This window comes from Hoplias malabaricus, chromosome 10 (genome assembly GCF_029633855.1).
Source record: "Hoplias malabaricus isolate fHopMal1 chromosome 10, fHopMal1.hap1, whole genome shotgun sequence".
NCBI lineage: Eukaryota > Metazoa > Chordata > Actinopteri > Characiformes > Erythrinidae > Hoplias > Hoplias malabaricus.
Genome location: NC_089809.1, coordinates 41937228 through 42077227, shown reverse-complemented (window position 1 = coordinate 42077227; position 140000 = coordinate 41937228). Strand labels below are relative to the sequence as shown.

The window sequence follows — 140000 nt, the reverse complement described above, 5'->3', positions numbered from 1 at the left end:
AAACACCACACAGAACAAACCCCGCAGTGTTCTCCCCCTGTGTAAACAGCCCTGTTCAGAAGGGCCAGTCTCAGCGCGTGCTCCTTTAAATGATAACGAGCCGCTCGCTGTTCACCCCGACCCCGTGTGCACAGCAGTGACTAGCAGGAGCTCTGGGTTTTAGCTGTTTTCGCTCTGTTCTCTTTCTTCTCTGTTTTTACTCTGTGCTCTCATTTCTCCGCACTCTCTGTATCTGATTTGCTTTAGTTACGCTCGTCTTTGTGCTCTCACGTGTGATTGGAGGGACTCCTATAAGAAGGCAGGGAAAGTACTGGGTGCTCTTGTTTCACAGTATGTGGGTTGGTGGGCTCTAGATTCACGCATCTATGTGAACATGCACTGTATATGTTTGTTTTTTTTCACATAATTTCCCTTTGAAAACAAACCTGTTTAAGAAAAACATGCTACAACTTGAGCACTGACCTCTTCTCGTACTGGACTCTGTAAACAAGCCTCAATATCTAAATACTCCCTTCATTCTTGAGGCTACTCCTCTTGCCTGCCTCCAGTCGACTACGCCAGCTTGAAACTATGAGCAGTGAAGGGCCAGTCGGTTAATGCCTCTGAGGTCACTCTGACCCCCTCAAGATCCCCTCAAGAGAGCAGCCCTAACACTGTCCCTGCGTTAATACTCAGCCCCATTCGCTGGGGTGAAGGTGATTTCGGCGGCTAGTAAATTAAGGAAAGTTTTGAATGACCGAAAGTATGCTAGGCTGTTGCCACGGCAACAGCACAAGTCCCACACGTGATGAACGGAGAGCGTTTTCCCCCCTCACAGCTCGCCTACTGGAGTGACTGTGACAAGGCGGCACTTCCCCTCGTGCGTCACCGGTGACGAAAGACTCCCTGCTGTCAGAGCTGCTCTTGCGGGGGGGTGTTGAGATGGTCAGAGACAAGGAGGCAGTGCGCCCAACTGTTCCACGGCTGTGTTCAGTTCCCCCATCTCCTCCAGACAACGGACGAGAGAAAGTGAAGAGATGAAACAGATTATGACGCTGCGGGCCACACACACACACAAACACGGATGCAGATGGACAGAGATGTTCGAGGGTGCGTGCTCCGACACGCAGAATTACAGAAACGCCAGGACGCTGGGGGGGCCGCAAGGAGGGAAGACGGAGGGGGATGGGGGTGTTAAATAAAACATCAAACGCGTCTCTTCTGCATCAAACAGAGGCTAAGGATCAGTGACGGAGCTGTGAAGGAGACAAGGCCTGGGTGTGTGAAATGAACAGGAGACGATAGCGCCGCTAAAGTGTTCTCTCCCTCTCTGCCTCTCACACACAAACACAGACAGACGTAAACACAGACACACACACTCTTTCCACTCGGTTGCCATGGAGACTGCTGCATGCCCCGGAGACTTGTGGCCAGGAGGAGGGATCCCCACCTTGCGCTGCTTGCTGTACCTGGCGGTAAACCGAGACGGTGCTTACAAAGGAGAGCTGAGGCCACACAAAGAACCCGAGGACGGAGAGACTGCCACAGAAGAAAGAAAGAAAACAAGAAACTAAGAGGAAACAGGAGACGGAGCTACATGGTTATCATCACGCCACGGGACGTGCTTCCGGACACGGTTCACTCCCACAATGTTCTCACCACACAGTTCCTTAGAAAATGACAAGAAATGACATGAAATATTATCAGTCAGTGAGCTTCCTCGTACGTAACGGTGAACGAAAACTGAACTGTTCTGTTGTTGTTGTTTATTTTAAGCATGAAGTGAAGTGGCCAACGTGACGGATTAGCTGTCTGTCTGTCTTCTTAGATACTGATACTCATGTGCTTCCAAAATTAAATACATAACACTTGAGTTTAGAGAGAGAGAGAGAGAGAGAGAGAGAGAGACAGAAAGAGAGAGAGAAAGAGAGACAGAATGAAAGAGAGACAGAAAGAAAGGGAGAGAAAGAAAGACAGAAAGAAAGAGAGAGAAAGAGACAGAACGAAAGAGAAAAAAGGGAAACAGAACGAAAGAGAAAAAGAGACAGAACGAAAGAGAGAAAGAGAGACAGAACGAAAGAGAGACAGAACAAAAGAGAGACAGAACAAAAGAGAGAGTGAGAGGGAGAGAGAGGGAGAGAGACAGAGGGAGAGAGAGTGAGAGGGAGAGAGAGGGAGAGAGACAGAGGGAGAAAGAGAGAGTGTTCTGGGTCTTAATTAAATGTTTGTGACCAGCTTTGGTCAAAACACCACACGGAACAAACCCCGCAGTGTTCTCCCCCTGTGTAAACAGCCCTGTTCAGAAGGGCCAGTCTCAGCGCGTGTTCCTTTAAATGATAACGAGCCGCTCGCTGTTCCCCCCGACCCCGAGTGCACAGCAGTGATGAGCAGGAGCTCTGTTTTTTAGCCGTTTTCGCTCTGTTCTCTTTCTTCTCTGTTTTTACTCTGTGCTCTCATTTCTCCGCACTCTCTGTATCTGATTTGCTTTAGTTACGCTCGTCTTTGTGCTCTCACGTGTGATTGGAGGGACTCCTATAAGAAGGCGGGAAAGTAATGGGTGCTCTTGTTTCACAGTATGTGGGTTGGTGGGCTCTAGATCCACACATCTATGTGAACATGCACTGTATATGTATTTTTTCCACATAATTTCCTTTTAAAAACAAACCTGTTTAAGAAAAACATGCTACAATGTTTGCTTCTGGAAAACTGACAATGCACATTCTTTTAAACATAAAAATACTTGATTTAACTCTTTGGGCGTGTAGTAAATATCTGGGTTTCAATCAAGCAGCTGGAAAATCTGCAGATCCTTCCTGTTCCTTCAGTTTAATTATTTCACATTCGACACAGTGGACCGTTGGATAACTGTTGTTCTGTTGTTGTTGTTTATACTTTGCCTTCGTGTTACAGTGCGCTAAACCACAGCTTTCAGGGCTTGCACACTAACTGGCTGGTCTTGTCTCAGTGTAAGGACTGTGAAAGACAACAGCTGTGAAAAATTCAGCTTTAGAAGTCCTGCTGAAGTCCCGTTGAAGTCCACAGCTGCTGTTCTCTCTACTGCGGGTCTCACGACACAAAGCTAAACAACATCGACAGCTCCGCTGTTGTGACACACAACACCACGGGGTTTTGTTACATGCCGAGTTTTCCCAAAAGTGCACAGAGTGTTTGCGTGCAAGTGTGGATGAGAATGTGTGTGACCACAGAAATCAGAGAACCAGACTTCCACCGGGCTCCCGCCCACGGTCCGACGGAGGAAGGCTGCTGCACGGCTCTATTGAAGACTCGGCCACAGCAAAACACACACGATCGGCCCTGTCCCAATCGACTCCGGCTGGGAGACGCGCTGAACTGTCTCACCCCGGACCGGCTCAGACGCAGACGCAGACACAAACACGCGATAAGTTTCCCATGACAGTAGCAGCACAAAACTTCAAATGAGTTCCAGAAGCTTGCTCCTAACTTGGATCACAATAAACACAAACAAGGTTAAAGAACTAGTTTAAAAAGACAACAACGTTCTGGTTAATGTTTGACACGGTTTCATCGCTAACTTCACGGCAACCCACCGATGAAAAGTGATTTTAACACTTCAGTGTAATACAGCGCTTATTCTGATGGAGTTTCTCATAAACTCTCTGGTTTTAATGAAAGTAATTTTGTGGATGGATGGCTGCTGTGCTTCGCAGCGTAAACAGTTCAGATTAATGGCAAAGCAAGAGCCAGTCTGATAATGGACTTAATGTCTGTCAGGTAATTACTACCATCACAGAGGCACATGGAGGCCATTAAAGTGACTATCTCAACTCTCTACTGACATCAGATTATGAGCTTTAAATCACAAACTGGAGAACACAGAGTGAGTGAGAGAGAGAGAGAGAGCAAGAGAGAATGAAAGAGAGAGAGACTAAGAGAGAGAGAGAGAAAAACAAAGAGAGAGAGAGAGAAACAAAGAGAGAGAGAGAGAGAGAGAAAGAGAGAGAGGGAGAGAGAGAGAGAGAGAGGGAGAGAGAGAGAGAGAAAGAGAGCAAGAGAGAGAAAGAAAGACAAAAGAGGGAGAAATGAGAGAGAGAGAAAGAGAGAAATAAAGAGAGACAGAAAGAGAGCAAGAGAGAAAGAAAGACAGAAAGAGAGCAAGAGAGAGACACAGAGAGAGAGAGAGACAAGAGAGAGAGAGACAGCGAGAAAGAAAGAGACAAGAGAGAGAAAGAAAAAGAAAAAAGAGACAAAAGAGAGAGAGAGAGAGAGAAAGAAAGAGAGAGAGAAAGAGAGACAAAGAGAGAGAGAGAGAAAGAGAGAGAGAGAAAGAAAGAGAGAGAAAGAGAGACAAAGAGAGAGAGAAAGAAAGAGAGAGAAAGAGAGACAAAGAGAGAGAGAAAAAGAAAGAGAGAGAAAGAGAGACAAAGAGAGAGAGATAAAGAGAGAGAGAGAGAGAGAGAGAGAGAAAGAAAGAAAGAAAGAGAGAGAGAAGAAAAACTGCTACACATCATTAAGCACTAAAAAGGATAGAAAAAGCTGCACGAAGGGGGCAGGCTGTAAATTTAGAACTTCGCCCCTTTTTCATTAAAGCAGAAAGCCTTTGGGTTTTTCACCACATAAAAATCGAACCCCTCTCGCAGCCAGCATCGACAATTAGGGCCAACCACTGCACCCTCAGGGCGGAGTGAAACCGGGTGAGGGACCCTGCTGGGCCTTTTCAGAGCCGTGTGGTCAGGAGGCCTTTCGGCTGTAGGCTGCTGTAAAGCGGTGAGGGCTGTGTGCGAGTTTGCATGCGTCTTCACAGAAGCGTTCAACGTACCCCACCAAAGAGCATCTGCGGCACCTGCTTATCTTGCAGCTCTGTCATTTCCCTTTCAAGCAAGTCACTAAACTGCACGGACGAGAGCCAAAGCCAAAAAGGCTGCCTGTTATTTCCTCCCTACTCCAGAGGCCAGTGATGAATGTGTGCACATTTCTACACGACTATTAATAGGAGCGTGTAGAAGCTGTAGAGATGAGAGGCCGCTACTTGAGACAGTGCAAGACGTGTGAGAACGGGTAACAGGTTCAATGACCCCGTTCCATCATTAGGGACATTCCTCCTGAGAAACACCAACACAAACACAGAGATCAGGCGTGTCCGGAGTGGCCTCTGCTTCCTCGTGAGACACTTTCCTCCAGTCACTTTCCCATCGGTGGTAGGAACTGCTAACAATGATAAAGGCGTTCGTGCAGCGCTCTGAGCAGAGGACGCTGCGCTGAGACAATGGGTTCAAACAGGAAGTCCTTCCTCAACACGTTCTCTTTACTTCTGTCTAGGCATTAGTGAGCAGTGAGGGTCCGCCAGGTACTCACCTCTCGTGCTTGTGGCCAGGTCGGCCACTTTCTGAAAGGCGTCCAGGAAAGCAGCCACTGCCACCACTGTCGTCCTGCAAACACAAGCAAGAACACAAGTTCAGTTTGTGAATGGTTTAGTGCCTTTATCTGTGATCCAACACACACACACACACACACACACACACACACACACACACACACACACACGTGTCGGGGCATCTGGTCGTTTGCTATGCTTGGCCTGGGTTCAGGAACTTGTCAAAGGTGGCTTTGTTGTTTGAGGAAAATTGTCCGGATGGTGATAGGAAGGGTGTAGGTTAATGGTTATTTAAAGGCAGTTCATTGCTTTAATGGCTGCACTGAATGCTTAGTTCCTTTGTGTCCGCTTGTCTCTTTGTCTGCCAGCTGCTTAGAGAACATTTAATGACCTCCTGTAGCTCCGTAATGGGTCCCGATAAAGTCTTTGCAGACACAGCACCGAGACTGATACGGGGGGAAAAGTCAAGGAGAGGAATGGAACTACAAGAATTCCCCCTCCGCAGTTGGTCCTCCAGTCAGCAGCTGGAGAGTGTGAAATCCGATCTTGTGTACGCGCGGCGAGGTCCTGTGACGTGGCACGCCAAGCACTCGGACAGAGCCGGAGCACGAGCGGAGGTCGTCGGGATCAGATTCGTCTCCACTGAGCGTGACGCCGAAGACGAAACCGAGGTTTAACACATAGCCACGGTTCCACGTTGCTACACCCTGCTCTCACAGCTTCTTCATGACCTCCTCGTGCTTTATGTGGGGTTAAGAGAACTGGCAGGCAAAGCCAAAACATCTCATCGCTCAATCTACACTTGTTTTTGTTCTTCCCCCACTACTATCATCACTTCTGTAGGCCTCTTGTATCTTAGATCTTCCTTTATTTGGCTCCAGAGTGAGGCCTGTTGTTGACTCAGAGTTTTCCACATGACCTATCACATAACAAACCCCGTGTTTCTAATCAACTTAACATCGTTTTAAAAAGCCCCCACGCTCTTGATGTTGAAAGTGTGCTTCCCTTTGTGATTAACAAACAATAAAAAACACTGTCACATGACAGCCAAGAAAGCGAGGGGCCCACACATTGCTCCCTATTGTTAGACTGAAGGAGGCACGTTTGGTTTTGAACTCCTGTTTGTACCATTCATTCATTGTCTGTAACCCTTATCCAGTTCAGTGTCCCAGTGGGTCCAGAGTCTACCTGGAATCATTGGGCGCAAGGCGGGAATACACCCTGGAGGGGGCGCCAGTCCTTCACAGGGCAACACAGACACACTCACTCACTCACAACGTGTGTTTTTGGACTGTGGGAGGAAACCAGAGCACCCGGAGGAAACCCACACAGACACAGGGAGAACACACCACACGCCTCACAGACAGTCACCCGGAGGAAACCCACGCAGACACAGAGAGAACACACCCCATTCCTCACAGACAGTCACCCGGAGGAAACCCACTCAGACACAGAGAGAACACACCACACTCCTCACAGACAGTCACCCGGAGGAAACCCACGCAGACACAGAGAGAACACACCACACTCCTCACAGACAGTCACCGGGAGGAAACCCACGCAGACACAGGGAGAACACACCACACTTCTCACAGACAGTCACCCGGAGCGGGAATCGAACCCACAACCTCCAGACCCCTGGAGCTTTGTGACTGCGACACCTACCTCCTGCGCCACCGTGCCGCCCTCTGTTTGTAACAGGGCAGCAGAAAACAAATGAGCCACTAGGCTTATTCTGGCAGCAGGTCGTTAAAAACATGAACCACGATCTTTTGAAGCTTTGAAGATGTGAATTGGTCAATCCAACAAATCCCAAATGAGCTGGTGGTTAATTTAAAACGAAAAATTAACAACAAAGACAAACCCACCCGGCTCCAGAAGCAGCTGCCTTGCAGATCAATGGGGTACGAGTCGAAAACAAACCCTGGATCACACGCTCGCTGGTTTTTCAGAAATGTCACGCTGGTAAGATCATACAGGAAAAGACGCTAGATATTTCAACCACAAAAACACAGCGATGCCCAAAAGAGCTGTAATCTTGACGCTGCTTTGGAAGAGGAGACGTGGGCTAAATTACAGAGCGCTTCCACTCGGCGCTTCATTAGCCACCTCCCAACAGGCAATTCCAACTGGAGATCACAAAACAAGGGCAGAAAGGACTGTTTAGACCAACCCAGACTTAACCGACGGTTCTGGCTTCTTCAGTATCTGAGATTTAAAAGGGTGTGTAGCTCCTTTGAACAGAGGTTCTGTGTTAGATGCCCTGGTCACTCTCTAGGGCAGTGGTCCTCAGGCCTGTAGCCACTGTATCAGACCTTTACCTATGTCCAGTAAGGGGGCATTTGTTAAGAAGCTGTTGAGTCTCATACTTTGTGTTCATTATGTACGGGCATGGCAAGAGATAAGCACCGTACACCTAGGAGTCCAAAGTGTTTATAAAGTAGCAATATTTCAGAGGCTAGTCTCCTGGTTTGAGATGATGGCATCAGGCTGGGAGTGTGTGGTGCATGAATTACAGCTAACATTTCACTGAATAATGGAGAGAAGGGAGAGAACAAGTATGCTCCTTTAGACTCACATGCCAGGAGATATGGGAGACGATGTCTGTGATAATAAAAGATTTTGGATACATTGTTTGGATTGGAGAGACTCAGGCGAGAGGGTGTGACAACTCCAAAGTCTTTATATCCAAAGCAGACCAAAACCATTCATTCATTTCAGGGTCGCAGTGGGTCCAGGGCCTACCCTGAGTCAATGGCCACAAGGCGGGAACACACAAGACAACACATACTCACACCTAGGGACACTTTGGACTCACCAATCCACTTACAAATGTGTGTTTATATTTTACATGGTTATTCATCTGTATGGTTATATGTGGGCAGCATGGTGGAGCAGCAGATGGTGATGCACTCACACAGCTCCAGGGACCTGGAGGTTGTGGGTTCGAGTCCCGCTCCGGGTGACTGTCTGTGAGGAGTGTGGTGTGTTCTCCCTGTGTCTGTTAGGGTTTCCTCCGGGTGACTGTCTGTGAGGAGTGTGGTGTGTTCTCCCTGTGTCTGTTTGGATTTCCTCCGGGTGACTGTCTGTGAGGAGTGTGGTGTGTTCTCTCTGTGTCTGCGTGGGTTTCCTCCAGGTGACTGTCTGTGAGGAGTGTGGTGTGTTCTCCCTGTGTCTGCGTGGGTTTCCTCCAGGTGACTGTCTGTGAGGAGTGTGGTGTGTTCTCCCTGTGTCTGCGTGGGTTTCCTCCAGGTGACTGTCTGTGTGGAGTGTGGTGTGTTCTCTCTGTGTCTGCGTGGGTTTCCTCCGGGTGACTGTCTGTGAGGTGTGTGGTGTGTTCTCCGTGTCTGCGTGGGTTTCCTCCAGGTGACTGTCTGTGTGGAGTGTGGTGTGTTCTCTCTGTGTCTGCGTGGGTTTCCTCCAGGTGACTGTCTGTGAGGAGTGTGGTGTGTTCTCCCTGTGTCTGCGTGGGTTTCCTCCAGGTGACTGTCTGTGTGGAGTGTGGTGTGTTCTCTCTGTGTCTGCGTGGGTTTCCTCCGGGTGACTGTCTGTGAGGAGTGTGGTGTGTTCTCCCTGTGTCTGCGTGGGTTTCCTCCAGGTGACTGTCTGTGAGGAGTGTGGTGTGTTCTCCCTGTGTCTGCGTGGGTTTCCTCCAGGTGACTGTCTGTGTGGAGTGTGGTGTGTTCTCTCTGTGTCTGCGTGGGTTTCCTCCAGGTGACTGTCTGTGAGGAGTGTGGTGTGTTCTCCCTGTGTCTGCGTGGGTTTCCTCCAGGTGACTGTCTGTGAGGAGTGTGGTGTGTTCTCCCTGTGTCTGCGTGGGTTTCCTCCAGGTGACTGTCTGTGTGGAGTGTGGTGTGTTCTCTCTGTGTCTGCGTGGGTTTCCTCCAGGTGACTGTCTGTGTGGAGTGTGGTGTGTTCTCTCTGTGTCTGCGTGGGTTTCCTCCGGGTGACTGTCTGTGAGGTGTGTGGTGTGTTCTCCGTGTCTGCGTGGGTTTCCTCCGGGTGACTGTCTGTGAGGAGTGTGGTGTGTTCTCCCTGTGTCTGCGTGGGTTTCCTCCGGGTCACTGTCTGTGAGGAGTGTGGTGTGTTCTCCCTGTGTCTGCGTGGGTTTCCTCCGGGTGACTGTCTGTGAGGAGTGTGGTGTGTTCTCCCTGTGTCTATGAAGGACTGAGAAGCATAAATGAGGAGTGCTAGAGCAGGAAGGGAGATCCAGGACCAGGGTTGAGTAACACTATCACAGCTGTGTAATACTATGCTGCACGTAAGGCCTTCATATTCAAACTGATTCGCTTTCCACTCATCAAACAGACCTGTATGCACAATGAGAGCTGGTGGGTGCCACTCCTTGTGCAAACTAAGCGTGCAGGGTGAGTGGACGCAAGTGACTCAACGCAAAACAAGGCTTAGTGGATCTAGAAAGCAGCGGTGGGAATATCTGTGACACCACAACAATTAGACTTAAGAAACTCAGCTGTGAATTAATTTTCAAATCACATGCCACATAAAAAACCTTTAATGCAACCACGGACTTGGCTGGAAGGCGTGACGTTTGATTGGACGATGATTAATCCAGATGTGTCAGGCAGTCTCCCTTTTGTGACACACTACATGTCGGATATCACATTGCTTATGAAAACATCCCCCCATCCAGACACCGACCACAAAAAGCAATCACAGCAATTTTGTGCAACATCTCATCGCTATAATTTAGAGATTTTTCAGCCTCCGAGTCATTACACTGTTTATGCAACATCCTGGAAAAGTGATTCATGATGATGCACTTAAACAGATATTCAATTTCATATAATGCTGTGAAAACAGACTCGTAAGACGAGATGATTAAAATCCGTCATGACTTGGACTTCTCAAATTCAAGGTCCAATTGCGGGCTGCTATTAGGCTCGAGAAAAGGGGATTAACGGCACTTCAGTTCCTTCCAGCTGAAGTGGAAAGGAAGTTTGGGTCCTAGGTGAAAAGGGGAGTTTACTACATTGTGAATAATGTCACCAGACGCTACCTTTCAGTCCCCAGTAAGAGACTGTAGCTCACTTGCTGATCTACCCTTGGCCTGATATGTGTGTGTGGTGGACCAACATCGACCACAGCAGTGTGTAAAGACCCCAGCAACATCACTATGACTGATACACACACAGTGCCACAACTCTATAAAACCAGTGTCACTGCAGTGCTGAGAACAATCTGCCGTTCTAATACAGTGGTGTCTGAGCGCACGTTATTACAACAAACGCCTCTAGAAAACAGCTTTCCTCACTTTGGTACTTCATCGCATCATTAAAACAATGTATGACAACACCTACTAAACATAGGACCAAGCACAGCTGGGTAATTTCCCCAAAAAATTAAGCATATAAATAAATCAGTATCCGTTCTGGAGAGGTTAATTAGCATCTTCAGTTCACAGCCAGTGTCTCAAAGATACCACTCTCTTAAACAAAAGAAAAACCAAAGAGGGTTCTCCAAGGGTTCTTTAGGAAAGACTAAGATTCAATTAACAACCATGAGTTCAAAGATCAGATGGCATGGTGACAAAAAGGGTTCTTCTGTTGCAGGGGTGCCCACTGTGTCAGTCCCCATCAACCAGTGCATCGAACCATGCGCTTCGGTCAATAGCAGCTCATTTAAATAATGCAAATCAGCTTTTTCACACATGAAATAGAGTCCAATATCGGTCCACACTCACTGATGATTACTGGGAAGCCACCCCCAAGGTCTGACACTTGACAGGTATAAAATAACATAACAAGAGTTACGAGATCGTTGTTATACGTACTATAACATCACTTCAGTTCTAATACAGAAAAGTTCTTATCAGAAGTGGCAGGGTTATAATCCAGTGTGAGGAATGATTCGGAACCGAACGGATGAAGACACAATAGGCTCCATTAGACAGGCCGTCTGATTATTAATGTGTCCAGCTACGACGAGTGGTGATGTGAAGTGTACAGAACTACAATGTTGTACCGTCCTTGACAGCAACCATTTGCTGATGATAAATCAAACAGATTTTGTTGTTTTTTGCCATTAAGAGAATGAATGGTGTCTAGAACTGAGAGGAACTAACACTGTGAAATTGTAGAGAAGGACATAATAATAATAATACGTTACATTTATATAGCGCCTTTACAATACCCAAGGTTGCTTTACGCAAAGAGGAGAGAAAAAAAACGGATCAACGTCGTAAGTCGACGACCCCCTGAACTGAGAGAAGATGTAGGTCTTTAGCTGGGATTTAAAGGCAGAAAATGAAGAGCAGAGATGAAGACTTTGCTGTAAAGAATTCCAAAGCTTGGGGGCCATAAAACTGAATGAATCTACCACCTTCGACATAGTTCCAGAACCCCTGAAGTACACTGAGCAAGAGCTAGCACCTGCCATGGTATTCCTGTGTGTTTTTACTTGAAGCAAAATGAGAGCATATGGTGTATAGCCTTAGACCTTTACATATACATGAATCTGATCTGCAAACCTTTGTTATAAACAAGGGCCGATTACTTATTACACACACATTTGCCTGGCGATAGAGTTGGGCACTGGGCAAAATTATATTCAGTAAATATTTCAAGACATTTTGAACCATTTTTGAACTCCCACCTGAGTTGAGACTGCAGTTTTCCTGCTTTGCTGATGAAGTCCTCCCAGATCGGATAACTGCCCTGTGGATACAGAAACATAAGACAGGTAAGCTACTATATTTGAGTAATAACATGTTAATATTATTAACATCCAGTGTCTAAAGGGATTAAACAAACAGCGCTCTAAGAGCTCATTCAGCCCCCAAGTGGCTCCTTTAAAGACCCACCAACAGTTCAAACTGTGTGTCCATGTGGTGTTGTTTACCGGCTAATAAACGCATCATGTGTGAAATGAGCGGTCAATGTCACGACTGAGCATTTCCACTTTGAAACCGCCATGATCCAAACGCATGCTCAACTTGCAGATTCAGACAGGCCAGGTTTCTTACATCATAAACCTAAGGAGCCAATCCAAACCGTCAACTTGAGGTTGGCTGGGTTATTCCAGCTGTAGGCAAGCGACCAAGAAGTGGGTTGAGATCTGAACAGAGATGGGATTTTAGGGGTTTATGCCATGACCTTAGGTGGCCTTCAAAGTTCTAGTGACATTTTGTTTTGCTAGGACTGATTTTAAGGACTGAGAGGAGCATACAGATGACTGTCAAAGAAATAAAAAGCCTTTACACAATGGCCCAAGTTTGCACATTGCTTGCATTGAGCATTGCATGGGAATCTTTATGGAATTATTTGCCTAAACACTGAAGCTCAAGATCGTTTAAAAATTGATACTAACTTTTCCACTGGAGATATTTAACAAGGGAGAAGATAGAAAGCTATGGCTGACCATGTCAACGACTGCTGGAATGTGAGGCCATGCAACTCAATCTGCTTAAAGTGAAAGAGAGTGAGACGGAGAGACAACACCCCCCCCCCCCCCACCCCCAGGGCGGGCCTCTTTAGTAAACCCTCGCGTCATCTGATGTTTCCACTGGCTGCCAACCTGGGATAGGTCCAGCGTCTAAACTTTACGAGTGGCTACTGTAAGGGATTCAAGCTTAGTCCTAGACACAATGTAAGCTACTGCATGAAAGAGTCACTGTAGAGCTGTGGCATTTTTCCATGAAGGCACATTAACACAGAATAACAAAGAAACAAGGACAGAGGGACATCTGATCCAAGATCAGCCCTTCTAGTCGCCTATTCTTCATGGATGCCAGTCAGGGATCCTTTGCAACTGCTGTTGAATATTTCACGGGCCTGGAAAGTTTACCCCCCGCTGAGGTGCAGCACATCAATGGCGACAATACAGAGCTCAACACAATAGTTCAAAAAGAACGCATCGCTGAGCCACCTATTCATTATTTTCCATCCTGTTGTTTTGGTTCATTTAGCTGCTGCAGTCTCATCTAAATCTAATCAAAACTGTGAAAATCATCCGTACACACAGCTGATATTCAAAAAAGTTTAAAATATTTAAGGAGATGTTCCCATTTTCCACAAATGTACACAGTTCTCGAGCCTTCGTGCGCTCCTGTTGATGCGGGAGTGACACTAGTGGCTTATCCATCCACAGAGTTTTTGCAAATTTTACAAATGGCCATAAAAACCTGAATACAAAAGGCCCAAAAGTGAGTTGGAAAAGTCAGAATGAAAAAAGAACAATGGGAAAGAGTTTTCTATGACATTTGGACTGACAACGGTTCCTTCCTCTTCTCTCCTAAACATGCATTAGGAGCATTCACTTCCAATGAAAAACATTTATCTCCTAAAACAGGAAGGTAAATCCTTCCTAGCTTTCAGTGGAAGTCAACGTTAAAGCTTTGATTCCAAGCGTTTTTGGAGCGTTTCTATTGGTCCGTTCATCATGTAAGTTCCACACACTGTGAAAGACAGCTGCTGTGTTCAAATGAAGACTACAAATCCACAAAAACAGAGACGTTTTTAATTGGAAAGAGACGATATGTAGATTTTTTTACACATATTTCACACTGAGCAAAAGTCAGAAGCCACATAGCATTTCTTTAACTTCCTGTCAAAACTATACAACGCTGCTCCAATCACGGGAGACTGTATCATCTGAAGTTTACTCACAAATGTAGAGTGAAGGCAAACACAAATTCGTACAGTAATCCCTCGCTACTTCGTGGTTCATCTTTCGCGGATTCGCTACTTCGCGGGTTTTTTCAAGGGGGCATATGGCCGCTATATCACGGATATTGAGGGAAAATCTAGGAAAACTGTGAAAGATGAATAGCAAAAATATTTCATTGATATTTACGCGTATTAGACTAGGCCTGTAGGTGACACAATATATCATTTACAAGTGTTTCTTACGTACAGTACATGTGTTGTTCACGTCCACATCCGAGTGAAATTTACTGACGCTAAATCACAGCTTAGGAATGACCCTATTAAAGAAACTGGTAGGATATCACATGTAGTTCCAGCTGAAAAACATTATAGAACGACTGTTTAATGCAAAGGGTGGGTTGTTAACAGTAACAGGGAGGGTTTTTAAAGTCCAAATACTCGTTAAATACATAAAATATCTTTCCTCTACTTCGCGGAAATTATCGGAGGGATCACTGTATTTCGTATTTTTTTCTTGCCGATGTTCCTTTGTTGCGCATAATATTTGTGAAGTTTTTGGATAGAAACTACAGTGAGGGGAGAGACTCAGAAAAGGAGGCGGGACAAGTCTGAAGTGCCTGCACTCTACGTAAGACACAGCACAAAATCAGAACAACTTGTTTTATCCCATGTTTTCAGACATAAATAAATAAATACGGCTGAAGAATTCATTTCCAAGAGCAAAAACACAGTAATATACCGTTTTACAGTAATTTTACAGTAATATACTGTTTTACAGTAATATACCGTTTTAGAGTAATATACCGTTTTACAGTAATATACCGTTTTAGAGTAATATACCGCAATATACCGTTTTCCAGTAATTTTACAGTAATATACTGTTTTACAGTAATATACCGTTTTAGAGTAATATACCGTTTTAGAGTAATATACCGTAATATACCGTTTTACAGTAATTTTACAGTAATATACTGTTTTACAGTAATATACCGTTTTAGAGTAATATACCGTTTTAGAGTAATATACCGCAATATACCGTTTTACAGTAATTTTACAGTAATATACTGTTTTACAGTAATATACCGTTTTAGAGTAATATACCGTTTTAGAGTAATATACCGTAATATACCGTTTTACAGTAATATACCGTTTTACAATAATTTTACAATAATATACCGTTATACAGTAATTTTACAGTAATATACCGTTTTACAGTAATATACTATTTTACAGTAATATACCGTTTTACAGTAATATACCGTAATATACCATTTTACAGTAATACACTATTTTACAGTAATATACCGTTTTACAGTAATTTTACAGTAATATACCGTTATACAGTAATACACTATTTTACAGTAATATACCGTTTTACAGTAATTTTACAGTAATATACCGTTTTACAGTAATATACTGTAATATACCATTTTACAGTAATACACTATTTTACAGTAATATACCGTTTTACAGTAATATACTATTTTAAAGTAATATACTATTTTACAGTGATATACCATTTTACAGTGATATACCATTTTACAGTATTTTTACAGTAATATACCATTTTGGAAATTGCAGGATTGAAACAGGGTCACTGTGAGTCACTAACCCCTGAAGTCAAATAGCAGCTACAGTTTACAGTGTTTTCAACCCACACACAGAGTGATTCATTCACTTACATGCACACATTAATCTGCATGAGGATAATTAAACAAACCAACTCCCATGCAAAGACAATCGACTTCAAATTCCCTGAGTGCTGGAAACATGTCGACTGGCTCCACCGGCAACTGTCATTCCTCCCAGTTTAGCTCTGTCCACATGCAGGATTTTGGAGACCTTTGAGGTCACTGGAATTCCAGGGCTGATTCCTTACTTGACCTTTGACAGGTGTGCATTAGCAACCGGAACGTGGGCAGGACAACGTGTGGCACCAGGTCCCGAATATGGTCTAAAACCCAATCAAGGAACAAACCTACAACAGCCTTTTCCTCAGTACCTCAGTGACATATTATCTTCTGGTGAAGAAAATAAATAAGAGCGTTTAAAAAGTCAATAATTTAAAGACTTGTTGTTCCATAGCAGTGTTCTCTTCCTGTCTGAACAGCCCTGTTCAGAACAGCCAATCACAAGCCTCCGTTCACCCCGACCCAAGCGCACAGCAGTGAGGAGCGAGGGGCAGAAGCTCTAGTTTTGGTCCATATTTTCGTCTACATTCTCATTTTCTCATTGCGTTCTTATTTCTCTCTTTGTGTCTGTTGTGCTCAGTTTAACCCCGTATTTGCACTCTCACATAAACACAGGCCCCTCACTGTGATAGGAGAGACTCAGACGAGGGTGAGCGGGACAATTCTCCGCGGTTAAAGTAAGAAATGGAACAAAATCGCTCCATTTATCCCATGGTTTCTGACTTGGCATTCAAAGCAAACTAACTGGGTGGTCTTGTTTCACAGTGTTTGTGTTGGAAGGAGATACAGAGCCACACATTAATGTGCACATGCACTTAATAGTTATATTCACAATATATCCCCTTTAATGAAATAGAAGCCTAAACGGTAAGGAATGGTTTCCCAGGCTGGGATTTGGCCCAGTTCTGGACGACACAGCATTCTGAATTGTGATTTTTCCCATCGAAAGGAGGATGTTGTCCAAGACTAAGCTAAATCCCTGTGTGGGAAACCAGCCCAAGGAGTATCATTAAGAAAAGGATTATTGCTCCACTTTAGCTACTGCAAGCACAGAGCACTTCTGATTCCTTGGTTCAGGTGAGTGAGCAGCGGTTATGAAGCAAAGCCCTGAACTGAGGGTCCACCTGAGGACTGAGTTGAGCAGAATGGACTACGACAACAACAACACATCTGAGAATAATATATTATTTAGTTATGAATTAATTATTTAGGTGTCAATCTACAGTGAACACTCCACCAGCAGCTGGTCATTCGAACATGACCTGAAATAGAAATAGGGCAATATATTTAGCTTAGAGCAGTAGACTGTAAGAAACTAGAAGTAGAGTGGTCTAAATCATCCTCATATAAAGGACTGTTACTTCATTAAATATAGAACTTGTTGGGAAACTCTAATAGGCGTCTTGCCTGTGACGTAGATGGTGGACAACACTCTAGAAGCTGCACTTAATTTAATGCAAAATGAGGAAAAGGTGTGTTGTTTTTGGCTGCAATCATTCAATGTACAGTGGGACATCTGTGAACAAATGACCCAAAGATCCCAAAATATCCAGAAAATGGACTAAATTTGTCCACTTTAAACGGGCACTTTGGAAAGGACCATCCGCTCACTCCGTTATCTGTAGCTCATTTCACTGGCGCTTTTCCAACAATATGGGCATGTAAGGACACCAACGAAAGGTGTTCAAGAGCCTCTGTAACATGGAGGTAAACAGGGTAAGGACACTCACTTCGCCTGTTTTAGTTGGTGTTAGTTAACGTTAGCTTGACTCGCTAAACTCGGTGGCTCAGATTATACTCGGCTACGTAGCTGCATTACGGAGGTTTATAGTGTCGGATGAATTCGAGTTCGACTTCGATCACATTTACAAGAATAACGGTGCCTCTACATTTGAGTTTAGCTTATTGCTAGGCTATTGTCATGAATAATGTTGGTTATTTAGCTAGATACTGTCATAACAGTCAGTCATAACGGTGTTTTACCGTGGCGTTGTTCAGCTGTTGTCCACCAGTGACGTCACGGTGGCGTTCGAAAATTTCCGTAGCGAGCTCGGGTTTTTCCGTCAATTTAATAAAATTCTCAGTTTTAAAGCAAATTAAGCAGCTATTTTCATTTTAATTCATACTTATATCTGTCAGTGACTACAATAATGTGGAATATTCATGGAGGTCCATTAAGTGGTGCTCAGCCTTTAACGATCATTTATAACACATTGACAGAAAGTGTAGCAGTGACCTTCTGTACCGAAACTGGGTTTGGATTGATCACCAACCAAAACATCCAGCCCACAGCGTCCTGTAGGCAGCGTCTCGTGTCCCCTGATGAAGGACTAGAGTAGGAATAACAAAACTATACAACAACAGATGAGCAACAGATGAGTTCTCTCTCTGACGTGCTGAGGTAAGTGTGTCTAACAGAGTGGATAGTGAGTGGACGCAGTGGTTAACAACTCTAGCAGTACTGCTGTGTTAGATCCACACATAACAGCGTAACTAGCGCTAAAATCATACCTGCTCTGTGGTGGTAACAGGGGGCGGGGCGCTTTATACATTAGTGAGTAGCTATTTCTAAAATCTAGCTCTCAATTCACTCTGTGCTGTCAGTTCAGAACCTTAAGCTTTGCTCATTTGTTTCAGTCCAGAACTGACTTCACCTTCACTAGCTGAAGTTTTCCCGAACTGTACTTTAGAAGCCTTCACTTGAGACCAGTCCTATGTTCTTCTGGCATCACCGTATGAGAGCTCCTAACCCTGGCTCTGAACCAGCACGGGCAGTGTAGCTGCAGAGGGATCACGATCAGGACCAGAGCACACAAGAGGGAGTACAGCACTGAGCAAATGATCGGCTCCCTACGCTCAGGTGACGCTTTGTTGATTTACCAAGTGAAAGGACTAGGTGCAGGTTGTCTGTCGAGGACACACCTCCGCCCATTTTAATCCTCAGCTATTGACTAGTCATATGAAGCCTCTTCAAAAGTTAATGCAGATTTAATTAGTGTTTGCTCCTCTCCTGTGGTGTTAAACCCAGAGAATCCAGAGGAAAGAGAGCACTGCAATGTTCAGACAAGGGCCATGTTTAAGGGAGAGAGTGTGTGTGAACTTATTCACCTTTAAAACAACGAAAAACACAGGAAATTTGAGTCCAGTTCATTCCAATAACATTGGGCCCCTTTATAAACAGAAACAGTGCAGAATCAACTGAGCAGAAGCTAAAATACTTCAGGAAAACATAAAAAATAAGAATAAAAACAGCAGGGGACTGCCCAGTTAGCCAGATAACTTAAGCCTAAAGTTGAGGGTTGTCCAAACAGGACTGTCCCTCAGCTAGACCCTTGATTTGAGCTTAAGTTCCCCGGCTAAACGAAGAAACCCTGCTTGGAAATGACAAGGGAGAGCAGACAGAGCATTACCTTCATGTCGGCGATGACGGTCTGAAAGAGTCCACCGAGGGCACTGCACTCTTTCTCTATTACAGCTTCCATGTTTACCCCCAAAAAACCGAGCTGCTTCAATAAACCGGGACCGCAGCTCTTCTCCTTCCCTGGGTGTGAATCAGTAGTTTCCCCAGTAAGTTTGAGACTTTAAAATCCAACAAGACTCCCCGAAAACAAACAACTAACCGACCCCCCCCCTCTCTCCCTCTCTCTCTCTCTCTCCAGCAGCTGTGCGGTTGTGAGGCGGAGAGCCAACGACAACAACGCTACAGAAAACACACACTCACAGCTCCTCTGCTTCTTCCCCACGACCAAAACACTCCCATAACTCCGCTTTAAGGAGCATGACTGGGGTCCGGCTTCAAAGACAGTGAAAAAACGCAGTAAAAACAGGATAAAGAGCTTCACAGAGCGACGCAGTCCTTCTCTCACCGAGACTCGTAAGCAGCTGCTGCTGTGGCAACGACGAAGAGCCGGGGGGCGGGGTCAAGCCCTGCACGTTCACTCAGAAGCCCCACCCCTTAACTTTCAGCGTGTGGTGTTGTGTAGAGTAGGGCGTGTCTCAAATCAAGCGCTCGTATGTAGTGGACTAATATCTAGGGGGCGGAAATGAGTCGCCTACACGACTATAGGATAGACCCGCATAGGCGGAAACACTGAGGGGTATCACCGTACAGGAAGAACACACTTCTAAAAGGATTTAATAGGGAGTATAGAGCCTCTGTCATTGCTACTCTGGGTTCATCACTGCAGAAACTGCACTATGTATCTCCTGGATGAGGGTATTAAAGTGCTGTAAAAGTAAATTACCCTCCACAACCGCAGGAGCAAAATGGTCTAATCTTACGTAGTGTTCCTTTAATTTTTTAGCACTAACATATGTACCACCAGCAAAACAAGCAGTCAGTGCCACGGTTAAACATTTCCGCTTTGAACTGCTGTGTCCCACAGACAGTCTACTGCTATAAATACTATAAAGAAAATGATATAAAGACTTCTTTGTGCTATTTCTCACGTAGCGGATATTCTCAGTCAGATAATCGAAGCCAAATAAACCCAAAGAAGCAGAGCCCAGAGACATATCTCCTGGACGTTGCTCGTGTTCTGTCCGTTTTTACTGTTAATGTTGCTCTGTTCTCTACAAAACACCACTTTGGAGGAACTGTGACATCATCAAAAATTGTGTCTCCAATGAGCTAGTTGTTTTTGTAGCCTGTTTAATAAAGAGACTGTCAGTTCAGCCATTTTATAGGGTGCTCCTGTGACTGGGCCTAGTCCTTGACTACAATTTCTTCATACACATATGCAGGCTTAACGCTAGTCTGACCCAGATTAAGGCGAATCCTCGACTGAAAAAAATTCCAATAATATTTCCAAGTCCAAGACTAGGCTTAATCCATGTCTCCAAAAGGTGTTAAGGCTTCCTAATGGTCTACTGCCCATATTTTATATAATTTTTGGATGCATTATATGTCCGGAAGGCCTGGCGCCCACTGATTCCGGGTAGGCTCCGGACCCACCGCGACCCTGAATTGGAAAACGATTACAGATGTGGTTACAGGTGTGTTGTATGAATCTGCAGCACAAAGGACCGGGGGTTGATTTGTGTCATAACCAAATCATTGACCTGAAACTACGAATGGTTGCTTTAGTTCAGTGTTTAGAGTGTTTAATGTTGCTCTAACACACCAGACCCAAATCTTCAGCTCATTCAAAATCCTACACTAAGCCTGGTGAAGAAAGACTGCTAGAGTGTTTACTGAATAGTTCAGATGCTAAGCGGGGTTTTGCTAAATGGTTACTATTGAATCTTAAGGTGGTTGTTGGTGTGTTGCTAGGTGATTGTAAGGTGAACTATTGGGTGTGGCTATGATATGAAAAATGGCTCACTGGCTGTGACTAGGTGGCTGCTGGTGTAGATGGTAGTTATGGTATTCCAAGTGGTTGCTAGGATGTTGCTATGGTGGTTATTAGGATGTTGCTAGGTGTTTATTTATATGGTTGCTACAGTGTCGCTATGGCATCCCAAGTAGATGCAACAGCATGTTGCATGTAGGCGGTAGCAAAAGTGTTCCAGGTGATTGCTAAAGTGGTAGGCAGTTGCTATGCTTTCCAGGTTGTTGTTAATGTGTTACTAGGTGGTTGCTCTGGTATCGCACAGGTGCTGATAATGTGTTTGTCTCATGGCAATAGATGCACAAGACTTTACCTTCACAGTTCCATCATTCATTCAAAAAAAAAAAAGAGTGTAGTGAAAACTGCACGAAAACATAAGTCTAATTTTAATAATGCTACTTTGTACAAACTTTGTAGCGCTGGAATGATTTCAATATCTCAATTACTGTATGGGCTCCATGTAAACTGAGACTCAAGGCTGTCCACAGTTTTCCAGTATAGGAACCCTCCCAGGCCCCACTAATAGCCCATGTACCAATCCAATCCTAGCGTAAGAGCATTGTGAACCCAGTTATACCATGTTCAACATGTGAGCCCCACTAATGTACTCTTTTCTAAAATATTACCAGGGGATTATATTTTATAAAAAGATGAATGTAAAGACAAAATACTTCCCATTCAACTTTAATAACTGTCACCTGTTCTGTTCTGTAGAGTATTTTAACCTTAACTTCACTACACACCGTTTAAACACTGACAGCAGATATAGCTTAAGACTTGGCGCCACCTGGCGGTAAAAGTCAGCAAGTTCATAAAAGTAATTCTGCTGTTCACTACTCTATGGCTTTCTTTTTAAGCAAACGCACTGCTGATGTAATGAGCCTTTTATATTTCTGTAATCATGAATATTTATACATGTTTGCAATGTATTTCTCTAAATATTTTTGGGGTTAAAGGGTTTATTTTATGAAAAACTCACTGTCCACGGGTGTGACTGGGCTCTGAGGGGTCAGTCACAGGTCCTGTGTAGCTCTTCACTCGTTGAAAGCTTTAACAATAAAAGAAAAGAAACCCCAGCACAAGTTTCCTTCAATTTCCTTCATTGTTTATAAAGCGATTTCTTATTTGTGGATCAGTTAAAACTGCTTTGTTGTTACTAACCACAAGAGGGCGCTATTTACTTCTCCATTCCCTGAAAGGCCTGGATTATTAAGAGTTCGGCACAACGGCCACATAAACACCACACCTTGGCCACATATCACCACAAGTCTATTTTTGGGCCACGTCTGGCACACATTCAGTTTCCCTTGGTCCCTACTGCATTCCCTTTGTGAGAACTGCCAGAAGAGTTTTTTATCTTGTGGCCAAGTGATAATGTTTAATAGGTGGGTCACTTTGTTACAGTTTAGTTTGCAGTACCAACAGTTGGTTGCATATTTGCCAGGCAATGTTAAAAATGTTTTAATTAGCACTTTCCAACGAGTGAGCACAGACCTGGAGTCTTAATTAAACGTCTGTGACTTGTTTTGGTCAAATACCACAAGGATCCAACACCACAGCCGCATACTTTTTCCATCTATACATCCCTTTAAATGATAATGAGCTGCTGTTCACTCTGATCCAAGTGAAGGAGCGAGGAGCAGAAGCCTTTTTTTTTTGGGTTGTTGTTTTCTTAGCTATTTTCACTTGGTTCTCTTTTTCTTTGTTCTCATTTCCTCAGTTTTTACTTAGTGCTTTTATTTCACCATGCTTGGTTTTGTTTGTTTGCCTCCATTTAACCTCGTGTTTGTGTTCTCCCATCGGTCCAGGTCCAACTCATTTCCCCACTGTGGTCACGTATATGTGTGAGACGTAAAAAAAAAGGATTTATATATATATATATAAAATGTAAATAGTAGTTACGGTATTCCAAGTGGTTGCTAGGATTTATATATATATATATATATATATATATATATATATATATATATATATATATATATATATATATATATATATATATATATATATATATGTATATATACAGTGGAACCTCTACTAATGAACGCCTATACTAACGAACTTTTCAAGATACGAACCGGGCATTTGAATATTTTTTTTGCCTCCACCAACGAACCATGACTCTAGAAACGAACCCGAGCCGGCGTCTGGAAATGTCCACTGACCCCAATAGGCGAGTCTCCCAGCGCCCCCAGACTTGAGTGAGCTTTTAAGATTAGCACATTGTAGCTTTAGCAATTTAGCATTAGTGTGAATAGCAGACATCGAAATTGGTGCTAAGTTAAGCCGTATCTACGCTTCATCTCCCCACATTCACCGCCTACTCTCCGTTATTCCACCCACCCCCCACCTCCCGTCATACAGCCAGTGCCTGTGTTACTCCTCCAGCCAGTCGTCACGTCTTCAAGGTAGCGATGTGTAACCACTTACAACTTTATTATTTCTTTTTTATTACTGTTACCACTGTATTTCTCTTTTATTGTTAGTAACGCTACATGTATTTTTTTACTAATTTGAGAGTGTTGTAAACATATATCAGTGTAAAAAGAGTGACTTTCGGGGTGGGGGCTGGAATGCATTAATTGCTTTTCCATTATTTTAAATGGGGAAAATTGACTCCAGAAACTAACTTTTCCACTTACGAACTGGGTCACGGAACAGATCAAGTTCGTAGGTAGAGTTTCCACAGTGTATATATATATATATATATAATGTTGTGCCAGGTTAATTTAATCTATTCTAATGCAGTTTTTCAACACAAATATGGCAAAAAAATAAAAATTAAATCCTAGCAACCACTTGGAATACCGTAACTACTATCTACACCAGCAACCAGTGTTCATGTGGTGCCTCCTCATGGGAAGCTAGTTCAAATTTTCAATAAAACCGACAGCACTTGACAGCAGCATTAGCAACACAACCAAACAGACCCGTTTCATCCCATGTGTATTCTATTTCTGACAAAAGCTGACTAGGTTGAGTTCAGTGTGTGGGTGGGTAAACTTCAGATCGTATAATTAACGTGCACATGAACCGAACAAGTGATTTTCATAATATATTCATTCATTCATTATCTGTAACCCTTATCCAGTTCAGGGTCACGGTGGGTCCAGAGCCTACCTGGAATCATTGGGCGCAAGGCGGGAATACAAACTGGAGGGGGCGCCAGTCCTATACAGGGCAACACAGACATACACACATATTCACTCACACCTACGGACACTTTTGAGTCGCCAATCCACCTGCATTGTGTGTTTTTTGGACTGTGGGAGGAAACCGGAGCACCCGGAGGAAACCCACACGGACACAGAGAGAACACACCACACTCCTCACAGACAGTCACCCGGAGGAAACCCACGCAGACACAGAGAGAACACACCACACTCCTCACAGACAGTCACCCGGAGGAAACCCACGCAGACACAGGGAGAACACACCACACTCCTCACAGACAGTCACCCGGAGGAAACCCATGCAGACACAGGGAGAACACACCACACTCCTCACAGACAGTCACCCGGAGCGGGAATCGAACCCACAACCTCCAGGCCCCTGGAGCTGTGTGACACTACCTTCTGCGCCACCATGCCGCCCAGTATAAATAATGACCTAAATAAATCTGATTGCGTACGTCAGTTTCCAGATGTGTTCTTCTCATATGAAACCATGTTGTTAGATGTTGACCTTCTCTTCAGTGGAAATGAATAGTGTGTGTAGTGCTGAAAGCTCCCTGGGTGCTTTCATTAGGTCCTTAGCACTCACTGGGAAGACACACGCTGAAAGCCAAACAGGCTAATAGCGCATTAGCATAACTCAGTTAGCTGCCTCTTGGGACTGTGTGATCAGCACATCATTTAAATGATGGAACCTGAATAAATATTGGACGGGCGTGTGACTATGCAACAGTTTTTACAATCTGCTTCACCAGGAAATGCATGTATTTATATACGCTGCCAGATCTGGAGCTGGAGCGCGTGTACGCTGTTTAATTGGCTCAACCTGAACTGAAAATGATTTAATCACAGGCCACAGGAGAGTTTAGAATATGCACAGACAGAGCAGCAGGAGCAAGGACAACAGCAGCATTCTGTACAAACCAATGTCTGCTTGTGTTTACACTAATCATTCACTTTATTACCCTCAGCCTTCACTCAGTGGACATTGTTTGAGTTCCACTTACTTTACAGGTCCGCTTTATACGTTTATTCATTCATTCATCTTTAACCACTTCATGCAGATCAGAGCAGATCAGGTCGCGGTGGGCCTGGAGCCTACCAAGAATCATTGGGTGCAAGGCAGGAACACACCCTGAAGGGGGTGCCAGTCCATCACAGGCCCCCGTACACTCACCCAGTCATCTACACGCTCACTCCTCCATATGCATTTCTTCTGACTGTAGACATTGACAGTCCTTCCCACCAATCACAGGAGGATAAAAAGCTTTTAGGAGGGTAAGTGTTAGCACATGCTTCCTCTGAGATAAAGTAACATATTGTCATTGCGCAGCTCCGAGGTGAACCCTTACCAGCCATGTTTGGACCCCCACTTAAGTGACATTCATTAATTTATTCATTAATTTTTACCCGGAGGAAACCCACGCAGACACAGGGAGAACACACCACGCTCCTCACAGACAGTCACCCGGAGGAAACCCACGCAGACACAGGGAGAACACACCACGCTCCTCACAGACAGTCACCCGGAGGAAACCCACACAGACACAGAGAGAACACACCACGCTCCTCACAGACAGTCACCCGGAGGAAACCCACGCAGACACAGAGAGAACACACCACGCTCCTCACAGACAGTCACCCGGAGGAAACCCACGCAGACACAGAGAGAACACACCACGCTCCTCACAGACAGTCACCCGGAGGAAACCCACGCAGACACAGGGAGAACACACCACGCTCCTCACAGACAGTCACCCGGAGGAAACCCACACAGACACAGAGAGAACACACCACGCTCCTCACAGACAGTCACCCGGAGGAAACCCACGCAGACACAGAGAGAACACACCACGCTCCTCACAGACAGTCACCCGGAGGAAACCCACACAGACACAGAGAGAACACACCACGCTCCTCACAGACAGTCACCCGGAGGAAACCCACGCAGACACAGGGAGAACACACCACGCTCCTCACAGACAGTCACCCGGAGGAAACCCACACAGACACAGAGAGAACACACCACACTCCTCACAGACAGTCACCCGGAGGAAACCCACGCAGACACAGGGAGAACACACCACAATCTTGTTTTGTGTTATTTCTCTGCTCTTGTATTTTATGCTTTTTGCCTCATTCTCTTATTTTTCTGCTCTTTTTTTCCCACCATATCTTTTTAATGTTTAACTTTGTGTTTGGGCTTTCACATCAAAGCAGGTCTGGCACCGTGGTTAGAGACACTGAGGAGGGGCACACAACCCCCTGGTGACATCAGAAGGTAAGTCAAATCTGTATAGCTTATTTATTCCCGTGTTTTCTGATTAGTGGGTTTGTAGTTTCCAGAGATACAAATGTGTGTGTGTGTACACTGTGTATTATAATATGTCTCCATTAAAATGTCCAACTGTGTCGCTGATACACTGCAGTTACTTAGACATAGAATGTTATGGAGAATACACAGATGGTTAAAAAACTATCATATTATATATAAAAAATGAATTATATAAATAATAATAATAAGCTAAAATGTTAAAACAGTCTCCCCCATCATGCAGCACAACGCCAGCCCGTGTGGGCATCTCTTAGCTAATGTAGAAGATGTTGCGTGGTTTCCAAGTGTTCTCCAAGTGTGTTGATCTGCCTAGTAACGCCTCATTAGTTGAATGTGTTAGCCTTCGCTCTCCTACACGTTGTGATTGTGAGAGGCGGAATTGGCAATGAATAAATGGCAGAGAAACTTTGACTAGAGGCGCCTGGAAACTTCTGCACACCGCCTTATTTCAGCAGATCATGGTCTAAACAGAACAGCGCCACCGGGGCCTAGACACAACAGATCTCATACAGTAGGTGTCCGGCCCAGTCTCTGAGCCGGACCGGGTTCTCCTCTCCATCCCGCAGACGGACTGCAGAGCAAACAGGAAAGCAATCTGTTGTTTCAATTCCCGTCTAAAGCTTGTGCAGATGCCTTCTGATTCAAAAATTCAATCAGGCTCCAATTTACCAGGGAGAGGACGAGGTCCGCGGTGGGCTTTTCCGCCCCGTCCCCCGCGACTGACGAAGCCCACCTCCCCCCAAGTGCTCACCTGCTGCCTTTTCTCATTTAGACCTCATGTCCCTCCCTTACATTCTCAAGATGGGTTTCTATGGCTACGCAACCTAGCAACTCTGAGTCACAAACTATTTCCCTTTCTCCTCCGTCCTTCAGTCTTTTCCTCCCTCCTGCGCCAGGACTTTAAGCCATGCTTCTATTAAAGAGCCACTCTGATGAAACTTGATATTACTGTGACCCCTTAAAAGGACAAAATAAGACTTGTATTGTGTCAGAACGTCATGTTGATTCATACAGGCCTTATTAATATTAATAAACATGGAACCAAATAATGAGGAGCACAAACAGCCGCTTCACATGCAAATAAACACCTGGATTACAACGAAAACAGCTGGGACATGAATATTTCATGGTGTTAAACCTGCAATCGAAGCCAGTCTGTATTTCTGGCTTTGTGAGGTGTTCCTATGTTCTGTGAAACATGAACTGAACCCTAAGCTTAAAGGGGAATATAACGTACACAGTGTTGTGACAGGATTAAATGAATAAACAAAGCTATTTAGAGAGGTTTGATGAGAAATGATCCACTGTGAAGAGAAATATCACAGGTGTTTACAGTGGTGGTCATAGGAACCAGGCATAGTAAGAGTTTACACTCATTGTACGCTAAATGAACCTGCTGCATGAGGTTAGAGAAGGGCTGGGATACTGCCTCATCATTTCCAATTATTGCTAGCATTTGGTAATACCACCAGAGGGGAGAGGAGGGTCATGTTGTTTGCATAACAAAAGAGGTTTAAACTGTACGGGGAAGCTCGTGGAGTGTACAGGGCAGGGTTTAATCCCACAGCTATAGTTTACAGAACAAGGATCAGGCCAAACAAGGTTTAATCAGCCCACTGTAGCTCGGTTTAATCATGTCCAGTTTGCTGCAAAAGCATTGCTAGGCATTTTTGTTCTTTCCACTTTTCCTATTAAAGTATAATTTCACCAAACAGTGAAGACAACATTCATTCATTCATTATCTGTAACCCTTATCCAGTTCAGGGTCGCGGTGGGTCCAGAGCCTACCTGGAATCATTGGGCGCAAGGCGGGAATACACCCTGGAGGGGGCGCCAGTCCTTCACAGGGCAACACACACTCACACATTCACTACGAACACTTTTTTTTGAGTCACCAATCCACCTACCAACATGTGTTTTTGGACTGTGGGAGGAAACCCATGCAGACACAGAGAGAACACACCACACTCCTCACAGACAGTCACCCGGAGAAAACCCACGCAGACGCAGAGAGAACACACCACACTCCTCACAGACAGTCACCCGGAGGAAACCCACGCAGACACAGGGAGAACACACCACACTCCTCACAGACAGTCACCTGGAGGAAACCCACGCAGACGCAGAGAGAACACACCACACTCCTCACAGACAGTCACCCGGAGGAAACCCATGCAGACACAGGGAGAACACACCACACTCCTCACAGACAGTCACCCGGAGCGGGACTCGAACCCACAAGCTCCAGGTCCCTGGAGCTGCGTGACTGCGACACCTACCTGCTGCACCACCGTGCCGCCCCTGAAGTCAACATGTTGTCATTAAAAGTGAAAAGTATTAGAGACTAGAGAGGACTCTTATTTTGAAGCAATAAAAACAAGAGGGGGTGTTCTGTTCCTGTCTTATTGTGAGCCTATTAGAAAGACAGGGGTGTTCCTGTATTCTTTTGAGCCAATTAACTATAGAGGTTTTGTCATATACTTTTCCTAACTCACTTTTCCTAACAGTGTGTGACATCACCAGCTATTTCTGAATATTTGTGTGACTCCTGGTTTCTATTACAACTACTGTCAATAAAATCATTCACCTACGATACATCAATTCACATAAAAACACTTATTTAATCCTTTAACATCAGTAAAATAACCAGCGTCAACCTGTTTATGTTTCATAATGAAAGCTGCAGTTCTGTGGAGTCAAATACTTTTCATCATCCTGGAGACATCTGGTCTCCACAAAGGGCTAAATACACACACACACACATCTTTGTGTATCTGTTTGCCTTGTGGCAGGTGCTCCACCATATGAACACTAAGGGTCACAGGAACACTGTAAACAAGTGCGAGCGCGCACACACACAACCACACAGCTTTTGTCAGTGTGACAGGTGGCCCAGTGTGGCATACACACACTCACGCAGCCCCTCGTTTGGAGAGTGGGTGTATTCTATTAGTAATGCACGACTTCCCTGTCTCTCTACACTAATACGCTGTAATATGCTGTGGTTTCCAGGCACTGGAGGAAAGATAAGGCATCATTAGAGGGAAGCCCCGTCTCTGTGGCGTGTTTTTCTGGCACCGCACACGAGTGGAGACGGGAAGACTGGTGGGTTCAAACAAATATCACAATACAATGTGTATCTGCGTCCAACTTGATTACATCAGCGTTTGTATCTTTCATTCACACACACACACACACACACACACACACACACACACACACACACACACACACAAACAAAAACTTACACACACACACAGAAAAACACACACACACACAAACTTACACGCACACACACAAACTTACACGCACACACACAAACTAACACGCACACACGCAAACTTACACGCACAAACTTACACGCACACACACAAACTTACACGCACACACGCAAACTTACACGCACACACGCAAACTTACACGCACACACGCAAACTTACACGCACAAACTTACACGCACACACGCAAACTTACACGCACAAACTAACACGCACACACGCAAACTTACACGCACAAACTTACACGCACACACACAAACTTACACGCACACACGCAAACTTACACGCACACACGCAAACTTACACGCACACACGCAAACTTACACGCACAAACTTACACGCACAAACTTACACGCACACACGCAAACTTACACGCACAAACTTACACGCACACACACAAACTTACACGCACAAACTTACACGCACACACACAAACTTACACGCACAAACTTACACGCACACACGCAAACTTACACGCACACACACAAACTTACACGCACACACACGCAAACTTACACGCACACACGCAAACTTACACGCACACACGCAAACTTACACGCACACACGCAAACTTACACGCACACACGCAAACTTACACGCACAAACTTACACGCACACACACAAACTTACACGCACACACGCAAACTTACACGCACACACGCAAACTTACACGCACACACACAAACTTACACGCACACACGCAAACTTACACGCACACACACAAACTTACACGCACACACACAAACTTACACGCACACACACGCAAACTTACACGCACACACGCAAACTTACACGCACACACGCAAACTTACACGCACAAACTTACACGCACACACACAAACTTACACGCACACACGCAAACTTACACGCACACACGCAAACTTACACGCACACACACAAACTTACACGCACACACGCAAACTTACACGCACACACACAAACTTACACGCACACACGCAAACTTACACGCACAAACTTACACGCACACACACAAACTTACACGCACAAACTTACACGCACACACGCAAACTTACACGCACACACACAAACTTACACGCACACACACAAACTTACACGCACACACGCAAACTTACACACACACACGCAAACTTACACGCACACACACAAACTTACACGCACACACACACAAACTTACACCCACACACACAAACTTACACGCACACACACAAACTTACACGCACAAACTTACACGCACACACACAAACTTACACGCACACACGCAAACTTACACGCACACACACAAACTTACACGCACACACGCAAACTTACACGCACACACGCAAACTTAACGCACAAACTTACACGCACACATGCAAACTTACACGCACACACACAAACTTACACGCACAAACTTACACGCACACACCCAAACTTACACGCACAAACTTACACGCACACACACAAACTTACACGCACAAACTTACACGCACACGCGCAAACTTACACGCACAAACTTACACGCACACACGCAAACTTACACGCACAAACTTACACGCACACACACAAACTTACACGCACACACGCAAACTTACACGCACACACACAAACTTACACGCACACACGCAAACTTACACGCACACACGCAAACTTACACGCACACACACAAACTTACACGCACACACGCAAACTTACACGCACAAACTTACACGCACACACACAAACTTACACGCACACACGCAAACTTACACGCACACACACAAACTTACACGCACACACGCAAACTTACACGCACACACGCAAACTTACACGCACACACACAAACTTACACGCACACACGCAAACTTACACGCACAAACTTACACGCACACACACAAACTTACACGCACACACGCAAACTTACACGCACACACACAAACTTACACGCACACACACAAACTTACACGCACACACGCAAACTTACACACACACACGCAAACTTACACGCACACACACAAACTTACACGCACACACACACAAACTTACACCCACACACACAAACTTACACGCACACACACAAACTTACACGCACAAACTTACACGCACACACACAAACTTACACGCACACACGCAAACTTACACGCACACACACAAACTTACACGCACACACGCAAACTTACACGCACACACGCAAACTTACACGCACAAACTTACACGCACACACGCAAACTTACACGCACACACACAAACTTACACGCACAAACTTACACGCACACACCCAAACTTACACGCACAAACTTACACGCACACACACAAACTTACACGCACAAACTTACACGCACACACGCAAACTTACACGCACAAACTTACACGCACACACGCAAACTTACACGCACACACACAAACTTACACGCACACACACGCAAACTTACACGCACACACGCAAACTTACACGCACACACGCAAACTTACACGCACAAACTTACACGCACACACACAAACTTACACGCACAAACTTACACGCACACACGCAAACTTACACGCACACACAAACTTACACGCACACACGCAAACTTACACGCACACATGCAAACTTACACGCACAAACTTACACGCACACACGCAAACTTACACGCACACACACAAACTTACACGCACAAACTTACACGCACACACCCAAACTTACACGCACAAACTTACACGCACACACACAAACTTACACGCACAAACTTACACGCACACACGCAAACTTACACGCACAAACTTACACGCACACACGCAAACTTACACGCACACACACAAACTTACACGCACACACACGCAAACTTACACGCACACACGCAAACTTACACGCACACACGCAAACTTACACGCACAAACTTACACGCACACACACAAACTTACACGCACAAACTTACACGCACACACGCAAACTTACACGCACACACAAACTTACACGCACACACGCAAACTTACACGCACACATGCAAACTTACACGCACAAACTTACACGCACACACGCAAACTTACACGCACACACGCAAACTTACACGCACAAACTTACAAGCACACACACAAACTTACACGCACACACATAAACTTACACGTACACACACAAACTTACACGCATACACGCACACGCAAACTTACACGCACACACACAAACTTACACGCACACACACACACAAACTTACACGCACACAAACTTACACACACACACACACAAACTTACACACACACACAAACACACACACACACACACACACACAAACTTACACGCACACACAAACTTACACGCACACACACACAAACTTACACGCATGCACACACACACACACTTACAGACACACAGAAACTCTCTCTCACACACACACACACGTCGCCATGGAACAAAATAAAAGATGATGCATATAACTCAAATTGTGTGAACGTTTGTACAGAAGAGTCCATTATCTCTCTGCAGACACAGAGAGAACACACCACACTCCTCACAGACAGTCACCCGGAGGAAACCCACACAGACACAGGGAGAACACACCACACTCCTCACAGACAGTCACCCGGAGGAAACCCACACAGACACGGAGAACACACCACACTCCTCACAGACAGTCACCCGGAGGAAACCCACACAGACACAGAGAGAACACACCACACTCCTCACAGTCAGTCACCTGGAGCAGAAATCGATCCCACAACCTCCAAGTCCCTGGAGCTGTGTGACTGCGACACCTACCTGCTTTACCGTGCTGCCCCCCATTTAAAGGCAGCTCTGAAGATTTAGATTAAGATACAGAGCATAAGGAGCTCAGCAGTTGTTTGGGGGAGGTTTTGATTGGCTGTTTCTCACTGGCTTTTCAGAAAGTCAAAAGTGGACGTGGGACCAGATGGTTTCCAGTTTCTAACTGTCCCCTGGACTGGAAAGAAAAATATGGCGCTTTCTCATCCCTCAACATTCACGACCGAGGTGCCCTCAGCCAGGCCCCTAACCCCCCACTGCTCGGCAGGGGCTGCGGCTGGATAAGATTCTCAGTATTGTGTGTGTGTGTGTGTGTGTGTGTGTGTGAGTCTCAGTGCCCCCAAGGAAGAAATTCTCCCTTCTTGATTTGTCATCATCTAAATGATGTCTGGGTTTCCTCGTCCTGTAAAACCTATTTATGGTAAAGCAGAAATCATATAGACTCATTAGATTACTTTCTCCAGCCATAACTTTATAACCACCTCCTCGTTTCTACACCCACTGCCCATTCTCTCAGCTCCCCTTACCACACTTAGTAGGTCTACAATTACAGCATACAGTGTGCTCTGTATACTTTGTTATCCCCATTTCACCTTGTTCTAGATCAGGACCCCCACAGAGCAGCTGTGCCCCAACCCCGCAGTGACAATAACAGAGCGGTAGTGTGTTAGTGTGTGTACACGACTGGATCAGACACAGCACTGCTACTGGAGTTTAAACCCCTCACCATCCAAAAATATCCAAAACAAAAGTACAACAGCGTCCTGTGCCCATTGATGAAGGACTAGAGGATGACGATGACAGATGAGACACGTTCTCTGCTGTGTCTGATCCATTCGTACCAGCTCCACACACACTAACACACCACCCACGTCATACCTGCTCTGCGGGGATCCTGATCGTTGAAGAACAAGGGAAAACAGGAGCTAAAAAGGTATGCAGAGCAATCAGCCTGTAACTGCAGAACGACAAAGTGCTCCTGAATGGTCAGTGGATCTAAGAGAGTGGAGAAACACAGAAGATGTCAACGTTAAGGCTGGACGGTGTAAATAATACACCACTCTCATCACGGTTTGATGGAAGTAATCAGTCTTTTCACAATGACCTTTTAAAGTTTATTTTATCACAGCGAATAAAGAGGAAGAGGAGGTCAACAGCATCAGCCGAGAACATCACCGACTGTCCTTGTTAGATATATTCCAGGTCTCGGCTGATTGGCTACATTGAGGGGAAGAGATTTTACACAGGAGTTTAAACATAGGCCTAAGACTACACCCTTAATCCTGTCAGTCTTATACTTTAGACTAGGCTTAAGCTGTGCACTGGAAAGATAAAGCCACATCCAAACCCACGACACACAGCTCAGGAATGTTTCATATTACAGTATCTATATACAGTCATATCTCGTGTGGTGGAGCGATGGACTGTGTACACGTGCAGTGTGTTTATGGGTCAGTCGACTAAGGCTTGAGCTTCATCCCTAGACAAAGGGCCAGCTCGTTCTTCTGGATCTTTCCGTCTTTGTTGATATCACAGTGGCGCAGCAGCAGGACACGGAACTGATCCAACTCCGAGCCACTGATACTGGGCTGAGAGAGAGAGAGAGAGAGAGAGAGAGAGAGAGAGAGAAAGAGAGAGGCAGAGACAGAGAGAGACAGAGAGAGAGAGACGGAGAGACAGAGAGAGACAGAGACAGAGAGAGACAGAGACAGGGAGAGACAGAGAGAGAGACACAGAGAGACACAGAGACAGGGAGAGAGAGAGACAGAGACACGGAGAGAGAGAGACACAGAGACACGGAGAGAGAGAGAGAGAGACAGAGAGGAAGAGAGACAGACAGAGAGAAAGAGAGAGACACAGAAAGAAGGTGGGGGAGGGGTAGATAGATAGATAGATGAGAAAGTTGAGACAGACAAAAAGTGTGACATGAAATTGACAGAGAGAGAGATGACAAAACAGAGTGTGAGAGTGTAATAAGAAAATGAGAGAAAGAGAAGCAAAGAGGACGAGAAAAATGAGGAAAAGACCAAGAAGAGAGAGAGAAAGAGAGAGTGGAAAGTGTTAAACGAGAACTGATATGGAACAGCTGTTCTCCTGTTTATTATTCACACACACACACTGCATTAGTGCTGCTGGATGACTGGTGTGACTGGACACACACTGTTACACTCCTCTAATGTTCAAATGGACCACTGTAATGATTAACTCACCCTGACCAGCTCCATCATGTCTTTCACAAAGCCGTCCACCTCTGGTCCCTCCAGAGCTCCTGTCTTACTCTGGAACAGCAGGGAGAAAGTCTCCAGGTTAGAGCAGGGAAATACTATTCACTCACTCACCTACATACTCACTCACTAACTCACTCACCTACATACTCACTCACTCACCTACATACATACTCACTCACTCACTCACCTACATACATACTCACTCACTCACCTACATACATACTCACTCACTAACTCACTCACTAACTCACTCACCTACATACTCACTCACTCACTCACCTACATACATACTCACTCACTAACTCACTCACCTACATACTCACTCACCTACATACTCACTCACTCACCTACATACATACTCACTCACTCACCTACATACTCACTCACTCACTCACTCACATACATACTCACTCACCTACATACATACTCACTCACTCACCTACATACATACTCACTCACCTACATACATACTCACTCACCTACATACATACTCACTCACTCACCTACATACTCACTCACTCACCTACATACATACTCACTCACTCACTCACCTACATACATACTCACTCACTCACCTACATACATACTCACTCACTAACTCACTCACTAACTCACTCACCTACATACTCACTCACTCACTCACCTACATACATACTCACTCACTAACTCACTCACCTACATACTCACTCACCTACATACTCACTCACTCACCTACATACATACTCACTCACTCACCTACATACTCACTCACTCACTCACTCACATACATACTCACTCACCTACATACATACTCACTCACTCACCTACATACATACTCACTCACCTACATACATACTCACTCACCTACATACATACTCACTCACTCACCTACATACATACTCACTCACTCACCTACATATATATTCACTCACTCACTCAGTCACCTACATATATACTCACTCACTCACTAACTCACCTACATACTCACTCATCTATATACATACATACTCACTCATCTATATACATACTCACTCACTCACCTACATACATACTCACTCAGTCACCTACATATATACTCACTCACTCACTAACTCACCTACATACATACTCACTCACCTAGATATATACTCACTCACTCTCTCAGTCACCTACATATATACTCACTCACTCACCTACATACATACTCACTCACCTACATATATACTCACTCACTCACCTACATATATACTCACTCACTCGGTCACCTACATATATACTCACTCACTCACTCACTCAGTCACCTACATATATACTCACTCACTCACCTACATACTCACTCATCTATATACATACATACTCACTCATCTATATACATACATACTCACTCACCTACATACATACTCACTCATTAACATATATACTCACTCACCTACATACATACTCACTCACCTACATATATACTCACTCACTCACCTACATACAGTCTACTTTAAACACATTCACTCACTCATACACATTCACTCACTCACCTACATACATTATCACACACTCACCTACATACATACTCACACACTCACCTACATACATACTACTTTATACACATTCACTCATCTACATACATACTCACTCACACACATTCACTCACTCACAGCAGATTTGTTCCAGGACTGGATCAGATTCATTCATTCACGCAGAGCTCAGATAACACATCCAGCATTTTCACTGATATCCACAGGTGAACACATGAAATTCGATCAAGCGTTCTGATCTTAGTGCAGATTCTGAACATTCACTCATTCATAATTTTTTAATCAATAGTGTATCACTTCTAGCTTCTCCCTCAATCACAGACGTGAGACGGTCTGAGTCTGGGTCTGAGCTGAAGGTGAGCGAGTTTGAGAGCCGTGAGAGGGGGAGTGTGTCTGCTCTAAAGAACATAAAGCAATGATGTGTCTCTGTACTTACGACATCATAGTGTACAAATATCTTCTCAAAGTCACGCTTTCTCTCCTGCTGACTGTTGGCCTGTGGACACAGAGGACACCGCTAGAGATACAGTGCTATTATTTACATTACATCATTTCTTAGCTGAGATAGCAAACAGATACTGACATCCATCCTGAACTGCAACAGGAAGTTCTCTTGCAGGGCCAGGATTCTGGAGAAGTAGGGACAGGGTAAACATGTTAAGATTATATCATCTTTAAGGAGACATATGAAAAAAAGCACTCATTAATATAAGATAAGATAAGGCAATCCTTTAATAGTCCCACAGTGGGGAAATATACAGTGTTACAGCAGCAGAGGGAGAGCAAAATCAATTAGCAGTAAAAAAAAAAATGTCACATACGTATTAAACGCAGTAATAAATGTAAAAATTTAAATCTCGGGTGAGATATATTATCATTTAAAGGAACAGGCGCTAAAACCGGCTGTTAAGACAGGGAGAGAATGATGCTGTGTGGTTTGATCCTTGTGGTATTTTGACCAAGACAGGTTATATATAAATTTTAGCGATGTGATTATTTTTTTATTTTTTGTTGTTGTTTTTCTATCATGGAACGAGTGGCTAATGCAGTAAAGTCAGATTACTGGCTGTCGTATAGAGTTAAGAAAGTCCATTGGATAAACTTTAGCAGCAATGTAAGTGTCCAGGATCTAAGTATCACAAACAAACCTCAAACAAACCGACGGAGAAAAAGGAGAGCGGTCAATGGAGGAAACTTAGTAAACCACTTTTATTGATCTCGGTTTTTATTTGCATCTGTCTTCTGATGACTTCTAATGGACTGGACGTAACTGGTTTATGCAAGAAAGAACTTCTCCATCTACGTTGTGGTTGCTCCAGTGATTGCTTCTGCATTTCACAACCAATGAAATCTACTCTTGTTATTGTTTCGATGCCGACCACAAAACCCACCCAATAAGAAAAAGCACAGTGAAGGAAATGGGTCTTGGAGCAGCAGAGATGCCGAAGAAACAGGCCTCGACGTTCCCTACGCTTTAGAAGTTGTTAACACTATCAAACAAGGTATAAACAGGGGTGTTTACTGATTGTTCTATCTTTTTAAAACCCCAGTTCAACTCAGCAATGAGTCTCTCCTGACCAGTGGCACCAACCTTGAGAGAGTGAAACACATGAGGCCAACCCACCACTTCTTTTTAAACACACTGCTAATGATTAGCGCATTGGAGGAGAACGCAAACTGCCTAGATCTAGCACAGGGGGCAGTAATGTGGGAGAGGGGGACATCCTACGCACACAGGAAGTGAGGCCAATTGTGTTCTCCAGGGCTCGGACTAGCTCGGATAGCCATACAATCACATTTGATGTTAAGTTTTACTTTGTACAAATCGAAATTAGCTGTGAGGGAAACCACAGCACCACAAACGGATGGATCTAGTGCCCAGCTCCTTAATCAGAGTACGAGATAGCAGTATACAGTTGTCACAGCAACCCTGCACTAACAAACACCAAGCCACAAACTAAGAGAAACTCCAAAAGCTGGGAACGCATGGTCAGGGGAAACTCCAACGTGGAGGAAGATGGTGGTCTTGCATTTAAAGCAGGGAATACCTTGAACCCTCAAGCGATTTCAAGAGACAACCATCATTTCGCCAAACAAACTAAGCTCAAATTGGGGACTAGAATCTTGGCTCTGTTTGGGTTCGTGCAAGCAGAGAAGTGGTATTTTGCGCAGTGCCTTCTCGTGTGAATATACTACACTGAGAGCGGAAGTAGTGTTAGTCTGATGGCAGATACAATCTTCAAGCGCCCCCTCAATACTTACTTGTCTCCAATTCTACACTTTTAACTATGCTTTGAGAGACCACAGCTAACAGCATACACTCATTGGGCATGGTAAGGCATTTCAGAAATAGCATGCAGTAAGAAAGAGTAAAAGTGTTTTTGAACACACATTACCTCGCCAAGTCATTGAGATCCAAGCGGCCATCTTTGTTCTTGTCAAATATATTCATCTGTGAAAACACAGTGCTGTCAGTTCCACTCATCGTGTAATAGTCTGAGGGGCTGTGTAGGTGTGTATCAGTGACTGTAATTAAGGAGTTTGAGTTTGTAGACAGTGACTCTGGAGATGGACACAGTGACCATCTACAGTCAACCGTTGCCCAATATAACCCTCAAGATTGAGCCAGCACTGGGTAATACATACACACACACAATTCCTATGGCTTCATCCAATACTGTCCTTTCTCAGATGGTTCCAGTTTAGGGGCTACATTGCTAATAACCATAAAAATTAGCATTGGTTCAGTTCTTTTTAAACAGGGTTCTGCACAGTCTATGCCCTTCAAGCAGCCATTTATGGACCCCCTACAAACAATGGATTGGATTTTCTGTAATGTCCACCCAGATGTCAGTACCCTGAAATTAACGTCATAATCCTCGCTCTACATTGTGTCGTTGTCTGGTAGAACTGGCCGTACGCTCGTTCTCGTCTGGAGCAAGCCGCTCGGACAGAAGCCAGAGCTGACAGTTTAATGGCTGCAATAAGTGGCTGCCCTTTGAACAAGTCTCCTGCAGTGAATTAGAAACGACTTCAAGATATGACTCATGAGTTTGTCCAAGTACGTTTGATAGCACAAGTGCACGTCCGATAACCACGTTCATGCTGTAAATGCCAGGACAAAATGTAAAATTTCCCCAATCAATAGATTCAAATGTCAATCACAGAGCAGCGTTTTGGGTGATTCCAGCTCTAACAGGAAACACAACACAGAAACATTTCCCTCGCATTGCTTTACTTCTGTCAATAATCCTTCGCAGGCGGAGAAACCGTTTTATTCATGAATCGCCTCAATCTAAACCTCCTTTTTGTTACTCCTCTGATAACATCAGGCCGGAGAGACGCTCTCCGATGCTTATCCTAACACACTAATTCGTTTTAAGAGGACAATAAATGACTCACAAAGAAAGTAGAGAACGGTTACCATGGTGTCTGTGTACTCGTCCAGCTTGTTGGAGGAGACCTCTTTTTTGTGTTGTTGAAATAGATCCTGGAGGAAACTCTGCAAGAAAGCCAACAAAAAAAAAAGAACCATGATGAACGACATTTTCACTGGACATATTCTAGCCCTCTTCTACGAGTGAACACAGTTCTGGATCTCAATTAAACATCTGTGACATGCTTTGGGCAAATACCACAAGGATAAAACCCCACAGCAGTGTTCTCCCCTGTTTTAACAGTCCTGTTTAGAACGGCTGGTTTCGGCTCCTGTTCTTTTAAATGATAATGAGCCACTTGCACAGCAGTGAGGAGAGGAGCAAAAACTATTCTCTGTTTTACATTAATTCATTCATTATCTGTAACCCTTATCCAGTTTAGGCGGGAACACACCCTGGAGGGGGCACCAGTCCTTCACAGGGCAACACACACTCACACCTACGGACACTTTTGAGTCGCCAATCCACCTACCAACGTGTGTTTTTGGACTGTGGGAGGAAACCAGAGCACGCAGAGGAAACCCACGCGGACACAGGGAGAACACACCACACTCCTCACAGACAGTCACCCGGAGGAAACCCACGCAGACACAGGGAGAACACACCACACTCCTCACAGACAGTCACCCGGAGGAAACCCACGCAGACACAGGGAGAACACACCACACTCCTCACAGACAGTCACCCGGAGGAAACCCACGCAGACACAGGGAGAACACACCACACTCCTCACAGACAGTCACCCGGAGGAAACCCACGCAGACACAGGGAGAACACACCACACTCCTCACAGACAGTCACCCGGAGGAAACCCACGCAGACACAGGGAGAACACACCACACTCTTCACAGTCAGTCACCTGGAGGAAACCCACGCAGACACAGAGAGAACACACCACACTCCTCACAGACAGTCACCCGGAGGAAACCCACGCAGACACAGGGAGAACACACCACACTCCTCACAGACAGTCACCCGGAGGAAACCCACGCAGACACAGGGAGAACACACCACACTCCTCACAGACAGTCACCCGGAGGAAACCCACGCAGACACAGGGAGAACACACCACACTCCTCACAGTCAGTCACCCAGAGTGGGACTCGAACCCACAACCTCCAGGCCCCTGGAGCTGTGTGACTGCGACACACTACCTGCTGCACCACCATGCCGCCCTATTCTCTGTTTTTACTCAGGGCTATTATTTCTCCATGCGAGTTGTGTCTGTCTTCCTTTGTTTAACTTTGTAATTGCGCTCTCACTTTAACTCAGGTCCAGTGCTGTGATTGGAGAGGGGGGCGGGACAATTCTATAGTCTCTGCACTTGCCTTACGAAGTTAAGCTAAACCAGACCAGCGGCAGCCCACAATAAAATGACTGTGTGGTCTTGTTTCACAGTGTGTGGGTTGGAGGGCAAAGGCACTGAACAAGTTATTTTTTTAATAACATATCCCCTTAAGCAGAGATTTCTAAAGTGTATTAAAGTCAAAACTGAAACAGCCTGAAGAAGCACTGGTCCGAACAAAATAAATTAGAAGGCTTAAAGCCACCTGTTGCTGCTGAGCTGTTCTGGAAATTGGCAGAAGCATCAAGGTTCAGTTCAGTGTTCAAACTCAAAGGCACTAACAGATTAAAACAGGCACAAAAGGGCTTTGACTGACTTTGCTCCCACATCTCACATTTCATTGTTTTTTTTTACAGGTTTCAGAGGCATCAGGCTGTGACTAAGCGCTCCCTGGAAATCTCAGAGAAAGACACGGCGATGCATAACTCACAAGATGGGGAAACTACAATTAACACTGCGAGGACCACAGTGAATTCCCACCTGTTCCAGAAACAGATATCCAGTACCACAGAGTCTCTGTTATCAATTTGACAAGTTTCAGTGAGGGAGATCAAATTCAAACACTAAAATGACAATCACCTTCATTAGAAACATGCCTGTTAGCATGTTAGCTACTGAGCTAGTCAATTACAGGGAGGCTGCTATTGTGAATTCTCACATTATTAGTTCTGGAAACTTATATCCAATATATATTATATGTAAACATGTAAATGAGGCTGTGTAATATCATAAAGAACCAGGGGTGCTGTTTAATCAAGTCTAACACAACCTTGGTGTGCTAACAGATGGGCTAGTTTAATAAAGAACACCATACACAAAGAGACAGCATTTTCTAAACAGCTGGTGAGTGGTTTTGTGAAGTCTATGCTTCTGTTTGTTTTCCTTTCCCCAGTTTAGTCTTCACTAATTCTACCTGTTAGCTAGGACTCCCTCAAACACTCACAAAAGCTAACACAGGCTTTCACTGATGTGTCTTGTGAAGCTAGCCTCTAGCATATTTCTGTTTGAACTAGCTGTAACACAATGCTACAGCACAGCTCAACAACGCTGGAGGAGAAGCCTAACTGCTCAGATCTGTTAGATCAGCTAGCAGACGGCTAGTTTGGCTAACACTGTGCTGAGTAATGGTGCGGGGGGTGACCCTGTGAAGTCTGTTTTGACGTTAACTCGAGACTGCTGCTGCGCTACCTTCAGCTCGGCCGCTGAGATGTATCCACTGCTGTCGGCATCGTACTTCCTCCAGATCTGTGGAAAGAAAGAGGAAACATCTTTAGCCACATGCCATTCTGATCAACCAGAGGACACAAAGCAGAAGCACAGCTCTTTTTTAACACATTAGTTCACACAAGGGTAGGGTTGGCAACTTTCTCAAATCAAAATAAGGAACGCAGAAGCCGGGGGGATGCACTTAAAAGCCCTTTTTGACTATAGTCAGTCAGATAAAACATTTTTGTCAGATATTTATTAAGCCAACAGCCACCAGGACTGTCAGGGCAAGATTGTAGGCTACTTCACCATGCCCCCTTCTCACTCAAGCGAACCAATCGGAGTAGGGGAGGGCGGGACTAGCTTGTGAACAAAACGCTTCTCGAAGTTCTACGTAAGCTCTAGAAAAACAAAATCCCGGACGTTTGTGAAATTCTGGCCGGATATTTTTTTAAGTCTAAAAAAAGAGGACATGTCCGGGTAAAAGAGGACGTCTGGTCACCCTATGTGTACCCCTGTTGCTTATTTTTTTTTATACCTATATATAGTTTAGTCTTAATTTATGAGTAAAATCTTCACTTCTGTTGTACAGGGTGAGTCAAAAGTCGTAGAACACCCTTTTTTTTTTTTTTTTTTTTTTTTTTTTTTTTTTTTTGAGTACCCCAGAGAGAGATGGGTGAAGGGACCGATCTTTTAGACTATGTCTGGAACGTGGCCACCATCTTGAAGGTCGCCAAATTGGATCAAGGGCTAGTTTTTCCAAGAGGAAAGTCATGAAGCAGGGCGGCACGGTGGTAGTGTTGCAGTCACACAGCTCCAGGGGCCTGGAGGTTGTGGGTTCGATTCCCGCTCCGGGTGACTGTCTGTGAGGAGTGTGGTGTGTTCTCCCTGTGTCTGCGTGGGTTTCCTCCGGGTGACTGTCTGTGAGGAGTGTGGTGTGTTCTCCCTGTGTCTGCGTGGGTTTCCTCCGAGTGACTGTCTGTGAGGAGTGTGGTGTGTTCTCCCTGTGTCTGCGTGGGTTTCCTCCGGGTGACTGTCTGTGAGGAGTGTGGTGTGTTCTCCCTGTGTCTGCGTGGGTTTCCTCCGAGTGCTCCGGTTTCATCCCACAGTCCAAAAAAAAACACACGTTGGTAGGTGGATTGGCGACTCAAAAATGTCCGTAGGTGAGTGAATGTGTGTGTGTTGCCCTGTGAAGGACTGGTGCCCCCTCCAGGGTGTATTCCCACCTTGCGCCCAATGATTCCAGGTAGGCTCTGGACCCCCCGCGACCCTGAACTGGATAAGGGTTACAGACAATGAATGAATGAATGAAAGTCATGAAGCAAATCAAGTAAATAAAAGGGTGTCCTGCGACTTTTGGCTCTCTGTATAATTTATGTTTTCTTATCAGCCTGTGTGTTAGTGGAGGACTAGCAAAGTAAGCATTTAATTTTACGGTGTAACAGGCCATTTACTGTTCACATGACAATAAAGCTCTCACCTTCATAAACTCCACACTGTTGTCCAACGGAGCCTCACGGCGGAATACCAGCAGGAAATTCTCGTCCTCTGGCAGGATCATATTAGCGAGCTAGCAGACAAACATATACACACAAAGGATAAATATACAGAGCAATAAGGTCATACAGGAAGCAATAGCACAATAACTGCCTGCTTAGCTTCACTGAAATCAGTTCAAGTGTCTGCCTTGAGGCCCTATTGTTTCCTTGAGTGGTCTTCTGGCTAGCTTTGTACATGCCAGATGATTTCTATTGAGATTAAAAAGCCTATTAATGCTTCAAGAGCAGGACTGCGAGGGTCATGCGCTTTTTTTTTCTTCCCAAAGGACATTTTACTGACTTAACAAAAGAAGACAAAGTGGCAGCAGTCCATCTTCCAAAATCTAGTAACTCCTCTCCACCTTTGCTGAATGTTTCAGAGTGGGCTTTACATTAGATTTGGGAACCTTTATGATTTGATGGCCATGGGAACACTGAGTTGAGCTACTGGTGTTGGATTAGTTCTGGATCACAAACACCATTCCATTCATTCATTCATTCATTGTCTGTAACCCTTATCCAATTCAGGGTCGCGGTGGGTCCAGAGCCTGCCTGGAATCATTGGGTGCAAGGCGGGAACACACCCTGGAGGGGGCGCCAGTCCCTCACAGCGCAACACACACACACCTACGGACACTTTTGAGTCGCCAATCCACCTACCAACGTGTGTTTTTGGAGTGTGGGAGGAAACCGGAGCACCCGGAGGAAACCCACAGAGACACAGAGAGAACACAGCACACTCCTCACAGACAGTCACCCGGAGGAAACCCACGCAGACACAGGGAGAACACACCACACTCCTCACAGACAGTCACCCGGAGGAAACCCACGCAGACACAAAGAGAACACACCACACTCCTCACAGACAATCACCCGGAGGAAACCCACGCAGACACAGGGAGAACACACCACACTCCTCACAGACAGTCACCCGGAGGAAACCCACGCAGACACAGGGAGAACACACCACACAGACAGTCACCCGGAGGAAATCCACGCAGACACAAAGAGAACACACCACACTCCTCACAGACAATCACCCGGAGGAAACCCACGCAGACACAGGGAGAACACACCACACTCCTCACAGACAGTGACCCGGAGCGGGAATCGAACCCACAACCTCCAGGCCCCTGGAGCTGTGTAACACCATTCCAATGCATCCCAAATGTATTGGATGTTGCTTCACGCCTCCAGAGGCCTATTTAGGTAAGTCTTCTAACAGACACCATGTTTTTTAGGGTTGGGCTCCACAGCCAAGTGCTGGGTGGGTTACATTTACAGCCCATCCTTGGAATGTGCAGCTGCTCCAAAGCAACATCACTGCGTGCGCTTTAAAGATGAATCCTCCTCTGGACACGGAATACAGGTTAGAGTTATGAGAATTATCTTTGCCGAAGGTTACTTCAACAAATGTCCTTTAATAATACATCACTAACCCTGAAATATGAGCCTTTTTTAAGGCCGCTCTCCTACACGATGAGTCACTCCTTCAATCAAACCATGCAGCTTTATCCTCTCTTGTGTCAAGGACAATATGGGAATCGATGTTTGCAGTTGATTTATGGCTTGGCCAAAAATCTCAGAGAGAGAGAGAGAGAGTGTGTGTGTTGGTCTGTTGGCTAATATAAGTGTACTGGAAGACACTGAGTGACACTACATTGTGTGTGTGTGTGTGTGGGGCTTGAAAAAATTGAACGGTTGATTTCACACATCTTGGAGGAAGCATGTGGTAGTCTTCACACTCTCAGCTTTTACCATCATGTGACTGAGGGAGAAAGAAAGGTAGTACTTTTGTGGCCACTCAGGATCAGTGTATTATGTTTTAAGACATTCATTCATTATCTGTAACCCTTATCCATTTCAGGGTCACGGTGGGTCCAGAGTCTACCTGGAATCACTGGGCGCAAGGCGAGAATACACCCTGGAGGGGGCGCCAGTCCTTCACAAGGCGACACACACTCACACCTAGGGACACTTTTGAGTCTCCAATCCACCTACCAACGTGTGTTTTTGGACTGTGGGAGGAAACCGGAGCACCCGGAGGAAACCCACGCAGACACAGAGAGAACACACCACACTCCTCACAGACAGTCACCCGGAGGAAACCCACGCAGACACAGGGAGAAAACACCACACTCCTCACAGACAGTCACCAGGAGGAAACCCACGCAGACACAGGGAGAACACACCACACTCCTCACAGACAGTCACCCGGAGGAAACCCACGCAGACACAGCGAGAACACACCACACTCCTCACAGACAGTCACCCGGAGGAAACCCACGCAGACACAGGGAGAACACACCACACTCCTCACAGACAGTCACCCAGAGGAAACCCACGCAGACACAGAGAGAACACACCACACTCCTCACAGACAGTCACCCGGAGGAAACCCACGCAGACACAGCGAGAACACACCACACTCCTCACAGACAGTCACCCGGAGGAAACCCACGCAGACACAGCGAGAACACACCACACTCCTCACAGACAGTCACCCAGAGGAAACCCACGCAGACACAGAGAGAACACACCACACTCCTCACAGACAGTCACCCGGAGGAAACCTACGCAGACACAGGGAGAACACACCACACTCCTCACAGACAGTCACCCGGAGGAAACCCACGCAGACACAGAGAGAACACACCACACTCCTCACAGACAGTCACCCGGAGGAAACCCACGCAGACACAGCGAGAACACACCTCACTCCTCACAAACAGTCACCCGGAGGAAACCCACGCAGACACAGAGAGAACACACCACACTCCTCACAGACAGTCACCCGGAGGAAACCCACGCAGACACAGGGAGAAAACACCACACTCCTCACAGACAGTCACCAGGAGGAAACCCACGCAGACACAGGGAGAACACACCACACTCCTCACAGACAGTCACCCGGAGGAAACCCACGCAGACACAGCGAGAACACACCACACTCCTCACAGACAGTCACCCGGAGGAAACCCACGCAGACACAGGGAGAACACACCACACTCCTCACAGACAGTCACCCAGAGGAAACCCACGCAGACACAGAGAGAACACACCACACTCCTCACAGACAGTCACCCGGAGGAAACCCACGCAGACACAGCGAGAACACACCACACTCCTCACAGACAGTCACCCGGAGGAAACCCACGCAGACACAGCGAGAACACACCACACTCCTCACAGACAGTCACCCAGAGGAAACCCACGCAGACACAGAGAGAACACACCACACTCCTCACAGACAGTCACCCGGAGGAAACCCACGCAGACACAGCGAGAACACACCACACTCCTCACAGTCACCCGGAGGAAACCCACGCAGACACAGAGAGAACACACCACACTCCTCACAGACAGTCACCCGGAGGAAACCCACGCAGACACAGCGAGAACACACCTCACTCCTCACAAACAGTCACCCGGAGGAAACCCACGCAGACACAGAGAGAACACACCACACTCCTCACAGACAGTCACCCGGAGGAAACCCACGCAGACACAGCGAGAACACACCTCACTCCTCACAAACAGTCACCCGGAGGAAACCCACGCAGACACAGAGAGAACACACCACACTCCTCACAAACAGTCACCCGGAGGAAACCCACGCAGACACAGAGAGAACACACCTCACTCCTCACAAACAGTCACCCGGAGGAAACCCACGCAGACACAGAGAGAACACACCACACTCCTCACAAACAGTCACCCGGAGGAAACCCACGCAGACACAGAGAGAACACACCACACTCCTCACAGACAGTCACCCGGAGGAAACCCACGCAGACACAGAGAGAACACACCTCACTCCTCACAAACAGTCACCCGGAGGAAACCCACGCAGACACAGAGAGAACACACCACACTCCTCACAGACAGTCACCCGGAGGAAACCTACACAGACACAGGGAGAACACACCACACTCCTCACAAACAGTCACCCGGAGGAAACCCACGCAGACACAGAGAGAACACACCACACTCCTCACAGACAGTCACCCGGAGGAAACCTACGCAGACACAGGGAGAACACACCACACTCCTGACAGAAGCCGTACCTCATCCGTTGATGTATCCTCTAGGCCCTCATCAGTTTCTGAACACGGAGCTCATTTTGACTGTACATTGCTGGGTGGTTGACCTCTCTTAACACAGCAGTGACATTGACGAATTTCACCAACACCTCATAACTACCTCCACACCGTTATATCAGTGTCACTGCCGTCACCAGTGTGATCCACCACCCAAATCTCCCCTGATCTACAGTGGTGCAGTGAAAACAAACTGACCGCTGATGAACAGGGTAGAACGTAGATGACCAAACGTGCAGTGAAGTAGTGGAGTGGGTGGTTAATGAGCGGAAGGAACCTGTAGAAGTGGATGCTTGTGAAACTACTGCATCACTTCACGAAGCGCGTGCTAGATTTACGGCATCTGTTGGAGTTCCGTGCTTGCGGTTAATGAGATGTTAGGGAGTGGAAGTGATAAGGTTCAAAGGATGTGGCCACAAAAGCCTCCCGTGCTCCATCAGTAGCTTTAAGAGCTTCACTTACGTCTACCACTTTATCAAGGATCACAACCACAGAGTGGAGGGGGCTGGGTTTTTTTCATCTGTAGAACCTTTCAGGGGCTTTCAGAGCTGCGGTTCTTACAGTTCATTTAAAGCCGTTTCTCAGAAACGTGGTGCACATCTCTTCAGACTGTACACACGGAACTGGAGCTTCTCTCTGTTTGCAGTGCGGATATTCACAGGGCCAGGGAATGATCAGCTCCCTCAGCCGCACTGACGGCAGCCTGACACTGCCGGTTGTTTCAGGAAATACACAGATCATGAGACTGGTCTGTCTCAGCAGCACTGCATACGTCCTGTGGTCTTCACTTCCCCTCTGTGGTGTTCAGTGTATACAGTGTTTCAGAGCAGTTCGTCTGCTCTGGGGAAACGTCAGGGTTCCTCTGATTTTAGCTTCATTCTGATCACTGCTTTGGAGCCCTGCTGGTGACATCTCTTCGGCTGAACCCACCCCCCAGTCGCTTGTAGCGTCCTCAATCACCGACTGAAGACCCGCCTCTTTCCAGAGCACTTATGGTCACTTTATTTATGTGAGTTTGTGTGTTAAAGATGGAGACAATGATAGAGAGACAAACAGTGGCTAGTGTGCTCTCCCATCATTGACACTCCGTCCTTGTTTACAGCTGAAACCTGGAAGTGAAGTGGAAGGAGGTTGATGTTACCTCCTGAATCTGCAGGCGTCCATCAGCGGTGACATCGTAAGCCGACATAAACCTGGCCTTCAGCTGCTGCACTTTCTCCTCTGTGATGTTGTCCTGAGAAAGCAATGAGGCAGTTACCATGACCACGTTTACTGTGTTTACACACACACACACACACTTCCTTCAGGACTTCCCTCCAACCACTTTTTATAAAGTACAACCAAGTGCAAAGACCAAGGCCATCTGCTTCTTTTAGCGGGGTGTTTAAAACTCCAGCCGCACTGCTGTGTCTGATCCACTCGTATCAAAACGAACTAACATACCACCACCACCACATCTGTGCCAATGCTACACAGGCAATGAACCGCTCTGTGCTCTTATTTGATCTTGATGGGGTCGAGGGCATTGAGAATGAGTATGAAAAGGTACAAACAAAGTATGCAGAGCCACAGATGGACATCTATCTGTAATTATAGAACTACAAAGTGAGCCTGTACGGTCAGTGAAGCTGATAAAATGTGTGTAGATACACACACACACAGAGAGAGAGAGAGAGAGAGAGAGAGAGAGAGAGAGAGAGAGAGAGAGAGACAGAGAACATGGGCCTTCATGTAAGTGTGATGGGTATCTTTAACCCATCCAAGTCTAACCTCAGTTTCCTGACGATCAAGTGTCACTTCCTGCTAAGACGCTAGTTTAAGTGGTGCATAGTTTTCAATGCAATCTAAACATGCAACAAGACCAGCAATAAAGAGCTTATAGAGAGAGAGATGGAAAGAAAACAGACAGGAGTCTCTCTCTCTCTCTCTCAGATTCAAATAGCTTTACTGACATGAGAATATTACCAAATTATTCTCATTCTCTCTCTCTCTGCAGTTTTCTGCCTCTAAAAAGCCCATTATCATCCAGTTTAACAGCCTCTATCAACACCTGCCTTTATCACCTGCTCTTTATCCAGTGCCATTCCGCCCCATGTCCTTACCCCACAGCAAATAATCAACATTTCAATCAGGAGCCGCTACGTCTTCCACTCACACGAGACGAAGGATCACACTGCCTCATGGTCCCTAAATTAACATGTGTATGCCACACCGAGTGGGTGCCCCACAATAAACTACGCTTTTCAAAAATGAACTGAGGCTATAAAAATGGTGCATTTGGAATGTATTGATTTGGTAACGTCACTAAAAACCAAATTATATGTTTAATATTTATCTATTCCACGTGCAGTAGTTTAGCTCAAAGTTATAAGAAGTGTTTCAGCACACTCTGCTTTTTGAATGATACATGATTCAGGACAGCCAATCAGATCAGAGCGAGGACCCAATGCCTGAGTGCAGTGACAGGGACGTAAAAGATGACGCTGAGTGAGTGTGTGAGCGTCCACAGGCGTGAGCGTGACTGGGTGAGTGTGTGAGCGTGACTGGGTGAGTGTGCGAGCGTCCACAGGCGTGAGCGTGACTGGGTGAGTGTGTGAGCGTCCACAGGCGTGAGCATGACTGGGTGAGTGTGTGAGCGTAACTGGGTGAGTGTGTGAGCGTCCACAGGCGTGAGCGTAACTGGGTGAGTGTGTGAGCGTCCACAGGCGTGAGCGTAACTGGGTGAGTGTGTGAGCGTCCACAGGCGTGAGCATGACTGGGTGAGTGTGTGAGCGTAACTGGGTGAGTGTGTGAGCGTCCACAGGCGTGAGCGTAACTGGGTGAGCGTAACTGGGTGAGTGTGTGAGCGTAACTGGGTGAGTGTGTGAGCGTCCACAGGCGTGAGCGTAACTGGGTGAGTGTGTGAGCGTCCACAGGCGTGAGCGTGACTGGGTGAGTGTGTGAGCGTAACTGGGTGAGTGTGTGAGCGTCCACAGGCGTGAGCGTGACTGGGTGAGTGTGTGAGCGTAACTGGGTGAGTGTGTGAGCGTCCACAGGCGTGAGCGTGACTGGGTGAGTGTGTGAGCGTAACTGGGTGAGTGTGTGAGCGTCCACAGGCGTGAGCGTGACTGGGTGAGTGTGTGAGCGTCCACAGGCGTGAGCGTGACTGGGTGAGTGTGTGAGCGTGACTGGGTGAGTGTGTGAGCGTCCACGGGTTTGAGCGTGACTGGGTGAGTGTGTGAGCACCCACAGCTGTGAGTATGAGAATTACTGGGTGAGTGTGTGAGTGACAGGTGACAAGGTGAGAGCATGATGCCCTGTGATGGACTTGTGGTAGGCAATAGACTGGCTGATGCAGATAGCAATTTTGTAGACCCCCAAAGTTCTCACCAAAATTGCTGTCTACGTCAGTTTTAAAGGTACCATATAAAAAAGTTCTGTGTAATTGTACCGTGTAAAGGAGGTCGGAAAGAATCAGACAACAAAGAAGTGAATGTTTTCAAGACAAATGGAAAAATAAATACAAATGAAAAAGTGTCAGATATGGGCCCTTTAACTGTAATAATGAAAGATGCTCATACCCCAGGGCCCAGCTTGGTCATCATGTGGCGGAAAAAGGCGTCCAGCTCCTTCCCCTCAATGTAGCCATTATCTGAAACACAGTTATGTCACAGCAAGTTCCTCACCAGCATTTCTCATTCATTATGTCCAAAAGTTTGTGGACACCTGCTCATCCAGCGTTGCCTATGGTATTTAGAGCATCACATGTGACAGTTGCCCGCTCTTTGCTGCAGCCTTTGACAGCATTCAGCCACAAAAGCAAAGGTGAGGTGAGGTGCTGATGTTGGATGCACACCACTCTGTCTCACCTGAGGTTCTAGATAGAGCCCCTTCACTCAGAGAACCCAGCTCCACAGCTGCTCCACCGACCAATGACAGAGAGATTTCTGCAGCCCGCTAGGGCCTGATTCATGTGCAGCTGTTCCAGAGCAGCCAATTACTATGCAAGCTGTGTGTGCACAGTAGGAGGAGTGCACCTTCAAGAAGCTGGATCCCCTTCTAAGCGGTGTCTACATATTTTTGGACACATAGTTGTCTACAGCTCAAGAAGTGAAGAGCAGATAAACCTCAGCTCCAAAGTGCAGCACAGAAATGTAATGAACCTCCACACTCACCATCGGCATCAAAGTGTTGCCAGATCTGCAGAAATCCCCCTGCATCCAGATTGTCCAGAGCACAGTCCATTGCAGCGGGTCAGAAAGAGCTGGGACTCAAACACACACAGATATACTGCACAGAAACAGAGAGAGAGAGAAAGAGAGAGAGAGAGAAGTACTCCAGCGGCTGCGCAGCTTCACTCTGTGGACTGTGTGGAAGTGACTGACTGTGTGCGGCCGCTGCTGCTGCTGCTGCTGCTGCTGCTGCTGCTGCTGTCGCACACCCTCAACCAAAACTCCACCTCTTTTTTTCTCTCTGTCAGAGAGAGTCTCAGATCTAACTGAAACAAGACAGATCCCTGACCTGCCCTTTTATGTGATTATACTAATTTTATTCCTTATTTCCCTATCATTATTAAGTTAATATAATAGTGATGAATTACGTGGCTTTGTCTCCCTCTGGGCATTGGGCGTGGTGACCTTCGGTTCATGTGCAGAGCATCCCATTTCATTCCATACATCTCTACGGAGTGTATATGGAGTTTGGCAACAGTTGTTACACATTCAATCCACTGACAAATGCATCTACAAACCTTTGGACATACGCTGATGAGCCACAAGATTAAAACCTCTGCAGGGTCGTGGATGTGTGAGGTTTATCCATGCATGATAGGAGTGAAGAGACCTCTGTAGAAGATGCTATGGATGGCCGTAACCCTGTCCTTGCTCAGCAGTTGTCCTTCTCCTGACACCGTGTGGTCAGTACTAGCCACTGCACACAGGGAACAGCCATCAAGTCCTGTCGTTTTGAAGATGCTCGGACCAAAACATTATGACCAACACAGTTTGGCCCTTGTCAAAGTGGCTAAGCTCCATTTTCCTGCTAGAAAACGACAGGTCATTTGCTGCCTGATGTATCCCACCCCTTGCCACTGTTTCCAGATCAGCAGTTTTAATGTGAGTGGTTTGTATATGTGTGAAAGAACAGACACATGCAGCTGTGGATTGTTTACAACTGAGGTGAGTCTGAGAGCAGCACGTGCTGCTGCAGGTAGTGTCTCTGTCACACAGCTCCAGGATCCTGGGGTTGTGGGTTCTCTCTGTGTCTGTGTGGGTTTCCTCCGGGTGACGGTCTGTGAGGAGTGTGGTGTGTTCTCCATGTGTCTGCGTGGGTTTCCTCCGGGTGACTGTCTGTGAGGAGTGAGGTGTGTTCTCTCTGTCTGCGTGGGTTTCCTCCGGGTAACTGTGAGGAGTGTGGTGTGTTCTCTGTGTCTGCGTGGGTTTCCTCCGGGTAACTGTGAGGAGTGTGGTGTGTTCTCTGTGTCTGCGTGGGTTTCCTCCGGGTGACTGTCTGTGAGGAGTGTGGTGTGTTCTCTCTGTGTCTACGTGGGTTTCCTCCGGGTGACTGACTGTGAGGAGTGTGGTGTGTTCTCTCTGTGTCTGCGTGGGTTTCCTCCGGGTGACTGTCTGTGAGGAGTGTGCCCAGTGATTCTGGGTAGTCTCTGGACCCACCGCGACCCTGAACTGGATAAGCACCTACAGACAATGAATGAATGAATGAAGTGATATGGAGCGAGACTTAGAAAGCATTTTTTCTATATGTCGTCTCCAAGGATTCATAGTAGGGTGTCTTATGTAAAGAGATGCTGTGTTTTCTGGTGGGCTGGCCACACTGGCACCCATCACTCACCTTGGAGGGCATCCATATGTGGGACCAATATTTAGCTTGTGGGCAGAGCCTGTGGTACCCAGCTGGGTTGCTCATAAGGGCCTATTATGGCTGTGCTGGCTGTGTTTTTCTGTTGGCACCGTGTCACTGTCAAACAACCACAGATGAGGCTGGATTTTGTTTCTAATTTGTCTGCTTCTAGGATTTTCTGTTCCACCTTAAACGGTGCACACCATTTAAGGTGGAATGGCAAATTCACCGACTCCTAATACCAGCAGGTATTTTTATACAGTGTAACATTACTGCCATCTTGTGGTTAGAATTGGAAATTGAACATAGACACGTCCACAAACAGGAAACTTTAGGTTACTATGTAACCCCGGTTCTCTGATAGCATGAGTGAGGTGTCTCACTATGGGATACGCCCCCTTCGCGTATACCTCAGAAGCTCTATTACACTACGCCAGCCCCTGGGCTGGCTGACAGCTGTGATGCTCATGCGCCGCCCTCAATATATAATACGGAGCACGACATCATAACCTCATTCAAAACAGGTACACCTCTTCCTCGCTTCACACTGCAAGGAGGGTGGTCTGGTGAGACACCTCACTCATGCTATCAGAGAACCGGGGTTACATAGTAACCTAAAGTTCTCTTTCAAGCATTCGTTTCGGTGTCTCACTATGGGATATCCTTACTCCCGTATTGCCAGACAAGCCTGTCCCGAACATACTGTCAACCAGCTATGCCTCAGAAAGGCTGGGACTGTTAAATCCCAGAGCCGGCGCTCAATACCATATGAGCTACACTAGGTGCTGTCACATCCATTTTATAAAACCTGGCGAACGTATGAGGCGAGGACCAGCTCGCTGCTGCGCACACCTCCTGAATCGAGAGACCTCTAAAGATTGCCCAAGAGGTTGCTACACCTCTCGTAGAGTGTGCACGGACGCCCGGTGGAACTGCCAGTCCTTTACTGGAGTATGCCAACGCGATCGCATCTGAAATCCAATGCGATAGTCTTTGTTTTGTAATTGCTTTCCCCGTGTATGGCTTTGCCCACGACACGAAAAGCTGGTCACATTTCCTAAAGTCCTTCGTTTTATCCACATAAATTCGCAGTGCTCGCACAGGACATAACGTATGCAGCTGCTGCTGGCCTGGCGAGGTAAAAGGCGGAGGATAAAATGCCTGAAGTTCCAAAGGGAGACAAGGCTGAATAACCTTGGGAATAAAGGCAGGATTTGGACGTAAACATACTTTAGAGTCCCCCTGCGAAAACTGCATACATGTAGAGCACACAGACAAAGCGTGTATTTCACTTACACGCTTAGCCGATGCCAGGGCTAGCAAAAGTGCTGTCTTGAAAGACAAAAACTTAAAGTCTACCTGGTCTAGTGGCTCAAAAGGTGCGACTGACATAGCCTCCAGCACCAAGGCCAAATCCCAAGATGGAGAGACGGGTTTGGAGACCGGCAAACTACGTCGTGCCCCCTTCATGAAACGGCACACCAAAGGGTGTTGCCCCACAGTTTTCCCTTCGAAGCCCACATGGCATGCTGCAATAGCTGCCAGGTACACTTTAATAGTGGAAAATGATTTGCCTTTGTCAATCAAATCTTGAAGGAAAGCTAGTATAACCCCGACAGAGCACTGAAACGGGGTTTCGAGTTTGTCTGAGCACCATTGCTCAAATATCCGCCACTTGTACCCATAAAGGGACCTGGTAGATGGAGCTCTAGCATTCTGAATGGTTTCAACCACATTCAGCGGCAACCCTGTTATGCTTAAATTAAACCACTCACGGGCCATACCCATAGAGCCAGACGTTCTGGGTGTGGGTGATAAATCTCTCCCCTTGCTTGCGTCAGCAAATCTCTGCGTAGTGGGAGGGGCCATGGGTTCCCCTGAAGCATCTGTATGATCTCCGCCAGCCAGTGCTTGCCCGGCCAGTGCGGAGCTATCAAGATAACAGACAGGCACCTCTCCCTGACTCTGGCTAGAGTCGGGGAGATTAGTGCTATCGGTGGAAACGCATAAAGCAGTGTTTGTGGCCACTCGTGTGCAAAGGCATCGACCCCGAGCGGGGCACTCTGGTCGTGCAGCGAGTAGAACAGAGGGCACTGTGCATTCTCTTTCGACGCGAAAAGATCCACTGCTGCCCTGCCGTAGCGCTCCCAAATCTGTTGGACAACTGCACTGTTGAGTGCCCATTCCCCATAAAGAGGATTGCCTCTCGACAACAGATCTGCTCCCCTGTTGAGCATCCCTTGAACATGTGTTGCTCTCAGGGATAGAAAGTGAACGCTGCTCCATAAAATCAGTCTGCGTGCCAGCGTGTGTAACGGTCGGGACCGCAGACCTCCTTGTCGATTGATGTAAGCCACTACTGCCATGTTGTCTGTCCTCACGAGAACGTGGCACCCCTCTAAAAAAGGGAGGAAATGTCTCACCGTCAGATGAACCGCCAGCATCTCCAAGCAGTTTATGTGGAGGGACTGCTGACTGCTGTTCCACCTGCCGTTCACTATTCTGCCCTCGTGAGTGCCCCCCCAACCGGACAGTGACGCATCTGTAGTCACTACACGTCTGGCATAAACTATGCCCATAGGAACCCCCTGTGTGAGAAAACCCATGCGCTTCCACTGACACAGGGCTATCAACGCTGCCCGAGTGACTTCTACTCTCCGGCGCATATGATACAGCGGGTTCAGCCCTAGCGAAGCCACCCAGCGTTGAAACCCCCTCATGAATAGACGTCCCAACGGGATTACGTCTAAAGCTGAGGCCATCATGCCCAGTAGTCTGAGACACACACGGAATGGGATCATACTGTCCCTCCGAAATGTATCCAAGCATGTTTTGAGCTTTACAACTCTCTCCGTAGACAGGCTTGCCCTGAAAGACACTGAGTCCAGTGACAGGCCCAGGTATGATATGCGCTGGGTCGGCGTCAATACGCTCTTTTCCCTGTTTATCTGAAACCCTAGTTGTACAAGGTGCTCTATGAGCTGCATTGTGTGTGTTCTTGCCTCTTTCTCGGACTGTGCTGCGATAAGCCAGTCGTCTATATAAGTAGCGAGACGGATGCCCTGCTCTCTTAGAGGGGCAATCGCTGCCTCCGTACATTTCACGAATACTCGTGGACTGAGGGAGAGACCGAATGGGAGAACCATGTACTCGTAGGCTACCCCCGCAAAAGCAAACCTGAGGTATTTCCTGTGCGGCGGGTATATGCTGATATGGAAATAAGCGTCCTTCAGGTCGATGGAAGTGAACCAATCTCCTGGGCGTACAAACTTCAGCAGAGCTGGATGAGTGAGCATCCTGAACTTGTACTGTCTTAAGTATCTGTTCAGAGCACGTAAATCCAAAATCGGGCGCAGGGTTTGGGACCCCTTCTTCGGCACTAGGAAGTACCGAGAATAGAACCCTGTCCGACTTTGTTCGGGTGGGACCACCCTTATAGCTCCTTTCCCCAGTAGTGAGGAGATTTCCTCCTGGAGGATGTGAGCTGATTCCCCAGTTGCCCTGGAGTGAACAATGCTTTTGAACTTTGGGGGCTGGTTGCAAAATTGCAGTCTGTACCCATGTCGTATTGTTCTTAGTACCCACTGAGATGAAACGCATGCAGTCCAACTGTCTAGCCGTAAGACACTCGCGCCCTCCAGTGGTCGCAGAGTGCGTCTGCACGTGCTTTGTACTGCGCATGCGCGAGCCGGTCGCGCTGTAACAGCGTTTAAGTGGCTCATTGCCTTTGAAGGCATGGAAACCTTCCAAGGCTTTTGTTTTAGGTTGTTTATGTTTTGCAACATTTTTTGCATTGCATTGCCTCTTAACACACTCAACTTTATTTTGTTTTGCAATGTTTTGTGTTTTATTTTGTTTTGCAACATGTGAAATACAGGAAACACAGAGACACCTTGCTTTATTGAACACAGCTCTGGAATGAGTGGTTGTGTGTTGAGTGAATGGGCTGGTAGCCAAATGGAACATAAGGGGGGGGTTAACCCATGCTCCACCTGAACATAGTGGGGCCTGGGGGTAAGAGCCGAAGAACGGGGGGGTGGCGGCTCTCCCCTGAAGCAAAGGACTCCTAGGCAGACTTCTTTTTCCTCCTTACCACCTGTGAGGATGGAGGGAGAGGCTGTACTGCCTGTGGCTGTCCCTGGGTCTTTTTGGGCCAGACAGTCTTACTTTCAGCGCCCCCACTTTGACTTGGCGGGCCAGGCTGTGGCTTAGGCCGTCTGGGGATGCGGAAGCTGGTGGCCGGGCGAGCAGAAGCCTGCATGAAAGAGGGCCGAGGTTGTGCTGAGGGGCCCTGCTGTGGCTTCCTGGGCAAGCACAGCTGAAGGGCTTCATCATCTCTCTTCTTTTCCTCACACCGCTTCTGCATTAATGTGAGAGCGGAGCCAAAGATGCCCTCTGGCACCACTGGTGCATCCAGGATGGCCTCTTTCTCCCTGTCAGAGAGGTTTGCCAGGTTAAGCCACCTGCCTCTTTCTTGGACCACCATGGTGGCCATGGCTTTCCCCGCTGATTGCACCGCACATCTCTGGAGACGGAGGGAGAGGTCAGTGACCACACAAATCTCTTCCCACTGAGACAGACCTGGCGTGGCTGACGTCTCGTCCTGAAGTTCAGCTTGGTAGGCTGTCAGCATGGAGATGGCATTCAGGGCTCTCACGGAAAGCGCCACTGCTTTATAAGCCCGTTCAGTCATGTTAGACTGAAAGCGGTCAGCTTTGGAGGGCAACGTAGGGTTGCTGGTTGCTGAGCGGCTGGGGTGCAGGTGCGCTGCCACTAGGGGCTCCATTGGAGGCATACGCAGAAGGCCTTCCTTCTCCATACCTTCCATGTCGAGGGCAGATCCCCCCTGAATAGGAGTTTTGCCAGTAAATGGCTTCTCCTTCCAGAAAGTAGCCAACTCCTCCACCAGTTCAGGAAATACGGGGAGTAGCTGTCTTGCAGCCCGTTTTGCCCGCGGCAGTCTCTTCCCTTCGTAGCGTGACTTTGCAGTCTCCGCGCTTACGGTCGGCCACGGGATGTCCAGCTTGTCAGCTGCGCGCTTAAGCACATCCTGCAGGTCCACACCTAGAAGGGGCGACGGTGGCGTCCCATCTGGGTCATTAGTGGCCTGCATGGCACCGGGATATTTTGCCATCTGGGCGGGGTTGAGAAACGGAGAGTCCTCGAATTCAATGTCCTCATCCGAGACGAGAAATTCGGAACCGCCATCCTCATAGTCCTCCTCTGCCTCTTCCTCGTCCTCCTCTGCGTCTAGCAGGGTGGGCAGGGGGTCGAGGGAATCGAGTTGGTCACCCCAGCTAAGAGCCACGGGGGTGGACGATTCAACGGGCATGGTGGCCTGCTGTAAAGTCGGCGTAATGGTAGCGCCGGACACAAGGGGGTCCTCGCCTGAAAAACTGGCTTGGCGTGCCAGCCTACGGCGGAGGCTTTTAACGGTAAACCGCGCGCAGTGCTCGCACGAGCCCGGGTCATTCAACGCTGCCTGGGCATGTCGCAGCCCGAGACAAACGGAGCAGACCTGGTGAGTGTCTCTGCTAGATATTTTATTCCCGCAGGGACACGTCCGCGCTGGTTCTCCGTCCCCAATAGGCACCGCCTGCATTGCTGCAGCCATTTAGCTGGTGTGCTAAATTGTGCTTAGACTGTGCTGTTGGAAACAATTGGCGTGGTGACCAAATAGTACCGCAAGCACGGGAGCTAACGACTAGCCGAGAGTCGCAACTAACGTGGTGGTTAGTTAGCAGGGGCCGTTAGCTATGTAGCCGTTGTTTGGAGACAAACCGACTAGAATAATCCGAGCTATGGTGAAGACACGAATCAATAATTTTTCTCTTCCTTAACGACACTAAGCGCCCGTCGACGGAGGTATTAACTCCGTCTGCGGACAGTGAAGCTTAGGTGTCGCGAGGGGAGAGAGAATGAAGGCTTCTGGAGTGAAGCGAGAAGAAGGTTTTGAATGAGGTTATGATGTCGTGCTCCGTATTATATATTGAGGGCGGCGCATGAGCATCACAGCTGTCAGCCAGCCCAGGGGCTGGCGTAGTGTAATAGAGCTTCTGAGGTATACGCGAAGGGGGCGTATCCCATAGTGAGACACCGAAACGAATGCTTGAAAGAGAACATTCATTCATTCATTGTCAGCTCAACGACGCGGTGGTCCAGTGGGTGCAATGCGCGAGCACACCCAGGAGGGGTCGCCAGTCAAACAGTACGGAGAGAGATTAGTCTCAAAATACTTTACAAATGCGTAAATGTTAATCCACAAATTAAACAAGTCACAAATATGTTTCACTGTTTCACAAATGAATACGTCACACTCTGTGTCTCAGTCTGCAGTTTGTACAAATACAGTTACATTCATAAACACGTGTTTGTTTTTCATAGATATATCACAATTTTATGTGAAAATAAATACATTTGTTTAAATTTACATTGAATATATTTGTAAAGTCGAAGTCTTGAATTTAAAATGTATTTGTAAAATGTAGAATCTGCGTTTGTGAATCGAGTCACTCACGAGTTTTCCGTGACCTGCATTTGTTCATTTCCTCTCGCGAGATTTTGGATTTTGAGAATTCCCTCTCGCATTTCACCCGCTCCAAATACAAATGCAGCCTGATCCACAAATGAGGCCCGCAGACGAACAAGCCACCGCTAGGTGTCACTGTTGTTTCCCCCAGTGTCTCAGAACTGACCTGTTGCTCTCAGGGCCGCAGCTAAACAACCCCCTGTAGGCGGGACTATGACTCCATTGTCTGCCGCTGTAAATGATAGACAGATGACTCTGGCTGCTGATTGGATAAATAAAAGTGATGACCAATGAGAAGCGCATATTCTGTTTCGGAGCCGTGGGGTATCCGCCCCTCCCTTCGGCTGAGGGAGAGCGTCTGTCTGAAACAAATCACCCGTTTTAACAGTCCATTCGCAAAAGTACGTCCCGTAACAGTCCAATAACCAACACGGCTTTAGTCCAAATACGAGATGATTTTAACGTATTTTATTTGCCAACCGTAGTCTGCAGCGAAATTAGGGAAGTTCCCCTGGACTTTAACATCGTTAAATGTAGGGCACCTTCAAGCGTTCCCCAGTGGTCTCTCTCCTAACTGTCTGTGATATGAAGCTGAATTCAGCGGCATTTTGTTCGAACTTCCACTTTAAATATTGCGCAAATTCGTCTCCATTTAAGTTGTCCCCCCGCGTCCTAAAACAACAGTGACACCCAGCCGTGTCTTGTTCGCCTGCGGGCCTCATTTGTGGATCAGGCTGCGTTTGTATTTGAAGCGGGTGAAATGCGAGAGGAAAGTCTCAAAATCCAAACTCTCGCGAGAGGAAATGAACAAATGCAGGTCACGGAAATCTCGTGAGTGACTTGATCCACAAACGCAGATTCAACAATTTACAAATACATTTTAAATTCAAGACTTCGACTTTACAAATACATTCAATGTAAATTTAAACAAATCTATTTATAAAAACATAAAATTGTGATATATCTATAAAAAACAAACACGTGTTTATGAATGTAACTGTGTTTGTACAAACTGCAGACCGTGAGACACAGAGTGTGATGTGTTCATTTGTGAAACAGTGAAACATCTGTGACGTGTGTTTAATTTGTGGATTGACATTTAAGCATTTGTAAAGTATTTTGAGACTAATCTCTCTCCATAAAACAGGAACTACTGTAGAGTGGGGCACACTTTAGTTCCTGTGCTGTGTGTTTTTTAGGGTTTAGGGTTTAGGTTTTTAGGGGTTTTTTTTGGGGTTTTTTAGGGCAGTGTGTAGAAACCTATTGCTTTTATTTGGATTCTTTTTGGGGCGGCACGGTGGCGCAGCAGGTAGTGTCGCAGTCACACAGCTCCAGGGGCCTGGAGGTTGTGGGTTCAATTCCCGCTCCGGGTGAATGAGTTCTGTGAGGAGTGTGGTGTGTTCTCCCCGTGTCCGCGTGGGTTTCCTCCAGGTGACTGTCTGTGAGGAGTATGGTGTGTTCTCCCTGTGTCTGCGTGGGTTTCCTCCGGGTGACTGTCTGTGAGGAGTGTTGTGTGTTCTCTCTGTGTCTGCGTGGGTTTCCTCCGGGTGACTGTCTGTGAGGAGTGTGGTGTGTTCTCCCTGGGTTTCCTCCGGGTGACTGTCTGTGAGGAGTGTGGTGTGTTCTCCCTGTGTCTGCGTGGGTTTCCTCCGGGTGACTGTCTGTGAGGAGTGTGGTGTGTTCTCCCTGTGTTTGCATGGGTTTCCTCCGGGTGACTGTCTGTGAGGAGTGTGGTGTGTTCTCCCTGTGTCTGCGTGGGTTTCCTCCGGGTGACTGTCTGTGAGGAGTGTGGTGTGTTCTCTCTGTGTCTGCGTGGGTTTCCTCCAGGTGACTGTCTGTGAGGAGTGTGGTGTGTTCTCCCTGTGTCTGCATGGGTTTCCTCCGGGTGACTGTCTGTGTGGTGTGTTCTCTCTGTGTCTGCGTGGGTTTCCTCCGGGTGACTGTCTGTGAGGAGTGTGGTGTGTTCTCTCTGTGTCTGCGTGGGTTTCCTCCGGGTGACTGTCGTTGGTAGGTGGATTGGTGACTCAAAAGTGTCCCTAGGTGTGAGTGAGTGTATATGTTGCCCTGTGAAGGACTGGTCTGGCTTCCCTTGGTTTCCCCTATAGAGACCACAGTTCCCCAGTGTGGGAACCCTGCTTTAGGCTCCATAATGAAGTGCAGTGAAACACAAAAGGCTCAGTAAAGGTGTAAAATCAGTTTTAATCAGCTTGGTAGAAATACCCAAAACAAGAAGACATTCACAGTCCACAGAACGCATGAGTGAAAGGGTTAGAGTTGAGATTCTCACCAAAACCAGATCGGAAAATACTGCATGATGAAAAACGCGACCAGCAAATCAAAGCATGTCTGCGGCTTTTAAAATGATACAGAACTTAGTAATAGATTAACACTGAAGAACCGCACTCGATTAACACAATTTCCCTCGCGGAATAATAACAACACTCAACCGTAGCGACCAGGCAGTGTGCATCAACAAAACTAATCAATTCTCCTCGCTGTATCCACAAAATGTACATCCTATGAAAAGAGGAAAAAAACAGACGTAATTTTCTCTTAAAAAAAACAAAAAGAAAAAAACACCATTTATTCTTGGAAATAAATAATGTAGCTGTACAACTCTCCCATTTCCTTCTTCAGTGTGCTTCAGGCCTTATCCATATCAGATCTGTGTGTGTGTGTATATATATTACACTAACATTACCTTAATATTTTCAGCCTGTATATATTAAATATATGCACACACACACACACACACCCCGTATGAAAGCATGTTATTTATATACACAAGTGGACATCACATGCATGTGGGACAGGGACTGGCCGTTCAGGAGCGGAAGGCGCAGACATAGAGCTGCAAAAACGGTGGGGTCAAACCGAGAAAAACAGCTGGCTGCTGAAGTTACGCAAAGACAACGACAAAACGGAGAGAGAGAATGGACAGGAAGAGGTTGGTGTGCGGTCAGAAAGAAGTCCAAAGAACAGGCACAAGCAGAGGAACCACAGCATTCAAAGACGTCTGGACTTTAATGAGTGCAGTGAGGAGATGGAGTCGGATCAATGTTATTTAAAAGGGATACTCCACGCTCTCGGACCTAATCACTACCTGCTACAGTCACCTGGAGCTCCACGTGTTTCCATCGACTCAGAAAATAAGAGAAAACCTGCTGACGTGAAATGTACTTCTAATAGCAGCTGCTTTTAACATAACCTTATTGGACACCTCAACACACTCGGAGGAGAACAGTCATTCATTCCTTAACTGTCAAACTGCAGGAGGAGAACATTAACCCCCAGAGAAGCAATGGTGTGGGAGGAGGGTAAACTTACTTCTAATCACCCATGGTGCTTTTCCACTGCATGGTACCTACTGGACTGGACTCGGTTCTACTTGTTTTTTATTTATCTTTTGCTTTTCCATTAGGCAAAGTTGGTCCCTGGGACCGGGTACTTTTCTAGTAGGGACTAATCCGTGACTTGTAAACCTTGCAGAGCGCTGATTTGCCAGAGACATACACAACATCCATCCATCCATTATCTGTAAGCGCTTATCCAATTCAGGGTCGCAGTGGGTCCAGAGCCTACCTGGAATCATTGGGTGCAAGGCGGGAATACACCCTGAAGGGGGTGCCAGTCCTCACCCGGAGGAAACCCACACAGACACAGGGAGAACACACCACACTCCTCACAGACAGTCACCCGGAGGAAACCCACGCAGACACAGGGAGAACACACCACAGTCCTCACAGACAGTCACCCGGAGGAAACCCACGCAGACACAGAGAGAACACACCACACTCCTCACAGACAGTCACCCGGAGCGGGGCTCGAACCCACAACCTCCAGGTCCCTGGAGCTGTGTGACTGGACTGTGTCACCAACCTGCTGCGCCACCGTGCCGCCCCCAATACACAACAGTCACACACAACAAAATGCAGACGTCCAGCACAAACAAGGAATGAACAAACTCTAAAAATCTGTCTGAAATGGAGCTGTGTTCAGTCCCAAACAACGACAACACGCCAATACACGAGGACTAAACAACGCTTAACATTACGTTGTGATCTCCAACCCCCCACGTCTTGTTGGAGCCATTGTAGTGGAAAACAAACCCGTACCCAAAATGCGAGTACAGTTGAGTAGAGTGGGTACCATGCAGTGAAATGGCACCAGAGGCCGATCTATTTGTTCTCCTCCGACCCCAACTCGAGGTTTTTGCCGTTTGGTAGCTTCAAGATATGAGCAAACTAAGTTGTAAATCTGCATAACAATCAGACTAGTCTCCCCAGGTCTTACTTCCCTAGTTTTGCGGTTAAAACATCACCAGTTTGTGCTTTTATTTCCACACTCATGTCTGATTACACGCCGCAAAAAGTAGACACAAAGTAACCGGAACTACTTCTTCATTTGAACTGATTCTCCTGAAATGAAGGGGGGGTTCCTACCCTTACTCTGAGTAAACTTGGCGTCAGCAGATTGTCTGATCTTCTAAGTCTTGAACCTGCTGTAGTTCGTGGTCAGATAGAGCTTAGATCAGACAGAGTGGAAGCACTCTGAGCTCGTGGTACTCACAGTTCTGTGAAGTCTGATGTAGGTATGTGAACTTTGACCCGTTGGTTTACGTTTGCAGAGCAGAGACTAAAACGTTTCCTGGACAGAAGTCTGATGGACAACGAACCGCTTTAAGAAAAGTGACATCAAGCGTCCTGCTGCGCACACCGAAGTAATCCTTCCTCTTATATTAAGTCTGAACTCATACAGGAGGGTGTCAATACAGTCAACACACACACACACACAGTGTCTGTACGCCTTCAGTGTCCTGCTTGGAGTGATCACAGTACAGTAGCAGAGTGGAACTCTAAGGCACAAGGGCAGACAGTGACACGTCCGGTTCACGCTTCATCAGTACACTGCAGGGTGGGGTTCAGAAGGCCACATAATACCTGCACACACTGGAAGCTTACTCCAACCCAGCGCCCCCCGCCGTAAAGGCTGCCGTCGTCCACTGGGGTTGCCAAGTCGACCAACGTTCGGTCACTGGGTGGAGTCATAAACCGTGTAGCAGTTAAATACCTGTGCTCTTGGGCTCCCCCTTACATTCGCAGAGTGTAATTCATTTTAACAGCACTGTCTGGAAATCAAGAGGGTCCTGAGCTTCCTACCCTCCTCTAAAAGTTACATAGTGCAGTTTCAGCAGCGCTGAGCCCAGAGTAGCGACGACACAGGCTTTATTCTACTTACTCCATTTCAGCCAATCACCACAGTGATTTTGAAGCTGTAATTGTAAGCCACAAATTCTACCTAGTGTTGCTTTAAGTGTTTATAAATGTAAAAACAGGTCTGTGTCGCTTGTTATGACAAGCTTATATAGCCTTATGAACCCTGCCCCCCCCACAGACGTGTTACCCATGTCCTCCAGTGTCAGCGCATCCCCTGCTTTCTGAGAGTGAGTGGGGGGGAGGACACACCCCTCTCAGCTGGAAGATTTTAACAGTGCTTCAGCCGGAGTTATTATAGTAATCAGAGCATTAAGATATTGTTTTAAAGCAAGACACTTCATAAAGCGTTTTCACACGGTTTCTGTGTCACAGTGACGCAGAGAATCAGTCACACACTACAGGTTACATGCGTTTAGTCAATAACACACACACACACTTTGAATTTTAGTTGTTGGAATGCAGCATTAACTCTAACAGTCTCTGGGAGATTCCTGAAAATGGGTTTAAATGAATACAGAGTGACCCGGTCTCTCTCTCTCTCTCTCTCTCTCTCTCTCATACAAAAATAAAATCTTTATCCATCTCTTCTCCAGAGTCAGCCGATTTGCTGCCCTGACTCGAGTCCTTCTCCTTCTCTCCATTGGCCACTTTGTCTTTGGCCTTTGAGCCGTTCTCATCTGAGTTGTGGTTCGTATTTGAGCGCTGAGAGGCGTCAGAGGAGGAAGACGTCCTTGCTGTAGACGACAGAAACAAAGGCAAATACAACAGTGAAAAGTGAGTGAGTTTAAAGCAGCACCAATTAGATTTACATCACTGCATTCAGCGGACCTTCTTTTCCAAAGATATACACAGTTTCAGTGCAGAGTTAGGAGTGTTGCCCAGGGACTCATTGGTGTAGCATGGTGTTTCTGTCCGAGCAGTGGATCAAAGCCCAGTCTGCTGCACTGGGGGGGAGGTGGAGTTGAGCTGCATCAGTTGGTTGATTAAATATGTAAGAAGTAACCACAGTCATTGTGAGTGGTTTATTGTGAGTCCTGTTCACAGTGGTGTTGATAGGAACCAGAAATGGTTCTCAAACGTTTTTAACACGGGGCCCCTTTGTGGATGGTAAGTGCCACTGCGACCATCGCATCCATTTTGGTGGATATCTGCAAACAAATAGCAGACGTTCCCGTAGTTTCTAGCAGCGTGTTGCTGTTCTAAGGAAAGAAAACCCGCCAAATCACGGCAGAAGACGTTTTAATTTATGGCCAAATAAGTTGATGATAAATGAGACTAACTGAAAATTATAAACTACAGGAGGTGCTCGGGTTAAGTCAGTCTCGAGTTACGATGTTTCGTGGTTACGACACATCTCCCATTTACTGTATAAAGCCTTGTTTCGACTTAAGTGGTTTTGCGTCGTAAACGTTGTAACGTGAACTTCGTGTTTTGTGTGCGCGGCGCGGCAGAAGAATACACGGTGACGTGGCTCGGGACACGGTTACTGTCCTCCGGGTGACTGTCTGTGAGGAGTGTGGTGTGTTCTCCCTGTGTCTGCGTGGGTTTCCTCCAGGTGACTGTCTGTGAGGAGTGTGGTGTGTTCTCTCTGTGTCTGTGTGGGTTTCCTCCGGGTGACTGTCTGTGAGGAGTGTGGTGTGTTCTCCCTGTGTCTGCGTGGGTTTCCTCCAGGTGACTGTCTGTGAGGAGTGTGGTGTGTTCTCCCTGTGTCTGCGTGGGTTTCCTCCGGTTACTGTCTGTGAGGAGTGTGGTGTGTTCTCCCTGTGTCTGCGTGGGTTTCCTCCGGTTACTGTCTGTGAGGAGTGTGGTGTGTTCTCCCCGTGTCTGTGTGGGTTTCCTCCGGGTCACTGTCTGTGAGGAGTGTAGCCACTTCTGAGTTGTACAATCTTACACACTTACGTGGTTACGACACATCTCCCATTTACTGTATAAAGCCTTGTTTCTAAGTGGTTTTGCGTCGTAAACGTCGTAACGCGAACTTCGTGTGTGGTGTGCGCGGCGGAAGAATACACGGTTACGCAGCTCGGGACCGAGGAGGATAGGTGTTAGGATAGGATAAGTGCTTACAGTATGTTATTTACGTACAGTATGTACGTATGTTCCGACTTACACCGAAAATCGGTTTACGACGCGACGTAGGAACAGATTAACGTCGTAAGTCGAGGACCCCCTGTATATAAAAAAAAAATTAATAAAAAAATCAAGATACAACAGCTAACGCTTTTCTGTGGCCCCCCTAACGCCCCCTTGTTTGAGCCCCAGTTTGAGAGCCGCTGGTTTAATGTCTAATGCTCTTAACGTTAAACGAGGTACGTGCATTGTGCTGTAAGACCTGGTTCCATCAGCAACACTGGAATAAAACACGTTTTATCCACAGTTCATATTAAAACTGAAATGTCCTCTAGAAGTTTCTTATAGTGATGAATAATTTTTTTTTCTGTCTCAGTCTGTTATATTTATTTAAGTTATATTTTATGCCAAATGTATTTATGAATTGAGATGTGAAAGTGAACATCAGCTTTGTAAATGAACATTTAATACAGTCTTAATGCATTCAGTTCCATTTTCTGCATCTCACTTTTCATTCATTTCATTCTTGTTTGAGTTTGTGTTTCAGTTGCTGTTGATGATATAGTTGCACTGCTACCAGAATCGTAACAGTAACATTTGCTGTGAAATCTGCTTTACTTTACATTTTTTTTTGTAAAGTCTGAATAGTAGAGGGGCAGCATGGTGGAGCAGCAGGTAGGTGTCGCAGTCACACAGCTCCAGGGACCTGGAGGTTGTGGGTTCGATTCCCGCTCCGGGTGACTGTCTGTGAGGAGTGTGGTGTGTTCTCTCTGTGTCTGCGTGGGTTTCCTCCGGGTGACTGTCTGTGAGGAGTGTGGTGTGTTCTCCCTGTGTCTGCGTGGGTTTCCTCCGGGTGACTGTCTGTGAGGAGTGTGGTGTGTTCTCCCTGTGTCTGCGTGGGTTTCCTCCGGGTGACTGTCTGTGAGGAGTGTGGTGTGTTCTCCCTGTGTCTGCGTGGGTTTCCTCCGGGTGACTGTCTGTGAGGAGTGTGGTGTGTTCTCCCTGTGTCTGCGTGGGTTTCCTCCGGGTGACTGTCTGTGAGGAGTGTGGTGTGTTCTCCCTGTGTCTGCGTGGGTTTCCTCCGGGTGACTGTCTGTGAGGAGTGTGGTGTGTTCTCTCTGTGTCTGCGTGGGTTTCCTCCGGGTGACTGTCTGTGAGGAGTGTGGTGTGTTCTCCCTGTGTCTGCGTGGGTTTCCTCCGGGTGACTGTCTGTGAGGAGTGTGGTGTGTTCTCTCTGTGTCTGCGTGGGTTTCCTCCGGGTGACTGTCTGTGAGGAGTGTGGTGTGTTCTCCCTGTGTCTGCGTGGGTTTCCTCCGGGTGACTGTCTGTGAGGAGAATGGTGTGTTCTCCCTGTGTCTGCGTGGGTTTCCTCCGGGTGACTGTCTGTGAGGAGTGTGGTGTGTTCTCCCTGTGTCTGCGTGGGTTTCCTCCGGTTACTGTCTATGAGGAGTGTGGTGTGTTCTCCCTGTGTCTGTGTGGGTTTCCTCCGGGTGACTGTCTGTGAGGAGTGTGGTGTGTTCTCCCTGTGTCTGCGTGGGTTTCCTCCGGGTGACTGTCTGTGAGGAGTGTGGTGTGTTCTCACTGTGTCTGTGTGGGTTTCCTCCGGGTCACTGTCTGTGAGGAGTGTGGTGTGTTCTCACTGTGTCTGCGTGGGTTTCCTCCGGGTGACTGTCTGTGAGGAGTGTGGTGTGTTCTCACTGTGTCTGCGTGGGTTTCCTCCGGGTGACTGTCTGTGAGGAGTGTGGTGTGTAGCCACTTCTGAGTTGTACACTCTTCACACTTAAAGACATGTCCACAAACACACACCCACTGCTTGTTCTCATTAATCCTCATAGTTCTGACAGAGCAAGGACTTTTATTGTGAAGTGGCAGTTGCCAGATTCACATACTTCTCTTGGTCGTAGATTAAGTCGTAGGTCGTAGGTCCTGTTAATTGAATATGAACGATTGACTGGACAATTTCTGGACAAAATGATATATATAAATATAGGTATTCATAAACATTTATTGTTTTATATATAGTCTGCTTGCTGGATTGATGAAGGTTTGCTAAATTGTAGCTATATTCACTTACAGACTTCCCTTCATGTCGGCCTCCCTGGTTAAAATTGTACATTTACTGACTGCTGTTGGCTCATAACATTCTACCGAACATAAGGGGCAGTAAAATTTGTCACAGCATGAGTGATATTGTTGATATATTGGCGACGATGTCCCGTTCATGAAGGGTAATGTGCACAGTGACATACACAACCAGCACAAACAGACGCTCTGTGTGTGTCACAGTCACTGTGTATGCATTTACTGCCATTGACAAACTGCTGGAGGGCATTCTGGAGAAAACTGCGGCTCCAGAGTAAAACCCTTCTCTCGGCTGCTGCCACCGAAGCAGATATTCAAAATGTCAGCACTATTTGGAAAAGGGACTTAGGGAATCAACATCTAAGGACACTGTGAAGGTCATTGTCCTAATTGCTTCGTATTGACATTACTTGAATCAAATGAACCCTGATTCTGGATAAATTTTCCAACAGAGTGGAGCTCCAAGCACTATCTTCCACACCTGCTACAGCTAAATAAAGAGGATAAGTTGTAAATAAAGTCATTCTGAGTCGTTCACTGTGATGTGCGCCATTCTACATTTTAATCTGTGTTAATTTTTAGCACCTAGCTTCCCAATTTTTTCTCCTATTCCCTAGTCTCAGCCACACACACTCTGCCCATGAATCTGAGTCTTTCACTGTGTTAAGCTGATTTCACTGTCAGTCGATTTCTAATTGGCCCTTTGCCTCCTTCTACGCGTCATGCCAAAATAACACTTGTGATTGACTTGTGATTGGTCCATTTGTGTGCAAGTCAAATGTTTTTTCCTGCAGTAGTAGGCTAATCTTTGACACATTAAGTGTTAAAAGGTACCAGCCTCTCGCTACAGGGTCTGGCAATGAGAGAATACCTGTTCCCTGGAAGCCTGGAAGGGTAACAAAAAAAAAAAAAAAATAAATCTGTTGATGGTGAAAACTGGTGTAATATGATAAGTGTTAATCAAAATTATTTTGTATTCGACTCACCTCAATACAAATGAAAAGAAACAGTTTTTTGTTATCATTTCATAACACAACCAAATTGTACCTCTGCATTTAACCCATTAATGTAAGTGAAAACTAAGAAACTCATAAAAGTGCACTGGAGGCAGTGAGCACACAAATACACACACACACACCCAGAGTGGTGATGCCTGGGGAGCAGTTGCTCAAAGGCATTTCAGCCATGGATGTTGAAGGAGGACAAACTGATGTTCCTTCAACCCCCTCCAAAGCACACTTCTCTAAACATTAGGCCATGGCAACCCCCACATTGGTAGATTGGCTCAGGTTAAAACTGAGCTGTGCATGAAGCAGATCTCCAGGAGGAGGGTTACGGATCTCTGGAGTACATCATTTCAACATCCCCACCATTAACAAACATATTAACATCACTGATATCTCCCATACGTAAACAGAGTTACTGCAGTATTCACTTAGAACTGATGTTCACATTCAAATCAGCAGTTTTGTCAGTCACTGGTGAAACTACTTTTAATTTCTGTCTGGTCTAGATTAATAAACACGTAAATGAACTCTGTGAACACCACTGTCCCCTGTGTCCACTAGAAACGGTCAGAGAGAAGCTCGGTCCACCACCGAGACGCGCTGCTGCGTCTGCACGGATCAACCGAGCTTGTCTCTGGCTGACTGCGTGACTCCCCATGACGAGAGATGAGCTGTGTGATGTGAGAGAACTGAAAGCTGATGGGTGATTGGTGAGAGGTGTGATGAGGTCTAACCAGGCCGTGAGACAGACGCCTTGCGCTCCTGCTCGCTCTCCTCCTCCTGCGAGCGCTGGGGGGAGTCCTGCACTCTGGAAGCTGCTGCTGGGATTTCCAGCTCAGGGTCAGCTTTAAAAACACTAGAGTCTCCCACCGTGTCCGCTGCAGAGAAGGGGCAGTACGCTCTTTAGCTGGACAAGGGCAGGAGCATCTAGCATTGCTCATTAAACAAAGCTGCTGTTGCTTACTCTTGTGGTGCTGGTGGTGGTGGGGGTCATTCATAAAGCATAGTTTTGTAAATTAGAAAAACAGTTATATGACGAACGATAACAAAACCTTGAGAATCTTTTGTAACGGGGACATTATCAGACGCCCCCTCGGCTTTTGAGAGCACAAAGGCGAGGCTAAATGCAGCAAAACAGACACAAAGAAGCGCTGATAATTAAGAGCACTGAGTAAAAACTGATAAAACGAGATCGGAGAATAAAGAGAATTGGGTCCTCAGGCTGTGCACTCAGGCTGGGGTGAACAACAGCTCGTTATCGTTTAAAGGAGCAACCATTATGAAGTGGGCTGTTTAGACTGGTGGGAGATCGCTGCTGTGCTGTTTGATCCTTGTGGTGTTTTGATCAAAGTAGGTCACAGCACTGGTCAAACTGCTTTCCCCTTAGACCCCACTGGGATGTTACGTAATCGACAGTGGACATCACCCTCAGAAGCCTCAGCTGACTCTGTACCTGAGCTTGCACAGTCCTCCTGGTTGGAAAACCATGCGCCGTTTTTGGCTAAACTGATGTGGAACACTATCATTGTTCACAACAATCTAAGTCTAATCAGTAAGGGGCCTCATGGGAGTTCGCATGTGCTCAGGGAGTGAAGGGAGAAAACTGAAAAACAATGTTGTGGAGATGGAGAAAAAAAACTAAAACACACACCAACAAACGAGAGCAAGCAAACGATGACGATGGCACAACATAAAAACAGCATGGGGCCACATGTATGTGTTAAAACGGTCTGCTTAAAGGGACAGTAAGTGAATTACTTCCCCGACTCTGCTCAAATTAGTAAAGCATTCTTAAAAGCGTCTAACACTGCAGTTACCTTCCTGAGCAGAGGTCTTGGTGGCTGAGTTGCTGTGTAAAGGACTGGATATTCCCTCTTTATCAGAGGGGGCTTTCCTCACTGTTGATGCCAGGCCTGGAGTCTTGGGACCTCCAACAGTGGAGTCTAAACCCTCTTCTGGGGAAAGGAAAAACATAGCTTCAATGAATATGCCCATATATAGATATGTTATAGAATGTTGTGTTTCCAGCTCCACTGAAGATGACGGAAAGGTCTTGTTCGAAGGTAATTAGTGCAAGGTTTTGCTCTTTTTACTTTTTAAAATGAGAACAGGCAAGACACCAGTTTTATTTTCTTTTGAACTTTCACTGATGCAAACAACACTGAACAGTTTAACACACTGGAGGTGAAGGCAAACTGCCCAGATCTATTCCATAAGCTGATAGACGCCTAACTAATACCATGGGCAGTGATGCACTTCCTGGATTTTTTCCACCATGGCAGTTCGAGTTACTTTCCCCAACATGAATCCATTATTTTCCCACTTGGATTTAGGTTGTTTTTTCCCACAATCCCCCAACAATATTGTTTATGTAACATTAACATAATGGGGGATTTATGTACACGCAATTGTCTCTGCAGTTACACCGCCAAACCACTAGAGCTGAATCCCAAATATCCTCCTCCACACTATGTAATACACAATGTAGTGGTGTAGTAGTTGCAATTTTTTATTCGTTCCGTGACGTCCAAACCGATGTCTGAGAAATCTCCGCGGTTCAACTTCCACGTTTGTCCGATTGTGGACCAACCATGAGGTGGTTTGCGTCGACGCGAACCCTACACTTACTCAAGGCATAGGCTTGATGCAGAAGCATATATTGGCCTTAAGTCATTAATACGAAAATACTGTACTATCACTCAGGCCACACACTTGATTGAAATGTAGCTTAGCGTCTGTTTTCCAGGGCCACAGCGCTAATGCAGGCTCCTTTGGGGAAATGCCATATCTCTATTAATGCTAGACACTGCAACTCTTACATGACCTCCAGATGCTAGGAAGGTGGACCTTGATTTACGATGTCTTTTGTCACTGCTGTGCTTAGACTGACCCACCATCCAAAGCTCGTCTGGTAAACAGCTGTGCTGTAGTAAAGCCTGAGAAATGGGCCATGAACAGCCAGGTTAGGAGCTCACATAGTGGCAGAAGGGCATAGGCCTATGTTCATTTCCTCACCCAAACTTCCATTGTGGTGCCAAGTGATAAGAACCTATAGTTAGCACACAGGCACTCTACCTGTACTGCGGATGCTGCTGGTGCGGGGTTTCTGAGCGATGGAAGGTCGTGCAGCGAGGGCAGGCTTGGTGCTTTGAAGTGGGGGTTTGGGGCTCGTAGGTGTTGGACCAGAACCTCTAGGTTTGGGAGCAGTCTCTGGTTTGCATTCACCACCAACACGGGATAGTCTTTCCGGGGAGCTCATGCTGCTGCCCTCAGGCTTGGTCGGCACTTGGTCGAGAGAGAGAGAGAGAGATTTAATTTGTATTAACATAAAGTTATACTCTTATAATATACACTGTCCCTTAGTCTCAACTCTTACAGGTCACAATTCTCATCAGAAATGACAATTTGATTAATACATTTTTTATTTTAAAATCTGTTTATCGTGATTTAGCAAAATTTCACTGAATCTCCCCTGATCACAAACAGCACCCCCAGCCTCAGGAGGGTGGAGGACAACACATGCTTCCTTCAAGGCACATGAGGCCATACCACTGCTTCTTTTCAAGCTGAAGATGACGCAATGCCACTGAACAGTTTAGCGCAGTGCAGGAGTTCTCTTTGATGCTTAGTATTACATTTCTGGGTAATACTGACTGTCTGTGAGGAGTGTGGTGTGTTCTCCCTGTGTCTGCGTGGGTTTCCTCCGGGTGACTGTCTGTGAGGAGTGTGGTGTGTTCTCCCTGTGTCTGCGTGGGTTTCCTCCGGGTGATTGTCTGTGAGGAGTGTGGTGTGTTCTCCCTGTGTCTGCGTGGGTTTCCTCCGGGTGACTGTCTGTGAGGAGTGTGGTGTGTTCTCCCTGTGTCTGCGTGGGTTTCCTCCGGGTGACTGTCTGTGAGGAGTGTGGTGTGTTCTCCCTGTGTCTGCGTGGGTTTCCTCCGGGTGACTGTCTGTGAGGAGTGTGGTGTGTTCTCCCTGTGTCTGCGTGGGTTTCCTCGGGGTGACTGTCTGTGAGGAGTGTAGTGTGTTCTCCCTGTGTCTGCGTGGGTTTCCTCCCACAGTCCAAAAACACAGGTTGGTAGGTGGATTGGTGACTCAAAAGTGTCCGTAGGTGTAAGTGTGTGAGTGAATGTGTGAGTGTGTGTGTGTGTGTTGCCCTGTGAAGGACTGGCGCCCCCTCCAGGGTGTATTCCCGCCTTGCGCCCAATGATTCCAGGTAGACTCTGGACCCACCTCAACCCTGAACTGGATAAGGGTTACAGATAATGAATGGATGGATGGTAATACTATTATGATAGTCCTTTTACAAACGTATCCATGCTTTTATTTCTAGCAGATCTGATTTCTGTAATGGTCTCTTAACTGGGCTCTCAATAAAGACCATTTAACAACTTCAGCGGATTCAAAACACAGCCGCCAGAGTCTCACTGGGAGTAAAAGAAGAGATCACAACCCCCTGCCCCCATTACACTGGGAGACCAGTCTGTTACAGAATAGACTTCAAAGTGTTGTTACTGGTTATAAATGTCTTAATGGAGTATTTATCAAATCTGCTGCAGAGATATGAGCCACACAGAGCTCTCAGATGTTTAGGAACTATTGTGTTAGTCCTGCCTCAGGTCAAAATTTAACATGGGGAAGCTGCGTTTAGCTCCTGTGCCGCTCTTAAACGGAACCAGCCGACACTTCAAGAATTAAATCAAGAATAAAAAACGTTCATATTTGAGCAGGTTTACAGCTCTGTTTAAAACCCACTTTATTTATTCTACAGCACTTCACAGCTTTAGTGTTTTATATTCTAAATGACTATCTTTTCTTCTACACTGTACTGTGCAACAGCCTTTCTGAGAACAGGGTGTCGTAATGTTTCTGTACCATGTGAATATGGCCTTAACCATGGTACCAGGCTCTTGGGATACACTAACTGTACCCCCCCACACACACACACCTCTTTCCCTCTTACCCCCAGCATTCACAAAATGTAGAGAAACTACAGCACAGAGCCTTCAGTCTTACCTGAGGGAGGTCCATCCGGCTTGTCTGGACTCGACGAAGAGTCTGATACCTGCAAGAGACCACCGTAGTTAGTCAACCACATGAAAAACAGCCGTCAAGCTCCTGAAAACAACACGGAAGGGGTTCTTAAAGGCTTTCTATCACAGAAGCCGGTGTAGATGCACCTATCAGCCCTAAGTCCACTGTCCAATAACTCCAGCAGCACTGCTGTGTCTGATCCACTTGGATCATCACCACTCACACTAACACACCGCCTCCATGTCAGCGTCACTGCAGTGCTGGGGATCCAACAATTTATGCAGAGCATCAGTGGAGCTGATAATATGGACGATGAGTGGACAATGATTTTTTAAAAACAATTGAAGGTTTTTAGAACCTAAAAACCTAAAATAACCTAAAATAACCTAAATAATTAAGGTAAATATTAATTATCAGCACAAGGTGAGGTGTACTAGCGTCTGGGAGTGTATTATAGACCCATAAAGGCTAAAAAACCATGCACATAAGTGACCCACTTAGTAACAGATGGTCAGCGTGCACCACTGCGAAGTCAGTCAGGGGAGGAGGCCAAACTGCACCTCCGCGGGATCTTAACGGCAGCTGTTGTTTCAGCAGCATATCACTCGCCACATTAGCATGCTGCTAATGGAGCATGCTAATGCTAATAGCCTATTGGGCTGCTAACACCAGCCACACCGCGGCATGAGGAGGACTTACAGGGATCGGTATTAGTTTCATTACATCATGTCACTTATTGATCACAGTACACTGAGCAGAACTGAGAGAAATATATTGATCAGGGTCAAGGGTCAAGGGTCAATGTGCATACGTCTCCATGGTCACTATTGATTCCGTTGGAACAGATACTGTCCCTCCATAGGTACTTCTTCGTCCAGTAGGTCTCCATGTTTTCAACACGACTTTGAGAAGGACCACGGGGCTCAGGGCTCCATCTGGCCCTGGGATAAAGTTTGTAGAAAGGTTGTTATAATTTGCCAAGTAGTGTAATCATATAAAACGGGCTACTGTCTCTCTGCCAAATCAAAATGCAGTTTTATCTGAAGCAGCCCTGTCCTTATCGTCCTTCAGTTCAGTGCCAGACATTGATTTCTATATTACACACTTAAAAATATTAAAAGCTTCTCAAAGCGCTACAGTGTTACAGCTCTGTATTCTCTGTGTGTGTGTGTGTGGGGGGGGGGGGGGGGGGTTCTGTAAGAGCTTTAGCAGTACGCCAGTGTGGTACCGGACGAGTAAAGCACACTCCAGATTTAATCTGGCATCCGACACGAGGGATTACTCATTAATCTTCCTTTTTTATTAAGTGACAGGAAATTCAAGCAGTGAAGAGAGCAGACTGCACTGACACACAGTGCCCACATGATGGCGGTGTTTTATCATCATTGCCCAACAAAACACAGTGAAGCTAGACCACACAACACGTTTTAATGGCTGTTTAAGTCCACAAACATGGCATAAAACGAGCTGTTCTGATATTGGTCCACTTCTGGACCCGTGTCATGTGAGAGCACAAAGTGTGGGGAAATGAGAGCATTGAGTAAAAACTGAGAAAACAAGAACAGAGAAGTGAGAGAACAGAGCGAAAATGGCTAAAAAAACAGAGTTTCTGCTCCTCGCTCCTCACTGCTGTGCACTCGGGGTTGGGGTGAACAGCGAGCGGCTCGTTATCATTTAAAGGAACAGGCGCTATAACTGGCCGTTTTGAACAGGGTTGTTTACACAGGGGGTGAACGCTGCTGTGGGCTTTTATCCTTGTGGTATTTTGACCAAAGCAGGTCAGAGATGTTTCATTAACAACCAGAACCAGTGGTAATCTCCGTTCTGAATGGCTGTGTGGTAGCGTGCTTCACTTTAAAAGCAGGTCAGGGTAAAACAAGGTGGTGTAACGTGAACACATGCCGATATTAATTGTGGATATAATACTAATAACACTGTAAAACAAGTACCAAATGCTACACGCACCTTATGTGTGCCGAAAGGAGCTCTCTTCTCCTGTTTGGCCTTCATCTCCGCCAGCAGCCCACACCCTATCACCTGAACGCCGTAGCGACGGCTGCCCTGAGGGCTTCCCTCTGAGGGCTCAGAGTCCACCGAGTCTGGGGTCTTCAGCTCCTCAGAGCGGTCCGAGCTGCTGCTGCGCTCCGTGGGCAGGGACTGAGACTTGGCTTTAGCCTCGGCTGCAGGACTCCTTCCAGAGGCCTTAGGGGACGAGGGGTCTGATGAGACCAGAGGGGCAGTCTGGGTCGGGACTGGGGAGGGGGACAAGGCGGAAGACTGGACCTTTTCCTTCTCCTTGTCTTTCTCCTTTACCTTCTCTTTCTCCCTCTCTTTTTCTTTCTCCTTCTCTTTGTCAGATTTGCTGGAGCGGGACTTGATGAGGTTGAGGAAGCCACCCTTGCGAGAGTCGCGCTTCTTCTCTCCGTCCTGAGAGTCTGAGCTCTTCAGGGACGGCCGTCTGATGGAGGAAGAGAGAGAGAGAGAGAGATCAAGTGAGCAATGGAATCAGAACATCTGTGGACAATTCACACGCTCACCCAGTCACACACACATCTGTGGACAATTCACACGCTCACCCAGTCACACACACATCTGTGGACAGTTCACACGCTCACCCAGTCTCACACACATCTGTGGACAATTCACACGCTCACCCAGTCACACACACATCTGTGGACAATTCACACGCTCACCCAGTCACACACACATCTGTGGACAATTCACACGCTCACCCAGTCACACACACATCTGTGGACAGTTCACACGCTCACCCAGTCTCACACACATCTGTGGACAGTTCACACGCTCACCCAGTCTCACACACATCTGTGGACAATTCACACGCTCACCCAGTCTCACACACATCTGTGGACAATTCACACGCTCACCCAGTCACACACACCTGTGGACAAAATTCACACGCTCACCCAGTCACACACACATCTGTGGACAGTTCACACGCTCACCCAGTCACACACACATCTGTGGACAATTCACACGCTCACCCAGTCTCACACACATCTGTGGACAATTCACACGCTCACCCAGTCACACACACCTGTGGACAAAATTCACACGCTCACCCAGTCACACACACATCTGTGGACAGTTCACACGCTCACCCAGTCACATACACATCTGTGGACAGTTCACACGCTCACCCAGTCACACACACATCTGTGGACAGTTCACACGCTCACCCAGTCACACACACATCTGTGGACAGTTCACACGCTCACCCAGTCACACACACATCTGTGGACAGTTCACACGCTCACCCAGTCTCACACACATCTGTGGACAGTTCACACGCTCACCCAGTCTCACACACATCTGTGGACAATTCACACGCTCACCCAGTCTCACACACATCTGTGGACAATTCACACGCTCACCCAGTCACACACACCTGTGGACAAAATTCACACGCTCACCCAGTCACACACACATCTGTGGACAGTTCACACGCTCACCCAGTCACACACACATCTGTGGACAATTCACACGCTCACCCAGTCTCACACACATCTGTGGACAATTCACACGCTCACCCAGTCACACACACCTGTGGACAAAATTCACACGCTCACCCAGTCACACACACATCTGTGGACAGTTCACACGCTCACCCAGTCACATACACATCTGTGGACAGTTCACACGCTCACCCAGTCACACACACATCTGTGGACAGTTCACACGCTCATCCAGTCACACACACCTGTGTACAATTCACACGCTCACCCAGTCACACACACATCTGTGGACAGTTCACACGCTCACCCAGTCTCACACACATCTGTGGACAATTCACACGCTCACCCAGTCACACACACATCTGTGGACAGTTCACACGCTCACCCAGTCACACACACACATCTGTGGACAATTCACACGCTCACCCAGTCACACACACATCTGTGGACAATTCACACGCTCACCCAGTCACACACACATCTGTGGACAGTTCACACGCTCACCCAGTCTCACACACATCTGTGGACAGTTCACACGCTCACCCAGTCTCACACACATCTGTGGACAATTCACACGCTCACCCAGTCTCACACACATCTGTGGACAATTCACACGCTCACCCAGTCACACACACCTGTGGACAAAATTCACACGCTCACCCAGTCACACACACATCTGTGGACAGTTCACACGCTCACCCAGTCACACACACATCTGTGGACAATTCACACGCTCACCCAGTCTCACACACATCTGTGGACAATTCACACGCTCACCCAGTCACACACACCTGTGGACAAAATTCACACGCTCACCCAGTCACACACACATCTGTGGACAGTTCACACGCTCACCCAGTCACATACACATCTGTGGACAGTTCACACGCTCACCCAGTCACACACACATCTGTGGACAGTTCACACGCTCATCCAGTCACACACACCTGTGTACAATTCACACGCTCACCCAGTCACACACACATCTGTGGACAGTTCACACGCTCACCCAGTCTCACACACATCTGTGGACAATTCACACGCTCACCCAGTCACACACACATCTGTGGACAGTTCACACGCTCACCCAGTCACACACACACATCTGTGGACAGTTCACACGCTCACCCAGTCACACACACACATCTGTGGACAGTTCACACGCTCACCCAGTCACACACACCTGTGTACAATTCACACGCTCACCCAGTCACACACACATCTGTTGACAGTTCACACGCTCACCCAGTCACACATACATCTGTGGACAGTTCACACGCTCACCCAGTCACACACACATCTGTGGACAGTTCACACGCTCACCCAGTCACACACACACATCTGTGGACAGTTCACACTCTCACCCAGTCACACACACATCTGTGGACAGTTCACACACTCACCCAGTCACACATACCTGTGGACAATTCACACACTCACCCAGTCACACACACCTGTGTACAATTCACACACACACCTGTGGACAATTCACATGCTCACCCAGTCACACACACCTGCGGAAAATTCACACGCTCACCCAGTCACACACACCTGTGGAAAATTCACACGCTCACCCAGTCACACACACCTGCGGAAAATTCACACGCTCACCCAGTCACACACACCTGCGGAAAATTCACACACACACACCCAGTTACTCACACCTGTGGACAATTCACACGCTCACCCAGTCACACACACATCTGTGGACAGTTCACACACTCACCCAGTCACACACACATCTGTGGACAGTTCACACGCTCACCCAGTCACACACACATCTGTGGACAATTCACACGCTCACCCAGTCACACACACATCTGTGGACAGTTCACACGCTCACCCAGTCACACACACATCTGTGGACAGTTCACATGCTCACCCAGTCACACACACACATCTGTGGACAGTTCACACGCTCACCCAGTCACACACACCTGTGTACAATTCACACGCTCACCCAGTCACACACACATCTGTTGACAGTTCACACGCTCACCCAGTCTCACACACATCTGTGGACAGTTCACACGCTCACCCAGTCACACACACATCTCTGGACAGTTCACACACTCACCCAGTCACACACACCTGTGTACAATTCAAACACACCTGCGGAAAATTCACACGCTCGCCCAGTCACACACATCTGTGTACAATTCACACACAAACCTGTGGACAATTCACACGGTCACCCAGTCACACACACCTGTGTACAATTCACACACATACCTGCGGAAAATTCACACGCTCACCCAGTCACACACACCTGCGGAAAATTCACATGCTCACCCAGTCACACACACCTGTGGAGAATTCACACACACACACCCAGTTACTCACACCTGTGGACAATTCACACGCTCACCCAGTCACACACACATCTGTGGACAGTTCACACACTCACCCAGTCTCACACACATCTGTGGACAGTTCACACGCTCACCCAGTCACACACACATCTGTGGACAGTTCACACACTCACCCAGTCACACACACCTGTGTACAATTCAAACACACCTGCGGAAAATTCACACGCTCGCCCAGTCACACACACCTGTGGACAATTCACACGCTCACCCAGTCACACACACATCTGTGGACAGTTCACACACTCACCCAGTCACACACACATCTGTGGACAGTTCACACGCTCACCCAGTCACACACACATCTGTGGACAGTTCACACACTCACCCAGTCACACACACATCTGTGGACAGTTCACACGCTCACCCAGTCACACACACATCTGTGGACAATTCACACACTCACCCAGTCACACACACCTGTGTACAATTCAAACACACCTGTGGAGAATTCACACGATCACCCAGTCACACACACCTGTGGAGAATTCACGCACATACCTGCGGAAAATTCACATGCTCACCCAGTCACACACACTTGCGGAAAATTCACATGCTCACCCAGTCACACACACTTGCGGAAAATTCACACGCTCACCCAGTCACACACACTTGCGGAAAATTCACACGCTCACCCAGTCACACACACCTGAAGGTCAGTGAAGGTCAGTACAGCTGGTACCAGCGTCACAGGTACGTCACTTCCGGCTGACTACTCGCGTGCTTGATTTGAAATTGTTTGCTGTTTGTCGCTGTTTTAGTCCTCTAGACGTTTATTTACAATCTCTATTGCATATTCTTTGGCATTGCTTATCCTAGTGTGCTGTCTTCATCGTTCCTAACCCACCGTGCTTCTTAACTTCATTTTTTTCGTACATATTATTTCTCATTGTTTATTTTTCTCTCTTCATGGCGCCTGCCGAGGAACGAGCCCTTTCTGAGCTCGGCGCGGAGCTCGAGCAGCTCGGTCGCCGGATTCAGCGTCTCTTGGAGAAGCAGACGGAGCTCCAGCGGGAGAAGACGAGACTCGAGGCAGCCCGCGACGCCTCCTACGTGGCCGTCGCCTCTCCGGCTCCTCTGCCGCGGCGGTTTGCGGGGGGTACCCATCTACACGCCTGCACCGGGATGGGAGCGCCAGCGTGGGCGTGGGAAGCCGAGGCCGTCCCCCCCTCCACCGCAGCCAGTCTTCACTTCTGCCAACCGGTTTGAGGTGCTCAGCTCCTGGCCTTCACCTGCTCCAGCGCCGAAGACTAAACAGGACGGTGTTCTTATTATGGGTGATTCAATAGTTAGACATTTAAAAGTGCCGGGGATAAAGAGTAATGCAACCGTGTCTTGTCTCCCAGGCGCACGTGTCCTGGACGTTGCCAGGCGTCTTCCGTCGGCGCTTCGGCAGCGCGAGGACTTCGGCACCGTCGTTCTCCACGTGGGAACGAACGACATCTCCGCCCGCCGCAGCGAGGTCCTGAAGGAGCACTACCGTTCGCTTCTGGATACCGCTCGGAAGAAGACGGATGCTAGGATCATTGTCTCTGGCCCCCTGCCCACCTACCGTCGAGGATGCGAGGCGTTTAGCAGGCTCTTCGGGCTCCACTCCTGGCTCCTGGATTGGTGCGGCACTGTCGGCGTGGACTACGTCGACAACTGGGAGTGCTTTCGTGAGCGTCCGGCCCTGTATCGTTGGGATGGGCTTCATCCGAGCCGTCTAGGATCCGTAGTTCTCTCTGAGAACATTGAGGTGGTTCTGCGCCGGAACTGACTGGTCATTCCCAGTCACATCAGTCAGGTAGGTGGAATGGATAGCGAGCAGGTAAGTAATATTAAAATTCCTAATGTTCCTCCTGACCATCTCTCTACTGCTAGTATGATGAGTAGCATGTCCATGTCACCCACTCTGATTAACGCTAATAAATTTTTCAGCATTGAGACTGTGTCGGTTCCCCGCAAAGCTTGTTATCACAAACGCCCAAAAATCAGTTTTAACAACCTAATTAGAATTAACACCAAGGCACTGCAGCGAACGCAATATTTCAGCACTTCCAGCATTAAATTAGGGCTTTTAAATATACGATCTCTAACATCCAAAGCACTCACTGTCTGTGATATTATTACTGATAACAAACTCTATGCATTATGTCTCTGCGAAACATGGGCTAAAGCCAATGAATACATTGCCCTAAATGAGTCCACTCCCCCTGGCTTCAGCTATTACAGTTGCCCACGAACATCTGGTCGTGGTGGTGGTGTAGCCACAATTTATGACCCTACCATTGACACAACACAAAAATCTAGATATGATACTAAATCCTTTGAAGTACTTACTCTTAAAGTCACTGCATCAAAAAGGCAGCACTCGTTTATGCTCATCACAATCTATCGTCCTCCTGGCCCTTATACAGAATTTCTTTGTGAATTTGCTGATTTCCTCTCAAGTGTAGTTATCGTATCAGAAAAGGCCTTAATTGTTGGTGATTTCAATATTCACTTTGAGAAGGACCATGATCCACTTAAAATTGCATTTGAATCAATTTTGGATGCGCTAGGGTTCACTCAGAATGTTACTGGGCCCACTCATCAATGCAAACACACATTGGACCTAGTGTTAACACGGGGCATTGAGATAAAGAATCTATCCAATCTCTCGCTACATGAGACCATCTCTGATCACCATCTAATCACATATGAAATTGCGTTAAACTTTGATATTTGTCCACAACCACGCTATATTAGAAAGCGCACTATAACATCCTCAACAGTTAGTGATTTTATCAACAACCTTCCAGACCTTACCACCATTTCTTTTCCAACTCACCCAAATGACCTTGAGCTCATTACAAACAACCTACAACACTTATTGTGTACAAACCTAGATAGTGTTGCACCAGTCAAGACCAAACAATTTAGAGAGAGAAGGCTTGCTCCATGGTACAGTGACAGCACGCGTGCATTAAAACTGGCTGCTCGTAACCATGAACGTAAATGGAGACACACAAAACTAGAATGTTTCCGAATTGCATGGCAGCACAGCCTCACCGACTACAAACATGCCTTATCTAAAGCCAAATCACAGTACATCTCTTCCCTTATAGAAAACAACAAAGACAACCCTAGATTCCTTTTTAGCACTGTATCAAATCTAATTGGAAACAAAAAGGAAATCAACCCCATTGTTCCCTCTGATTTCTGTAGCAATGACTGTATGAGGTTTTTTAATGATAAAATTGCTTGCATTCGCCTCAAAATCCAAAATCAGTCCAAAGTCACATCGGCTCTCGTAGATGAACCCCCTGCCAGCTCTGAGGTGCACTTAGACTACTTGAATTCTGTCGATGAAAATGACTTGCTTAGTTTAATTAGCTCATCTAAATCAACTACATGCTTACTGGATCCTGTACCAACACAATTATTTAAACAAATTTTACCTAAAGTCATTAGACCATTGCTCACAATAATAAACTCATCCCTCAACATTGGATATGTACCAAAACCCCTGAAACTAGCAGTAATCAAACCAATTATTAAAAAACCCAATCTTGACCCTCTTGTACTCGCAAACTACAGGCCAATATCAAACCTCCCTTTTATTGCTAAGATTCTAGAAAAAGTCGTGTCACAGCAGTTGTGCTCTTACCTACAAAACAATGACATTCATGACATTTTTCAATCTGGATTTAGACCAAATCACAGCACAGAAACGGCTCTAACAAGAGTAACTAATGACTTACTCCTTTCACATGATAAGGGCTATATCTCTATTCTGGTGCTGCTTGACCTTAGTGCAGCATTTGATACCATAGATCATGTGATGCTTCTTGATAGGCTGGAAAATCTGGTAGGAATAAAAGGATCTGCCCTCTCTTGGTTCAGATCTTATTTATCCGATCGTTACCAATTTGTTTATCTGAATAATAAATCCTCTAATCATACTTTAGTTAAATATGGTGTCCCACAAGGATCAGTGCTTGGCCCTGTATTGTTCACACTCTACATGCTGCCACTGGGTCGACTAATCCGTAAGCATGGGATTCAATTCCACTGTTATGCTGATGACACACAACTGTATATATCAGCCAAACCCAATGATGTTGCTTGTCTACGTAAAATAACAGAATGTCTAACTGAAATTAAAGACTGGATGATGCAAAACTTTCTCATGTTAAATTCTGATAAAACTGAGGTCTTGTTACTAGGTACAGATACTCAGATACATTCACTCAGAAATGCTGCTATTAATCTTGATAATTCAACAGTAAAACACAATGCCATCATTAAAAACTTAGGTGTAGCCTTTGATTCGACTCTCACATTTGATACCCACATATCCAATACAGTCAAAACCGCCTTCTTCCACCTACGCAATATTGCCAAAATTCGGCATATTTTATCATTAAAAGATGCAGAGAAACTAGTGCATGCTTTTATAACTTCACGTCTAGACTACTGCAATGCGCTCCTGGCAGGGAGCTCGTGCAAAGCGTTACACAAGCTTCAGTTAGTTCAAAATGCAGCAGCCAGGGTGCTCACTAGAGCTAGAAAATTTGAACATATCACCCCAGTTCTCTCGTCCCTACACTGGCTACCTGTAAAATTTCGCATTGACTATAAAATACTCCTCTTAGCTTATAAATCTCTAAATGGTTTAGGCCCGCAGTATCTTACTGAACTTCTCATACCTTATCGCCCATCACGTACACTTCGTTCACAGGATGCCCATCTACTCTTTGTTCCTCACATTAAGAAAAACACAGCAGGAGGAAGAGCCTTTTCTCACAAAGCTCCTCAACTCTGGAATAGCCTCCGGTTACTGTTCGGGGCTCAGACACACTCTCAATCTTTAAATCTAGATTAAAAACCTACCTTTTTAAACAAGCTTTTGGTTAATCACTCACCTTCAGGTTACTCCTTCTCTATTGGTGTTCGGGCTGGTTTTCATATTATCACTGTTCTGTGTTAACCCTGTCATATCACCATAGCTACAGCATTCTTAGTTAGCTTTGTAGTAACTGCCAACAACGCTGTCTGTCGCTGGGTTCTCTTGCCTGACCAGTGGAAGCTTTTTTCGCAGGACAAATTTCCCCGTTCTTTACCATGACCCTACTAACCTTTTGTATTTTTATTTGTTCCCTTTGTCTGGCTTTCTTTCTCCTGTCTCTCTCTCATGCTTTGAGATGTCCTGCTGCTCTCCAGGTTTTGCCCTGATCCAGCCCGTGTCCTGTACAAGATCCTGGCCTTGCTAAGACTCATACATCACTAATATCATCATCCTCACCATTTTCATTTCTGCTTCTCCATCATCACTAATATACTACATTTATATTACTATAACCCCTTCACTTTTACTTCTGTTCTCTATTGTGTCTCCGGTGTCGACCCGAGGAGGATGGGTTCCCCGTATGAGTCTTGGTTCCTTCCAAGGTTTCTTCCTCGTGTGCTGAGGGAGTTTTTCCTTGCCACTGTTGCCCCTGGCTTGCTCATAGGAGGCTTGGACCCGGATCTCTGTAAAGCTGCTTTGTGACGACTTTTTGTTGTGAAAAGCGCTATATAAATAAAATTTGATTGATTGATTGATTGACCTGCGGAAAATTCACATGCTCACCCAGTCACACACACCTGTGGAAAATTCACACGCTCACACACACCTGTGGAGAATTCACACACACACCCAGTTACTCACACCTGTGTACAATTCACACACTCACCCAGTCACACACACCTGTGTACAATTCACACGCTCACCCAGTCACACACACCTGTGTACAATTCACACACACATACTCACCCAGTCACACACACCTGTGTACAATTCACACGCTCACCCAGTCACACACACCTGTGCACAATTCACACGCTCACCCAGTCACACACACCTGTGCACAATTCACACGCTCACCCAGTCACACACACCTGTGGAGAATTCACATGCTCACCCAGTCACACACACCTGTGTACAATTCACACACACATACTCACCCAGTCACACACACCTGTGTACAATTCACACGCTCACCCAGTCACACACACCTGTGCACAATTCACACGCTCACCCAGTCACACACACCTGCGGAAAATTCACATGCTCACCCAGTCACACAAACCTGCGGAAAATTCACACGCTCACCCAGTCACACACACCTGTGGAGAATTCACACACACACACCCAGTCACACACACCTGTGCACAATTCACACGCTCACCCAGTCACACACACCTGTGCACAATTCACACACACACACTCACCCAGTCACACATGAGCACACAGGCAATCCACCTAACAACAAAGTATTTGGACTCACTTGTCTATTTTGGTGACTTTTTTGGAGAAGAACTCATCTACTCCTTCATCCACCCTTCCCATCAGGCCGTTCTGCTCTCCATCTTGAGAGGGTGTACTGCTGATCTGCTGGAAGTGTACACGAGTGAGCACAATCGCTGCAGAGTAGACTCCTGATCTCATTCAATAAACTGAGTTAAAGGAGAACTACAAAGCCACTGCTAAACAGAATCTGTACAGGACTCTGTGGAGGAAGGAGGGGACACTTACAGGGACCCTGCTAGAGTTCATCTTCTTGTTCCTCTTGGGCCGTAGTTTGGTGTAATGTTGGAGTTTCTTGGCCTCCTCAGATGGCAGCTCCCCCATCCCCACTGATGTCTTCTTTTCCATCTTAGGAGGAGGGGCAGGGTCCTCCACGTGGATGGGCACATCCTCCAGAGCCTTATCCAAGTCAAACTCCATCTCTGACACACAGGGGAACCAGTCACAAACATCAGCAGGTCATTTGATTTGCATTCAACTCCAAAGCATAAACAGAATATCAGGCCATTTATTTACTTTACATCGTTTGAAAACCACAAAGTGGTTCTGCTTTTCATTTTTTGACCTGACTGCCAACCTCCAAAGTCACTGAAAACCACATCAACAAACACACGTGCTGTTCTCCCTCACCGAAGGCTCTGGAGACAGGCCTCAGCATCCGGCTGTGTATGCTCTTCCTTTTCGATTTGGGGGTCATCTAGGAACAAAAGAAGATCCAAAGATTAATAACAGACTGCTCTTAGTCCTGTGTCTGTATTCGGTATTCCTAACATTCCCTAAAGCAGGAGAAAACAGCTACATTCCCACGGTATCCACCTGCTCACACCTACTCACATTTCAACCCCCCCTCCACTCCACAGAGTCCTAACCCCAGTAGCTGTGATATGGATAAAAATATGAATAAAATCCAGAGTGTATGATCAGTGCCCGCTGTTTTCCAGTAGAAACACATCCTTGATTTAAAGACTAGTGTAATCCAGTGCTTAGCCTCGTTAGCATGTGCATCTAATGGCGTTACACGCTTGAAGACAAATCAAGAGCAAAATAGACAGTCAATGACAAGGCTGAGCGTTTCTGCTTCGACACTGCAGCGCTCCAAAATCAGCCTCAAACGAGTGAACTCAGACAGGAAGTGTTTCTTAGGTCACAAATGTTAAACTTTTCTTCTTCTAGAGTTGGCAATTTGACGAACAGAGATGGGCTTTTAGGGGCAGCACGGTGGCACAGCAGGTAGGTGTCGCAGTAACACAGCTCCAGGGACCTGGAGGTTGCAGGTTCGACTCCCGCTCCCGGTGACTGTCTGTGAGGAGTGTGATGTGTTCTCCCTGTGTCTGCGTGGGTTTCCTCCGGGTGACTGTCTGTGAGAAGTGTGGCGTGTTCTCTCTGTGTCTGCGTGGGTTTCCTCCGGGTGACTGTCTGTGAGGAGTGTGGTGTGTTCTCCCTGTGTCTGCGTGGGTTTCCTCCGGGTGACTGTCTGTGAGGAGTGTGGTGTGTTCTCTCTGTGTCTGTGTGGGTCTCCTCCGGGTGCTCCGGTTTCCTCCCACAGTCCAAAACGTTGGTAGGTGGATTGGCGACTCAAAAGTGTCCGTAGGTGTGTGAGCTCACCTGGATTGGATAAGCGGTTACAGATAATGAATGAATGAGATGGGCTTTTAGGGGTTAATCAGTGACCAGAGGCGGGACGTTAAATCCCAGACAGTTTTATAATTTTAGGAATTATTCTGGAATTAGGGATGTGTATTTTAATCATTTCTGCTACTGGAATGTAAGATTATTAAATGTGTAGTATTCAACAATTATCTGCTTTCATTATCTGTGCATCCAACATCAAACTGTTTTTTTGTGCAGACACAATCACTTTGTAAGTAGCCTTTTTTGTCTGCTAGCGCAGTGCTAATTTCTACCACTGTGTTTCTACATGTTACGTCAACACAAAGCTAATAGCTAATAGCTAATGCACTTTAATAGGGAACTACTGACCTTTAATATCTGTAAGATATAAAGTCTAAATGGAACTATTATATATTTGTAAAGGCTCTAAGAGCAATGTTCATAGGCCAAGATTGTTATATCATTGGAGGCACATGCCCAGACATGCACCTCTTACGGCTAAGATATGTACCTGTGCGTTTGTGGAGCCTGCACGAGATGAAATTTCACTCAGGTGAAAGAGTTAATGAAATATTTAGCTGTTTTTTTGTAGTTTCCTAAAAGATCTTATAACAATATAAGAGCCAAAAGAAGCCATGCCCAGGGCACGCAGCCACGCCCACTAACTGCAGACTAGGGCTGTTTTCACTGCTCTGGTGTCTGTACAACTGTGTCCTATTAGTCTATTTATTTAGTCATGTGACAACTTAATTTAGACTTAACCTGTAGTTTCTGTGACAGAAGGCGGTGTCTCTCTCTCTCTCACACACACACACACACTCGGATAAGCTGCTGTTGCTGTGCTTGGTTGTGAGTCTCGACAGTGCTACAGTCAGTCAAACGTCACACACTTTGATTAAAGGCAGCAGAAACTGTTCCGCCTCAGGACCCCCGCTATGTCCCTATCGACAGACAGAGAGAAAAACTGCCACCAACACTCACAAGATGTGAAATCATCTCTCCCCCTTTTCATCGATGAACCAGAGAGATAGGCCCTGAGCGCTCAGGCTCACACTGAGCCCCATGATCACCGCACATCAAGAACAGGGAGACAGAGAGAGAGAGAGAGAGAGTGAGTGTGTCTCTGTGAGAGAGAGAGAGATAGAGAAAGAAAATCAGACTCATGTGAGTGTGCAATAGGGAGGGGGGAATGAACAACAGTGCTCTTTGTCTGAGTGTTTATGCAGAGAGAGAGTGAAAGAGGGGAGTGAGAGTGAAAGACAGAGAATCACTGGGTAAAACACCCTGTACTTACACTGGTGCAGCACAGAGTCTCCATGAAGCAAATGATGGGAAAAGGACGGGGAAAGGAAGAAGAAAAGAGCAGAGAGAGAAGAAAAGTAAGAAGCTCAGCGGTTGCAGAAACAAGAGAAAGAGAAAAAAACTGTGTAGAGAGAAAAGAAACTGCAAATCAGAGAGAGAGAGAGAGAGAGAGAGAGAGAGAGAGAAGGTCATGCACACCGGCTGAATGAGGTGGTCATTGAAAAGCAAAGTTCCGTTCCAATGACTTACACTTCCATGTACTGTATGTCAATTCATAAAGTCAGAAAGATGAAGAGACAGACGCCAGGGCCTGCAGCGGGCCGCACACACCACATTAACATTACAATGAACTATTCAAACAATACACATACAATTACAGGACATTTACACCCTGCAGCTCAGTGGATCTCCACTAATGAATAGAAGCCATCTCTTATAGAGTGTACAGAACAAGAAGAGCATTGTACACTTCCACTCAGGCGACCTACAGTGCGTGTCTAAAGCGTGGGCCTGACGTTACAGAAATTACATTACGTTACACAAAGTGACCTGCTGACTCACTGCAAGACCTTTATTATGAAAGGGCAGATAAACAAGAGTAAGAGAGTGAGGATGTTCATTCATTCATTCATTGTCTGTAAGAGCTTATCCAAGTTGAGGGTTGCAGAGGGTCCGGAGCCGGTCACCCGGTGGAAACCCACGCAGAGACAGGGAGAACACACCACACTCCTCACAGACAGTCACCCAGAGGAAACCCACACAGACACAGGGAGAACACACCACACTCCTCACAGACAGTCACCCAGAGGAAACCCACACAGACACAGGGAGAACACACCACACTCCTCACAGACAGTCACCCGGAGGAAACTCACGCAGACACAGAGAGAACACACCACACTCCTCACAGACAGTCACCCGGAGGAAACCCACACAGACACAGGGAGAACACACCACACTCCTCACAGACAGTCACCCGGAGGAAACTCACGCGGACACAGGGAGAACACACCACACTCCTCACAGACAGTCACCCGGAGGAAACTCACGCAGACACAGAGAGAACACACCACACTCCTCACAGACAGTCACCCGGAGGAAACCCACGCAGACACAGGGAGAACACATGACACTCCTCACAGACAGTCACCCAGAGGAAGCCCACACAGACACAGGGAGAACACATGACACTCCTCACAGACAGTCACCCAGAGGAAACCCACACAGACACAGGGAGAACACACCACACTCCTCACAGACAGTCACCCGGAGGAAACCCATGCAGACACAGGGAGAACACACCACACTCCTCACAGACAGTCACCCGGAGGAAACCCACGCAGACACAGGGAGAACACACCACACTCCTCACAGACAGTCACCCGGAGGAAACCCACGCAGACACAGGGAGAACACACCACACTCCTCACAGACAGTCACCCTGCCTTATGCAAGTATAATAACTGCTCCACAAGTGATGCTAGTGTTTCACATTAGTGACGTTACTCGTCCTTGTTTCGAAAATAGAAATACATTTTGGACACGTGAACCAACACTCACAGTGAGGTCCTGAGATTTTCAGTGCCCTACTCAAAAACCAGGAACCTTACGGTACCAAGCCCGGTCCTCTAACCATTGGGCCAACGCTGCCCCCATTGATATGACTGATATGTTTTGTAATCGCTTTATTGACTTGCACACAGGGGAATTTTGCCCAATCCGTGCAGCGAAACACACATGTACACACACTTTTGAACACTAGGGGGCTGTGAGCATTCATGCTCGGAGCAGTGGGCAGCCCTAGCCACAGTGCCCAGGGAGGAGTTGGGGGTTAGGTGCCTTGCTCAAGGGCACTTCAGTCATGACCTGACAGCTCTGGGGATCGAACCGGCAACCTTCTGGTTACAAGCGCAGTTCTGAGAGGTTTCTTAGTTTTTTTTAGTTTCAGGTCTTGCCAAACAACCAATCAGAGTCAGCCACATGTTTACATCATCTACTTTGATAAAGTGATCGCCTCCCTAGTAGCTAATGAGGCTAATACATGTGTTTATACTGTGGCATATCTTTAGTTGTAAAATACCTTTCTGCGTATTTAAAAACATGCGTTTAGAAGCCACAACCTGCTACTGAGGAGAGGACCGGGATGAGGAATCAAGGACAGGACTAATCTCTGCACCACACACACACACACACACACACACACAATCTAAAAGCATGTAAACCCATGAAAGGGCAAAAAACACAGGGTCAAGGCAAGGCTATTAATTGTACACATCTCAGAGTGAGAGAGAGAGAGAGATAACCCTGCAGCACAGACTCTTTCCCTCAGCCCTGTGACAACCTCAGCTTTAATCAGTGGTAAAAGAACATCACAGAGAGAAGTGGCCTTCACCAAGAGCGCAAACCTGGAATGAATCAAATACTGTGCAAGAGGCTTCATCTCTGTTACAGCTTACCTCCCACGGTCTAGTCATACCCCGACTTACTAATGATTTATACAAAACTTCAACTGATTTAATGAACCTCTTTGATGAATTAAAGCAACTGGACTCTGCCAAAATGAAGTGAGGAGACCCTCACCATGCAGGTCTCCAGGTCATCCAGCCTCTCCGCCTCCAGCAGCTCCATGGTCCCTCGTTTGGGGGCTCTCACCTCTGGGACGTCCAGATCCAGAGACTCCTGCTGCACCAGGGGGCGCCCTTTACTCACCAGGTGCTCCGCCTGGGGGCATTACACAGACAAGCGAGAGGAGCACATGATGTTGATGTTTTTGGCTTTATGATGATGTGGCATTTTTAAATTCTGAATTACATACGATACGACTGTATCACTGCAGATTTTTCCATTCAGTCGTTTTCTTTTTACCCACCAGCGTATTCTGTGAGCTGGAAAGGGCTTCCAAAATCTCATCAACTATTCGATCCGAGAGGAAGGACGCCAGGCTCAGCTTTACTTCACTGAAAGAGAAAAAAACAGAAGAGAGAAAGACTGAAAAACGGAGGGATGCAAGAGAGAAAGAAAAGACCATTCTCAAAATAAAACCACACAGCTCTAGGCCTCAACCGTCAGAAAAAAAAAAACAGATAAAGTGGTCAACGGAGAGCACCAGAGGGATGCTTTCATCATTCTACGGATCTATACACACAGCAGGGAGTGGTAGCCTCCTGCAGCGAGTGGAATGGCTCACTTCCCAGCGGAGTGATACTAGAGATGAATGAAAACGAAAAAAGGGGCGCGTGGGCAACCACAGTCCGTGGCTATTTCACAGACAGAGGACTGTTCCCTTCTTCCTCCTGCTCTGCCATCACCGACACGGCCTGAGTCCAGAGGCTGAAGATAAATGTGACCAGGTCACAATAAAGATGCTCTTATTTATTGTAGTGGAACTGGAGCCAACCCTCACCACCACAGTCAACAAAGCCAGTGAGGTCAGTTATGAAATAAGTCGCTGTATTTACATTTACAGCTGTTTTTTGAATGTATTTTTGCCTATTTACTTTTACCCAGAATCCTCCCCATGTTAGTCCCAGCTCACACTAGATTCAGCTCTAACATCGTTAGAGACGGTGCAGGGCAGGGGTGTGCCACATCGTATCGTGTGCAATAATATCGCGAAATGTTTTTAAACGATAAAAAAAAACAATATCGTTATTATCGATTACATAATGACGTCCTGGAGTCACACGTAATATAGCGTACGTTCATTACGTGAGTCATTAAAATATGTGAGTGGAATAAAATATAAATTTTGCTAAATATTTTCTAAATATCTCGGTATGTTACGGTTGTTTATAAAATAAGCAAATGTTTACACATTTGTTTGTTGTTTCTTCTGAATAATTGAAATTGTTAGATTTGTACTAAAAATAATTTAAATATATTATTAAATGAATATAATTAATACAGGAGGTCCTCGGGTTACGTCAGTCCAGAGTTACGATGTTTCGTGGTTACGACACATCTCCCATTTACTGTATAAAGCTGTGTTTCGACTTTTTCGTAAACGTCGTAACGTGAACTTCGTGTTTGGTGTGGTGTGCGCGGCGGAAGAATACACGGTTACGCGGCTCGGGACCGAGGAGGATAAGTATGAGTATAGGATAAGTACTTACAGTATGTTATTTACGTACAGTATGTACGTATGTTCCGACTTACACCGAAAATCGGTTTACGACGCGACGTAGGAACGGATCAACGTCGTAAGTCAAGGACCCCCCTGTATTTACATAAAATTTATTTAATTGTTAAATGAATACAATTATTTTCAATGTTTTTTTTCATATCGCCAAGAATATCGTTATCGCCAAAATACCCTGAAATATCGTGATATTATTTTAGAGTCATATCGCCCGCCCCTACCCTGAAGTCAACCGTCACTATTGTATTGGACTGAACATGCTTGGAGGAGAACACTAAATACCAACTACTTAACATCATCCAAACATCCGCTTTGACTAGAACCATGTCTCACACCTAAGGAACCGATCCAGACTCCATGGGATGTTTCTTTTTTCCCCATTAAGCTTAAGCTGTAGGCTAATGGCGCACCCTCCAGGGTGTATTCCTGCCTTGCGCCCAATGATTCCAGGTAGGCTCTGGACCCACCGCGACCCTGAACTGGATAAGGGTTACAGATAATGAATGAATGAATGAATGAATGCAGGCTAATGGTGGAGATAGAGGCAGAGACTAATTACATATTCATAGATCCATGTGCACTGAATTAAGATGAAAGCGTTTTAAGGCGTTATGGGGTTTTTGTCCTCGAAATAACTTCTAGATTTATCGTTATGATTGAACAGAACAGAGTTCTTCTTAAGAGAGTAAGCGATTACTGGAGGTATATTTGAAAAGCTGTCAGGGCTGGGACAAGGGCAACCGATTCTTTGAGCAGTAAGTGATATTTAAATCAGTTTCACTAATAATCGTTAATCAAAGCCCTAGTAAACAATGATCAAACAATGCGACTGGTCTCTGGACACCTTAAAGATTAGTAGGAATCCCTTCGATAAGTTGTGCTACCTGATCTTGTTGATGATGTCAACACCGGACTGCTCGACCAGTGTGGTTTTGACAAAGCTGCGAGGGACGACCATTTTGCCCATGCTGGCCTTGATCAGGTCCTGCCTCAGGTTGCTCTTCCTCATCACGTGCGGACAGAGACTCTCCGCCGCATCCACCATGGACTCCAGCAGCGTCTACAACAGACAGAGAGAGCGTGAGAGGACCCCTACGCTGGACCAGGGTCACTGCATACACTGATGGGTTTGTGGAAGCCAGGTTTACAGCACATGGACTGTTCTGAAATACAATGTTTACTATTTCAATCCACATCTCTGTTCAGAAAATTCAGACAATGCTTTCTCATCACATTCCAATGCACAAATAAAGCCCGACCAAACTCTGAACTCTAAAAACAGACATGAAAACAGTGTGCTGCGGAGAAACAAAGCAGAGTCCGCTCTCATATCAGCTTTGATAAGGTCTAAATATGTATCTGTGTGGTCACTCCCACACTCTCACATCTCTAGTGGACTGACCTCTACCAAACCAACACCGCAATATAAATAGCACAGGGGGAAGAAGAGAAGAGTGGAGCAATAACCAAAGTGCACCATGTCTCTCCTGTCTTTAAGCAATGGTCAGAATGTCCTCATCAACTGCACTTTTAAAGCATTGTTCCCAGTCCAAGCCTGCAGCTATCAATCAGAATCAGAAGGACCATCCGCTCACTCCGTTATCTGTAGCTCATTTCACTGGCGCTTTTCCAACAATATGGGCATGTAAGGACACCAACGAAAGGTGTTCAAGAGCCTCTGTAACATGGAGGTAAACAGGGTAAGGACACTCACTTCGCCTGTTTTAGTTGGTGTTAGTTAACGTTAGCTTGACTCGCTAAACTCGGTGCTCAGATTATACTCGGCTACGTAGCTGCATTACGGAGGTTTATAGTGTCGGATGAATTCGAGTTCGACTTCGATCACATTTACAAGAATAACGGTACCTCTACATTTGAGTTTAGCTTATTGCTAGGCTATTGTCATGAATAATGTTGGTTATTTAGCTAGATACTGTCATAACAGTCAGTCATAACGGTGTTTTACCGCGGCGTTGTTCAGCTGTTGTCCACCAGTGACGTCACGGTGGCGTTCAAGAATTTCCGTATCGAGCTCGGGTTTTTCCGTCAGTTTTAAAGCAAATTAAGCTGCTATTTTCATTTTAATTCATACTTATATATGTCAGTAACTACAATAATGTCAAATATTCATGGAGGTCCATTAAGTGGTGCTTAGCCTTTAAGCACAGAGACTTTAGAATTGCCCCGCCCCCTCGTCTGTGTTTGTCCAATCACAGCGCTAATACCGAGATTAAATCAGAGGTCCGGAACACGGCTGTTCGCTTGTGGGAAAGTGGTAGAATATGTCCCCTTTAACTTAAAGGCTGTTGCTCTAAACACAAACTCAGCAACTGACCAGTTTATATTTATATATTCCTATGTGAGTAGTTCATTTGCTTCTGCTGTTATTTTAGCGCTGGGTGAGAGTTCCTCTTCAGTAAACCCTCTTTAATGAAAGGGCTCTTGTGTGGTCAGTCAGACTGCCTCACCCACAGAAGGCTGTTTGTATTTAGTGCAGGCCCATGTGTCAGCGCAGTAAATTAGCTGAAACGAGGCTGGGATAGCTCCACGTGGTCCACTCTGATGCTGGGGAGACTGTCTAACCACCCCGTACTTTTACTCCCTCGGAAGAAATTATGAGACTCCTGCTGAAAATCAGCGGTCTCTCAGCCAGCCAGCTAGTGGGCCACATAATATTTGCTGGCTGAGTTGAGTCCTGGCTTGTCGGCAAGTCCTAAGACTTCCTGATGATGCTTGGACACTGCAGTGAGTTTGGAAAGGAGTTTGCACACAGGAGATTTATATAAAACAGCAAATTGACAGAAATAAATGGGCGACTAGAACCGGGAATGGTTGGTGATATTAACTTCCTGTTTGTGGCACATTAGTATACGGGAGGGGGGAAACTTTTCAAGATGGGTGGTGACCATGGCGGCCATTTTAAAGTCTGCCATTTTGGATCCAAGTTTTGTTTTTTCAATGGGAAGAGGGTCATGTGACACATCAAACTTATTGGGAATTTCACAAGAAAAACAATGGTGCGCTTGGTTTTAACATAACTTTATTCTTTCACGAGTTATTTACAAGTTTCTGACCACTTATAAAATGTGTTCAGAGTGCTGCCCATTGTGTTGGGTCGTCAATGCAACCCTCTTCTCCCACTCTTCACACACTGATAGCAACACCACAGAAGAAATGCTAGCACAGGCTTCCAGTATCCGTAGATAAACTATGTTAAATACTAGTTAAATACGTTTGATGTGTCACATGACCCTCTTCCCATTGAAAAAGCAAAAGTTGGATCCAAAATGGCTGACTTCAAAATGGCCGCCATGGTCACCACCCATCTTGAAAAGTTTCCCCCCTCCCATATACTAATGTGCCACAAACAGGAAGTTAATATCACCAACCATTCCCATTTTATTAAGGTGTATCCATATAAATGACCCACCCTGTACATAAAACCAGTGTCTGACCTGTGTTTGTGTGACTGATGGGTTAAACTGCTTAAACACATAGTGAGGAGGAAGAAATAAGAGTAAACAAACAAACAGATAAAAAATAGAACCAAGAAATAAGAGAACTGAGCACAAATGGCAGAAATGCGAGTGGAGAAATAAGAGAAACAAGCTAATTTGTGAGAGCGAGAGGAGACATCAGAGAACCAGCAAAGACAAGGAAAACCAGAGCAGAGACAAGAAAAACAACCAAAAACTGTAAAAACTAGAAGAGAAAGTAAGACAAGCGAAAAAAACATGACAAACAAGAGCTTGTGTGCTTCGCTTCTTGCTGCTGCTTGCTCACTGAAACTGGACTTTCTGTAGTGTTTGATCCTTCTGGTATTTTGAAAAAAGCATTTCATTAAGCCCCCAAGAATGTGTCGGTACCACATTAAACACTTTTGTTAAATAGTATTTTTACTCCACTGTCACCTCTTTATTATGTTGGTGGATAATCTAAACATCTACGTCTAGTCCAGCTCCAGAAGGCCTTATCAGTGAGATACAACAGTCATTTACATGTCATCTAAAGATTGGTGTACCACTGTCCAAACCAGTAAATGCTGGGCACAAGGCAGGAACACACCCTGGAGGGGGCGCCACTCCTTCACACTTACCTTGACACACACTCTCAGACACTTTTGAGTCGCCAATCCACCTACCAACGTGTGTCCGACAGACAGTCACCCAGAGGAAACCCACACAGACACAGAGAGAACACACCACACTCCTCACAGACAGTCACCCGGAGGAAACCCACACAGACACAGAGAGAACACACCACACTCCTCACAGACAGTCACCCAGAGGAAACCCACGCAGACACAGAGAGAACACACCACACTCCTCACAGACAGTCACCCAGAGGAAACCCACGCAGACAAAGAGAAAACACACCACACTCCTCACAGACAGTCACCCGGAGGAAACCCACGCAGACACAGGAAGAACACACCACACTCCTCACAGACAGACACCCGGAGGAAACCCACGCAGACACAGAGAGAACACACCACAGTCCTCACAGACAGACACCCGGAGGAAACCCACGCAGAGACAGGGAGAACACACCACACTCCTCACAGACAGTCACCCGGAGGAAACCCACGCAGACACAGAGGGAACACACCACACTCCTAACAGACAGTCACCCGGAGGAAACCCACGCAGACACAGAGAGAACACACCACACTCCTCACAGACAGTCACCCGGAGGAAACCCACGCAGACACAGGGAGAACACACCACACTCCTCACAGACAGACACCCGGAGGAAACCCACACAGACACAGAGAGAACACACCACACTCGTCACAGACAGACACCCGGAGGAAACCCACACAGACACAGAGAGAACACACCACACTCCTCACAGACAGTCACCCGGAGGAAACCCACACAGACACAGAGAGAACACACCACACTCCTCACAGACAGACACCCGGAGGAAACCCACGCAGACACAGGGAGAACACACCACACTCCTCACAGACAGTCACCTGGAGGAAACCCACGCAGACACAGGGAGAACACACCACACTCCTCACAGACAGCCACCTGGAGGAAACCCAAGCAGACACAGGGAGAACACACCACACTCCTCACAGACAGTCACCTGGAGGAAACCCAAGCAGACACAGGGAGAACACACCACACTCCTCACAGACAGTCACCTGGAGGAAACCCAAGCAGACACAGGGAGAACACACCACACTCCTCACAGACAGTCACCCGGAGGAAACCCACACAGACACAGGGAGAACACACCACACTCCTCACAGACAGTCACCCGGAGGAAACCCACACAGACACAGGGAGAACACACCACACTTCTCACAGACAGTGAACAGACAACGTAACAGTGCCAATGAATCCCGGTTCACATATTCACACAGTTGTACATCCCTCCCAACCGTTATGTGTATGGTAATAAACAGGCCATAATGAAATCTCTACATCAAGACAATAATTTCAGTCCAGGTTTATTCAGAACACACAACACTGCCATGTTTCCAGTGCACTTCATTTGAATCATTATTGAGGATTTTTATCGTCAAGGCACATATTTTCAGGATTACTAAGACCCCCCTAAGCCCCTGAGCTCAACCCGTACCTCTGTGAAAATGCTTATCTGCTGCAGCAAGGACATCTTCTCTTAAAGAAGTCATTACACTTGATTTGATGAGCCACAAAAAAAAACCAATGAACACCATCACGAGATACATAGGGGTTTCTCTGCTCCACCCTCGAGTGCTTGGGGCTGTACACCCCTCTAAACGACACAAGGCACTGGACACGGTGACTCGTACTACAGATTTAGGGATGTTCCATGTCTTTACAGGTTACTGAGTTTTTTCGTGGACAGACAAATAAATTGCTACCTGAAGGGTCTTCTTTATTCTGGCCGCTTCTAAAACAGCAATATTAGTAATGAGATCAAAGAGACGTGCTTACCTGGAGCTGCTCGTCCATGACCTGAGCCACTTCTCCAGCCATGGAGTCCAGTTTCTCCTGAATGGGGCCAGCAGACGAGCCGTTCAGTTCCTCTCGGGACGCTGCTCCCAGGTGGTAGAGGTTCGGCAGAAGCTGGGGACAGAGAGCAGAGCGGTGAATGGAAACGTGTTAAAAGTACAGACTTCAGAAGGATTTTAAGATAGATCAGAAACTCATGGATCTGTGATAGAACCCAGGAGGACTAGAGCCAAAAATTGTTTGCTGTAGTAACTCTACATCACATTGTCTTATCTTGTTCCAGCAGAGGGCGCTTTTGGCATGATTTTATGATGTTTATTTGCTCTACAGTACATCGTTTATAAAATAATAAGTCACCAATACATGTGTTTGCAGTTTCTACTTTAAATTTAATATTTGTACAGTTTTAAAGTAATTCATTCATCTGTAACCCTTATCCAGTTCAGGGTCACGGTGGGTCCAGAGCCTACCTGGAATCATTGGGCGCAAGGCGGGAATACACCCTGGAGGGGGCGCCAGTCCTTCACAAGGCAACACACACACTCAAACCTACGGACACTTTTGAGTCACATACCAACGTGTGTTTTTGGACTGTGGGAGGAAACCGGAGCAACCAGAGGAAACCCACGCAGACACAGAGAGAACACACCACAGTCCTCACAGACAGTCTCCCGGAAACCCACGCAGACACAGAGAGAACACACCACACTCCTCACAGACAGTCACCCAGAGGAAACCCACGCAGACACAGAGAGAACACACCACACTCCTCACAGACAGTCACCCGGAGGAAACCCACGCAGACACAGGGAGAACACACCACACTCCTCACAGACAGTCACCCGGAGGAAACCCACGCAGACACAGGGAGAACACACCACACTCCTCACAGACAGTCACCCGGAGGAAACCCACGCAGACACAGAGAGAACACACCACACTCCTCACAGACAGTCACCCGGAGGAAACCCACGCAGACACAGGGAGAACACACCACACTCCTCACAGACAGTCACCCGGAGGAAACCCACGCAGACACAGGGAGAACACACCACACTCCTCACAGACAGTCACCCGGAGGAAACCCACGCAGACACAGAGAGAACACAACACACTCCTCACAGACAGTCACCCGGAGGAAACCCACGCAGACACAGGGAGAACACACCACACTCCTCACAGACAGTCACCCGGAGTGGGACTCGAACCCACAACCTCCAGGCCCCTGGAGCTGTGTGACTGCGACATTCCCTGCTGCACCACCGTGCCGCCCAATCGAACATTTAAACATTCTCCTGGTCTTTTGTCATTTTGCTTTCCACATAACACCCTCACAACCTGGCAATTAACAGATGAGTGGATAGAAGAACCACCACATCGCCCCCAGAATCCGAGCTGAGTGATAAAACATTCCCTTCTGAACCCTGTTACCGTTTTGGAGTTCCTGGCGTCCTTTATGAGGTTCTCCGCTACTCTGACGTCTTCCAGGATGGTGTCTTTCTCTGAGTTCTTCAGGGAGTTGAGGTGGTCCTGGACCTTCACACATATTCGGTCGATCATCTGGAGAGGAAGAGAAATGGTTACCTATTCAGCTGGGTCCCTCCTCCCCGAGCTGGGCCTCGGAACGAGGAGAAAGCACTTCAGAAATCACATTTTCCACCCTCTGAGAGATCAGAAGGCAGCATAAATTGTGCAGCTGCACTTCAAAGAGGGAAAGAGGGAGGGAATACTTTTTATTAAAGCAAGAGAAATCTTGACTTCACAGCTCCAGCAATTTCACAAGAGGCTTATTCCTCCAACAATTAATTAGTAATTATAACAATCTCCAGTTTCCCAACAAGTGCTTCATCATGCCTTAGCAAATTTGGAGGGAATCTACATCAGTTTTTCACAATTATTCATGAAAAGCTACTGGATATTAGCTGCAGTTGATTAACTGTGTTTATAGCTAATGTTGTAAGACCCCAAAAAATGCAAATGAGGTCTTGAACATTCATTCACACAAGTGGCTCCTGAGTGGTGCAGCAGTCCAAGCATCGACACCATCACTCTGAGGCCCCTCCCCCTTTTTTTTGTTTTGTTCTCTGTGAAGTTACTCGGTCCTCCAGCAGGTCGGAGTGCTAATGTAAACAGAGATGCGCTCACTTGCTGTGTGGTGGTGGTGACGATGCCTTGCTGGAGCCGATACGCCTGCTCCTGCACGTATTTGCGGGTCTCGTGGTTCCTAAAGAGGTAGTTCTCCATCTGGAAGGAAAAACAACACTCAGCGGGCTCTTCTCTCAACTTATGAATGATACTCATGTGCACAATCAGTCTGATACACTCACACCAACAGCACACACACTACCATCAGTGTCACTGGTGTGCTGAGTGATTAGCATTAGCATTAGCTTTGTAGCATTAGCATTAGCTCTGTAGCATTAGCATTAGCTTTTTAGCATTACTCAAATGAAATCTGCTCAACAGAGGCCCTATGGGATGAGTTACTGGGGTCTAATTAGACACCTATATATCAAACGTCTATGGTGACTCCACTGGGATCTGAGGGTATCCTGAAACATATGTTATTACACAGGCAGCTTTTGTTCCTCGTCTATGCTAGCTACAGTAAATATGGATAGGTTAGGATGTGACCAGATATGGCCTTCTACCCAAATGAACACAGTCCAGGGTCTAAATCCCCATCTTTATCCTATGTTTTCTGACTTACACTGGGAGTGTGGTGTGTGTTGGCTGGTGGATGCCATGCCCACATGCGTTGGGCAAGTATTGTTTTTTTTTAATAAATCCAAGCGGTAAATGAGTTTTAACCGTCACTTTGGGTTTTTTTTATCCATCTCCATGCACAGGTCTACCCAGAGATAGGTGTGTTCTCACCCTCAGCAAGGCGTCCTCAGTTTTCTCTGGACTGGTTTTCAGCGCCTGGGAGGCATCTATGATGGGAATTGGCATGAATCGGATGGTGAAGTTCCTGAAGAAAGAAAATGACAGTTAACACACACAGGTTTTAATATCTGAACAGTCAGAAGACACTCTCCCTTTCTTTCAGCCAAGGCATTCAATTACGGCGTAATGCGCCATTGACTAAACGCGCAAATGACTAAAGAAAACACACCTGCGCTCATGTGGTTCTGCTTCTCTGTTATAAAGGGATTTGCATGGATTCATGGATTTATGAAGAGGATACATTACCTTCACAAAATTTAAATATAAACAGCAAGGCCTATTTAATTGATTTAATTGAAGAAAGATTTATACACGGACAGCTAATTTAAAACCAGTATACAGGAGCTGTTGGCTAGGCTGAATGCTTCTTGAAATGGAGCAAACCAGCTCTGGGGGTGGGGTGGGGGATGCATCTGCAGAGGCAGTGATGACAGATCAGGGTCTGAAAGGGGTAACTGATTGAGACTTGACATCATTACTGAGGTTACTGATCCTGTAGAAATTGTGATATGGACCCTTAGACAGCCACAGACCATCAATATTCATGAGCCAGAGATACAAGGGGAGAGAGAGAGACAGAGAGAGAAGTGGAGAGAGAGAGAGAGAGAGAAAAAAAAAAAGAGATAGAAGGAGAGAGAGCGAGAGCGAAAGAGAGATAGAAGGGGAGAGGGAGAGAGAGAGAGAGAGAGAGAGAGAGAGAGAGAAATAGAAGGGGAGAGGGAGAGAGAAGGGGAGATAGAGAGATGGAGAGAGAGACAGAGAGAGAGCGAGAGAGAGTAATATTAGGGGAGAGGTAGAGAGAGAAGGGGAGATAGAGAGACAGAGAGAGAAGTGGAGAGAAGGAGAGAAATAGAAGGGGAGAGGGAGAGAGAGAGTGAGAGAGAGAGAGAAAATTAGAAGGGGAGAGAGAGAGACAGAGAGAGAAGTGGAAAGAGAGCGAGAGGGAGCGAGAGAGAGAGAAATAGAAGGGGAGAGAGAGAGAATGGGAGATAGAGAGAGAAATATTGGTTTGAACCCTGTTTCTACATCTCAATGCCTATACCTTTATGTATGGAAGTCCTCCATTTACACCACAGTGCATGACGCAAATTAGCGTTCTGCTAATACAAAGCTAATGCTAATGCTAACAAACACTACAGGCCAACAGCCATTCGACTGCGCCGGTTGTGTCTGAAATGCCCAAATGCTGATTGCTAAGGCTTCTCCATTTGTTTGAGTAAGTAACAGAGGTATCCTTTGCTGCCTTACACTTCCCATAGTCCTCTGCTTCAGTATACTCAGCAGCACTTGTTATAATAAAATGGCATATCGGATCAGTGGTACGGCGGACAGAGCTAGTGCTAAGTTTCTGGACAAATGTAAGTCAGACCAATATATGAATGTAATCCATAATCAGACACACCCAGAGTAATCACTGATTTCCCACTCTCTGTTTTAAGTTTAATTATACTGGCTAGTAAAGGTTAGCATGTGCATTCATGTGTGTATACCAACGTTAGCTAAATTTAGCTTGTAGTCTAAAGTTACTTCAAACAATTTAAACCACACTGTTTAGTGCAGGGATCTCACAGTTTAGTGTAAAGCTCAGGCTAAAGGCACTGATGTCAGTCACAACGCCAAATGAAGATGAGGGTATGAAGAGACCAGGTCTCTCCAGCTCCCTCTGAAAGTGTTAAATGGTGGTCTAGAGGGGCCGCACCTGGTCCGCTGATCCACACGCTCTATCTCTGCATGCACTGCTCTCAATGGAAATGAGGGGGGAGGGGCTTTCTTTCACAACAGCCTTGATCCCGGTCATGGTGAATCAGAGGAAATTATGCATGATTACATGGGCAAACAGTGAGGAGCGGGGGTCTGTTTTGGAGCAGACACGGGGGATTCTAGCAGTCCATTAAGGGTCGGACAGTGAGAGTGGATTTTCTGACGCCTGTGGTGGGGCAAATATAGGTTATCCTATCTGAAAATCAAAATCCATCTTTGTCTGTGGGCTCCCAATCAGTTTCAGTAAACAGCTGCTTAGGTCAAGGTCAGGTCACTAAGGCGCATGCAGCTACAACGCAGCAGATCAAACAATAGGCTGTTAGACCTGCATTCCTGGCTTTAAACCCATATTGGTGAGTTATCTCCAAAGCCAGACAACACTGGGGCTGGGCCACCTCTGTCTTGAAAGGTGATGAATGAGGGGTCTCCTGGTGGGTGCTAGATACATCAATAGGAAATGACGGCATTTGCCAAACCAGTGGCTCTGGAGAAGTAGGACTCCAAATAATCCAGTAAATCACTTTCAGTACAATGTCCAAGAAAGGTGCGTGCATATCCACAGCACTGTGTATGTCTGTTTACTACCTTATTTTTGATAAATACATATGTTTTTATTGGATTGTGGTCTTAGAGGAGTGGTGCTCAATGCCAAGGAAATTCTTGAACGTGACCGTGACGTCACTGGTGGACAACAGCTGAACAACGCCGCGGTAAAACACCGTTATGACTGACTGTTATGACAGTATCTAGCTAAATAACCAACATTATTCATGACAATAGCCTAGCAATAAGCTAAACTCAAATGTAGAGGTACCGTTATTCTTGTAAATGTGATCGAAGTCGAACTCGAATTCCTCCGACACTATAAACCTCCGTAATGCAGCTACGTAGCCGAGTATAATCTGAGACACCGAGTTTAGCGAGTCAAGCTAACGTTAACTAACACCAACTAAAACAGGCGAAGTGAGTGTCCTCACCCTGTTTACCTCCATGTTACAGAGGCTCTTGAACACCTTTCGTTGGTGTCCTTACATGCCCATATTGTTGGAAAAGCGCCAGTGAAATGAGCTACAGATAACGGAGTGAGCGGAGGGTCCTTTCCAAAGTGCCCGTTTAAAGTGGACAAATTTAGTCCATTTTCTGGATATTTTGGGATCTTTGGGCCATTTGTTCACAGATGTCCCACTGTACATTGAATGATTGCAGCCAAAAACAACACACCTTTTCCTCATTCTGCATTAAATTAAGTGCAGCTTCTAGAGTGTTGTCCACCATCTACGTCACAGGCAAGACGCCTATTAGAGTTTCCCAACACCGCTGGGGGGGGGGGGGGGGACCAACGGTCTTTTAAACCTTATTCCTTCAATTAGTAAGAAATAACATGTTTTCTGACTCTCAATAAACACAAGTTAGGAACTCAAACTCCACTGTATTTATTTGTTTGACACTTTCATATCGCTGCTGCTTAGCCTTTAATGTCCACTTCTCAGCGCTGGGATCTTGAGTTCTAGTCCCATCTGTGTGGAATTTCAATGTTCTCTCTGTTGCCAAACCTGAGTATATGAGAAACAGTGCCCCTTGTGGTGCAGCTCCTAAACATGAGTGAGTATGTTATTGAATGCACAAGTGAGTGAGTAGCCAGTTCCTTTAAATTAAACCAGGAAAACTGCAGGTTCTACTGGTGTTTCTGTTTGGGTAGAGACCAACATCACTTAAGAATAACGTCAAAACAGATTAGCTACAGATTAACCCCTGAAACTCATGACTACTGCGATAAGCTTGTCTGAAAGAGAATGGCTACTGTTATTATTACATGATTTATAATGTAAGCACAATGCTAACTGGATGCTATAAGCTTCAGCTAATTAGCCACATTAGCTTCACAACTCTAGGGCAAAATGTAATAAGCTCATGTCAGTGAAGCACAGTAAACATGTCCTGGTCAGTCGACTACATTTGTGGGATTATTTACATCTGGAAATATTCCTTTAAAATCTCCAGTGAAACACACAGACAGCACAAGCCGATCCCGCCTTCTGTCAGCTGAACACCCCCATCCCCCTCTCCTTCCTTCCGTTCTCTAGCTTCTAGCCTCCCCAGCGTTTTCCACAGTAGCTGAGCTTGCTAGCAGCTGCCAAATTGTGTCTCAGTGGAGCACTATTTGGCGGGAAGCAGGCAGCCAATACCAGGGCCCCGGTGGTCATTATGCAAATGGGATTCAAATCAAGGTGATGCAAGGAGAGAGATATGGTTCTACGACACTATGTCAACGGTGCGATTACATCAAGATACAGTATTAAATACCTCACACATTCCTTTGAAAGAACTCCCAGGTCTGCTTACTACTACAGCTTCTACCGCTCACACACACACACACACACACACACACACACACACACACACACACACACACACGTAGTCTCTTCTCTTCATCGTACAAAGGAATGGAGATATGAAAGAGCTAAATCCCAGAGGAGAGGTGTAGCAGAAGGTTGAATAATTTTGTCTCTCTCTCCCTCTCTCTCTCTCTCCCTCTCCCTCTCTCTCACCCTCTCTCACCCTCTCTCCCTCCCTCCCTCATATGGAACTAAGGCTTGATCAGTATTAGCTACACGAAGAACTTCGCCTCATATTAATATTAAACCACACCATAGAAATAAATGCTAAAATGCTATGGTATTCGTCGTATCTCCGTTCAGTTTCAGAAGCTGTGTTTTACAGAGCACTTCTTCATTCTTCACCCTTTAATAAGAACAGTTACCGTTAATCAATGGGAAAACAGCACAGATTAACCAATGACAGCTGGGTCAGAATTAGTAGGCGGGGCTTAACTGAATAGTAGGCGGAGTTATACTGTATTTCAATATGTTAGTTTCCTTCGGTTTTATAAAACAACGTTTAGTTTCCATTTATGAACCTGGGAGAGTTCAAACCTTTACCACGTTCTGTTGGACAGCCCAGGTAAACACTATGGTACGGGGGGTGGTTTTGAGAACAGAGACACACACAGGTGTTTACAGCCTTCACTGAGCCAGTCTTAATTAAAACTAATGACATTTTAGTCATATATAAATTTGTGGGATGATATTATTGCACACACTATTACACACACACACACACACACACATACACACATTAATAGTCGTACATACTTCTCCAGCGCTGCTGCTACGTCCTGAAGACCTTGGGGGCTCACATTGTTTCTGTCCCAGATGACCGTCCTGGTGAAGTGAACAGACAATCAGTCGGAAAAGAGCAGATGGAGCAACGGCATTACAAATCAATAATGTCAGCCTCTCTTTCTCTCTCTCTCTCTCTCTCTCTCTCTCTCTCTCTCTCTCTCTCTCACACACACACACACAGAGAGAGAGAGAGAGAGAGAGAGAGAGAGAGAGAGAAAGAGAGAAAAACAATGAAAGAAAGAAAAAAGACAAAGAGAAAGAGACAGAGAGAGAGAGAAAGAAAGAGAGAGACAGAGAGAACGAGAGAAAGAGACAGAGAGAGAGAAAGAAAGAGAGAGACAGAGAAAGAGTGAGAGACAGAGAGAGAGAGAGAGAGAGAGAGAGAGAGAGAGAAAGAGACAAAAAGAGAGAGAGAGAGAAAGAAAGAGAGAGACAGAGAAAGAGTGAGAGACAGAGAGAGAGAGAGAGAGAGAGAAAGAGACAAAAAGAGAGAGAGAGAGAGAAAGAAAAAAAAAAGAGAGAGAGAGAGAGAGAGAGAGAGAAACAGATCAGGTGCTGAAAGGCCACAATAAACACCTCACGTCCACTGGTGAGTTAGTTTCTCTGATTTGAAATCCTTTATGATTTAAAGGGCCTACAACCTTTATTTGTTTATATTTTACTTTTTTATGTTTTTTATGTTTTTTCTCACACTTAACATAATCCTGTAGTGTTTATTGTTTTTCTTTTTCCAAAAACATTCAGACTTTATTTTTAACGTTTATTTTTCAATCCCCACTTCTGAACAAGACTGTGCCTTTAAGACAAATGTATGTAAATATGTTCACTCTGCTTCATTTGCATCTCCTTCATCTGAAACACTCCTCCGTAGTTCAGCAGTAGGTGGTTCTAAAATGAATGTGTTGGTTTGTGACATCACAAAAGCAACATATTTAAAATGGCCTGTGTTTATAGCTTTGCCAGACTGCCACATCACATTAAAAACACTCTCTCACCTCAGCTTGCTGTTGATCTGCAGGGCCTTGGCCAGCATCTTGGCCCCCATATCTCCCATACCATTTCCACTGATGTCCACACGGGTCAGCGAGCTGTTACTGCCCAGAGCGTTCAGGACGATGGTCAAGTCACCCTTCAGCTTGGAGTCCGCCAGAGAGAGAGACGTCAGTGGCTGAGGGAGGAAGAGAAGAAGGTCACAACGCTTACCGCTTTTTGCAAACTGTAACTTCTAAATTAAATGATATTCAGTCATTTGGACAGATTTCTACTGGTCCATTCAACATTCATTTTTCACATGAAGTTAAGGACAGCTTCAGTGCTTAATTATTAAAGATGACCGACATGGACTGTGACTTTAAAAAAAAATAAATGTGTGGACAATCTTTAATAGAGAACGGTGGAAATATATCAGTCCTTGTGTTTACATCTTATACTGCCATTTTAGTTTTGTTGATTAATGCCATTTTCCATATTTGACACTGCTAGTTAGCATTTTTAGCTAGCTTTACACCTTAGGCTACAGCTAGCCAAGCTAATTAGCTAATAAATAGCAAGTCCTAGCTTGCCTTAACCATAGCTAATTATCTAACAAATAGCAAGTGCTAGCTTGCCTTAACCATAGCTAGTCAGCTAACAAATAGCAAGTCCTAGCTTGCCTTAACCATAGCTAGTCAGCTAACAAATAGCAAGTCCTGGCTTGCCTTAACCATAGCTAGTCAGCTAACAAATAGCAAGTCCTAGCTTGCCTTAACCATAGCTAATTATCTAACAAATAGCAAGTGCTAGCTTGCCTTAACCATAGCTAGTCAGCTAACAAATAGAAAGTCCTAGCTTGCCTTAACCATAGCTAATTATCTAACAAATAGCAAGTGCTAGCTTGCCTTAACCATAGCTAGTCAGCTAACAAATAGCAAGTCCTAGCTTGCCTTAACCATAGCTAGTCAGCTAACAAATAGCAAGTGCTAGCTTGCCTTAACCATAGCTAGTTAGCCAACTTGTTACATCCCATTGTTAAATGTTAAAGGGGACATATTTCAAAGACAAAAATCACTTTTTCTGCATTAGCTCATTAATGTGTGTATCTGGACCCCACCTACTCACACACCATGAAAAAAAAAAAAACACAGATTTTTTTTATATGCGTAAGTCTGAAAACATAAATCGAGTCACAATCCAATCACATCCTTTGTGTAATCACAAAGACAAGATTAAACAAAGCAAAACAGACACAACAAGTGGAGAGAAATAACAGCACTGAGTAAAAACTAAGAAACTAAGAACGGAGAAGAAAAAGAACCGAGTGAAAACAGCTAAAAGCTGAGCTTCTGCTCCTTATGCCTCACTTCTGGGTGCCTCTTAATCAGGTTCACAGATGATGAAATCTGTCGTTCTAGACAGGGCTGTTCAGTTAGGGTAAGCAAAGTGCTGTGTTGTTTGATCCTTGTGGTATTTTGAACAAAGCAGCTCACAGATCATTCATTAAGTGTATAAAATGTCCCAAATGATTCAGTTAAAATGTGTCTGATTGACATGGCTGCCTATAGAGGCAGTAGAGAGCTTTTTAGTCGAGGGCAAAAGTGGATCAGAGAAATGATGTCCTGAAAATGCTTCTCCTGAAATCAGTGCTCTGGGGTTTACTTCACGCAAACTCTGGCAGGAATCTATCTGCTCCCGTCACAACATGTGGGTTTTGCACGATTCATGTGGGTTGCGTGATTCATTTTGTAACGTGACTGCTTCCTCTTATCGTGTCACGTCCTCGAGTATCTAACATGCACTGTTCATCACGGTCTGAGTGTTTGTTTCCAAGGAAAACAAGCTGTAAGCATACACCGATCAGCCATAACATTACTAACACCTCGTTTCTACAGTCACTCTCCATTCTCTGTGCTCCACTGACAATAGAGATGCATTTTGTATTTCTACAATTACAGACAGTAGTCACTCTGTTGCTCTGCATACTTTGTTAGCCCCATTTAACCCCACAGAACCACTATAACACAGATACGATCTGGGTCACACGAACTGGTGTGTTAGTGTGTGTTGTGCTGGTGTAGAGTGGATCAGACACAGCAGTGCTGCTGGAGTTTTCAAACCGCTCAGAGCCACTGATGGACTGAAATATCCCACCAATAATATACCCTACTTAAACAACATGGGTTCAGGGGGTGGAGCCAAAGGCGGACTGAAGACTGTAGCTGTAAAGTAAGTGTAAAAAGAGCACATAGAAACAAGGACGTGTTATTAATGTTATGGCTGATCAGTGTGTGACAGCTTGTAAACATGGATCCTGTGTGTGTGATTCAAGCAGTCGGCACACGTGACTCACGTCCACGCACTTCACTCACTTCCACACTTCTGTTCATACTGAAAAGAAAAGAGCCTTTGTTTCTAATGCTGCGTGACACTGATTTCACAGGAGCATCCTCACAGCACTCAGTCTTTATCACAACACTTCAACACTTCATAATAAAAGCCTCACTCTGACCTCATGTAATTTACAGCAGGAGGTGCACAACAGATCCAGCAGAAACACATTCACCTGTTAAAGGAGTTGTACCATTCATCTCCTGTTTAGCCTTTAATTACTCCACACTGCTCCTTGAAAATCTCTCTCTCTCACACACAAACACACACACACACACACACACACACACACACACACACAAACACACACACAGAGGATTATTTTGTCTGCCATTTCAAATAAGAAGGATCTGGATATCAAACACTGACAGCTGCTTCACAGTGTGAGGAGTTTAGAAGTCGATCAGTTAAAGAGTGGGGAGATAGAGAGAGAGAGAGAGAGAGAGAGAGAGAGAGAGAAAGGAAGAGATAGAGTGAGAGAGCGAGAGCAAGAGACAGATAGAGAGAGAGAGAAAGAGAGCGAGAAAGGAAGAGATAGACTGAGAGAAAGTGAGAGCGAGAGCAAGGGACAGAGAGAGAGAGAGTGAGAAAGAGAAAGAGCAAGAAAGAGAAAGAGTGCGAGAAAGGAAGAGATAGAGTGAGAGAGAGAGCGAGAGCAAGAGACAGAGAGAGAGAGCGAGAAAGGAAGAGATAGACTGAGAAAGTGAGAGCGAGAGCAAGGGACAGATAGAGAGAGAGAGTGAGAAAGAGAAAGAGCAAGAAAGAGAAAGAGTGCGAGAAAGGAAGAGATAGAGTGAGAGAGAGAGCGAGAGCAAGAGACAGAGAGAGAGAGCGAGAGCAAGAGAGTGCAAGAAAGTAAGGGAGTGAGAGAGAGAGAGAGACAGAGATAGAAAGAGAAAAATAGAGAAAAAGAGAGTGAGAGCAAGAGAGAGAAAGGAAGAGAAAGAGAATGAGAGCGAGAGAAAGCTGCTCCTTAACCACGCCTGTTGAAAGCCTTATTAAAACCACAGGGATCCGGTAGTAGATTTGGAGAAGTCCGTTAAAGCGGGAGGAGACGCTGGAGTTCTCCTCGGGATTAGTCTGATTCAGAGCCAGACTCTCCCCCCGCAGCCAGCCACAGCACTTTGGGCTCAGGAATGTGAAGAAGCCCAGGACTTACTTCCATTTACGCGGCCTTCAGACGCACTGCTGAAGGAAAGGTCGTCCCTGGATCTGCTCCATTAGGATTACACCAGGAGTGAGGGGAATATCCCTGAGGTTCTCTACCATTTAAACGCAATACACTTTAGAAAACAGGCTCCTACCACCCCAAGCCCTTGATGTAATAACAGCTACTTCTTCTAAGTCTCTGCACAGGATTCCCACAACCCAGTTACACAGTGCTCCACAACCCTGTGGTTAAACCTCTGTAGCCTACACTTGCTGTTGGGCATGAAGTAACTTAAGGGCCATGTGCAGCTGCTCCAGAGTGTCTGCTCTTCTCGATGGAGATTGTACAACTGTGTGTGCCCAGTTGAACGTGTGTGTGTGTGTGTGATGTGTCCACAATGCACCTCAATATTCCTTAAACCGAAGTAATTCAAGGGTTTTAAGGAGCGTCTTCACGCCACTCTTCACTCGTTTGAAAAAGCTGAGAGGGAGGATCGAGGACTATGAATGTGACAGTACCTCGGTCCCGTTACTGCAGTCTATTAATAACTGCCTGCTGAAAGAAACAGATTCACAAGGAACAAGTGCTGACTGAACTATTCAGGTCACCGATAAAGTCTGACCAGGTACTGACTCTATTCAGGCTTTGTATACACACACACACACACACACACACACACACACACAGAGAGAGAGAAAGGGAGAGAGACAGTGAGAGAGAGGCAGAGACAGTGAAAAAGAGAATGATTGATTGATTGCAATGGAGAAACAGATAGAAAGAGTGAAAGAGAAAGAGAAGTGTGAGAGAAGTGAGAAAGAGCGAGAGAGACAGAGAGAGAAAGACAGTGAGAGAGAGACAGAGAAAGAGAGAGAGACAGTGAGAGACAGAGACAAAGAGAGAGACAGAGAGAGAAAGAGAGAGACAGTGAGAGAGACAGAGACAGAGAGAGAGAGAAAGAGAATGATTGATTGATTGCAATGGAGAAACAGAGAGAAAGAGTGAAAGAGGGAGGAGTGCAAGAGAAAGAGAAGAGTGAGAAAGAGCGAGAGAGAGAGAGAGAGAGAGTGAAAGAGACATCAGTTTGCGTTTGTCAGAGGAGCAGTGAAAGACAGAGTGAGAGGAGTGAGAGAAAGAGAAAAAAGAGAGGAGGGGGGTTTTCAGAACACCCACTCTTTTCTCACGAGAACACTCCGACAGAAATCTAGACTTTACGACAAAAACACAGCGCCAATTTATTTCCAAAACCACAGGAGAGGACAGAGTCTGAGGCCCCTCCCCTTTCTGATAAGTTTTCCATTCCTTCTGTTCCCCGTGATCCCTTTTCTCCATTTTATTTCACGCCCACCTCCATTCTTCAAAGAGGGTCTAGCTCCACCGCTCCAACAGAAGACACTGATGACTCCAGCCCAGTTTCTCAAAGTTCTCCCTCCTCACAGTCGCCTCCTTTCCTTCAGCCCCCCCCCACCCCAACCACCTCACTGTCTCTCTCCCTCCCTGTGTCCAAAATGGCTTCCTGTTGTTTACATGGGTTTGTACACTACTCTTTGCATTGCATTGTGGGATTGTCTCCATGCTGCTGAATCCCACAAAAACCAGGGTGGAGAACAGTGCACTCTCTGTGTCTGAGTGGGTTTCCTCCGGGTGACTGTCTGTGAGGAGTGTGGTGTGTTCTCTCTGTGTCTGAGTGGGTTTCTTCCGGGTGACTGTCTGTGAGGAGTGTGGTGTGTTCTCCCTGTGTCTGCGTGGGTTTCCTCCGGGTGACTGTCTGTGAGGAGTGTGGTGTGTTCTCCCTGTGTCTGTGTGGGTTTCCTCCGGGTGACTCTCTGTGAGGAGTGTGGTGTGTTCTCCCTGTATCTGCGTGGGTTTCCTCCGGGTGACTGTCTGTGAGGAGTGTGGTGTGTTCTCTCTGTGTCTGCGTGGGTTTCCTCCGGGTGACTGTCTGTGAGGAGTGTGGTGTGTTCTCCCTGTATCTGCGTGGGTTTCCTCTGGGTGACTGTCTGTGAGGAGTGTGGTGTGTTCTCTCTGTGTCTGCGTGGGTTTCTTCCCATGTTCCAAAAACAGACATTGGTAGGTGGATCGGTGACTCCAAAAGTGTCCGTAGGTGTGAATGTGTGAGTGTGTGTTGCCCTGTGAAGGACTGGCGCCCCCTCCAGGGTGTGCTCCTGCCTTGCGCCCAATGATTCCAGGTAGGCTCTGGACCCACCGCGACCCTGAACTGGACAAGGGTTACAGATAATGAATGAATGAATGAATATGTTATTTAACCTTTCATAGCAGGAGCTTTTGAGATGGACATTCAGACTCATTGTGACAGGGAAGAGAAAGAGGAAACAGAAAAGGGCTTCATTGGAGAATTACAGAAGTAAAACCATATACTGAGCTCACAATTGGATTCAGATCACGATACTGGTTTCACAAGTCAGGTTAAATGATGACTACATATAGACTGGGTTATGTACATACACAAAGCTTTGTTTCTTTTCTCTGTGTGTGTGTGTGTGTGTGTGTGTGTACCAGAAATAGATCACATTGTGAGGACCAATACCTGTATACACACACTCACTTTGTATGGGACTTGTCTTTGATGTTGGGGCCACCAGCTGGTTCCCACAATGTAAATGTTTTAAAGTGAGTTCATGTTTTAAGGTTGGGTTAAGTAGATTTTTTACTTCTGGAAATGTCTCCACAAAATTAATACATGTCTAGGTAATATGTCCCTACAATTCACATATACAAGATTGCGTGTGTGTTTCTGTCTCTAAGCAGTAGCCTACGGTTTCCCAGCAGAAGTCAAGAGGGCTACGAGGAGAGGCGAATGCACCCACACACTCAGTGTCATGATGTTTCCTTCTGCTTCAGACTGCACTGTCTGTGCTGCAGGACAATTATTCAGGCTGTACTCTGCAGTGTGATGGAGGACCAACTAATATCACTGGGATGAGTTGGAGTGGTGTTTGTGATCCAAAACTAACCAGTACCTGCCCTCACTGCATGCCTTTACATCTTCAAAGGAATGATCTAACATCACCGCTAAAACCTTCCCAGACATGTAGAGACTGTTAATGCAGCAAATGTTTGTCCATATTGTGTATATATTACGTACCAATAAGCTTTAAAGTGTATTTTGTGTAACGTATAATGGTAATTTAATTCAAACATTTAAAATTTTCATTCATTCATTGTCTGTAACCCTTATCCAGTTTAGGGTCGCGGTGTGTCCAGAGCCTACCTGGAATCATTGGGCGCAAGGCGGGAATACACCCTGGAGGGGGCGCCAGTCCTTCAGAGGGCAACACACACACACTCACATTCACTCACACACTCACACCTACAGGCACTTTTTGTTGAGTCGCCAATCCAGCTACCAACGTGTGTTTTTGGACTGTGGGAGGAAACTGGAGCACCCGGAGGAAACCCACGCAGACACAGGGAGAACACACCACACTCCTCACAGACAGTCACCCGGAGGAAACCCACACAGACACAGGGAGAACACACCACACTCCTCACAGACAGTCACCCGGAGGAAACCCACGCAGACACAGAGAGAACACACCACACTCCTCACAGACAGTCACCCGGAGGAAACCCACGCAGACACAGGGAGAACACACCACACTCCTCACAGACAGTCACCCGGAGGAAACCCACGCAGACACAGGGAGAACACACCACACTCCTCACAGACAGTCACCCGGAGGAAACCCACGCAGACACAGGGAGAACACACCACACTCCTCACAGACAGTCACCCGGAGGAAACCCACGCAGACACAGGGAGAACACACCACACTCCTCACAGACAGTCACCCGGAGGAAACCCACACAGACACAGGGAGAACACACCACACTCCTCACAGACAGTCACCCGGAGGAAACCCACGCAGACACAGAGAGAACACACCACACTCCTCACAGACAGTCACCCAGAGCGGGAATCGAACCCACAACCTCCAGGCCCCTGGAGCTGTGTGACTGCGACACCTACCTGCTGTGCCACCGTGCCGCCCATATTTGGATTATGACTAACTAAACAATTATATATTACACAAAAAAAATGCTGACTCTGCCCAAACACTCCCTAAACTCAGTGGATGCAGCAGCAGCTACGTAGCCCCTACAAGCGCAGCCATTGGCTCACAACCCTCTGTAGACCATAATTACTGAAACATATGTATGAACTAGGGCATGTGTCGTGTAGATTATATGTAAACGAGGCACTAGTAGGCAGCACTTTATTTCACACCGTGAAGCTGATTCATCAACTGCGCTCAAATCTCGGCTTGTTTCCACGTCGTGTGAAAGTTTCTTGAAACAGAAAACAAATGCATGTCATTCACCGCAGGCAGTCTGTAACTGTGTTTATGCACGGATGAATAACTGCTTTTATGTATTTAATGCTCATAATTTGTGTCGTATTATCAGGTCTTACACACGCGCGCACACACACACACACACACACACACACACACACAGCCACACACGCATCCACACACACACACACAAACACACACAGCCACGCGACACACACACACACACATAGCCACAGACACACACACACACACAGCCACACACACACAAACACACACAGCCACACACACACAGCCACACACAAAAACACACACACAGCCACACACAAACACACATAGCCACACACAAACACACACACACAGCCACACAGACACACACAGCCACACAGACACACACAGCCACACACACACACACACACACACACACACACACACACACACATAGCCACACACAAACACACACAGCCACACACACACAGCCACACACAGCCACACACACACAGCCACACACACAAACACACACACACACACACAAAATGAGGTTTCCCCGTCCCACCTGAACTTTCCGATAAAGAGCTTTCAACAGGGTGACAGAGCCAGCCAGCCACACACACACACACACACCTTGACGGGCTGAAAGACCCTATCTGGGCAGAGACAGAGTGTAACCTGAAGATTACTGCATGTGGGAAAGACTGCAGAGCTGTATTCATTAAAGCTCCCTCATATGTCACTGCAGCTAAAATGCTCCACTACAGCTGTCCCAATCAGTTCTGATGATGGGAGCTTTAAGGAAAACAAACACAAAGGAGGAAGAGCAAACAGCTCTGAACCCCAGCAGATGGAGCTTTACCCTTCATCACTCTTACTTCAGACGCATTTCCTTCTCCTTAAACGTGACGTAACAGTGACATTACACTCAGAGATAAAGGAGGTTCAGAGTTCAACTGCTGTATGTTAGTGCTACAGAAGCCTCAGCCAGTGCTCACCGATTCTTCATCCTGGATCATGTGGACCAAGTTGTCCAGGACAGGTGCCAGGTTCCTGTGTGAGGAACAGAGAGAGAACACAATACAAACAACTCTGAGTCCCTTCAGAAAAACACAACACGGCGTTTGAAATCACACTTTATCAAAGCCTCTTCTCAAAGAAAGAGCACAGAGAGCTGCAGGGCGTCCAGCTGAAGGTCCAGCCGCGGCACGAAACAGAGCACGTCAATGTTCAAGAAATACTTCACAACAAAGCTTCAGAGCAAAGAAAGAGGTTTCAAGTCAAGGGAATAAAGCATTCTGGCAGCTTTAAACACACACACACACACACACACACACACACACACACACACACACACACACACACACACACACACAGGCCATCTAAAAAATATTTTCTGAACCATACACTTACACATCTGACTTAGCCATGAATATTTTATGTCAGAGTACATTCAAAGGTAAACATCAAACCAACTCTCATTTGAAGCTTCTTTTTCCTCATCTCTCTCTCGCTGTGTCTGTCTCTCTCTCTGTGTCTCTCTCGCTGTGTCTGTCTCTCTCTCTGTGTCTCTCTCGCTGTGTCTGTCTCTCTCTCTGTGTCTCTCTCGCTGTGTCTGTCTCTGTCTCTCCTTTCGCTGTGTCTGTCTCTGTCTCTCTGTGTCTCTCTCACTGTGTCTGTCTGTCTCTCTCTCTCTCTGTCTCTCTGTGTCTCTCTCACTGTGTCTGTCTGTCTCTGTCTCTCTGTCTGTCTCTCTCTCTCTGTGTCTGTCTCTCTCTCTCTGTGTCTCTCTCACTGTGTCTGTCTGTCTCTCTCTCTCTCTCTCTCTCTCGCTGTGTCTGTCTCTGTCTCTCCTTTCGCTGTGTCTGTCTCTGTCTCTCTGTGTCTCTCTCACTGTGTCTGTCTGTCTCTCTCTCTCTCTGTCTCTCTGTGTCTCTCTCACTGTGTCTGTCTGTCTCTGTCTCTCTGTCTGTCTCTCTCTCTCTGTGTCTGTCTCTCTCTCTCTGTGTCTCTCTCACTGTGTCTGTCTGTCTCTCTCTCTCTCTCTCTCTCTCGCTGTGTCTGTCTCTGTCTCTCCTTTCGCTGTGTCTGTCTCTGTCTCTCTGTGTCTCTCTCACTGTGTCTGTCTGTCTCTCTCTCTCTCTGTCTCTGTCTCTCTGTGTCTCTCTCACTGTGTCTGTCTGTCTCTGTTTCTCTGTCTGTCTCTCTCTCTCTGTGTCTGTCTCTCTCTCTCTGTGTCTCTCTCACTGTGTCTGTCTGTCTCTCTCTCTCTCTCTCTCTCTCTGTGTCTGTCTCTCTCTCTCTCTGTGTCTGTCTCTCTCTCTTTCTCTCTCTGTGTCTGTCTCTCTCTCTCTCTGTGTCTGTCTGTCTCTCTCGCTGTGTCTGTCTCTGTCTCTCTCTCTCGCTGTGTGTCTCTCTCTCTCTCTCTCTTTGTCTGTCTCTCTCGCTGTGTCTGTCTATCTCTCTCTCTCTGTCTGTCTCTGTCTCTCTGTGTCTCTCTCACTGTGTCTGTCTGTCTCTCTCTCGCTGTGTCTGTCTCTGTCCCTCTCTCTCTCTCTGTGTCTGTCTCTGTCTCTCTCTGTCTCACACACACTCATACACTCACTTTGATTTGATGTTGTTGAAGTTCTTCCCCAAAGAGAGGTGGCGTATGGAGCGGTTCTTGGCCAGCCACACCAGCAGAGTGCTCATGTCCGAGTCCAGCCCTGAGGAGAAGACAGAAATGACCCAAAACATGACACCAATTCTTACCAAAAGACACTCTTTAACAACGGGAACTGAAGAAGTTTTAGAAAGTTACCGCTGGTGTACACTTAGACCAGTCCTCATCTGCAGAACCACGACTTTAAACCGTTCAGATTCTGACCACAGAGCTGATCTTAGGTGGACAGCATGCTCTATAACTGTCACGACAAACACTGGCATTGTGACAGATTGCAATTACAGGAAGGAACTACAGGGGGCGATGTGGCATGCTGTTTTGGGTTTAACTATGAGAAGATAGGGCGGCACGGTGGCGCAGCAGGTAGTGTCGCAGTCACACAACTCCAGGGACCTGGAGGTTGTGGGTTCGATTCCCGGGTTTCCTCCGGGTGACTGTCTGTGAGGAGTGTGGTGTGTTCTCCCTGTGTCTGCATGGGTTTCCTCCGGGTGACTGTCTGTGAGGAGTGTGGTGTGTTCTCCCTGTGTCTGCGTGGGTTTCTTCCGGGTGACTGTCTGTGACGAGTGTGGTGTGTTCTCTCTGTGTCTGCGTGGGTTTCCTCCGGGTGACTGTCTGTGAGGAGTTGGTGTGTTCTCTCTGTGTCTGTGTGGGTTTCCTTCGGGTGACTGTCTGTGAGGAGTGTGGTGTGTTCTCCCTGTGTCTGCGTGGGTTTCCTCCGGGTGACTGTCTGTGAGGAGTGTGGTGTGTTCTCTCTGTGTCTGTGTGGGTTTCCTCCGGGTGACTGTCTGTGAGGAGTGTGGTGTGTTCTCCCTGTGTCTGCGTGGGTTTCCTCCGGGTGACTGTCTGTGAGGAGTGTGGTGTGTTCTCTCTGTGTCTGCGTGGGTTTCTTCCGGGTGACTGTCTGTGACGAGTGTGGTGTGTTCTCCCTGTGTCTGCGTGGGTTTCTTCCGGGTGACTGTCTGTGAGGAGTGTGGTGTGTTCTCCCTGTGTCTGCGTGGGTTTCCTCCGGGTGACTGTCTGTGAGGAGTGTGGTGTGTTCTCCCTGTGTCTGCGTGGGTTTCCTCCGGGTGACTGTCTGTGAGGAGTGTGGTGTGTTCTCTCTGTGTCTGCGTGGGTTTCCTCCGGGTGACTGTCTGTGAGGAGTGTGGTGTGTTCTCTCTGTGTCTGCGTGGGTTTCCTCCAGGTGCTCCAGTTTCCTCCCACAGTCCAAAAACACACGTTGGTAGGTGGATTGGAGACTCAAAAGTGTGAGTGTGTGAGTGTCTCTGTGTCGCCCTGTGAAGGACTGGCGCCCCCTCCAGGGTGTGTTCCCGCTGTGTGCCCAATGATTCCAGGTAGGCTCTGGACCCACCGCGAGGGTTACAGATACTGAATGAATGAATAATGAGAAGATAGTTCTTGTAAAAGTTTGGTGCTGTACAAAGACAAAACAATAACATATAGTCACTAATGATCAGTTTAATAACAGCTGGGATATTAATAAACTACGGAACTACAAACTCTAGCTTAGGGTCCGCCATCAGAACAATGAACACCGGCCATTATTTAGTCCTGTGAAATGTAACTAACCAATAGATGGATGTTGGGAATTCATGCATGACATTGAGGCCCTGAGAGTTCTGTAGCAGAAGAGACGGTCAGGAGTGGGATTTATCAGAACAGTCCCCTGTAACTAATAAAGTATGCGGTATAGTGGTCTGAATGGGCAATAGCTGGAGGACAGTATATCCATTATCTCGCATTGAAAACTGTCAATCAGGAGAGTCATTAGAAGCAGGCGACTTATGGAGGGGTTTAAATCTGAGAGTGGAATCCACAGGGGAGAGTCCAATGTCTCTCAGGCTCTCGGAGTCTGTAACGATGGACAGAGGAACCCTCTCAAAACAAAAGGCAGCAGCGATTTAAAGCCCAACAGCATCTTCTTATCTTTAGTGGGTCTTAATGAAACACAGATTACAAATACAATGAGAAAATGCAAATGAGATCCGACCACAATCAAATTATGGTGTAATACAACAATCACAACTAAAACCGAGCTGTTTTACACACTCACAAACTTAAAGGGGAAGTACCCCTTGTTCAGTGTAAGTGCACTTTGTGTGTATTGGTTTATAGTCAGAAAACATGAGATAAATCGAGCCTTTCTCATTTTGTGAGACTGCACACATTGTACAACTGTCCCACCCCCTCGTCCGAGTCTCTCCTATCACAGCGCTGGACCAGGGTCTATGTGAGAGCGCAAAGACTTCTACAGTGGTGCTGCAGTAGAGTGCAGAGTGAGACGGTCCAGTTTAAAAGCAAGAGAATCCCATATTTTTATTGTGATAGAACATGAGAATGCTAGGGAGCTAGCCAGGCAGTGGAATATCTTACTGTAGTCATGTGACTGTGTTAATTGTGCCTTCAGTCTTCACTACACTACAGGAAGTTAATTACTCAAACGACAGGAAGTGATGTATCAGATAAGGACTACAAACTAAACCCCGTCTCTGGTGTCCCTTTAGTGTTGAATAAAGAAGTACACTGTTACACTAATGATAGGTCTGTTGTATTTAGGGTTGTGTCTGGGGTTGATACGGCGTACACAACTGAAATTTAAAACCACAGTTGTACCTTTAAAGCTACATTGTATGTAGCGTAATTACCCCAAGTTCAGGCCACTTTAATTACAATATTGGAAATTAGCGAACTGTAGTTAGCTACTGTTAGCTAACTTAGCTAACTGTAAATACATAGATTTACTTTATTCACTCAAATCAACATTTTTCAGGAGTCAAATGTGTGTAGATTAATGTCCAAGACTTGCTTGACTTTGAAAGAAAATATGTTTTTAGATAAAAACACTTTTGTTTAAGTAGATGCCAATACTGCTAAGATTACTAGCGCCCCCTAACTTCGGCCACCTCCGCTGCTTGTGACAGTCAAACGAGACAGTTGCTACCACATTCAGTGGTTTTGAGAGGTTCACAATGAGATTACGTTTGTCCTGTGTTGGTATCCGTACTCTACATGTAAGGATTAAAATGGCGGTAGATTTTCCCCTCAGAGAAAAGGAAGCTAACCGCTAAGCTAACTTTTACACTGAGGGAAATATCCGTCACGAAATGGAAATGTGTTGTGTTCCACAAGCAGTTTTGCACACAAAGAATTACAACACTGTTAGAGAGACTTAAATATTGTTTAGATATGTGATTTCTTGCAAGACTGATGTTTAAATGCCCTACTAAGGCTTGAACTTATGTTTTATTGTTTTACCCAATGCGATTGGCGAAGAGAGATAGAGTGGAATTGTACCATATACAGCAGTGGCCGGAATTAGGGGACGGCCGGAAATAGGAAGAATACTGATACCTCCTTTAGTGAACGACAATAATCTACCTGTAGAGTGTCTTTTTTTTCTGACTGTGTAACATATTAAACTCTAGTTTTAGACCAGAATTCTTCTTTAACTCACCATTGTCTGATAGGTCCAGACTGGAAATATTGGGAATCTCTGCAATGCAGCCCTCCAGAATCTGCGAGCCTCCAGACCGCAGCTGGGGGACAGAGAAAGAGACAGAAACAAACACAATCCTACTGTGATGGTAGAATACTTTCTAATACTCTGTGCAGGACAGTAGCATGCAGGAAGTGTAGCATCTAACACAAACAGAAAACAATGTACAGCGTAGATGTATCCTTTGAGAGCACCAGTGACTGAGCATATTCCAGACCAGTAGCACATATATATCACTATAGAGTACTGTGCAAAAGCCAGAGACCATCATTTGTGTCTTAAACATCCGGTCCAAATCAACCAGTGTATTATTACGTTGTTAATTCCTCAGGAGCTAATTCTGAGGGTGTATTTAATGTGCGAGGCCTGGTAGGGCACTGAAACTCTCCATTTTTAAGCCCTTATCACTGAGAGATGGGGACGGCACTTCTGCTTGAGTTGGGGATGAGGGGGGGGGGGGCACAGCTCTGCAGATGCTTTGTTTTTATTATAAATAGGAAAAAATCACAGATCAAACAAGAAACTGGACTGTCCCCTGCAGCAGAGTCCAGAGAAGATAAAGAGAGGTCTAAATATCAGGTATCGTCTTTTACACAGTACTGTACATGCCCTAGTTACGTAATGGCTCCAGCTTCTGTGTTTGTAGCTGTGACCAATGCATGGTGCCGTCTGCAGAAAGGGGCCAAACACACTGCTGTATCTGTGTTTAAACAAGTAGCTTGTCCAAGCTGCTGCGCTACTAGGGATAGTTTGAAGGCTCAGATTAAGGAAATGAATGAATGGCATTAAAAACATTAGTGGTGTTATTATTAATGAGATAGCATTAATGTTGATATATATATGTGGAATATATAACGTCAATGTACACTTTAAACAGTGAATGAAATGAAACGCATGCAGCAGTAGCAGCAGTTATGAGTGGTTAGTGCTAGCTTTACTTACACAGTGGCCAAGCTAAGGGATGCATTCAAGAAAAGGGAGGGAGGGGGTACATGTTAGTGGCTTGTAAAGGCTTTTTTTTCTTGTGAAACATAAAAGTAAATTAAAGGACAAATGCAGCATGGCTGGAAGAGTGTGAAATAAAAAGCTGCAAAGCGCATAAGTGCACTTAACGTTAATGAATCAATCAAGAAATAAATTAATAATGAACTGGTGCAGCCATTAGCGAGGGTGGGATTGTTATACACTACACACCAACGAGTGGAAGCAGCACTTACATAAACATGAACAAGGGACTGATACGTTTATTAGCATAGAACAAAGAGATGCAAATATCTGCAGCGGCCGAGTTAGAGAGGGATGCACGATTATTCATATTTTTATTGTGATATGAATTTCTGTGATAAAGTCTTCATTAAAGGGTGCAATAAAAAGGAGCTGAATGAGACTGTAGATAACATAGGAGAAGGGTCTAATATTACAGCAGTGGTGCGCTTGACACACACACACACACACACAATGCCACCAACACGACCGAAGACCTCTGACTCTGATATCAACCACTGCCTCTGTGTACTGCTGCTAACGCAGTCTCACTGGACAGCCCAGTGTGCAGGAGGAGAGCGCCGACTGCCCAGGTCAGTCACATCAGCAGACAGACACTTGTGCTGACTGGCACTACGCTGTGCGTGAAGGGTCAGAAGTGGCGAGTGTACACAACGTTCTGAAGATTCTCTGTCGTTAACTAGCCTCTTAAAATACTCAGGGTCTCACTCTAGAATCAGGTGGAGAAAGAGTTAAAGCGGCGATGGCTAATGTCACAACAAACCTGCCTCGCCTTAAAAATGGATTGAGTACCTTTCAATACCTTAACATTACAGCTTTAAACTCATTACGATGCACTAATGACTTGTAATAAAGAGAATAGAAACTCTGTGGTGGCTATTCCGGGCTTAGCATTGCAGAAACTGCACTATGTACATTTGGTGGAGGGTACATTTCCCCCTCCCACTTGATTTCAGGACAGTGCTGCGACAGTGAATTACACTCTGCAACCGTAGGGGGCGCCCAGGAGCAAAAATACAAAACGTAGTGTTCCTTTAAAGGAATTAAAAACATGCAGGTTTGGTTTGTGAGTCTATTTAATAAACACATTCTAGTAAAGTTGTTCCAAATGGCCCAAAGATCCCAAAATATCCAGAAAATGGACTAAATTTGTCCACTTTAAACGGGCACTTTGGAAAGGACCATCCGCTCACTCCGTTATCTGTAGCTCATTTCACTGGCGCTTTTCCAACAATATGGGCATGTAAGGACACCAACGAAAGGTGTTCAAGAGCCTCTGTAACATGGAGGTAAACAGGGTAAGGACACTCACTTCGCCTGTTTTAGTTGGTGTTAGTTAACGTTAGCTTGACTCGCTAAACTCGGTGTCTCAGATTATACTCGGCTACGTAGCTGCATTACGGAGGTTTATAGTGTCGGAGGAATTCGAGTTCGACTTCGATCACATTTACAAGAATAACGGTACCTCTACATTTGAGTTTAGCTTATTGCTAGGCTACTGTCGTGAATAATGTTGGTTATTTAGCTAGATACTGTCATAACAGTCGGTCATAACGGTGTTTTACCGCGGCGTTGTTCAGCTGTTGTCCACCAGTGACGTCACGGTCGCGTTCAAGAATTTCCGTAGCGAGCTCGGGTTTTTCCGTCAATTTAATAAAATTGTCAGTTTTAAAGCAAATTAAGCTGCTATTTTCATTTTAATTCATACTTATATCTGTCAGTAACTACAATAACGTCAAATATTCATGTCTTCTCTCTGTAACAGACCTGCTCTGGTTCGTGCAGTGGAGATATTTCTAGCGCTGTTTTGACTCTTTTCCATGTTACCACCTCATGCTGTGTTTTCAGTCGGTAAAACTATCTCCGCTCAAAACCCAAATGAACGCAATAAGCCCTGCTCACGACTCTGAAGACTGGCTACAAAATAAACGTCATATGTCCATCATTTGTCTTTTTCTTGTGTCAGTGTCGACTCGAAATCAACCAGGACTCAGATGTAACAATGTATAATTTTCTTGTTTGCTCCGAACCTGCGGAACCAGACCAGTCTGAACACACCCTTAATTTAATTTCCCACATGTGTTTTTGTTATATTTTTGTGGAATGTGTATCAAGGTTAGACTGCTGTTCAAATGCACATTAAAGAGCCCATAGTGCTGGGCGATGTGAGCGCAAATCAATATCACGATTAATCGTACATTTTACCACGATTACGATTAATGAACGATTATTTTGTGTTTGTGTTTTTGACTCAGAGTTCAGTGACGAGGCTTGTGCTGTAATATGCTCCAGTGTTAAAGCTGGGGTATTGTTTCTAATGTCGCCGGGAGCTTGTTCCTCTCTCGTTTTCTGAGCACTGTTTATATTTGGTGTTTGATTGTGCTTTTGTCACTGATACAGTTTTTTTCTCAGTGTTTACATTTGACTTCTTTTTGTTCAGTGTTGTTTTAATTCAAGTCAAAACACAGAAAGTCCAATCCGAGTCGCTCGGTCGGCCTCGGCGTTTAGGTTCTCCTCCGTGTTGCTACCAAGTGGCAGATAGGGGGCAGAATCACATGACTATAGCATTGTAGTATGGTTTTAAAGGCACAGTACATGAACACACAGTGGGGACAAGAACCTAAAAAATAAATAAATTATATAATTGATATAGACAAGATTATGTCGATTAGAAGTTCTGAATGTCGTACCATATACATCTTATACACATATACTAACGATCATCACCCGTGGATCCTACAGTATTACCACACATCCCTTGTCATCTCACACTGCGCGACCCTAATGTACAATTACCTGATCCTCAATCTGTTTTGCTCCTGGTGATTCTCCGGCAGAGTTTAACTGCAGCTCTAATCACATCCACCTGATTCTCACATTCAGAGGCTCCGGGGGCTTAATGAGCTAAATTAGGTTAGATCAATTAGAGATGTCTCTAAATAATTCAGACCCCTTCAGGGTGACACACTAGTATCAAAGCTTCTCTTGGTGCAGTTCCGCCAAATCTTTTTCGGTTAAAGGAAGGCGCTAAGAAACGTGTTCTGTAGGTTTTTGGTTCAAACCTGAGTTCACATTTCTTTTTTCGACCTGCTGCGACCGGACAGAGCAACGTGCTGGAGGAGATCATCAGCGGGATCACGTGTATCAACCGGCAATGAACTTGAAAGACAGAGGGACACACGGAGCCATCCTACGCACCCACAAAGTGAGCCCAAAAGGCAGTAGGGTCTGAACCCCGTGATCTCCTGATGACAGGGCCCCGGAACTGTGAGGCCGATAAACACACTATTGAAAGTTCTAATGCGTACTTACGGCTCGTTTATAGTTTACGACACTGGAGGAAGAAACTATCACTTAAAACATGGCCGCTGCAAAACTGCAGCTTATTTGTTTCATGTCTTATTTATTTACCCTTTTAATTAAATAGAAAAATACATATTTACGCTTGATCCCAGTGGGATAGGTAGTGTCCAGACTTTAGTATACGAGTGTGCACACACAGTCATCCAGAGTGTGTTTAGTCAAAGCCGAGTGTGAGATGTTATCACTGGGGCTTTAATTAGGTTCCCTGACCCTGCCAGTGGACACACATTATCTTCAGCCCCTTGCTATGAAACCTGCCCCAAGCAAGGGCTATCAAAGTGAGCATGCATATGTGTGTGTGTGTGTGCGTGCATCCAGTCCCATTAGGGTGGTTTTGTCTGCGGGTTTGTTGGTATGCTAGAACACACGCGTTAGCATTGTAAATGCCCTCTGTCTCCACTGCCTCTGTCCAGTGTCACATTAATGCAGGTATTTGGTGAGGAACGCTTGACATGTTTTGTGAGGGAGTAGGAATTCAGGGCCTTGGGGTGGGGGGTGGGGAGACGGTGGGGGTGCTCCACTCATGGCCACAGTGTTGTCTAGTGAAGCTATTTCATATTTCAGTACATTTGCATATTCTTTTGGGAATCCATATCCACACAGGCACAACTTTGAAGCAAGACCACCCTTTCTTTTTTGGGGGTGAGGGGGTGGTGTGGGGGGGCTGCCTCCTTATCTGAGTCTCACCGATCACAGCGCTGCACCCGTGTATATGTGAGAGTGCACGGACCTGGTTAAACGGAGCAAAACAAACACAAAGTGCGCTGAGAAGATGACAACAGAGCAAAAACGGCTAAAAAAACTGATAGCGTCAACTATTAAAGATGTTTCTGAACATGTTCTTAGTCCTAAAATGTCCCAAAATGTTCCCTCCCTGTGTCTGCGTGGGTTTCCTCCGGGTGACTGTCTGTGAGGAGTGTGGTGTGTTCTCTCTGTGTCTGCGTGGGTTTCCTCCGGGTGACTGTCTGTGAGGAGTGTGGTGTGTTCTCCCTGTGTCTGCGTGGGTTTCCTCCGGGTGACTGTCTGTGAGGAGTGTGGTGTGTTCTCTCTGTGTCTGCGTGGGTTTCCTCCGGGTGACTGTCTGTGAGGATTGTGGTGTGTTCTCCCTGTGTCTGCGTGGGTTTCCTCTGGGTGACTGTCTGTGAGGAGTGTGGTGTGTTCTCCCTGTGTCTGCGTGGGTTTCCTCCGGGTGACTGTCTGTGAGGAGTGTGGTGTGTTCTCTCTGTGTCTGCGTGGGTTTCCTCCGGGTGACTGTCTGTGAAGAGTGTGTTGTGTTCTCCCTGTGTCTGCGTGGGTTTCCTCTGGGTGACTGTCTGTGAGGAGTGTGGTGTGTTCTCTCTATGTCTGCGTGGGTTTCCTCCGGGTGACTGTCTGTGAAGAGTGTGTTGTGTTCTCCCTGTGTCTGCGTGGGTTTCCTCTGGGTGACTGTCTGTGAGGAGTGTGGTGTGTTCTCCCTGTGTCTGCGTGGGTTTCCTCCGGGTGACTGTCTGTGAGGAGTGTGGTGTGTTCTCCCTGTGTCTGCGTGGGTTTCCTCCGGTTGACTGTCTGTGAGGAGTGTGGTGTGTTCTCCCTGTGTCTGCGTGGGTTTCCTCCGGGTGACTGTCTGTGAGGAGTGTGGTGTGTTCTCTCTGTGTCTGCGTGGGTTTCCTCCGGGTGACTGTCTGTGAGGAGTGTGGTGTGTTCTCCCTGTGTCTGCGTGGGTTTCCTCCGGGTGACTGTCTGTGAAGAGTGTGTTGTGTTCTCCCTGTGTCTGCGTGGGTTTCCTCTGGGTGACTGTCTGTGAGGAGTGTGGTGTGTTCTCCCTGTGTCTGCGTGGGTTTCCTCCGGGTGACTGTCTGTGAGGAGTGTGGTGTGTTCTCTCTGTGTCTGCGTGGGTTTCCTCCGGTTGACTGTCTGTGAGGAGTGTGGTGTGTTCTCCCTGTGTCTGCGTGGGTTTCCTCCGGGTGACTGTCTGTGAGGAGTGTGGTGTGTTCTCTCTGTGTCTGCGTGGGTTTCCTCCGGGTGACTGTCTGTGAGGAGTGTGGTGTGTTCTCCCTGTGTCTGCGTGGGTTTCCTCCGGGTGACTGTCTGTGAGGAGTGTGGTGTGTTCTCCCTGTGTCTGCGTGGGTTTCCTCCGGGTGCTCCGGTTTCTTCCCACAGTCCAAAAAGACATGTTGGTAGGTGGATTGGCGAGTGGTGTGAGTGTGTGTGTGTTGCTCTGTGAAGGACTGACGCCCCCTCCAGGGTGTATTCCTGCCTTGCGCCCAATGATTCCAGGTAGGCTCTGGACCCACCGCGACCCTGAACTGGATAAGAGTTACAGATAATGGATGGATGGATATATTCGGAATGCATATATTTTCTTTCTAAATTAAATTATTAAATGACAAGATGAGATCAAAGAGTTAAATTCCCACTCAGCCGTTCTCTGGCACCAACGCAGGATGATTAACTCTGACTGAGGCTCATTTGGCAGCTGGAAGAGAGAGAGACAGGGTGCAGCAGTGCTGTGCAGAGCCAGGGTTTCAGAAGTGGCACATGGTTTCCATCTAAACTGAATGAATATTGGGGTCTGACTGACAGCAGTGTGTGTGTGGGGGGGGGGGGGGGGGCTCAGTGCTGGGGACTGTCTGTGAGGAGTGTGGTGTGTTCTCCCTGTGTCTGCGTGGGGGGGAACAAGCTGGCGGACGTATGGTACTTAATCTCATCTATTCCTCACTGAGCGCATGTCATCAGCCTCAGGAGCAATCAGGAACCCTAACTAGAGCTAAGACAGCATTCACACACACACACACACACACACACACACACACACACACCACTTTATTAGACACTTCTCGTTTGTAGCTCCACCCTTCTACAGCACAGTGAGAGACTGACTGAATGTTGATGTCCTCTTTTCTATTGTCACTAGTCAGTTTCCATTACCAATGCCATCAAATGGATGAAGGGAACCCGTGCCTTACCTCACAGCAGCTGAGGTCTAGCGCCACCTCTCTGAGGCCTGGGTTACTGGCCAGACCAAGAAGAAGAGCTCTGCACAAAGAGAGACAGTGAAAACGACTGAACCCAACCATTTTTTTAAAAGAAAAGATTCAGATCTGAAATCGCTCGTCATGGAACCTTCATTATTTAAATTAACATTCATTTATCGCACTGTCGATTAAAGACTAGCGCGGTTACTACACACTCCTTCTGAATGAAGGGATTAGATGAGTATTATCAGAGTAGAGAGAGTAGAAAAGAGACAGTGAGAAATGAAAGGAGAGATGGGGTGAGAGAGAGAGAGAGAGGTGTGTCAGAGAAAAAGAAGAGGCATGAGAGGAGAAAGCATGAGTGGCAGTGGGAAGCAGAGAGAAAGCAAGAGAACAAAAAAGAGCACGAGAGAAAGAGACAAGGGAAAGTGGGGGAGAAAGAGAAAAAGGAGAGGAAAAAGTGAGAGTGGCAGGAAAATAGTGACAGGAGAAAAGGTTGAATTGAGAGAAGAGAAAATGTGTGAGAGAGAGAGAGAGCGAGCGAGAGAGAGAAAGCGAAAGAGAGAATGAGAGAGAGATAGAATGAGAGCGAGAGAGAAAGAGAAAGAGAGAATGAGAGAGAGATAGAATGAGAGTGAGAGATAGAATGAGAGAGAGAGCGAGAGAGAGAGAGATAGAATGAGAGAGAGAGAGAGAGAGAGAGAGAATATGAGAGAGATAGAATGAGAGAGAGAGAGAGAGAGAGATAGTCAGCCTCTCTCTCTATGTGTGTGTGTGTGTGTCTTACTTCAAAGCCTCAGGGGGCAGTTTGGTTCCTGATACATTGATGGTGTTGAGGGCCAAAGTGCTGCTGAAGAATTGCTTGAATGTAGGAGGAATATCTTTACTTTTCCTGCACACACACACACACACACACACACACACACACACACACACACACACACACACACACACTCAGGAATATATTCACAGCACCTGGCAGTGCAAACTCAGTTGACCAATAGAGATTGAAGCCACTTTAAAGCCCCTCACAAGTGAAAAATGGGTCAAAACTAAGACGTAAACCAAATGAAGCAGAAGAAGAGATAATCTAGAAGTAAAATAAAAAGAAAAGAAAAATTTGTATGAAATAAACGCAAAGAATAACGACAGTCAAGTATCTTGTAAAAATATATCATCGCCATCCAATGAAAAAAAAATGTAAAAAAAAATAGTAATTTACTGGAGAAGGAAAAAAACGTTGTAGCGTTCAGTGGAAGTCAAAGTAAAAAGAGTTAATTTTAGAGCATTTCAAGAGTCCATTCATTGTGTAATTCTCACACCGTGTGAAGGACAGCTTCTGTGGTCAACTGCTGTAAACTAAAAATGGACAAATATTGAGATGCATGGTTTTTTTTTTTATTTGCTTTAGATTTTTAGAATTTCATTAATTTCAGTCGAACTTAGGATTCAAAAGTAACTCCACATTCCCTCAACTCCTCCCACACATGAAGCACGTTTCATGTCCATTTTAGGGCATAAATAAAAGACTTTTCCCGGCTTTCTGTGTTCAGTTGCCCTCCCCCGGCAATTGCACTGTGTGATATAAAATTACATTTTTTTTGTTAACATTGCTTTTAAATAATTGTAATTTCTTTACATTTTTGTTCTCTGCTGTAATTGTGCTGTTACATAAAGCACTTTGAATTGCCATTGTGTGTGAAATAAAATTGCCTTGCCGTTTTATTGCCATCAAATCAGTGACAACTGTTTCCGCATTTCTCAAAAAACACGCTAACGCAGAGACCAACGATGCCATAATCACAGTAATTCAGCTGATCCGAGTGCACTGCTTCAATCATTCCCACTAATAAGAGTCACTTGAAGCAGATTCTCAACACTTTAGAGCGGTTGAGTAGCCTTGCTCAGGGAGAAGTGCTGGTGACGTCTAGGGGGAACTCAATAAGAGGCTACGCTAATCCTCAGGATCCTTTACATAACTGCTCTCTTCTTCTCAAGGCTGCGGTCCGCTAACTGCTGATTGTGTCCAGAGTCCAAAGCCCAAAGAACACAATGGACTTGTTTGACCTGTTTCACACTCATCACAAGAGGCCACAAGCACTTACTGTTCAGCATTAGCCATGCAGCTAATATATGCAGAGTTGATAACAGAGCTATAAATTGTAGCATTAAAAGATTGGTTACCATTCTTCGCTGTAATTTATAGATGTGGTCTTTTCACGCTCTGCTAAAAGAGTGTGTGTTCCTGTCTCACCCTGTGAGCACAACTGACGTGAAACACGACTGACTGCTCGATCTTGCAGCTACGATACCCTTACACTCCACATGAATGAGCTACAAAGTTAATTTTCAGTCTATTCAGCAGATAAACGTTGATCTGACGCAAGGCTGGAACAGGGTCCTGGCTTTTTACTTTCTTGGTGTGAAAACACTTTAACTATATTAGCTAATGTCGCTCAAAGAAAATTCAAAATAGCAGGGCTACGTTAGCACACTCCCGCTAGTGTTCATTTAGCGTTAGCGTGACTGAAAGTCTCTTGTAAACTTGCTCAGGGAATGAAACAAGCTGAGCTAATTCTCAAAATCAGCCACAACATTAAAGCCACTTCCTTTGTTTCTGAAATCAGGGCCACTGACCATAAAGGATCATCTGTTGCCCTGCGTACATTGTTTGCCCCCTTTTACCCTGTTCTTAATGCTCAGAAACCCCTCAGGACCCCCACAGAGCAGGTGTGATGTGGTGGTGGATCATTCTCAGCGCTGCAGTGACACTGACGTGGTGGTGGTGTGTTAGTGTGTGTTGTGCTGGTGTAGAGTGGATCAGACACAGCAGTGCTGCTGGAGTTTAAACACATTATTATAAGAATATCCAGCCAACAGCGTCCTGTTTCCACTGATGAAGGCAAAAGATGAGCTACTGTCTCTGAATTTACATCTACAAAGTGGACCAATGAGGGAGGAGTGTCTCACAGAGTGGACAGAGAGTGGACACAGGGTTTAAACTCTAGCAGCACTGCTGTGTCTGATCCACTTGCACTAGTGCAACACGTATTGGGGGGAGGTGTAAAGTGCTAGTGTTATATCTCCCCTCTGCTTGTGGTTGATGACTGGGGACCTACAACAGAGTCTGTAAGTCTGTGTGTGTGTGTGTGTGTGTGTGATATTTCCCTGGACTGCTCTTCTCTCTCCACATGCTCCAGTTTGTAGTTAAGCTCTAAACTCAGTAGCAGCTTCTGTCAGCGTGGGCAGTGTTGTATTAAAGCAGATAAATCAATGTCTCGTGATGATACGGCAGCAACAATCACAACAACACTGACAGTGTAGGGTCCCTCTGCAGCAATTCAACAAACTGAGAGCCAACACGCCAGGCCTGTTACATATAAATACACCCAGATTACATAAACGCTTCACACCAAACTAACTCCAGCTTTGGAGCCATGAGAGCACAGCTGTGAGAAGTGAGAAATACCGAGAGAAGGTCCAGTTCTGTAAAGTTCTGAATGCTATGGCACTGTTTCATACGTGCAACCAGTGCAGAGGTATTCCCTCCAGTTTTTAAAAAACATGTGGCTCAAAGCCAGCTATAAAATTACCCATGATGCTGTGAGTGTAAAGACTGCGGTTCTGTGGAGTGCAGACCTGGGTTTGGGGATATACACTTACCTGTGGGCAAAGACGCTCTTAGACACATTGAGAACGGCGAGGTGCTGGACAGATCCTCTAAGGAGTGCAGAGCAAAGCTGAAATACACACGTGTACGTTGCATGTTAGACTGATTAAATATTCATGTTCCTGACACTGATATATATATTCATCAAGCAGCTAATTTAATCCTCAGTCCATTCATCAAACTGGGTCAGAACCCATAAAGGAAGCCAGCTCCGGTGCTGGACTTACCAGGTCCAGAGAGCAGTCTGTGTTGGACAGGTCCAGGGTGCTCAGGCTGTTCGGCTGACTGAGGAAATTGTAAAAATTCTGCGGAAAATGAGAAAGAAAAGAAAATATACTATAACAAAGGGCTTTTTTGGTTGGTTCAGAGAGTACACCCTGCCGTATCGACTCGTGATTACAGCGAACGAATGTCTAGTTTGCAAACTGTGGCATTAACCATGACCCAGTCGATGCAGCGTGACCCACAGTGGACAGGAATAGACGTGGCAATCAAAGAGAAAGCTGTCTGTGTCGACTGATCTGGAATCAATCTCGTCTCTTTTGAACACTACCAAGCTTTCACCACGATAGGACAAGAGTTTAAAAGTCATTTTAAAGGTAGACAGTGACTGTAGCCAGGATGGGTGAGGACCTACTGCCTTGAAAGCACTGACTTTCAAACTTGAGCTTAATAATTATTAGGGATTTGCATTCCCACCAGTCGTGACATCAGAGCTGCTGAGCTAGTCCGAGAGTGGCCATCACACAACACCAACCCTCCTCCTGGAGATCTACTTTCTTGCAGATGATGTCCTCTCCTCACCCAACACAAACGATCCAGCTCTGAAGAACCGGTGAACCCCTTAATGAGCTGAAGCAGGTGTGGCAGAAGGTAGGCTCTCCAGGAATGTACATCTCTAGGACCAAGCTTGTTGACACCCACAGCTTGAAGGTATTAGAAGACTTGAAGATGGCTTGGGAGTGTACAGTTTTGCCAAATGGCCATGGACGTCTGTGGCATCACTGGAAAGTAATAAACCCTCAGTCTCCCAAAGACTACACTGTAAAATATTTCTTGTAAATTTTACAGTAAAATACTGGCAGCAGAGTTCCCAGCCATTCACTGTATTTTTACAGGAACACTACTGTATTTTAAATTTACAGCACATTACTGTAATTGAATAATACAATAATTTACTGTAAATACTGCGATTTACAGTAAAATACTGGCAGCAGAGTTCCCAAACATTTACCGTATTTTTACAGGAACAATACTGTATTTCAAATTTACAGCATACTACTGTAATTGAATAATACAATAATTTACTGCAAATACTGCGATTTACAGTAAAATACTGGCAGCAGAGTTCCCAGCCATTTACCGCATTTTTACAGGAACACTACTGTATTTCAAATTTACAGCATATTACTGTAATTGAATAATACAATAATTTACTGCAAATACTGCGATTTACAGTAAAATACTGGCAGCAGAGTTCCCAGCCATTTACCGTATTTTTACAGGAACACTACTGTATTTCATATTTACAGCATATTACTGTAATTTACTGTTAATACTGTTATTTACTGTAAAATAGTGTAGCAGACTCGCTGTAAATTTACAGCAATTTTTTACAGTGTAGGCCAGTGCTTTGGCAGCTGCACCACTCTGAAGTCTGTATGCTGTGGGGTGTCCTATGTGTTTAAAATCAAAACATGACCAGTGTTCAAAGCTCCCAGATCTGGTGTCCAGGACCTTTCCTGGAGGATTAGCACTGCAATAAAATATCAGTCACGTTCCCTCAGTGATGAGAGCTTGGCAGATCTACACCACCACAGGAAGAACGCTACAGTGATTTCCTCTCCCTCTGACTCTGAACAACCTCACAGAGACATGCCTGTCAATATCCCAGCATGCACAGGGAGTGGATCAATCACCTGTTATTGATATGAGTATAAGCAGAGAGAGAGAAACAAAGTCCCTACACTGGTCTAAAACCCCAGAGGATTCCGAGGATCAAATCCCAGTTCCTGACACAGGGTCAGCACTTACCGACAGGTCATCCCCGCGCAGAAGATTCCCTGAGAGGTCAAGGTGGCTGAGGGTGCTGGGGATGGACTGGTTGGCACTCAGTGACTGGGCAAGGCTGTTCACCCCTTTAAGACAACAACAGAGGGGACAACATTAGACCAAACTCAAGCAGCAGAGTCAGGTTTGGACTGTGTGATTCTTTTATTTTATTTTTTTCACCCACAAGACACGGAACGAGAGATCAGCTGGTCGGCTAGTTTCAGGTTAAACGCAGTGTTAAATACAATGACCTCTACAATTTGAATTTATAACTCGTTTTATTAAAACATTCTTATACTTTTACTTTAAAGATGCGCTAGAAGACTGGATTTGAGACGTGCGTCCTCTGCAGGCTTGGTAGCTAAACTACAAAAACACACACAGACACTGCCATGAAATTGCGTAGTGCACCTTTAACCCTTTGACAATATGTTAAACTGCGTAATAAATTAATCAAACAATATTTTATTCTAAACCCTTCCAATGTCTCTGGGGTTCAAGACCCTGACCCTGGTTCAACCCGGTCTCACACTTATTCGTGATAAAGTCACATTTACAGGAGACAGCAATTCGTGACATAGTCGCATATTTTCGACATTTTATGCGACAATATCACAATCATAAGTGAATGAGTAATTACCATAGAAACTGTCATATCTGTGCGCCGTGTTATATGACAGTAACACGCCAACTCCTCCTCATTAAGGCATCTTTACCATCCGTTAATACCACCGTCTTATTTGTGTGTCACATTTTTGTTACTTATGTGTCTTCCGCAGCTCCATCGCTATAAACCACTCTCACGGTGAATCCCAGAGTTCTAAAGAGTTTTACTACGGATTTTCTAATATAAAGTAGCTAAGGCTCATAAAGAAAGTAGCTACATTTGGTTGTTGTTTTTTCTTAATAGTGCTGTAAAGTCACTAAATATAGTGGAAAATCACTAAGTTGTCTAAACCGAGCAGTGGTACGGACCCAGGTTTGACGTTTCACAAGGTCGGTACGTCACAATTTAACGAGCAGATAGAAGAGTGTCCTTATACATACAACACTCTGCGCACAGTGGGATGCCTGAGTCCTCAGTGGGAGGGCCCTGAAGTAGTTGTTTATAAAATGGAGTGTCTGTAAAGCTCTTGAACACAACTGGATCACTTTAGCATATTCAAAAATGCAGTGGCCTCCAAGTGTTGACACAGGCTTGCTGTGAGAGGATAAGCTTGTGTGGATGTGTGAGTGATGGTCAATCTGCCCCCCGTGCCCCGTCCCACTCTGATCCCCCAGCTCCCTGTCTCTCAGACGGACAGGAACACAGGGGCCGTCAGCTGTCCACGTGAGCGGGGCAGAGATTTTTCATGCTGTTTGCTTCTTTTCAGGACATGAATGACCCCTGGCAGTGGAGGCGAAGCCAGAAAGGAAGCAAAACAAGCAAATGGTTGTGGCCCCAATGGAATCAAACTGAGAATACTGTCCAGAACTCATCTGTACGGACACAAATCACGTCAGTCAGGCTTTCAGTGTGATGTGTTTAATGAGATGTGTTATGGCATTCATCGGAAAGACATCTGCTGCTGTTACCAGCTGTGCACTTTATTTCAAACCATGTGGGCTGAGGCTGAACTGGTTGTACATAGTTTAACTCAAACCCAAACGTATGGAAGCCACGTTGGCCAGCAGGAGTCTGTAAAACTATGTACGATCCTGAACTACTGACATAGCACGTCAGGACTGTGCCACTCTCACTCCAGGGTCTCAGGGGCCTCCGGTCACGGTCTCTGAGGAGTGTGGTGTGTTCTCCCCGTATCTGAGTGCTCGGTTTCTCTTCCCAGAGTCCAAACTCACGCGCTGGTAGGAGCGCTGTGTGAGTGTGTGAGGGACTGTCACGTGTACTCACGTGACCCCTCTGCCAGCTCCTGATGAACACTATTCACTAGGACAGAAGGAATTAATCTGGGTCTATATTTAGGATACGTACGTTTATTTCTGTGCCACCTACAGGCGCAAAGCTTTCAGTTCCTGAATGCTCCAGGATTAAGGGCTGAGGAATTCACACAAAACCGTTAATCTTCTACTACACTGAGGGACAGATGTTTCTTCAGGCGGCTGACATCCATTCCACTCACATATAAATAACCAGCCATTACACAGCCATGAGTGAAAGAAACCTTTTATGAGCAGCTATTCACTGTGATCCAAGAAATTAAACAGCTAGAGAGAGAGAGAGGGAGAGAGAGAGAGAGAGAGAGAGAGAGAGAGACAGACAGACAGACAGAGAAAGAGAGAGAGCGAGAGAGAGAGAGAGAGAGAGGGAGAGGGGAGAGAGAGAGAGAGAGAGAGGGGGGCAGAGAGAGAGAGAGAGAGAGACAGAAAGAGAGAGAGGGGGGGGCA

At 46.2% G+C, this 140000-nt stretch overlaps 4 protein-coding genes across 8 annotated transcripts in view; all 4 read right to left on the bottom strand.

Moving 5' to 3' along the window:
- The window catches only part of LOC136709106 (protein MTSS 1-like), a 72647-nt gene extending 53124 nt beyond the window's left edge, over positions 1–19523 (bottom strand). For 4 of the 5 annotated variants that reach the window (XM_066684130.1, XM_066684133.1, XM_066684132.1 and 1 more), the window contains exons 1-3: positions 19058–19523; positions 11945–12006; positions 5314–5387 (exon numbers count right to left, since the gene is read on the bottom strand). In XM_066684130.1, the coding sequence (XP_066540227.1) occupies positions 5314–5387; positions 11945–12006; positions 19058–19129 (208 nt within the window). In that variant the 5' untranslated portion in view covers positions 19130–19523. The remainder of the gene's footprint in view (positions 1–5313; positions 5388–11944; positions 12007–19057) is intronic. The other variant, XM_066684131.1, reaches the window with a different exon arrangement.
- Positions 19524–34547: 15024 nt separating this feature from the next.
- Positions 34548–53144, bottom strand: scgn (secretagogin, EF-hand calcium binding protein). The gene is made up of 11 exons (XM_066683738.1): positions 52935–53144; positions 52341–52411; positions 49922–50014; positions 44623–44712; positions 43125–43181; positions 40579–40656; positions 39551–39606; positions 37738–37783; positions 37591–37650; positions 35650–35718; positions 34548–35028 (listed from the first exon to the last, which is right to left on the bottom strand). The coding sequence occupies exons 1-11, from the start codon at positions 53002–53004 to the stop codon at positions 34900–34902; spliced, it is 819 nt and encodes a 272-aa protein (XP_066539835.1). The 5' UTR covers positions 53005–53144; the 3' UTR covers positions 34548–34899.
- LOC136708065 (uncharacterized) lies at positions 53114–58634 on the bottom strand. The gene is made up of 3 exons (XM_066682325.1): positions 56391–58634; positions 55975–56079; positions 53114–53257 (listed from the first exon to the last, which is right to left on the bottom strand). The coding sequence occupies exons 1-3, from the start codon at positions 58479–58481 to the stop codon at positions 53114–53116; spliced, it is 2340 nt and encodes a 779-aa protein (XP_066538422.1). The 5' UTR covers positions 58482–58634.
- Positions 58635–63334: 4700 nt separating this feature from the next.
- On the bottom strand, positions 63335–138194 carry LOC136708064 (F-actin-uncapping protein LRRC16A-like). Its single transcript, XM_066682324.1, has 27 exons — positions 138125–138194; positions 137598–137719; positions 135791–135868; positions 135557–135633; positions 132681–132785; positions 131885–131954; positions 124530–124611; positions 121019–121118; positions 119412–119466; positions 110595–110767; positions 109570–109638; positions 104588–104681; positions 103856–103954; positions 103142–103270; positions 101693–101824; positions 96644–96819; positions 94491–94578; positions 94202–94342; positions 89339–89405; positions 88937–89130; positions 88689–88795; positions 78516–79008; positions 76533–76581; positions 74595–74804; positions 73337–73474; positions 72254–72397; positions 63335–67094 (listed from the first exon to the last, which is right to left on the bottom strand). Exons 1-27 carry the CDS (start codon positions 138192–138194, stop codon positions 66916–66918), a joined length of 3441 nt encoding a protein of 1146 aa, XP_066538421.1. The 3' UTR covers positions 63335–66915.
- Between the last annotated feature and the right edge of the window lie 1806 nt (positions 138195–140000).

Bases quoted from the DNA above. Each gene is read 5' to 3' on its own strand.
- LOC136708065 (XM_066682325.1), bottom strand. From the start codon at position 58,481: ATGTTGCAAAACAAAATAAAACACAAAACATTGCAAAACAAAATAAAG. The intron at 56,080-56,390 runs GTGAGTGGTTTA...CGTTTCATGAAG, and splicing joins TGGCTCTATGGGTATGGCCC to GGGGCACGACGTAGTTTGCC. The intron at 53,258-55,974 runs GTAGACTTTAAG...GTCTTGTTTCAG, and splicing joins CTTTTGAGCCACTAGACCAG to TTAGATCTGAGACTCTCTCT.
- scgn (XM_066683738.1), bottom strand. From the start codon at position 53,004: ATGGACTGTGCTCTGGACAATCTGGATGCAGGGGGATTTCTGCAGATC. The intron at 52,412-52,934 runs GTGAGTGTGGAG...ACTGTGTTTCAG, and splicing joins GCAACACTTTGATGCCGATG to ATAATGGCTACATTGAGGGG. The intron at 44,713-49,921 runs GTAACATCAACC...TTTGTCTGCTAG, and splicing joins GACGCCTGCAGATTCAGGAG to CTCGCTAATATGATCCTGCC.
- LOC136708064 (XM_066682324.1), bottom strand. From the start codon at position 138,194: ATGTCACGAATTGCTGTCTCCTGTAAATGTGACTTTATCACGAATAAG. The intron at 132,786-135,556 runs GTAAGTGTATAT...GTGTGTGTGCAG, and splicing joins AAGAGCGTCTTTGCCCACAG to GAAAAGTAAAGATATTCCTC. The intron at 103,271-103,855 runs GTGAGCGCATCT...CTTCCTCTCCAG, and splicing joins TCACCACCACCACACAGCAA to ATGATCGACCGAATATGTGT.